Source organism: Nelusetta ayraudi, unplaced genomic scaffold, assembly GCF_046127955.1.
Source record: "Nelusetta ayraudi isolate G7.1 ecotype Tasmania unplaced genomic scaffold, CSIRO-AGI_Nayr_v1 ptg000057l, whole genome shotgun sequence".
NCBI lineage: Eukaryota > Metazoa > Chordata > Actinopteri > Tetraodontiformes > Monacanthidae > Nelusetta > Nelusetta ayraudi.
The window spans coordinates 3,295,475-3,435,736 of record NW_027466107.1 but is presented as its reverse complement, the minus strand read 5'-3'; the positions used below and the strand labels follow the sequence as shown (position 1 = coordinate 3,435,736).

Here is a 140,262-nt window from a genome sequence, read left to right as displayed (position 1 = left end):
TAATCAGATTTTGCCCTCATTGTAATCTCACTTAATGATCCACAAGACTCCTTTGTTTTGTTTCCTCGACTCCGCCGTCGACGCTGTTATGCAAGCGTGCTTTTGTAAATAAATATTCCCCGTTGACCGCTGGAGTATTATTTAATTTGTTTCGTTGGTCGCCGCCGGTACAAGGGTCGCTAACTGGCTGGACGTTTGCAAACCCCAGAGCCGGTGCTAAGCCAGGGGCAGCGAGCAGTGCTGTGGTCGGGCCTGAATTGAGATGCATTGTGGGTCAGCTGGTTGGTCGCCATGGTGATCTGGCAGGCTCTGAGCTGGTTGTTCATGCCTCGCTCCGCTCTCCCCTCTCATTAGGGAGACTTGTGATTTAGCTTAGCAAGTTCTCCTGGGTCCACGGCAGGAGATCCATTCCTGGTTTTATGTCGCACTTTTTTTTTTTTTTTTTTTTTTAACATAATTTACCCACTTACGCTCTAAAAATACATGTAAAATAATTACTTTGCAACATCCGTCATCTGTTTCTTCTCTATCCAAATCCCATTTTCTCTCAACCATTTGCCTCCTTTATTCAGGCAACACCTCTAATTCAAATCTGTTGAATGTGCATTCGCATTTTGTGGATCTGTTTTGGATCAAGAGCGAAAAACACGTTCCATGTATGAACGAAGAGAAGCTAAATGAAACAAAATCCTTTGCAATAACGCAAAAAGTTATTATGGTCTGCAGAATTGTGCCATTGCAATGAATAGTGAACATAATTTTTGCCCACATCAGCCTTGCTCATGTTACTTCATTTGAGTCTAGTCCCTCGAAGCCTGACCTTTTGCCTTATCTGACTATTCTTTCTACTCAAATGTAACTTTTTCACCAAAGTGTCACGTCACACGATTAGCAGCGCCACTCTCAGTGAGTGTATTTGGAAAAGTGGCACACATCTCCCAGCAGCTAGGCAGCCCAGAGAGCTCGGACTGATACTGGTTGACAAGCCAGCGCTGGCATAGCGTTGGCCTGCCTGCCTGCTCCAGTGGCGGGTCTGGCCAGGTCAGCACTTTAAATCAGGGTCGAGTACGCAGACTGGCAGACACGGCTCATGCATATTCATGCTGCCCAGACTGCCACCAAAGCCACATCTGGGACAGCGCGAGAGGTTAGAGTAGGAATGTGTGGCCTCTCAAGTGGAATTTCTAAGTAGTGAAGGGAAACGGGCACTTATTTGCACAGATTAGGCTCAAACCTGAAGATTACCGTAGATTGGAGATTGAATGAGAGGCCCCGTGACAGGAGGAATGTGTTGTTTGTGAGCCGTCTGTGCTTTCGCTTGGCAAGAATCGTCATAATAAGTCTGTTTTTTTTTTTTTTTTTTAAATCTCTCTCTACTTGCAGAGAGACATAGGATTCAGGCACACACGTTGACAGCAACAAAAAAAAAAGTGAGGTAGACGAACGAAACAAAGTTTGGGGAATCACGTTGCATAGAAACGTACACGTCTTTTGCTTTTAAAGAAACTCTTGCCACAGAAAGAAAGTTGACGATGAGTACTGACCCACCACCCCCTGAAACAGAAGGCCTGCAACTTGTAACAAGCTAACGGGTTTATAGAATTAACATGCTCTCTGCGACTGAGCTGATAACATCGGCGGCGCCTTTTAATGAACTCTGGTGATTAGGGGGGGATCTGTAATTACCCCTCAAGTTTAAGCAAATACATGCAAGGCTTTTGCATACGAATGCTGTGGAGCTACCAGTGTGTTGACATTTACTGTTCTTAGATTTATGCATCAGAGGGAAAACTTGTGAGGAAAAGACGCTAAATCTCCCCGAGTACAAGTGCACAAGGAAAGAGCGGACGGAGAAAGACTGCCGTTTGGTGATTTCAATTGTGTTAACCTCTCACAGACTCACACACCTGCCATACAAACACGCACACGAGTCATGCTGCAATATTCCACTGCGCCAAAGGGAACACGGAAGAGGAGGCAAATAAAGGTGGAGCAGCTTTGGCATGAGAGCTGTGGGAAACACGTGTTGTCGTGTTACTGGTCCATTGCCTCTTTTAATGATTGTACAAACACAAAGCGCAAAGTTCACGGCGTTGTTTTTGCTCAAGGTTTCTGCTGACTCACAGCGTGCTTCTGGTGACCTCTACAGGACGTTTCCGGGAGAGTCCGGTAGCGCGGGTTTAGCTCTCCTAGCGATTAGAGGCGAGGAGCTATTCTTTCAAAAGAGTTCAAAAGACTCGCTCGCTCGAAGTTTTTATTTTATTTTTATTTTTTTATTTTTTTATTTTTATTTTATTTTTATTAATTATTATTATTATTTTTTTTTATAAAAGTCAGCTACTGGTAACTCATTTGTATCAAGGAACAATAATTGCTATAGCACTTATAAGATTCAATATAGGTCAGAATAATTCAAAATTACTCATTCCAGACGCACTCTAATGGCGGGAATTATTCTGAAATATTGATTATAATAATTTCATTTTTTTTTTTGCTTGTTTTTTTTCGTTGTAAACATTCCGTAAAGTGGTACTATATTCACATGCTGTAACAGCAAGATCGCTATTTTGAATTTTCCTTGTAGAATGGCAGAATATGAGAGAGGCTCAAAATCGAACAGCTCGCAAATGTGAACTGGCTCTCATGGTTCACTTAAAGGAGCCGTTTAGACAGCTGTCTCGTTTGCAAACGTTGCATCCCTACTAGCAGTCTGTTAGTACAGTAGGCAAAAACACAACAACAACAACAAAAAAAACTCCTAGCGTGGCAGAAGTGTCCCTGCAGTCTAATGTTAGCGTTAGTGGCGGCTGATTGATGCCGTCTGGGATGTCTGGCCTCCAGCGTTAATGGGTCCCGCTGTTTCCTTCACCTCTTGTGATGAATGCAGAGTGCCCACCTGGCCCTGATTGATGGCCTGATGGCGGTGGGAGCCATGGAGACGGTGGCTGCTGTGAAGAAGCAGGGCTCCGCTGAGCTACTGGGCGGAGCATGCAGCTGGGAGGATGCTCTGCTTCACTGGGTCAATCAGGTAAGAGGCCCACACACAGTGTTTGTTACACCCTTATGTCTTATGTTCGAATATAGTTTGTCAATGTTTTTTTTTTTTTTTTTTTTTTCCGTTCACAGTTAAACCAGAAGTTGCGAGAAAGAACCCAGGAAGCCCAGACTGACACAACTCAGGCCAGTACGGAACTCCAACCTGTTCAGCCTTCTGTAAGTACAACCTTAGACATATGATGTCATCAAAATATTTGACACAATATATTATATTTTGTTTGGCGAAATGCTAGCAGTTAATTAAATGTTCGGAGTCATACCATTGCTGGTAGGAAGCAGCCTTCACTAGCGTAAACTGCGTGTACTTGGCTCCATCTAGTGGACAGAAATGTGAATTGATTTAATTTCTGTTGATTTTCGCGTACTTGGAGAAGTGACAGTCCATAGTACGTGTATACACACACACACACACACACACACACACACACACACACACACACACACACACACACACACACACACACACACACACCAGGTTTATTGATATACCATAGCGAACACACTGTTGGTTCATGCAACCGGGAGCTGAGCACGAACACACACAACACTCGAACATGTGCACCATCGGAACTACGGTGTCTGACAAGGCCCATAAGGAACGGCAGGCTCGGCTCAGCTACAATTTCTCTTAAAAAAAATAACTTTTTTTTTTGTATTTGCGACATGTTCAGTGATTTGCTGCAGTTAAACATCAGTAGCTACACCTGCCTGGGAGTAGTCCAGTCAGTTTGTAGTGTGCTCAACATGACCGTGCGTGCACAGAGGGTCAGAAGCGCACACTGCTGTCACTTCTGCTGCTGCACTTGCCGGCATTGTTATTGAGACTCCACAGGTGAAATGATAACAGCTTCCCCCTCTCCTTTTGTCATTAAAAAAAAAAAAAAAGAAAACCTAAGAAAAGGTGTCATCGTCTCAACCCTCCTGTTTGTCCAGTTCTTCCACTGTAGTGGTGCTGTGTGTGCTCCTATTCTTCACTTCCCTGTCTCTCTCTTTCCTCTTCTCGCTCCTCCTTTCTGACAGTGTCCTACTCGCTGGTACTGGAAACTTGTTCCTGTAAGTTCCCTCCTCCTCTTCTCCTCTGCTCCCTCTGCCCCGTTCCTCCATCCCTCAAGTGTCACCATCACATTTATCAGCAGTTGTCTTATAGTAAGGTGTGTGTGCTCGTGTGTTCCTTTTTGTTTGTTTGTTTGTTTGTTTGTTTCTTTTCAAATGCTGTGGTGGGAATGCTGGTGTGGATGGAATTGTGGTTTTGCATTAACTGCACGTCACAGCATCATTGACGTCATGCGTTTGGGCAGGTCAGCGCTGCAAAGGGCAGTGCTTGTTAACTGGCAAGGTGTGGTGCATGAATCAGAATCGGTGCCAGAGCAGCAGGTCTTGGAACTGCTGTGTGCAACCAGCTCTTCTGGTTATACAGAAGTGTGTTTGTTTGTTTGTGTGTGCGCGTGTGTGTGTGTGTGTGTCTTTGGCTAAGCACTTCTCTGAGGGTCAGATTTATTTTAATCCGGTTCCTGTTGACATTGATCTGTTTGTTTTCATCACATAGTTGTACCTGGAAAATTCCCTTCCCGTGTTTTAACTGTGTGACCCTTTACTTCTTCTTACTCCCGCTCAGCAGTCGGTTTGTCCATCTGCTCTGACAAAGTCTTTTGCGTCTGCTCGTTGTCGTCCATCGCTCATTTTTTTCCACACATAGTGGCACGAACTTAACAAAGCTATACGTGAATTTGCACGAAGATCCAAACGTGTGTCACAGTTCAGGTGGACTCTAGATTGACCATGTTTGGAGAGTTTAAAGATGATTTGGACCTTGGCTAATATGTTACATTTTACGTATAAACTTTGACCACCTCTCTCAGAAGTCTGCGCCGCAGTGTTTGATTGCATTGTTTGCTCTTTTTGTGCTCCGTTTTTCTTTTCTTGTTAGCTCCGCTACAGGAAAGATAAATCCCAGTCTAAACAGAATCCCAGCTTCCCAGTGGTGAACAAAGTCAAGGACCTGTCCACTGGTTGCGCCATTGCCGCGGTCATACATTACTACTGCCCTGGTCTGCTGAGACTTGAAGGTACAGACAAAAATTGTGAAAAGTTGTGCCAGAAGGCCAAAACATTTCAAATTTTTCTTCCAGCTGAGTGTGTTTCATCTACACTGCCAGTCTAAAGTTTGGACGCACCCTATGAATCTAATGTCTTTTCGTCCATTCTCATGACTATTGACATTGCAGTTTCTCACTGAAGGCATTGAAACTACGTATGAGCACACATGGAATTATGCAGGAAACAATAAAAGTGTCAAATAACTCAAACACGTTTTCTATTTAAATTCTTCAAAACAGCCACCTCTCATAAAAAGCATATTTAGAGTTATTGAACGTGTGTTTTTCTTTGCTGCATAATTACATATATCTTGCTCCTGTATTGGATGTCTTCATGCAAAAAAACATTGCATGAGAAGGTGTGTCCAAACTTCTGACTGGTAGTGTATAACAACACGTTGTAGACAGAAAATACATTTAAATTCTTATTTTATCTGTTGAAGTTGAACTTTTTCCCCTCTGCCTTCCCTAAAGATGTTTGCATGAAGGATTCCATGTCTGTAGCAGACAGCCTGTTCAACCTGCAGTTCATCCGTGAGTTTTGCGACAGCTGTCTTAAGAGTTGCTGTCATGTGACTCTGGAGGACATGCTATACACACAGCAAGAGCTGCAGGTACGCATTACACACTAAATGTCAATATTTGTTAGCGCTCCTGTGTTCTTAACGTCCTTACAGTGATGTTGAAAGATCCGGCGTGTCCTAGTGGGTTTTTTTTTTTTTTGACCTCATTTCAGCTCAACTTGCTGGGCTTTCTCTCGGAACTGCTCTGCTGGTTTGAAGTACGAAGGCCCGAGTTTGTTCAGCCTTTAGACACTTTAGGTAACTATCGCAACATTGTGCATTCATGCCATTCAATATAACAAAATCTGACTGGGTAATTTTTATTTTATTATTATTTTTTTTTTAGATGGATCCACGCCACTCACTCCAAGTAGCTTGACTGTAAACAGGTACTGTAGCTTTCTGTATTTCCATATATTTATCTTTTTTTTACTGTACTATGATGGTTAAGTCACTGGTTTAACAAAAAGGCTCATATTGGATTTATTTTATAGTAACTCCCCTTCAATCTTTAAGAAGCCTTTCCTTCCCATCTCTTCTCCTGCATCAGGTAAGACTGTTTCCTCTGATAACCGGATACACTGACTCTTGTTATTGCCTTCCATTTTACATTTACATGTTTTTGGTCAAGTCCCTCATTCCTTGTTTTTCTCTTCTTTCATTTCTTAATGGTATGATAATGATATGCCAAACTGCTCACACTTCATTCATTTTGCGGTGCGTTGCCTTGTTGATTGCTGCATCCCTGTGTGGTGTGCATGCCTTTACATGTCTGTGTGTGTTCCACTGTGCTCAGGATCTTTGACTCAGTCTACCTCAATGTCTCATATAGAGGGAGTTGAAAAGACATGGAGCAAAAAATCTGTCGGGTAAGATCCACATGTTCACAACTTTCAGCGATCATTCTTTTTAGCCTTTACGATTACTGTAACAATCAACTTTTCTCACTGTTTTTTCCTCAGCCGACCTTTGTCAGCAGTGTCCTTCAGCATTCCCTTCGGCTTGGACAGCGACGTGGATGTGGTCATGGGCAACCCTGTCATAACTCGCTCTGTGAGCTCAGACCAACTCAACCCGGCCGGCCACCAGGCGCCCTACACCCCCCCTGAAGATCTCAGCCATTTATTGAGCAAACCCTCAGGTGCTAACGGTCCACACCGAGCCTCCTGGGCCTCCCAGGCTCCCAGCATACCTAGGATGGCCGAGGAGAACGGCCATGCCGTCGGCGAAACAGGGGAGCTGCCCACCATCGAGGAGGCTCTCCAGATTATCCACAACGAGAGCAAGATGGAGCCTCGCTTGCACCCAGACGGCGCTCCGGACGGCTTCTACCTCCACTCCCCCGACGAGCCCAGTGGCTCCAGGAACAGCTTGCCCGTCAGCTGCTCTGCCCCGTCGCGCTCAGGAATAACCTATCGGCCTACGGCAGAGTCCCGGGAGTCCAGCCGCACCAGGAACGCCTCTGAATGTTCGCGGGACGACGACTCGGTCTTGCGAGACGGCAGCGTGGACTCGGACGCCTCGGAGGACCTGCCCAAGGCCCAGTCCACCCCCAACACGCCAGGTGGCGGCGCACTCTCCGCCAGGGGCCGCGCCAAAGAGGCGTCCGACAGCGGCGTGAGGATGACCAGCTTCGCCGAGCGCAAGAAGAAGCAGAGTTTGGATTCCCCCAAAGCCGACGTCTCGGCCGCGCCTCAGATGACCTCGGAGGAGAGCCCCGGCAAGAGTCAGCAGATCGGCAGTGAGGCGTCCGAGCTGGAGGTGCGCCTCCACGAGAAGCGGCGGGCCATCGAGGCGCAGAAGAAACGCATCGAGGCCATTTTCGCCAAGCACCGGCAGCGGCTGGGGAAGAGCGCCTTCATACAGCTGAAGAAGGAGGAGCGGGAGGACGAGGACGGGGCGGACGGCCGGGTCAGCGCCTCATCCACCGAGGAGGAGCTCTCCCGCCTGGTGCTGGAGGACCGTCTGGCGCGGATGGAGGAGGACGAGCAGCAGGAGCAGCAGCGGCTCTCGGCCAAAGCGGCGCCTCCGCCGCTTGACAAAGCACTCGGCCAGTCCGGCCCGGCGACCGGCGAGAAAGCTGCGGCTCCCCTCGGCGACTACAACAACGCCGTGTCCAAGTTGACCGCCGCCCTCAGCTCCCTGCAGAGCGACATGCAGCGGCTGACGGAGCAGCAGAACCAGATGCTCAAGAAGAAGAGCCCGGCCGTGGCCAGCAAGTCCTGGGTCATCCCCGCCAGCCCCAAGACCTCCGCGGCCATCTCCACGCCCACCCGCACCTCGCGGCAGCCCACCCGTGACCCCAACTCGGCCTCCCCGTCTCCATCCCACCGCTTCGCCAACCACGTGGCCCCCAAGTCTCCTCAGGTCCACCGACGAGCCCAGTCCGTTCCCCCGAAGAGCCCCAAGCACCAACAGCAAGCTCGTCCGCTGGAGCCCAAGCCCATGTCCTTCTCCAGGGCCATCGCCCCGCCTCAGAACGTGGACCGCATCCCACACCTCCGCCGGGTCAACCCCTGGCAGTCGCAAGTCCAGACGTTGTCCACCTTCTCCATTGGGGACTCTGACGGCGGCGAGCCGCACTCGTCGGGTCCGACCCCGGTCCCCACGCCGACGCACACGCCCCTGCCGCCCTCCACCCCGACGCCTCGGCCCGCAGACGACGCCATGTCGGTGGGCTCGCAGGACGATCACAGCATCTTCAGCATGGACCTGGAGGCCGGCCCGTCTCACGGGCCCTCGGCGAACAGGGACGGACTGGTCAGCGGCGCCTGCAGCTCCGGCGCCCCGTCGGAGTGCTCCTTCGAGAGCGACGCCACTGCCAGCATGCTGAACGGCAAGCGCAGCAGCCTGATTGAGATCTCGCTCTCCGCCCTGCGGGTCGAAGGCGACGAGGACGACCAGGTGGCCGAGCCCTTCCCCGACCCAATGAGTGAGCAGGCCGAGTCCGAGACCAAGGCAGGGGTCGGTTTCTTCTTCAAGGTAGGCGTCTCATTGTAGCAGTCTTCACTCAGCTATGTGCGACCTTGAGTTTTTTTTGTAAGCTTTGCGCATTTATGTGGTTCCACCTGTTCTGCCCAGGATGACAAAGAGCTGCCGGAGGATGAAATGGCCCAGCGGAGAGCAGCTTTGTTGGAGAAACAGCAGAAGAGAGCGGAGGAGATGAAGAGGCGCAAGCTTGAGCAGGAAAAAGAGAAAGAATCAAAGTGAGACCCAGTTGAAACGCCGGCACTGGCGAATAAAAACTGTAGCTTTTTCATTTCTCGCATTTATTTAAAAAAAAAGTTTTTTTTTTATACAAGTGCATTACTAAAAAATAAAAAATAGGTGTAATGAGGGTTAGGTAAGGATAGGTGGAGGATTTGTAACAGGTGCTGTACAGTTTATTGAGCCACTACCAAAGCAGATTGGATGCATTGCCACATGCAGCACGTCAGACTGGCTGGGCTTTCTGCCTGAAAAATCTGAACCATTTGAGATGCCTGCACAGTGTTGACACATTAATATCAATACCATCCTCAGTTTGAAGAAATGCAAGTTTTTCCCACTGTCTCAAACTGCAAAGGTAGTAATAGCCGATGAACTGCGATAGCGCCATCATTGCCCACTGATTAGAAAGGATTTACAGATGTTTGCTTTTTCTTTATTTTATCTCCTGATTACAGTTTTTTTATCCAGTGAATGCAATGTTCTTCCGTACAGTACAGATCTAATGAGATTACGCCCTTTGCTTGTCAACTTGCTGATGTCCATTCAGCTGTTATCCAGCATTTATTTATTTATTTATTTATTTATTTATTTCCCTTCCTTCAGCAAACCTCAGTGGATGACCATCGAGGGCTGGGGGAACAAGGCCGACGACAGACCCCAGACTCCGGGCACTCCTCCCGCATCTCACACCCCGCCAGTGGAGGGCACCCCGCAGCGCCGAGGCGACTTCACCCGGCAGGAGTACGAGCGGCGGCACCAGCTGAAGATCATGGAAGACCTGGACAAGGTGCTGCGGCACAAACCCACCACGGTCCGCGGAGTCAAGAAGCAGAGGCCCAAGACTGTGTTCCGAGACGACTCGGTGCTGTCGCGCAGCCCCGTCAAAGGTTTCATGGGTATTTCTTTCACATTTTTTCAACTCAATTTGGTGTTTATACTTTTTTCTTTAAGTCCATCATTGCTGTTTATTTTTAATTGTTTTAGGCAACAGGCTGAGTAAGGTCTACTCCCACTCAACAATGAATCTGTCCTCCATGGCACACGACTCCGGAGGGCTCTCAGTCAGAAAGTCTCCCAGGTAACACCAACTGCCGTTACTATGGTTCATCCTCCTGATGGAAATGTTCTTTTTTTTCCAACAAAGTAGCTGCACTGATCGACTGCTCTCGATGCACTGCAGAACTGAGAGGTTCAGGAGGTCTTTCATTCCGGCAGCAATAAGACTGCACAATGGATCTTGCTAATGTGCATTTTATTGAATTGATAGCAGTTTGTTTTTAATTTTTTTTTTTTTTAACTTATTTATTTAATCATTCACTATTGATCTACCAAACTTTCTTCACTTAGTGAATTTTATATGCATATTCACGTCATGAATAAAGTACTTATCTATCTATCTATCTATCTAAAAAGTAAAAGTCAAATCTAATTTTCTGATGAACTCTTGCAGCCGCTCGCACTCTCCTTCGCGGCTGATGTCACCGAGGCGACTCAGCGGTCAAAACGGTGAGCGGGACTGGGAGAACGGCTCCACTATTTCCTCCCCCGCCTCTATCCCAGAATACACAGGTCAGTTGGACGCTTCCATTTGTGCAATTCCAATGAACACAGTGCATCAAACTCTGTCTTGGCACGCAATTGAAGTGGCATGTCCTGCAGGTCCAAAGCTGTACAAGGAGCCAAGTTTTAAGTCCAACAAGTTTATCATCCATAACGCTATCACCCGCTGCTGCCTGGCTGGAAAGGTCAACGAACCCCAGAAAAACAAGATTGTAGAGGTAAGCTGGGCGACCGTGCCACAGACCAGCAGAGTTGGCCCCGTGCTCAGCCGCTCGCCGCCGCTGCCAACGCGCTTTTCCTTCTTCCTCCTCATGCAGGAAATGGAGAAGAGCGCGGCCAACCACTTCCTCATCCTCTTCAGAGACGCCAGCTGCCAGTTCAGAGCCGTTTACACCATGAACCCGGAGACGGAGGAGATGGTGCGGCTCACCGGCATCGGCCCCCGGGTCATTGTCCCCGAGATGGTCGAGTCCATTTACAAGTACAGCTCTGATCGGAAACAGTTCACCGCCATCCCGTCCAAAACTATGTCCATGAGCGTGGACGCTTTCACCATCCCCAGTCACTTTTGGCAGAAGCGCCCAGGGACTCCCAAGAAGCTCGGCACCCCCAAATGAAGGCAAACACGGGATGTGTGTTACAATCCAGGGATCCTGCTCTTAACTCCTCTCCCAAAACCCCTCGATATTTGTTTCTTTTTCTCCATGAGGCACTTAAGATTGTTTATTATCCAGCTCGACCACTTTGACTATGAGGCTTTCTTGGCTGCAACGCCGCTGACCACTCGTCGTTCCCTCTGCTGTCGTCATCGCCATAGATCTTTTGATTGGCTCTGCCTGGTCTCCTTAGATTGTTGAACGTAACGCAACTGATTCTGCCAGGATGAAGAATTCTCTCTAACTTGCACCCAGCCTCCTCATGCCTTGCCTTACTCTGCCCCCCAAGAGTCGTTGTGACTCTTTGCTCAGAAAAGTGGGGATGACCACACTACTGCCCCCCGTGACCGCATGACCCCGGATTTCTCGGGCAGGGTGCCAACGCAGGTCCCGTTCCTCTCGTTTGTGAATTATTTTTTCCTTTTGCTGCCTTTCTTTGTTCTTCCAGGGCTCTCTCTTCCCCCCCCCCCCATCTCTCTCTCTCTCTCGCTGTGTCTCTCTAGTTTACTGAGTGGAGAAAAAAAAAAGGCGTCTCAGCCCTCAGTTCTCAATCAAACTTAACTGCAGGTAACGCTGCTCTCATATGAATGTAGGACACATACTAACCACTCATTCCATTCAGGACGTTCAGTTCAGATCGTAGTGTGATTTCCTCTGTGTGCTGCAGCGCCGGCGGCTGAAGAGAAAAGACATCTAGAAACCTGCCTGCGCCCTCTTAGTTTGTGAGCTCCATTCTATTCCAACTCTGCTACAGCTGTAGACAACTGGATGTGTTTTGGTTTTTTTTTTTTTTTTTTTTTTAAATATAAATATATATATATACTATTTTGACATGTTTTTGCTGGACAAATCGCTTCGGCCTTTCGAGAGCTTTGAGAAGAATGAAATTTATGTGACTTTTTTTTTTTCCTCTTCGCTGGCTTTCAAACATGTGATGAATTAAAGCCGAGCTTATTTTGAAAAGAAAACAAAAAACAATTGTGGAAACATGAAGGAGGGCTTAATCACGATCAGCATTTCCTGGAATCAGCTCCTTGGGAAGTTGATCATCGATGCTGATTCAATGTGTACTGAATGCTGATTACTTTGATTTTTTTTTTTCTGACAATGATTCGTAAAAATGTTGACCTTTGTAAGCTACAAATGAGCTAGCCTGCTGCTTATGCATTAAGTAAGACGTGTGTGTTTGAGATGAGAACGAGTGAATGGGAATGAACATGAAGTGACTTGTCTGCTGAAACTGTTGAAAATTTCTGGGACCTTTTTGTTTTCGGGGGTTCATTAAATCCTGGAGGTCAATCAAAGTCTGTTTCTTGTTCTAGATTCCTCGTTTGAGCGCTCTGGCAAATGGAAGGTTGGTTTCTTAATGAAGGATCATTCCTGACTGTAACAGCCTTTAAATCTCCACGCAGTTCTGACCAAAATCGCTCGTGGCTAACTGGTGGAATGTAAATTGCCAAGCTGTTTAATTCCTCCCCTTGTTTGCCTGCGTGTCCGATGCTCGTGTTTCAGCTCGGCGTCGCCACAAAACAGAACTCTCTGCCTTTTCCTCCTTCCCTGGCAGTCGTTAGCACTAGAGCAGCTGCCGGCTCACAGCTGACTCGTTTAAAATCACTGGCTGCTTCCGATCAATATGTTGTTGTTTTTTTTCATGAGATTCCAGTGCGGATGTACAAACAGAAATGACGAAATGTCAAACAGCATTTTGGATAAAGTGGAAAGATAATCAAATGTGAGTGAAGGAGTGCGTGTGGATTCAGAGAATGTTTGTATTTATGTGTAAAGAGTAGTGTGTGGTAGTTAAACACTTTATTTTGATTTTGTGCAATCCCCCCCCCCTTCTACAAACTCCCACTCCGTCAACCCCAGAGTTGTATTTATTTTGGTTTGGATTAGCTGGTGAACTTGATGTTTAGTTTTAGGTGTCTTCCTGTGTCTTTTGGTTAAGGTGGTTGATTTGCTCATTCATTTCATAGAAAGTTTGTCATTCATGTCCTTTTCCTTTGTTTTTTTTGTTGAATCTGTGCCAGCACAATGTATTTTCTCATTTCATTGGCAACTGACAGGACAAATTAAAAAGAATCTTTTTAAAATCATCTTAATTTGTTTTGTTTTTTTACATGCTCATTTTTCTCATTTTGCATGTTTTTGTTCTCCATTCTACACGGATTGGGATGGTGTGTGTGGGTTCCAGATGTGAGAAGAGGTTTCAGTGCATGCAGGCAAGTCAATAAAAACCAGTTTCTTTATTCAGTGATGTATTTCTTCGTACATAGTTAAGTTTGTTATGCCTTTAAAAAAAAATACATAGTGCCAGTCCTCAGATTACAATGTAGTTTAAAGACACTGTTACAAACAACCAAAACAACCATTTTCTCTTTGGGGGTTAGTAATACTGTTGTTATTATTGGGCACTTCAGGGGAAAGGACAACCTCGTTTTGGACACAACTCCTTCTCAGTTGCACACATTTTGCACTCCTCCTGGCAGCCATCGACAAAAGTCACCAGACAACAAGTGCACTCCGGGGCTGAAGGGATGGGGGGGGGAAAAAAAAAAAAGAAAAAGAAAATCGATGTGCAAATGCATCTCAGAACAAACTCCTCAGCCGTGCTTCGTGTGTAGCATCTCGGTGAGAAGGGAATTGCACGGCAGATCTCCCAGTAGGTGGCGCTGGTACAAGTACTCCTCGACCTGCAGGCTGATGCTGCGCACTTCGGGCAGCCGCAGCAGCAGCTGACCGAACTTATCCGAGTGTCCCGGGTGAGTTTGCTGCGTGTGCTCCATCAGGGCCCTGTTCACCCTCTCTTGGGTCTGCTCCACCTGCCGGCGGTTCTGCACTGACTTTACATCTGCGGATGATGAATGAAGGCAAGTGAGTGAGAACTGCTGCACACGACACACGCAGTCAAATACACCTATGATCAGAAACAGACGCTGCAGGATCACCGCATATTATCGGAAGCTCACCGGGGTTGAACAACACCAAATATTTGAGACAAACAAACTCGTGTCTGTCAAAGTGGAGTGCCTTCAGTTTGGAGACGAGATCCTGGGTCCGCGACACCAGGCCGCTCAGTGTCGCCCCCGCCTGGGACACGATGGTCGACACCTCAATCTGTCGCAAGAGACATTTCAGTGTAAAAGCACAAACAAACATACAGTGCAGATCATCGCGGTCAAAGACCTTACCTGCTGCCCCGTAACCAGATATACGCAACCCTCTTTTCCATAGGTGACCTGTCTGCAGAGGTGATCGAGGACAAGCAGCTCGCTCCAGCAGCTCTGCAGCAGCACCATCTGGTCCTCCACCTGTGGGGGTTGGATGAAAGAAATGTCTGGTTGTGTAGCTGCAAAATTAGAATTAGACAACAACAACAATGATTCATATTTATAAGAAGCATTGCTTACGTAAATTTTACATAAAAGTTTTGTATTATCTTGAATGACACATTTTTATTATTTTGGCGGTGTGTGTATTGTTTCCTCTGCATGTTCCTGAATGACACTTGATTTTCCCTTTGGGAGGATTAAAAAAAAAAAAAAAAGATCTTCAATTCAATTCAAGTATAAAATGCAATAAAACTTGTCGTGTGCGCATTGAGACAGGGAGGGATCAATGAAGTGGCTTCTTATCTCTTATCTTAAACAATTGTGGATGAGGCCCTGGCTCACCTTGAGCTCCTTGAAGAGCGTGCTGTTCCTGGCCCACTCCACCAGGCCGAACAGCGTCTGGTCGGCCATCTTGCACATGATGCTGAAGGTGTTGAGCCGGTCGTGTTTGCCCCTGTTGGCCTGCTCCCTCTGCAGACACGCCACCACCTTGGCGCACAGCTGGCTCTCGTCCTGCTCGCCCTCCAGCAGCTGGCCCAGGAAGCCGCCCGGCAGCGCGCTGGGCGGCGAGGCGGCCGGGTCTCGCAGGAGGGGCGAGAGGTCATGCGAGACAATTTGGTTGGCGGAGGAGCTCGGGGACGCTGCACACGAACTCCGCAGTGTGAACGAGTGGCTGGGAGTCGCGTGCAGTGGGTAGTTTGTGGCGGTGGCGCTGCCGTAGCCGTAGGGCGCTTCTCTCTCCTGCAGGTATCCCGTGAAGGCGCGGGGGTACAGTCCGTGGCACTGCAGGGGCGGAGGGCTGAGCACCCGCTCTGTGCTCCCGCTGCAGTCCAGAGGCGACGGCGTGTCCGGCTGCATGACGCCGGCTGGTGAATACATGTGCGCCTGGTGCAAGGCCTCGGGGGAGGCTGAGGCGCCGGCGTGGGCGCCCGTCAGGTGGAAGCCGCTGGCGGCCGTGGGTGGTTGGTAGTGCATCGGGTGGGTTTCAGTCTTTATCCTGTAGGGAGCGCTGTTCGAGTGATGGAAGCCTCTCTGCTGCTTCAGCTGCCTGTCCCGCCGGTACAGAGGGCCAAACTTGTTCCTGCCGCCCCGCATGCGGTCCGCTCTCACCGCTGTCGCCATGACGGGAGACCAAAAAAATAGAAAAATTTGGTTTTGCAACAGCAGCTTTAAGATCTGCTTTTTTTTTTACAAAGTACCTGATGTTCAATTGGGCCATTAGCTTTTACGACTTTGCAGATAAGCCAGATCAAAGACACAGGAGGTGCACATCAGTGTTCAAGAAGAACTTTAGTTGAGAACAAGAAGTGATTCCGCGGTACAGACGAGGCTTTTGTATTCGTAGTGCCTGGTTGCGAAGTGTACCTTCTTTCTTCATCCCCACCAACAAACACTTTTGGAAGCGGCAAAAAGGGCAACGCTTCCTCTGCGAGAGGTTCATGGGGCACCTCTGCTGCTCTGAGCAGGTGTACTTCTTGTTGTTTTGGACTGAGCGCTTGAAGAAGCCCTGCAAAGCACAGACAGACACAGAAAGACTGCAAATCTGTTGTGTCTCCCTATTTTATTTTTTCATGTGTAGGCACTTGTGATCGCAGCAGTAGTACTACAAAACAACTTTTGAAAAATAAAATGCTCTTGTAATAATTGCACAGGTGAGGCTTTTCAATGCTGATGTTTTTTTTTTGTTTGTTTTACCTTGCAGCTTTCACAAGTGAGCAGCCCATAGTGATACCCGGACACTTTGTCTCCGCAGACAGGGCAGCGTTCTTCGCTCTCTGACGCCTCATCTCGGTCTGTCTTTAATTCCTGAGCTGAAAAGACGACACGACAATTCACATTTAAAAAGTGCACAGCATATTAGATTTGCCAGGGTGGCAAAACGTTACATAACTGCAGCTTATGATATGTGTCGATGTTGTGGCATAAACAAACAAACAGTCATCAAGAAGAGCTAAACAAAGTTTCTCCATGTGCGCATTTTATTTTCATTATTTTACACTTTATCATTTGAAAATGAAATGTTTGGAATGACTGTTTTGTTAGGGATCGGTACGTTGGCTATATTATTTCGGCAAGAATAAGAAGTTAGGAGTAAAGGAGGTCCTCCACACGGAGAAATATTCAGCTTGAACGTCTTGCTGCCAAACTGTAAGTGTGTCAACTAATGAGGTTTACTGCCCAGCTGTAGAGAGACTATTGAGACGCTTGGGACCATCCCACTGTTGCAGACACCACCTTATCATTCATGGGGATGTAGCTGACTCTTATGGCCCTTACATGATTTCCACAGATCACTGACTGGTTGCGAAGCAAAAGAAAGTTCTGAACTGAATGCCTGCGGCTGTGCATCACCAGCTCTTGAGTCAATGAGCGTATCCATCCGGTGTGATCGAATTTATGAACGACTCAAGTGAATTTCTGAGTTGCAGACCCTGCCAAAAGCTGACTTTCAGAACTTAGAAAAACAAATAAAAGTCAGTAATTCCACCAGAAAACAACAACAGAAAACTCTCGTACACACTCACATGTTGATGATCGTTCCAAAGTGAGTAGTTCCACTGTTTGGCTGCCAGTATGTGGGTGATAACCGGGCTGGTCCATTCCGGCACGGCGCGGGGCATGAGCGTCAAAGTTAGTTTCATCCGCTCTTCATGGCTGCAGAGCCCAGGAGAGTGGAACTGGGCAGGAGCGACAGAGTGGCCGGCAGGAAGGCCTGACAGCCCCGGTGGACTGATGGTTGTTTGAGGCCCTTCAGTGGACTTCGATCTGTAGCTCGTCATAAAACCCCTCCTGACTGGCACTCCTACCAGCACTGCCGGCCGGCGAGCCAACCAGCCTCTTGGTGGGAGACACTCAGATATCCACCTGCAGGAGTATCACTGCAGTGAAATCACTGCGCTATCACGAGCCATCTTAAAGCTGGGCCGATAAGATAAAAAAGGCCCCACAGTGGAGTGGGGGTGAATCAGCTTTATGTACAGAACTAACTGGGACATTAGTGACGGGGGGGGGGGATAGTGTGCTCCACATAACATTAGGACTGTTTATGTCTGATTTATCAACAACAGCAGGTCATTGATCTGGGCAATGAAGCAACTAAAGGAAACATGATATAATATTATGTCCTCCCCAACTACTTTTCTTTTTGTTTGAATGTTAAAACCATTTGACTTTATCCATTTAAAGTCTCTGGTAACTAAAAAAAATGAATACATATGAATGCATAAAGTTGAGAGTTAACAATGCATGTTTGAGCTGTTGACCAAATTCATACCAAGAAAACAACTAAAACTGTAATGACAATATTCTAAGTTTGGACTGAGTAAAGCTTTGATGCTTCACACAAGGAAATAAATAATAATAACAATAATAGTAATAACTTTTTAATTGGCCATTTGTCAACGATAGCTACTATCAGAAAAACAAAAAACTAAATGAATGACAAAGTAATTGGGGGAAAAAAGTCAAATCTAAAAGCTAATTTGAATCAGAATTGCGTTGTTCGACATTCTCAGGTGACACTTGAAACGATAAGGTGCAATATGACAGATGTAGATAGTGTTGAAGAAGCTCCATATGACGTCAAGAGACGAGTTCAAGGGTGGATGGTTATGACACCACTGCATTATCTCAGGGCCGGAGCGGGAACGCTGCCAGTGCGTTGAGCTCCAGACTCTGTGTCTAAGAAGGTGGCAACGAAACCGCGTTTGAGCGACTCACTCAACCCTTGTAAGAAAAAAAAAGAAAAGAATCAACATGACTCATGACCGGAATATCATGACTATAGCACCATCTGGTGGTTGAATGGAGAAGCATTATTCTGAATTGATACCGCTCATCCATGGATGTATTATAAGAACTAGACACTGAACTGGCAATATGGCGGCAGGCCGATTTTTTCCCAGTGGCCACTCGAGGTACTGTAGCCAAAAAGCATTTCCCCCATAGACCGCAATACAAAAATTATTCAAAGGCTTTAAAACGGCTCACAGGACGACTGTGACATGAAACTTTCTATCGTAGAATTTTCAGTAATGGTCTTTTAGTCGTTTAAAAAAAAAAAAAAAAAAGATTTAAAGCCCAGAAAATCCCCAGAAAAGAGTTTATTCCCAGTGTGACGTCGCAGCATTGTACGTGTTGTTTCAGCTTGTTGTGATTGGCTGCGTCCTGATGGGTCTTTAAGTGACGTTCTCCAGAATTGTTCTGATTGACCTAATAGATCATGTATGCACGATGGGAAGTGACACTACTGCACATGCTCTACGGGCCCATTAATGCGGAAGTCAACTTTTTCGGCGTATGCGCTGGGTGAGCAACTCCATTGAAATGAGTGGGTCACCATATTGGACTCTGGGGGCCTGCTCTCAACCCACCACGCCCCGACACGCCTTTTGACAAACCACCCACCCTCACTCACACACAAGAATAATTCCTATAGGTATTTTACAATTTCATTTATTATAAATTGCAATACATAAATGCCAATTTTATTGAAAAAGTCAATACAAATCAGTATTGAAGACACTACTAGCATTCATTGCTGAGCTTTCAGCATCTACTTTGCACAAGGCGCTGCTACAAGTCGTCGGCTCACATTGTAAGAGACGGCTGGAGATGGGAGATTAGTCCATTTCCTCGCTGCTGGGACACACAGGCTGGTCCTGCACCACAAACCAAACCTCATTGTGCCTGTTGAACATCGTCATCGGGCTGCGAGAGACACGTAGACGTGCGATTTTAGTCAAAGAGCGTAAAATATGACAATAGGTGGCTTTTGACAAACTCAGGTGGATTGAGTTACCTGTTGTATCCTGCGGCGTAGAAGTAGTCAGACTCGTACTTGGCGCCGACCGAGTCCAGGGAGGCCGACAGAGACTTGGCTTGCTGTTTAGCGGACGCGGCCATCATCCATCCTCCGAAACGCTTGACGTACACCTTTGTTTCTGGCATCTCAACTATTTTCACCTGCAAAAGACGGAGAGATTTCAGAGTGGCCGACGTGCAACTGAAGGCTTTTGTAGGTGTTCTTTTTTCAAGGTGTCAAAGAGGCTCAACCTTGGCATCAGCAGGGGTGGGAGGGTCCGTCACCGCAGACGGCAGCAAGAAACTCATCGAGAAGGATTTCCTCTCCCAGAAGTATTTACTCTTTGTTTCCATTTTCATGAGAACGGGAGCCGTCATCTCCACATTGTTATCTAAAGAACAAACACCCACAAATGACTTGCCTATATGTAAAGTGTATATTTATGTCCAAGCAAAGTCAAAAAAATGCTCAGAAAAAACGTCAGAGTCAAGGCTGCGGCTCATAGTACCCTTGATGTACTTGAACAGTCTTCTGAACGCCGTCATTGTGGCAAAATCCATGAAGAAGGCCGACTCTTCTGTTGTAATCCATTTTGCAGAGTCATAGTGACGGACCTAGGGTGCATAAAAAAAATGACAGAAGATCGCTTGTTTTCAAGTTTCACATATTCAATATGTAAGAGTGTAAAGGGTTTTCTCTCACCTCATATTCCTCACTTTCACAAATGGGCTCAAACAGCAGGCACTCCTCCGTCTCGGTGCAGAAAGGTACATTCGCCGAGTCCCTGTGCAGAGCAGAGAAAAAATTTCAAGTGCATGGCTGCATGGTTATGCTGGGTAACAGAAGGAAATGCCTTTGAATGGTAGCACATTTATTTCCAACTGTCCTTTCCTAAAAAGCTCAAGTTCAAGTTTCTTACCCAACTTTGGCCTCAGCCGTGAGCAGCAGCAGAAAGGCAACAAGCCCTGACAGGAGCATCCTGAGACAGAGTTCAGAATTTAGAAATGTTCAACCTTTTCCAAGAGAATCATAAAAAAAAAAAAAAAACAATCTCAAGTAGTTGTACTTACTTTTTCTTGGACTGCAGCGATGTTGTTCACAGAAGAAAAAAAAAAATAGCTGATTTTCTTCTGGTGTGCAACAAATCTGGTGAAAATCTTCCTATTTATTCCGAACCCAGTTACGGAAGAGGCTCAGGCCACTCCCCGAAACCTCCAACACAAAACAGACAGTGCGGCGATGCTGCCAATGGGGAGGCAGGAAGGGGAGAAGAAAACAAACAGCGGTGGGAACATTTATGAGAAGACACGTTCGAGGCACGTTTGACGGCTTGTGCCTCCGACGAGTTTCACAACCTGTTCAGCTGTCATGCCATTGAAATGCTGATAACCGAGAGGAGATTAACCAGGCAGCTCGGCAGCATGGCATTGAACCATTGTTCGAAGAGTAATATTAGCGCTCACAATTTGTGACTGGGTGCGTGAACCATATGATGTAAAAGCACACGTGCATCAATGTCTGGATGGTGCAAATACTGTAATGGTTGTTCGGGGAGGCATAGTGGCAGGAAACAGGACATTCTAATCTGGCACGCTTTATCAGTACCTTCAAAACATTTTGAAAGGTTAAAAATGAGAGAATTTTTTATCTTTAGTAACTCCCTTTTCAAAAAAAAAAAAAAAAAAAAATCATAAAAATACATAAAGGACAACAGACTAGTTACAGGTCAGCTTTTGCCTTACAATTTTAAACTTTTAAACCTTTAAAAAATGATAATAAATAAACTAAAGCGTTAACTTGAGTGAATATTACATCATCACGTGCGCACGTTTTTGGTCTCGGGTGACGCTGTGCCCAGTTCCCAGGTACTACTCTATACCATCGTGGCTTGTATGAAGAAGACAAGAGGGTTGTTTTTTTCTTTACCGTGACCTGCAGGACACTTTGATTGTTTGAGTTTATTCTCCTTTCAAGAGAATGAGTTCGCTGGACAAAGAATCCAGTCACACCCAGGTGAACAATATTCATGAGATTTAGATGTAATCTAATCTTCAGCATATTAGATTTCATACTACGAAAAACAACAACTGTATTTACATTTTTTATGACATAGGTTACTAAAAGAAAAAACCCCTAGAAACTTTAGAATAGAATACTTTGTCATTGTGCCTATGCAACATGACAGAACAAAACGCAGTACTCAGGTCTCGGTACAATAATGTATATGTGTATATAGGTCTTGGTCTTTGGTTTTGTAGCCACCTTCAACAAAAGCTGCAAAGCAACCAAGCAGCTGCCTTTGCGAGCACATTGCCCCTGACAGCCTCAACAGCAGGCGTGTGTGTACAGATGGGGTACAGGCAGCTTGCTTGCTTAGACATAAAGGACATTCCAGTATGCCAGGCTTTCTTCCCGATGTGGAGAAAAAAACACTGTGTGAGAAAACGCAAACAAGCTCACCTGGGTGACTGCATGGTCCCAGACAAAGAAACTAGCAGAGCCCTCCCACATCTTTTGTAACCTTCCTCCCACTGGGCTTTCCAACCCAGGTGGCTGATTGGCTAAACCACGCCACCTGTTGTCCCTGCTCTTTCTTAACAGCTCCTTTTTGTCAGCGTTTCAGCTTTATTTGATGCTGCTTTTTCCACCTGCACTGCTATTAATGGGTCCCATTTCCTCCCCTTGGTTGTATTTGGAAGTCCCTCCATAACTAAAACGTCCTTGTTCCGGAGCTCCTCTGTTCTGTTGTGTTCTGCTCAACCTTGAACTTAATTGTTAAGACTTAAATCAATTTAAGTCTTAAATGAAATGAATCACTTTCATTTATATGATTATATTTGAACTTCAACTTTAACATCTCACATTTGTTTTTGAAAAAACAACAACAACACACACACACACACACACAAAACAAAAACTTTAATTGGGTGTTTGAGTCTTTAAGCTTCTTTTGTTGTGGGTTCTTTTGTCAGTGAAGACCATACGTTTTATATAACAGCAGCTTAAGGTCTTAAATATTTTATGTTGAGTGTTAAATAGGAGGCTATGGGAAACCCTTCCTCAAGCTTAAGTCTTATTTGGGAACACGTCAGATTCTTTCATTCTCCAAACTTTAGCCTTTCCAACACTTTGGTTGAGGTTAATCTTTGTCTCACCAGTCCATAAAACTTTGTCCCAGAATGTTTGTGGATTGTCTCTGTACTTTATTGCAAATGACACCCGGGCCTTTCTATCCACGTCATGACTTGGCTTGCTTAGCTTCCTCTGGGACACATTCATTAATCTTGACAAGGTTGACAAGGTTGCGCAAATGTGCCTGAAAATTGAAAAAAACTTTATATGTGGCTAAAAATAAAAAAAATGGCAGAATGCCCCAAACTAACTGGGCTGGCTGTAAGATGATAGCTTCGCATGAGATGGCGTTACAGAATGCAAAATGTCAATATATCCGAAAGTTGAAAAAAGAAGACCTGACATGTCGTTTTTTGTTGTGGTCCAAAAAAAAAAAAAAAAAAAATGAATAAGGCCGAAACTCACTGAAATGACCGTCCTGTCAGAGTTTAGCATGAAATGGAGTGATAGAATGCAAAATCTCAATGTGTCCGAAAAATGAAAAAACAAGATACTATATAGTATGTCGTATTTTTGTATATGATATGTTGTATGATAGTTTGCACCTCCAACAATATAAAGCACACAGACACACACACACACACACACACACACACACACACACACACACACACACACACACACACACACACACACACACACACACATACACACACACACACACACAGTTACCTACAGTTTTTTTTATTTTATTTTAAAGTAACTTATTTTACAACGTTTGACTGTAGAATGAAACAAGCACGTGAAAGGTTTATGTACAATGCGTTTGAACTACTTTTAAACAAGTATAGAAATTAATAATAATAATAATAATAAAAAAATATCTATAGCCGTTCTAATAACACAAGGCCAATAAAATATCAGTCACAGCCTCAGCCTCAGTAATACTAAATGAAGTACATTTTATTTTTGTTCTTTTTAGTACATAACAATCGTTTTAAGTAAAGATCGATCTACCGAAAACCAAACATATTTACAAACAATAGTTGGGAAAATTTGAAATGTACAAAACACTTAGTGCGACCTGGCGGTGAAACTGAAAGACCAATAAAAAAAAACAAAACCAAGCAAACAAACAAACAAACAAGAAAACAGGAAATAATAATACAAGAGGTTGCAGTGGAACTTTTATAACAACGAATGCCATATTAAATCAAGTCAACAACACAACTATTGTAGGAGTGTTTGGTCAACACAAAAGTAGTCGCCGGGAGTCGGGTCCAACTTATCACTGTTGTCATCACGGTGTCAGGAATGCAGCCGTTGCCTTTCAGAACTCTACTGCCGCCAACGACCACTTTGTGCGGAAGAGTCTCACCATCGAGAAGGACCGACGGAGCGACATCTCGCACATTCAGGTCCCATCAGGAGGCGGCACAGGCGGAAGCTTCTGCTTCTCATCCCGGAGTTGTGTAACAAAGTCAGAGGGGTGTTGCACTACACGGTAGTGTTCCCTCCTTCCATATCCTTTAACAAGCATCGTCAAACTCAACGCCCGCCGCGCCCTGGACAGTCGCAGCCCACGCAGACACACGCGGTCGCTGCCACCGCAGCTCCGCCGCAGACACCGACACACCGGAAGAAATTCGGCTACAATATCTCAACACCTTTTGAAACATCCACCCATCAGTCGTCTAACCGTCAGACAAAAAAAGGTTTTCGGCGCTAAACAACGAGGCAACAACAGAGGAATGTTTCCAGGGAAAAGTGATACAAAATAGCAGCTGATAAGCATAACTTAGTACATCTGAAGTGATGTTATAAAAAAAAAAAAAGATATCTGTTGTTTTAACATATACCAAGAATAGAACAAAATGAAACAAACAAACAGAAAAATCTATAAGAACGAATGACGGCAGTGAGAGGCTTTACAGGCGAAATAAAACGGAATGAAAACAGGATTTAAACCTTAAATGGCATGAGGGGGGGAAAAAAGGTCGAAAGAGGAGTTTTTTTGTTTTTTTTTTACCAGGATGATTAAAATTGGTTTTGCCGTGAGAAAGCTCATGGCACTAATATATCATAAATATCAATCGTAGCTAAATGTTGAAATTGACCTGCCCTACCTTTGAGGCTGGTCACTTGAAGTGCTTCAGGGACACTCATCTACATTCTCATTTTCATACTCACACAGGAAGTCATCGCTTTGACCCCCATTAGAGTATCTCACTACTGCAGATCAACTCTTAATATATTTGTGTAGGACCAGTACCGTTTACTGTTTTTAACCCCAATGAAAAGTCAAAAGTCAGTTAAAAGAGATAAATAATCCCCTCTGTCTGCAAACTGGCCTGAACGACAAATTACATTCCTTTTCTATGACTTGCCATACTAATTAGAAATGTGGGCCATATGAAATAGGAGGGACTGGCACAATAGAACAACAAAAACCAAACAAAACAATTCAAAGATAAAATCAATAAATAAAAAATAAACGAATTCCCTTCAACATTTTTCTTTTTCTCTTGTCTACTTGTCGTCTAAATGTTTGTTAGTTTCCAGGAGAGCCTCCCCAAGCCTTTGAAATTAAAGACTTGGATTTCTTCATATACTTTTTTTTTTTTTTTAATAATAAAAAACAAGTCCATCTGTGACAGAATTACTTCATTAAATTGTCTGACGTTTCATCAGACAACACACATTTCCGTTGACTTTTTTTCTCTGCAAAATCAGAAGCAGACAGTTCTTTGCGATAAACACAGTCAATCCAAATCCAATGAAAATCTTGGAAACAGGCTGACACTTATAAAATCAGACAGGCCCCTGAGCCGGTCCACACAATTCTTTCACCCCAGGTCCCTTTTCTCAGGAAGGGTCTCGCCGTCTTCACGCAAACATCTGCATCTTGCCGTTGGCCTCCGGGAGCTGCGTGATTTGGGTCTGGGCCGAGCCGGCCACGGCCGGGCTGGGCGTGGAATCTGACCAATCGGAGACGCAGTGGGGCGAGGGGCTGGACCAGGGCTCCGGAGACTCGGGGGAAGGTGTTAAGTAGGGGTGCTCGCTGGGCAGGTGGAGGTAATGCTTGGGCGTGGCGTCGAGCGCAGACGAGTAGCTGTGCTGCGAGGGGGGCGTGGGGTAATCCTCGGTGCCTGCAGTACCCACGCTGGGCTGCGGCGGCGCCAGAGGCTGAGCCGGCGGGGCGGCTGCAGCCGCCGACGCAGCGGCAGCAGCCTGCTGAGGCTGAGCGGGAGGCTGAGGCTGGAGGGGCTGGAGGGGCTGCTGGGGCAACTGCTGCTGCTGCTGCTGCTGCTGCTGCTGGAAGAAGGCGGGAGGCGGCTGGGAGGTCTGCGGCGTGGGCGGAGTCGAGGTGCCCATGCGAGCCATGTTCTGCTGGCTGGCCATTGTGTGGTTGAGCAGCTGCTGCTGCTGCTGCTGCTGCACCTGCTGCTGCTCAGCAATGGAGGGCAACTTGACGGGGCTGATGGTGGGCGTGGAGGTGATGGGCGTGGGCTGCAGCATGCTGCTGCGGTACATCTGCTGCTGGTGCATCAGCATGCTCTGCTGCTGCTGCATGGCCGGACTCTGGGGGTGCATGGCCGCCTGGCTGCTCTGCACCAGGCTCACAGCCTGCTGGCCGCACTGGGAGGACGGCTGCATCCGGCTGTGCCAGTCGAAGGGCACGCTGACGGGGCTGACCATGCCCATGTTGAGGCCCACCTGGCCGGAGCTCAGCACGTAGCCGTGGTTGACGTCCGAGGCCATGGAGATGCGGCCCTGCAGAGACATCCCGCCCGCCCCCAGGTCGTTGAGCTGCGCCAGGGAGACGGCGAAGGGCCTGCCCGCCTCCAGCATGCCGGCGTGCACCATGGGCGTGTTGGGCACCGACATGGACGCGTGGAAGAGCCCCGGCGACTGCATGGCCACGGGGGACGTGGGGTTGGTGATGTAGCCAGCGTTGCTGGCGCCCCCGTGTGGCGAGTCCAGGGAGTCGACCGGGGACAGGGTGACGGAGCTCTCCAGCAGGGCGCTCTGCATGTCCAGGGTCAGCTTCTTGTTGCGGGCCTTGACCGACTCCTTCAGGCTGCCGGCGTGCGGGCCGCCCAGGCCAGAGCCCTTGGCGCCGGGCCGGCGGTTCTTCTTGCCCTGCGGGGTGGTCTTCAGGCTGGGCAGGAAGGAGCTGGGCGGGCACATGAGCGGGGACAGAGTGTGCCCCCCGGCCAGGTGGTGGCCCGCCCCGCCGTGGCCCTGCGGGCTCCTCACCGTGTTGTACTCGTCGAGGAGCTGCACGATGTCGTGGTGCATGCGCTCCTGCGCGATGTCCCTGGGCAGCCGGTCCATGTGGTCCGTGATCTCCCGGTTGGCAAAGTGAGCCAGCAGCACGCGCACGGCCTCGCAGCTGCCCTCGCGGGCGGCGAGGAAGAGGGGCGTCTCCTCCTGCAGGGAGGGGAACTGCTGTTAAACATCCACTGCTTGGACTGAGAGCGTTTTGTCTTCATTGATAGATTCACTCTTATTTTCTTTACTCCAGTCTGGATTCACAGTCAAGACTATCAAGCAGGTAGCATCTTTACATGCTCGTTTGTCTGAACAAAAGAAAATCTGCTGCTTGGCTCACAGGCGATTCGCTCAAAGCTTGTCTGGATTTTTCCGTTTCCGTACCTTCAGGTCCTGCATGTCTTTGTTTGCGCCGTTCTTTAACAGCGCAATGGTGGCGTCCACGTTGTTCACGGCGGCGGCCCAGTGCAGGGCGGACTTGCCTGAAAGAGGCGGCAACACGAGAGATTTAAAAGCGGTCCGACGTCGACGAGCACAAAGCGCCGACACTCCGGCCGAGACTTTGTGAGATTCCCTCCCGCGGACTCACCCAGCTCGTCGACGGCGTTGACGTCAGCGTGGCAGGTGATGAGCTCCTCCACCATTCCCTCCACCGCCAGCCGAGCAGCCAGGATGAGAGCCGTGGAGCCGTCGTACATGCGAGAGTCCAAGTCGGTGGCGCGATTCCGGATGAGAATCTGGGAAGGATGAGGAAAACTACGACTCAGACTCAAGATCTTTATCGTCACGATGGAATCACAGCAAAACTTTGTCTCTTAGTTTAAAAAATAGAATCATACATTAAAGTTTTTTTTTTTTTAAATAGAAATAAAGCACACAAAAATATATGTTTGAAAAAATATGATATTCCTATTATTATAATGGGATCCCGTGCACTCTTAACTGTCCTCTTGAAAAATAAATACATTGAAATTAAAATAGAATAGATCTGCAAGCCCTGGTTGTGTTCCTGGTCTAAGACGTGACCTTGGCTCCAGCGTACCTGGAAGACGCCTTGTGCGTCGGCGGCCACGGCAGCGTGCAGCGGCGTCCTGCCCGTGTTGTCCTGGGCGTTGGCGTCCGCCCCGGCGTCCAGCAGCCTCTTGGCGGCGTCCGCCCGGGCGTACCTGGCCGCCAGGTGGAGGGCCGTCTCCCCGGTCCGGTCCGTCTGGGCCGCCAGGGACGCTCCCTGGTAGATGAGGTCCGAGATGATGTTGGCCGAGCACTCCTCGTTCTCCTCCTCCTCGGCCACCTCGGGCTCCAGGCCGCCGCCGCAGAACGAGGCCAGCATCAGCGGCGTGAAGCCGTCTGGAAAGGAAACGGAATGAGTTCAACCCGGACTGAGCGAGGCGGGAGAGAGATCCCAAACTGGGGGAAAAGCTCGATACCGACCTGGACCTCGCACGTTGACGTCCATGCAGTCGCTTTCGAACTCTCCCTGAGGCGGCGTGAGGGCCATGGTGGGAGGCACGCGGATGTCGGCGGCCGCCAGGTGGTGCTGAGTCCACTGCCTGCTGTCCACAGCGTCTTCGCTGTCCGAGAGCAAACTGGGCTCCTCCACCTGAGGAGGAAGGAGAAACTGGGGTTCATTCATTGAAGAACAACTATACTGTGATTGATGGAAGATTAAAAAAAAACAAAAAAACACAAGCATCACCAACAAAATCTAACTGACCTTTAGCCTTTTGGGCTCGGGGCAGTCGGGGTCCATCCACTGGTCACTGTGGTCACCAAGGAGGGATTCCTCCACAGTCTTGGGCATGTGCCTGAATCAGGGGGAAAAAAAACACGAAAGGTCAGCGGAGGAGAACCAATCAATCATTCCATGGTGACGACACAGAAGAAGCAGCGTTCGCGGCGGCTCACAGACGACTCACTTCATGCCCAGTGCGTCCTGGCCGACCGGCTCCCTGCGGTTCTTGTTGCTGCTCGGCTCCTTCTTGAGGAAGAAGCCCTCGGGGAACCAAAGGGTGCTGTGCTCTCTCTTGCGGCGGGCGATCAACATGCCCAGCGCCAGGATGATCAGCAGGAAACCGATGGCGAGGAAATACAGCAACGGCTTGATCCAATCCAAGTCGGGGAAGTCGGGGAATTCAACCGTCTCACCTGGCGAGACAAGAGTCGGAAGCGGTCACACGTCTGTACTTTCAGCAGCCTCCATTGTGTATCTTTTTTGGAGGGGGAGGGGTGGGGGTGGGGGGGTTCCGTTCTTCTTTCCACTCACCGCGGACTTCCTTGATCGGGTAAGGGAAGCGGAGCTTTTCCACTGATGACAAGGCTCCCAGGTATTTGGCGGCGCTGTCGGCTGTCGGGAAACAGTTCTCATTGCAAAGTCGGTTGTCGATTTCCAGGTAGACTGTGGAGCTGCAGGGAAAAACAAGACAAGTTCGCTCGTGATCCCACTCGCTACGGAGAGAAACTTCAGTGCGCGGCCGGTGCCCGACTTACCCGATGACCTCCTCCTGAGGCTGCAGCTCTCGCTTGAGGCGCGCCTGCTGCCGCGTGTAGGGCCGAATCATGGCTTTGCCGTTGTGGTCCAGCCGGAAGCGCAGCGTGGTGTGCAGGATGACGCTTAGCTTTTGCAGAAAAGCCGTGCTGGTGCGGAGCAGCTCCTCCGGCGGCAGCAAGACCACCACCACCAAGATTCCCTCGGCGAGGATCTCCGGCACCTCCACCGCGCAGTCCAGGCCGTCCCAGCCGCACTCCTCCGAGTTGCAGCCCTGGTCGCAGCGTCCGTTGGCGTAGTGGTCGATGCAGTAGACTTCGTACACCGGGCTGGAAAAAGGCAAAACGTGAGGACGTTTAGTTGTTTTCTTCCAAATGTAGCGATGAGAGCAGTTTCCAGCGAGTTCCCTCGCACTCACTTGCAGACTTTCTCGTTGCTCTTGCAGTCAAAGTTGTCGTACAGGCACTCGGCGGTGTTGCACGAGTCGTCGCACTGGCTGTTGTTGAAGGCCTGCCAGCAGTGCGAGCACTCGTCCCACGGCTGCGCCGCCAGGGAGCAGTCGCCGCCGTCCAGGTGACAAGACAGCGTGTTGCACTCCTTGTCGCAGACGCCGTCGCCGGCCTTGCGGATGCAGTCTGCGATGGGACAGGACGGCGGCGGGGGCGGCGCCAGGAGCTCCGGCACTCGGGGGCTCTTCTCGCAGCGTTTGCCCAGGAAGCCGCTGGGACACAGGCACTGGAAGTAGGGGAAGTTGATCTCCTCCGTGCACAGGCCCCCGTTGCGGCAGGGCTCGGAGGAGCAGCCCTCGCTGCTGCGGTGCTGGCACTGCGGCCCGCCGTGGCCTTTGGGGCAGGTGCAGCGCGCCCCCTGCTTGGTGAGCGCGCAGCTGCCGCCGTTGTAGCACAGCAGCTCCCGACAGGACATGCTCCGCTCGCAGTTGGGCCCGGTGTAGCCCTGGAGGCACAAAAGCATTTTGTCCACTTAGAGGTCAAATCCACTTTAACCTCCAAGAGAGTATTTAAAAAACAACAAACTGCACTTACGAGCTGACAGGTGCAGGTGTAACCCTGGGGTGCCGCCGTGGATGCCAGGCACGCTCCTCCGTTCCGGCACGGCTGAGCCTCACACACACTGAACCTGCTCTGGCACCTCCGACCTGCAATCAATGGAAAGAAATATGAAAAAAAATGTTAATAATTTAGTTAATAAAAATAGTTAATAATATAATAATAATAATGAATGAATGGGTGAGTCAAAGACACACCCTGTCCCCTCAGTATTGCTTTTACTTCCACTCTTTGTTGTTGCTATCATTGTTATTTATATGATTATTGTTATGAAGATTATTGAAACTATTATTCTTGCCATTACCTTGAAAATTTACATTTTTTCCTGTTCTGTAAACAAACCACCCTTTTGTACTGGCCCGCTTCTTTCTTCTTATTTATTTCTATTGAATAGTTTACTAGTTTTCTCCGTCTGATAATTGTAGTATTTATGATTATATATTAACGCTATATTTACAATTCACACACACAACAAACATTGATGTTGTTGTTTCTTATTCACTCTGTTTGTCTGTCTATGTCCTTGAATTATCCTATTGAACAACGTAATCTTAAAAATGAAAAAAAAAAAGAAAGAAACATCTAAACCACAGCCGACACCGAGCGCCAGTGAGCTACTGAGTGAGTGCTAGTGAGCGAGCGCTACTGAGTGAGCGCTAGTGAGTGAGTGCTAGTGAGCGAGCGCTACTGAGCGAGCGCTACTGAGCGAGCGCTACTGAGTGAGTGCTAGTGAGCGAGCGGCCTGACCTGTGAAGCCGGGCTTGCAGATGCACTGGTAGTCGTTGGGCAGCTGGATGCAGTCGAAGCTGTTGGCCGAGCTGCAGGGGTTGGAGAGGCACTCGTTGATGTCGCCCTCGCACCGCTCTCCCGTGAACCCGGGCGGGCAGTTGCAGCGGTACCCGCCCACTTTGTCCACGCAGGTGCCGTTGTTGAGGCACTTGGGGTGGGCGCCGCGCGACCTCAGGGGCGGCGCGCAGTCGTCTTCGTTGATCTCGCAGAGGACACCTGCAGGCGGAGATGGTTGTTGAATACCCTTCACTACTGTTATCTATCAGTCAGGTCTATTAGACGGTGAATGTGTGTTTGCATACCCAGAGTGCCGGGAGGGCACGAGCAGATGTAATGTCCCACCAAGTCGATGCAAGTGCCTCCGTTCTGGCACGGATGCGACTGGCACTCGTTGATTTCGATCTCGCAGTTCTGTCCGGTGTAGCCGGGCATGCACTGCAACCGCATGCAAAACCGTGATTAGAAAATAATAAAGTGATAAAAAAAATAATAATAATCAAGCGCACTTTCACTTTGTTGTGAAAAACACAAAAAATGCATTTGAAAAAAAAACAAAACAAATGCACGCACGTCACACTGGTAGCCTCCCACGTATCCCCTGCAGGTGGCGCCATTGCGGCAGGGCTTGTCCTCGCAGTAGTCCACTTGCTTGTCGCAGTAGCTCCCGGTGTAGTCGGAAGGGCACTTGCAATAGTGGCTGTTCCCCACGTTGACGCAGTGGCCGCCGTGGAGGCAGAGATCATCTGTTGGAATCCCTGGTGAGGAGCAACAGCAGGCGCTGCGTGTTACCTTTCACTGCCCAGTTAGAGTGCCGCACGTTTTAAGACCTTTCAAGAGGCGTCATAAAAATACCTCTCTTCTGAGCTGCCGTTTCACAAGAGACCCTGTGGATGTCGCAGAGGCGTCCGGACCAGCCGTTGGTGCACTCGCACGCGAAGGACGCGTCCTTCTGGCGGCATCGACCTCCGTTTTGGCAGGGGGAGGATCTGCACCAGTTCACTGGAATCTGGGTGGGCGAGTGGTTCAAAAAAAGAAATCATCGACCACCCTGAAAATCCTTCAGTTCTCATCTTAAAAGGCACCTTTCTAGAAGTGCTTTTAATGTGTGATTAATATCCTGTGTCATGTTATGTGCCGGTTCTTGTAATTGTCCTGTGTTCATATCTCAATGTAATGTTTTTATGATTTTTATATTTACGTAAAGTGTCTTTGGGTTTGGGTGTCTACAGATAAAAATGAAAAGAGTACCTGGCAGCGGTTGCCTGTGTAGCCTCTGGGGCAGGAGCAGCGGAAGGACTCGATGGCGTCCTGGCAGACGCCGCCGTTGAGGCAGGGCTGCGAGTCGCACTCGTTGACTTCGTACTGGCAGTGGGAGCCGGTGAAGCCGGGGCGGCAGCTGCAGGAGTAGCCGTTGATTTTGTCCGTGCACGTCCCTCCGTTGAAGCAGGAGCTGTCGACCGGAGGAGAGGAAAATCGTTTTTTTTATTTTTTAGATCCCAACGAGGTCGTCGAGGGCGACGCGAGACGCCAGAGCAGAAGAGCATCTTCGAAGGCTCACCTCTCAGTGCAGTCGGGGATGTTGGTTTCGCAGTGGATGCCGGTGAAGCCGGGCCTGCACGTGCACGTGTAGGAGTTGACATAGTCGGTGCACGTGGCCCCGTTCTTGCAGGGGGAGCTCAGGCACTCGTTGACTTCCAAGGCGCAGCGGTCCCCCATGAAACCCGGCAGGCAGCTGCAGTAGAAGGAGTTGACCTCGTCCGAGCAGGATCCCCCGTTGAAGCAGGGATCTGGTGGAGCCAGAGAAAAGTTTTTTTTGGGGGGGGTTAGATACACTTGAGTTTAAAAGACGATGTTTAATTCGTGGTGCGGTCGCTCACTCGGAAAGCAGTCGTTGATGTCGGTCTCGCAGGTGTTGCCGGTGTAGCCGGACCTGCAGGAGCACATGAAGCCTCCGGGTTTGTTGGTGCACGTGCCGCGGTTCTTGCAGGGGCCCGACAAGCACTCGTTCACGTCCACGTTGCACAGCTGACCTGAAGGAATATAGAAAACGCGTCAGAGCGGTTGGAAGCGGGAGGAGCCCGGCCAGTGGGGGTTTACTCGGGTGCAGAACGCCGCTCACCCTGCCAGCCCGGCTGGCACTTGCACTGGTAGCCCAGGTAGTCGGCCGTGTGCGTGCAGTCGGCGTGATTGGCGCAGGGGTTGGGGGAGCAAGGGGTGAGGACCTCGGCGCACGTGGGGCCGCTGTAGGGCAGCTCGCACAGGCAGGTGAAGCTGGCCACGCCGTCCACGCACGTGCCCTTGTTCTGACAGGGGCTGGACGCACACTCGTTGACATTCATCTGGCAGAGGTTACCTGCGCCAAGGGGGAGGGTGAATAAAAATGTTGAGAAAAAATAGTAATAACATGATAATAACGAATGAATGGGTGAGTCGATGGATGGATAGATGGATGACAGTATTGCTCAGTATTGCTATTACCCCCTCTCATTGTTACCTTTGATGTTGCTATCATGTTATTGTTAATTGTCGTTGTGAAGAGCATTGACGCTATTTTTATTGCTCTTACTTTGAAAATTAAATCAAAAAATCAAACACCCAGTGGGGATTATTCCTGACATTCCCCACTAGGGGGGGCAGCTCGACGTGCGTCGCCATCCCTCACCTCTGAAGCCTTGGCGACACTTGCAGGTGAAGCCGTTGAGCAGGTCTATGCAGGTGCCGGCGTTCTGGCAGGGGCTCGGCGAGCAGTCGTTCCGGTCCTGGTCACAGTTCTTGCCGACCCATCCGGGCTCGCAGTCGCAGCGGTAGCTACAAACACCAGGACAGTACAGTTTGGGTGGCGGGAAAATAAACCCATACATTCAAAGCGAGGCTGTCTGTGTCAGCAACTTCAAAGCATGGGCGAGGGTCGTACCCGTTGAGGTCGTCCCTGCAGGCGCCGTGCACGCACGGGCTGCTGCCGCACTCGTCCACCTGAGAGTAGCAGTAGGGCGGCTTGAAGCCCTGGGGACACTGGCAGTGGAAGCCGTTCTCTTCATCCACACACGTGCCTCCGTTCCTGCAGGGGCTGGACGCACACTCATCGATCTCCACGTTACACTTGGAGCCTGGCAGAGGAAGGAGATCAATGTCAGCTATGGCAAAGGAATTTTCTTTTTTTTTGGATGGATTTTTTTTTTTTTTGTCTTTATTGGCCGGTGGTCTTACCAGTGAAGCCGGGTTTGCAGACACAGTCGTAGCGGTTGATGCCGTCTTTGCAGATGCCGTAGTCACATGGGTTGCTGGAGCAGTCGTCAAAGTTTATCTCACAGTTGATGCCTGCGTCGAGACAGCTGTGTTACTCTTCAAAAAGGGACTTTTTGCAATTTTTCCATAACCAAAAAAAAAAAAAAATGCTCAACATTACACTACCAGTCAAAAGTTTGAAGATACCTTCTCATGCATTTTTTTTTTTTTATCTTTACAACTTTCAACTCACTACAGACAGACACGGAAGACATCAAATATATGAGCAAGATATATGTAATTATGCAGCAAAGCACATTAAATAAATTAAATAACTCAAAAGATGCTTTTTTATGAAAGGTGGATTCTCATGAATTTTTTTCTCCGTGGTACCTGACGTTCCGTGCTGGCACTGGCAGATGTACTTGTTGACCAGGTCCACGCACTTGCCCCCGTTCTGACAGGGGTTGCTGTGGCACTCGTTGAGCTGGTTCTCGCAGCGGTAGCCAGTGTAGCCGGGGTCGCAGTTGCAGGAGTAGCTGGCGATGCCGTCGACGCAGGTGCCGTGGTGGCAGGGGTCGGGCTGGCAGTTGTTGATGTTGCTCTCGCACAGGGTGCCTTCGTAGCCTGGAGGTTTTGGAGGGAGAAAGAGGAGAACGTGAGAACGTGAGAGCGTCAAAACCTTTTAGGCATACTTGAGAGCTTTTTCCAGGGTTAGGTGTTTCCATTACCAGTATTTTATTGCCATATTTAGGTTTTGCGCAATTCTAGGGGTAATGGAAACGCAGCCTGACTGACTTTTCACGCTTGTTTTCTATACAGAAGTCTCCTTTTATTTTTCTCCCTCCACAGTCATGGTAAAGTCGACAGTGTCTGCATGCTAAGCGAGTAAGAGCCGGCCTGCGTATATGTGTGCCTTGTAAAGCAAAACGCGCGCGCGGGCGCACACACACACACACACACACACACACACACACACACACACACACACACACACACACACACACACACACACACACACACACACACACACACACACACACACACAGGGCCGGCGAAAGCAGTAAAGAAGGACCCTAACATAGGCCTCCCAGTCCCGCCTTTGTTCTCGGCGGCGGAGGGAACAATGGGCTGCACCACGTCAAACAGAGCCACTTCACTCAACAGAAGGGGCCCACAAACACAGGGAATACCAAGCAGCTGGCCACTTAAACAATGAAGCAGCCTCCTCCGAAGACACAGGTCAAAAAAAGAAGAAAAAAAAAAAGAAAGAAAAAAAAATGTTAACATGGACGCCGTGCCCAAAGTTAGCGCCAGCGTGCAGTCTCTCTCTCTGGGGTTGGTCTCACCGCAGCCGACTGTATTTTGACTTGCTTTTCTGACACGGTCATGGCTGAATGTGGAGGCATTCAAGTTAAAATGCCACGTATAAAGGGGGCGTGTTGGGGTTTAACAGATGAACAGATGTCTGGGAGATGACCAGGCTGCCATTCTTGACAACTGTTGGTCTTCGGTGACCCCGTGATCCTGAACGCTGATGAGTGAAAGAGCGGGATTAGGGGCCTCAAGTCAGTCTGCTCGGCCAGCAGACATCCAGCGAAACAGCTGACCCCCCGGAACACTCATCACTTAACAAAGGCCCGTCCAACAAGTGGTTAAGTCTCATCTGCTCCTCATCTGCGCCTGCCTCTACACCTTGAGCTGTGTGCACCTGCAGACGTCAAAGACCTTCTGGAAGACCTTCAGGAAGACCTTCAGGAAGACCTTCAGGAAGACTCACCTTCAGCGCAGCGGCACTCGAAGCCATTGGGCCGGTCGTAGCACTTGGCTCCGTTCTGGCAGGGCGTGCTGGCGCACTCGTCGATGTCGATCTGACACATGGTGCCGGTAAACCCTGGGACATGCAAACACAGAGGTGAAAGGTCAGAGACAGGGTCCAGTAGCAGGGTCCGTGCTAAGGTCACAGGGCAATTTTGGTGTTTTTTTTTTGTCAGCAGGGCAGAGGTCTGTGCGTAAGTCAGGGATGTCCAGCTCGGAGTGTTTTCATTGGTTGAGGACATTTCGTCTGTGCACTTGGACCAATGCTGGGAACCGATGGGACAAGTCCTCTTGCTCTGGGGGGGGGGGGGTTTCCAAGTATTTTAATAGCAAAACAAAACAAAAAAAAAAGCTCTTGTGACACATCGTCTGCAATAACCCCTTTTCAAACTCCCTCTACTTCCCGCTTTGCAAAGTAAATCCAGCCACTCTTCATTCGGTGTGGTCATTATAACGTAAATAATAATAAGGTGACAAATGCAGCAGCCGCTATTTACAAGCTTGAGAAACTGAGCAGGCCTGAACTCTGCGGGCACGTTGCCCAGACGTGGGGGGGGGGGGGGGGTAGTGGGGGGTCGAGGGGGGTTGTGAATTAGTGCGTCGCTAGCACACTGCTCAGTTGATTAACAGTGTCAAAATGGTCTGTGTGTGTCGGTGCTTAGACTGCAAAAGGTGGGTGGGTCGGGGTGGGGGGGGGGGAGGCTCTGGAGACAGTGGGACTGTTTTCTCTTGTATGGACAACCCCCCCCCCCCCCCCACTGCCCACCATCCCTCCACCTCCCCCCTCCTTCCCTGCGTCAGCTCTACCGAGCTCAATAGCGAGATGGGGGGTGAGAAGGGGACGTCTGTCCCAGATGTAAATTGGGGACCTGGAAAAGAATCTCATTAGCAGGACTGCTGTTCCCCCCACCAGCACTAGGACAGGATGAGGGAGGCTGCTGTCCCTTCCACATTCCACAGAGGAGGGAGGCGGGGGTCACAATAGTGCCTTTGTTCAGGCAACAGAGGAGGGTAGGCAGCCTCTCGGGCCGGCCTGCCTGCCTGCCTGCCTGCCTGCCTTTTTTTTTTAAAAAGACGAGAGGTGGCTCTAAACACAGGGCAGGCAGAAGCAGCGCGGCCGGCCGACCCTCCCTCCTCTGCTCGAGGGTGGACATTTAAACTTTGCCTTTCTGGTTCTGGCAGCTTCCTGCCAATGACAGGAAGAGGAGGGGAAAGCTCACAGGAAGTAGTCACTTCATTCTTACCTGGCTGGCAGGTGCATGTGAAGCCGTTGACCATGTCCCTGCATTTGCCGTCGTTGACACACGGGTTGCTCTCACAGTCGTCCACGTCAATCTCGCAGTAGGTTCCCATGTAGCCTGGAACACAGGACAATTCAGATGGTTTCCCCCACTTTCTGTGAAGCCTGTTCACTCTGCTCGCTTCTACGTCGGGGTCAAGTGTTTTTTTTTATCACATGTTGGATTGCAGTACTGGTTTTCTTTTGAGTTACATTGATAATGCATGAAAAGTGCTATATAAATAAAGTGTTGATTGATTGATCTAGTCTACCCAAAGCAGTGTGTTGCCAGTGGGACTGTGTGCTCTTGCTGCCAGGGTCTGTGGGAAACTCCTCTCTCGTGATTTTTCTGACCCTGCTTCTGAGCTGAAAACCGCAGCCTTGGTGGATAAAAGCTCCCCCGAGCATCCTCAGCTTTTCCCACCACGCTGACCTGGAACCAGCAGCAGCACCACCACACCCTACTGTCCGCCGAGCGCCACCCCTCCCTGGGGTCAGTGTCCCATTCACCAGACGCATGTTACACATTTTGTGTTCGCAAAACGGCGGAGGGCTCCGTCATTGAGGTGAAACAGAGTGTGGATCAGAGTGTCGCCCCTGGGGAGAGGCTAGCGTGGAATCAGAAATAATCAGCGGCGCCGCGTGAGCTTTGCCAGGGCTGGCTGACGATGAGGAGGGTGATGAGGAAGGGCCTGTCTCTGGAAATGAAGGGGGAGGGGGCAAGAGCTCTGGGAAAAGGCCTCTTTCCCTCTCTGTGTGTATGAGGGGTGCAAAGTGGAGCACAGAGGGGCCCTATTGTTCCACTCCATTCCCACCACTCCAGCCCTCATTAGTATTCACAGCACACTCCTCCCCCTAACTGCTCGCCCTCTCTCACATCCAGTCCTATAGACCCGACTCCCGGCTCTAATTTGTATAGTTCCCAAAACCCCAGGATGCATGTAGGACTGTGCGTGAGAATTTCACTGTGTTTTTGTCAGCCAGTGTCCGAGCCATTACTTAGTGCAAAGTAATACCCTGCCTGTCTGGACTGTACAGTGCGCCGAGGGCCCGCCGAGCGTCTCCCTGACCCCCTGCATTCGAGTCAATTGAAATATATTACGTAACAGTCTGGGTCCAGCAGTCTGCAATGGACGGGGATGCATGAATTGTCTCTTGATGAGGTCAAGTTTAAATCTTAAGATATTGGTTTTTCCATGGTAGGTTTTTAACGGTTCTGTCTGAACAGAAAAGTTTTGATTTCTTTCACTTACTAACGGCTCAAAAACAAAAACAATTGCCCCCATAGATTAAACTTGCATCATTTTGACTGAGACACGAGTTGGCCTCGGCTCCCCAAGTGATTTCAACCAGGTGTTAATGGTAGAAGGAGAACAAAAAAAAAACAACAACTATGTGTCAAGCTGTTGCACATTAGTCAAAAGCTAAAGCCAGTTTTCTTCTTTTTGCGCTCTTGACGAGCCAGGACTGTGTGCAATACCTGGCATGCAGATGCAGGTGAACTCTCCGATGCGGTCCAGGCAGGTGGCGTCATTCTGGCACGGCATGGACAGGCACTCGTTTATGTCGATCTCGCACCGCGGGCCAGCGTAACCCCGGCCGCACTGGCACTGGAAGGAGCCCTCGGTGTTCATGCACTTTCCAAAATGCTCGCATGGGTTGGCGCCTGCGTGGGTCAGGGGAGACAAGAAAGAAAAAGAAAAAGAAAGCCAGGGGATCAAATTAGAGAAGCAGTACACGACATTTACAAGTGTTATTACATTGTTGATTTATTGTTGTGACTTTATTTTGAAATTTATTGGAAAATTTTTACTTTTGAAATTAAAATCAGAAGGTTCACATGAAAAGGTTCACGGTTATATCTTCTAGAAGAGTTTTTTCAGTAAATATCAATGTTGGCCCGCTACAATGTCCAAGTGTGAAATTTTGGCCCACTGTGTGTTTGAGTTTGGCACCCCTGACATAGACAGGCAAACAACCATTCGCTCTCACACACAAACCCACGGTCAATTTAGAGTTTCCAATTCACCTCACATGCATGTTTTAGGATTGTAGGAGGAAGCCGGAGAACCCGGACAGAACCCACGCAGATGCAGGGAGAACATGCAAACTCCACGCAGAAAGGTCCGAGGCCGGGAATCGAACCCACAACCTTCTTGCTGTGAGGAGGCAGCGCTAACCACTACACCACCGTGTTGCCCACATTGAAAAACAGGCAAACCCACCGATGGAGCACTCGTCCATGTCCTGGTTGCAGGCTCCTCCCACGAAGCCGGCCGGGCAGGTGCAGATGGCGCGGCCGTTCAGGGGGTTGGTGTCGCACACGGCGCCCTCGTTGCAGGGGTTGCTGACGCAGGCGTCGTCCAGGTGGCAGAGCAAACCTGCAGGAGGAACCGCACACACACGGTGACGGCCGTTAGCGCTGCAGTAACCGATTTACTAAGACTGAGTGGCTTTCGGAGGGCAAACTCACCGGTCTTCCCGACCGGACACTCGCAGAAGAAGGAGGCCACGCGGTCGTGGCAGGTGGCGCCGTTGAAGCAGACGGCGATGGCGCAGTCGTCGATGTTCTCGCTGCAGTCGTCGCCGGTCCAGCCGTTGACGCACACGCAGGTGTGGCCGCCGATGGTGTTGAAGCAGGTGCCGCCGTTGTGGCAGGCGTTGGGCTGCATGAGGCACTCGTTGACGTCCTCGGCGCAGTATTGCCCTGAAAGAGGGTTTTTGTTATTTTTTTCCTGTGTTTCCGACGCTACCAGTCAGAGGTTTGGACACAACTGTTTCTTCATTATCTTTACCACTTTCTACACTGTAGATACACACTGAAGACATCAAATATATGACCAAGATATGTGGATTAATGTTCAATACCTAAATATGTTATGTTATATGTATTTTATTGAAGGATGGCTATTCTAGATCATCCAAAATATAATAATCTACAATGTAAATAGTCATGAAAATGAAAGAAATGAAAGAAAAACCATTAAACCAGAAGTATGTGTCCACATTTCGACTGGCAGTGTATGTAAAAAAAAAAAAAAGTATTATACCTGTCCACTCTGGCGGACACTGGCAGTTGTAAGTATTGACTCCATCCACGCATATTCCTCCGTTCATGCACTTGTGGCCGGGACAGTCATCCACGTTGTTCTCACAGTTGTGGCCCTCGAAGCCTGAGAGGAAAATGAGGGTGAAAATAGAGTGACGACACAAAAACCTGAGGAGTTTAGGAAAAAAGAAATTCCCTCGAGCCACACTTTCCAGGCGGGAGGAGGTGTGAGGAGGCGTGGGCTCGGCAGGCGCCTGATTGTTTACGTCTCCCTGTGACGGTTCCCATACTATGCCAGCAACAGCTTTGACCCCCGCGCCTCCCTCCAGAGATCTCGCCCCCTCGGCCCCCCCTGCACTGTTTGCTTGTTTTATAATCTCTCACAGTTTCAATGACTTCCTCTCTGGCAAGAGACATTTCCTGTCGGCTCCCTAGTGGGAAACCAGGAGGTTCATAAAGTAAATTCCTTCTGCCGTGAGTGGTGTGGAGGGCGGCGGGGCGCCTCTCTCCCCCAACTCTCCCACCGTCCCGTCTCCCATCATCGCCGGCTATTAATAGCCGACGCAGGAAGTTTGACGCAGAGCGTCGCTCGCGGCGACGTCATTCGGTTGGGAAGGTCTCAGTTTTCTGCCTGGGAAAACAGCAGGATTCCCATCCTGACTCGCTGGTATTTTCGTTTAGTGCGTCTACAGTGCACCACAACCCAGAGTCCAAGATGGCGGCCAGTTCATTTCAATAAAGCTCACATGATCTATTTGGCCAATCAGAACGATTCTGGAGAACGTCACTTACAGACCCGTCATGTTTGTGGCACATGGATTGATTTGAGAGTTTTTGTAACTACAGTACAGTGGAAGTTTTTTTAAGTGCTGCAACAGTGTAGTTTCCGAATTGGGGATCAATAAAGTACATCTATCTATCTATCTATCTATCAGAACAAGTCTAGACATAGCAGCACGTACAGTACGATGTTGTGACGTCACGCTGGGAATAAACTCTTATCTTGTGATTTTCTGGCCTTTGGTTTTTAAATCTACCAAAAGACTATAATTAAAAAATCTACAATAGAAAGAATTGATATGAATCGCGTTTCAGGCCACAGTCGTCCTGTCAGCCGCTTTAAAGGCGTTTACTTTTGTATTGCGGTCTATGGGAAAAATGCTTTTTGGGCCCAAGGGATTTTTTTTTACTGCAGTACCTCAAGTGGCCACTGAGAAAAATTGGCATTCTGGCATATCTTGCAGCGCGGTATCCAGTTCTTATAATACATCCATGCAATGCATCTATACTATACCGGGCCTGAGAGGAAGAGCCGCCCTACCTGGCAGGCACGCGCACTCGTAGGAATGGTCGCTGGTCTGTCGGCACGTGCCGCCGTTGAGGCACTGCGACGGCGCGCAGGGCAGCGTGGACACCTCGCACGTGCGCCCGCTGTAGCCCGGCTGGCACTGGCAGCGGTAGGAGCCGTGGCCGTTGAGGCAGAGGCCGCCGTTGAGGCACGCGCCGGGCTTGCGGCACTCGTCGATGTCGTTGCGGCAGTTCTTTCCCTGGAAGCCAGGTGGGCAGGAGCAGTTGTAGTGGTTATTCCAGTTGGCACAGCGGGCCCCGTTGGCACAGGGACTGGTGGCACAGGCGTCAATGAGGGAGCAGTCTTGGCCTGCGAAGGCGGAAAAAAAAGAAAAAAAAGAGTGAGTCAGAGTTAAAAGGGAAACTCTGACCGTCCGTGGACGAGATTCCAGGTTTGGAGTGAAGACAGAGGGAGACGGATGGAGACAGATGTACCTCTGAAGCCTCTCTGGCAGACGCAGGTGTATTGTGGGATGCTGTTGAGCACCTGGCTCTTGCAGGCTGCCCCGTTCAGACATCGTGACTGTTGACAGGGATCCAAGTGCTGACAGAGAGGGCCGATAAATCCGGGACGACATCTGGGAAGAAGAAGAAGAGGGGAAAAAAAGAAAAAAGAAAAATCACATAAATTATTGTGTCTCTCCATCAAAAGAGGTCAAAACAAAGCCGTGTAAGTCCAGTTCCCAGTTTGTTGGGTTTGGTTGTTAGACCTTAATGACACTTTGGCAAGGCCGGCTGCCTGACAAGGACGAAAGTAATATGTTCTGGGACCTGGAATTAATTTGTTTTCTAATTGCTTACAGCATAAATGTAAAAACAGTCAAACAATAAGCTGTTCATGGAAAAAAGGCAGGACGGATGGACAGACGCCATCTCTTTATGCATCACAGGCTTCACAAGGTTCCTCTCACACCGTTATTTCCAGCTGGAAAGTTTTCTGATGTCAACGCGCATTCCAGCACCAATATTTTTTTCTCTCCTGCACTTCAGCTCTTGTTTCTCTTCTCATTTAGGGAAGGACACACCCAGAAACAGGAGAGTGGAAATTTGACAATTGCCAAGAAACACTGGTGAGGGAGGACAGCGCTCAGCAGACGTTGGGAAAAATATAAAAGGGAGTGAAAGAAGCGGCTGCAGACTCTGAACTCACTGTTTGCATGCAAATGAAACACTTTGTCTGTGTGAGAAATCTGACGGCCGGGTCAACAATGCTGGCACACAGGGCCGAATGTTTCAATGACGCGCAAGCATCGCTAAAGCAATTTTATTATCTTTCATTTCACATGATTCGTAACTACTTAACTAGCGACTGTCTGTGGGTCATTAAACCCCTTCCAAACATTTGGGCTATACTTGTTTCCTCTCGTCATAGTTTTATTTTAGGGTTAGGGTTATCATTTAGTCTAAGAAATTCACTAAAAGATGATGAAAAGAGAATGTTTGTTGTGAAATCCTATGTTTCACTGAAAGCGCTCAGCGAAATAGCCAATCGCTCCCAGCATCGCTAAAGCGAACACTGCCTTGTTCCAACGTCACTGGAGGACTGAAGCTACTGTTGGTCTTCTGAAAGCTGTGCACACATTGTGTAAGACTGACCTCCAGTGTCTCCGCTAAGAGGTTCAGATTAACTGATAAACATTCTCTCTTTTTTTTTTTTATCGCTCTCTGAAGTGGCCTGATGGGGATGTGGAAAAAGGTTTTGGACCTCAGTGAGGAGTCCAGTGTGGGCCGGTAACTCTACACCCACAGTGGAGCCTCCGACTGGGTGCGAGCTCCTCCTTCAAACAGGCTGTTTGATGATGTTGAAAGGGCAGTGATGGCAGGGTTTTGGCCTGCCCTTGGGCCGAGGCTTCTGTTTCATCAGAGAGACCCCCCCCCCACGCCCCGGGGCAGCGACAACTACAATGGGGTTTAATCTTTTCCCCTTTGCAGAAGCGTCACCTCTGGTCCTGCCTGGGAGGCGAGAGCCACTCCAGGTGGGAATCTGCATTGTTTCTCCGACTGACTCTTTATTTCAGTGCTGTAGATTTTTAAAAAAAAAAGTTGGACTTGTCACACCATCCTGATAACAGCATGCAGGAGTTTGAACACACGAAAGCACATCAACTCACACATACATCCACTGCAGCAGAAGGGAAGGGGGTTGGGGGGGGGGTTTGGGGGCATCAACCTAAGAATAATAACGCGTTGTTTGATTTGAAATTAGTCAAGCTTTTAAACGCAGCAGCTCGTCGTGCTCCGAAAGCCCCGCCCCCCCCTGAACGCCAGCTTGGCTTTACCCCAACACTCCCCTCCCCTCACGCGCTGAGAGGTCAGATGTCAGAGGTCCGCCGTCTAATTGTGATGATAATGTCACTCAGGCTGCGCGGGGCAGGGTGGGGCTGCTGCTCTGCAGGAGAGAATGTCTCCCGAGAGGTGGAACTGATATTGTGGAGGGAGGGAGAGCGAGAGAGCAAGAGAGAGGGAGAGAGAGAGAGCGCTCCGGTTTAGAAAGAATGTCATGTCATATTTCCTGTAATCCCCCGTCGCTCGCTCTGAAAACACGGCACTACCACCAATATACACAACCCCTGTTGCCCCGGCAACCTTGCAGACGAACGGGCGAGTCTGACACTCTGCCATCACCGTCCACCCCCACCCTCAACCCCCCCGACCCAGGCAGCCACGCTCTCCCTGGCTGTTTGTCGTGGCTTGGCTGGGTTTATTTAGAGGCAAATTAACAACGTCTGGAATGTGGAGAAAGGCTAAAACATGTAACACAGATGTGACTGAAAAAAAAGAGGAGAGGACGGTTTTGCGAAGGGTCGAGGAAGAATGTGGCTCACGGAGGTGAAAGACGCCAGCTTGGGTTTTTTTTTCCCCCCTCAAGCGAGCAAAGTCTTCTGGAAGCGTTTTGCAGTGGATGCATTTGACCAAGTGGGTGCCACAGTCTCAACAGGATGTGGTTCCACTGAAAGGCGATTGACATGGATAACTTGCAGTGAACTGCAGACACTGGGATACCGCGTGGGGCTCCGCGTGTGTTTATCTGAGCGGCTATCATTCAAAGCTTCTCCTTAGCTGCGCAGACATAACTTGTTTCTTTTTTGTGCCAAAGTGGTAGCACCTCTTCAACATCAACCAATCATATGTGAACGTCACAACAGGATTCACATGGAGAACTGGCACCTCAGGTATAATCTGTGATTTGTGTGTAATAGCTGAGGCTGGTTTGCTGGGGTCAAATAAATGATTTGTCCCCTCTTGCAAATGCGCGCCAAACTGAACAGTCAAAACACACATTCTTGTGTCTAGCCCTGACTCACCGCCAACAAGCTACTCCCACAACACACAAATCAGAGCGCTATCAGCGCAGGGGACTCGTGAGAGACGTGCAACTCTGTCCTTGTGCACTCCAGAGTCGCCTTATCAGCCTCTTTACAACCTGGCAGATTCCGATGCCCCTGGAAAAGACGGTGGGCGTGGCTTCCACTGGGCTCGGCCCCGTTTGTGGAGGATGCGTGGACGGCAGGTGCAGGCTGACGTTGCGCAATGGGACCCTGCGTCATGTTTTGCCAGTGCCGACTTACGACCTTAGACAGGAAGAGGCTGCTGCGGACGTACGGGGGAAAAAAAGAAAAGAAAAGGACAGAGGTCTTCGGGTACAGCGGAGGGATGTCCAGAGTTGGTAATCTTTCCGTGTCGACACATGTGAGCACTCCTGCCAGCTGCGGCTGCGGCACCGAGCATCTGTCCGCATGTGTCACCGCACGTCTGGCCGTCTGGCATCCACTTCTCCCGACTCTGCCAGACTACGAGCGGGAACAATCGCACTATTTTTCTCATGGGGACGAGGCCCAGCCACTCATCTATCCGCCCACACACTCACACTGGCGGGTCCTTCAAGGCATGGAGTCACCCCCTGACAAGCGCATGCGGTTTTTGTTTCATGGTTTCTCCGTGCGCGTGTTCACAATTCACACAGTTCACAATGAGGAATCACTGCAACACAAAAAAAAAAAGGCAAACGCATGCAGCAATCACGACACACCCAAACACAGAGATAGGAGACTTACAACCGTCTTTATCCTCTGAGGAACAGAAGTGTCTTGAACGCACAGGGGAGAAGATTAATAGAAAGAGGAAAACATATCAGTCAGATTTAATGTAGCATAGTATGAAGTGCAGCAACAACCCTTTTGAGGCCTTTTTCGGAACTTCACGAACACGGCACCGACTGAAAGCGCCTTTCAAAATGCTGATTTATGCCACCGGGCTCTGTCACCTAAACTCTGGTAACGCAATCCCGGTTTTCCTGCTTTCTGGGTCAGCGCAGGGTAACCTGAGCTCGTCCTCTCCAACACAATAGCGGCTCCTCTGCCCGAGGTCAAAGGGCGGCTCACCTGTGAACAAAGAGGCTGTAATCTCTGACACGGTTCATACACACCGTCATGCTTCACAAAGCTACAAGTACAAAGGAGTCTTCCTCTCTGGGGTAGATGAAGGGGAAGAGCAGTGACAAGGAAATCTTGCGCAAGATTAATATTGATTTTTTTTTTTTTTTTTTTACTACACAACGAAAATCCAACAGACGTTTAATTTTCTTTTTAAACCCAAAAACGCTCAAAGCAAATGTGAATCTTTTGGGGGAAACAATCTCATTCTGTTAACACGGGCCCGTTTCCATTTACCCCCTTCCTCCGCAGAACCAGCTCCACTTCTTTATGTGAGTTCATACTGACACCACACTGCCAACAGGAGCCCATCACCCCCCCCCCCCCCCCCTTCAAACAGCCTCCTCCAGCCTGCTCCTCTCCGCTTGCCTCGCTCTTTCTCAGCAAAGAGCCAGATTGGGGGTTGGGGAGTGTTTTGTGGCCCAAATAAAAGGGCTAAAGTAGTCAGAACTCCTTTGTATGAAAGTGCTGGGAGGGGGGCAGTGACCCAAACAGCTAGTCTTTCAAGCCCGGGCTTACACGGACCAACAGGCCTGGGCTGTAGCCTGGCAACAGTAACCCATGGTGAGGGAGAGGGAGCCGGAGTGAGAAAATGTTTTTTTTTTGGGGAGCGGAGGCAGAGACAGGGTTTCATAAGGACAGTTGGAGCACTTCAGAGGAATGATCCCCGACATACGAAGGCAGGACTTAGCGCCATGCGAGACCAATTCAGTGTGGTAATTAAGTATGATCATGCCTAAAGGATGCGTGCCTCGCAGTTTAAAGTGCAAAGTTTGTCTCAACAATCGTGCTTAGAGGACACAATGGGCGTATTGAAGCCTCCAGAGGGAGGTTCTCAGAGCGCGCCCGGAGGATGAATATTAAACGTGCGAGTATAAGGATATTTTACTTCCTCCAGAGAAAAAACAGCCATTTGACAAAGAAAAACCTGAAAGCTTGTCAGCACATATTCCTTATCTCTGACAGTTTACTTCACCGAGAGCTATTCAAGTTGTAAAACAATGATTCCGATTGCAGTGGAACAGCACAGAAACTCTGCTATAAGGTGACTAAAAGTATGCTGCTGCTACTCGAGGATTGGAAAGGTCCCTACCTAAAAGGAGCAGTAGGTTACAACTTTGGAGAAGACGCCATCTGAGCACATTTTCATAAGTGCCAACAGGTTTGTCTTTTTCTTTCTTTAAGACAAGAAAGCCCCCTGAAATTTTTTAAATAGCAACACATTGGCCTACAACCACATTGCATGGCTCCGGAGTTGGGGTCTTCCAAATCACTCTCCACAGAACGCAACCACAGAAACCCCACCCAGCAACCTAAACTGAACCAGATTGTGTTGAACTTTGAAAGTGGAGATTAAAAGGCCCCCATCCCCAACATAAAACCCAAGGAGCAAAAACAATGCCTTGCTCCCTGTTGGCTCTCGAGCTGGCCAGTACAAAGTACAAAGATAATGAAAGCATATTGCAGATCCCGCTGCACAGTTGTTCCAGATTGACTACAACTGCGGGAGAACAATTAAAACTACTCAGTATAAAAAAAAAACACAGCAGAAAGTGTGTTTGCTTGTCATGCGGTAAAGTTTTAAAACTTCACTGGACACATTGAACAGCGGTAAAACAAAAAAAAGCAAATGAAGCAAAAATGTACCTCTAACTGATTGGATGTGGACTGATGTGGACTGATGATTCCAGAAATAATCATCTCCAGCACAAGAACAAACAGCCAGGGATGATATCTCAGAGGCGAGCATGGGGTCAAGGGATGTGTTTAACACCAGAAGATCAGCGTGTGCTATGTGTGATCGGGAAAACACATGATTTTTCATTTCCACATACTCAGATAGGCTCCAGTTGTAAAGCAGCCAGCACAATGCTGCCATGTGGCGGCAGAGGAGGACGAAATCAAATTAGTCAAAAGATGGGAAACTTGCGGTGCATGCACTGGTGCACCAAGTAAGCTGCTTAGAGTTTTTCCCAGATAAAACGGGATGTGTGTAGAAAAGGGGTCAGAAGGCACCACTTCCTGTGATGGAGCCTGGGAACCTCAACTCCCAGACTCCAGCCTTGACCCGAAGAGCCAACGGGACAGCAAACCCAAGTCTCCCTCCGAATGATCTTGTAAACTTTCAGCCAGACAGCGGGCATCTCATGGTGGAAACGGACCACGCCGACCCTCTTAAGTCATCTGAAGCGACAGGGCCTGCAGTACGTCGCCTTTCCCCAAGTAATGACTCAACAAAGGCCCCATCTGCCTGTCAGGCGAGCGTGAGTGATACGGGCCTCACAAAATTGCAAAGTAACAAAATGCAAGTCAAACAAGTCACTCCAAACATCCAGTTTTGAAAGAGGCCGAGCTGACAGTATTGTTAAGGCATTCCTGAGGGGGCTACCGGGGTGAATGGATGGGAGGTATGGACAATAACCTGAAAGCACCAGAGGGACAGGAGAAATCTTGCTAAGCATTCCTCTCTAATCCACCGTAAAGATGCCAGAGAAAACACTAGCCCCGAGGTGCTCCGAGCTAAGCTAACAATATAATCTGTCTCTTTGCAATGGTCTGTCAGTAAATATGTGCCTTGGCATTCCTCTGCATCTTTGTGAATGATCCCTTAAATTGCATTTCTTAAAGCAAAATATCTCGCAGTCGATCAGTTTCCCTTTTAGGGCTCAAACTAGAAAGATATTTAATTTTATTATTTTCCACTAGAACGTTCCTCACTTTGGGAACATTCTTTGAAAAAAGTTTAGCATAGCGGCGAGGAAATACAATTTTTTTATTAGCCAAACAACACTTGACACTCGGGCGGTCTGCTTCCTATCAAAGTCAAAGATCTTCCCCTCCATCAACTTGTGAGAGTCTGGGAGTTGCCACGGCCGTCACGAGAGAGCGCACTGACAATTTATACGCCAAGTCTGCTACCGAGGCCGAGGTCAACGCATTTGTAATATAAAGATGACGACTTTATCCGTCGCTGGGCCGCACACGGCGGAGAAGACCAGGCAGTTTTTTTTCTTTCCCCTCACACCTCCCCCCTCCCCGCTCATTCATTCAGTGCCGAGGATCCGGGAGGAAGGAGTCGGGGCTGTAATCTGCGACGTGCCACTGTGTTGAGAGACAGAGGATGAGCCGCCGGAGCTGAGACACAACACGCAGTGAAAGAAAAGAGTCGTCCTGTCTGCCGCTGCTGCTGCTACTGCTGCTGCTGCTGCCCTGTGAGAGAGGCAACATGTGCTGCGGGGGGACCGCGAGCTACCGGCTTCATTCCTCCACAAGCTTGTCTCTCACAGTATGGGGGCGGCTGACTGCTCAATGGCAGCACCTGGCCCTATGCTTCCCCTTTGTCAAGATCTGACTTCACTGGATTACCATCACAACATCCACCAGCTGTCCTCTACGCCACCGCTCCGGCCTCCCCCCTCCACGCTCCCCCTCACCCCACAGCGCCCCCCGCCTCCTCCCTCAACCCATTCTCTACCCCCCCCCACCCCCACCTCCAGCTGGATCCTCTCTGAATGACACCCTCTCAATCTGCCTAATTATCTCTCCTCGGGCTGTGTCGCCGTGGCCCTCTGCAGAAGCACCGCATTCTTCAGGCTGGGCGGAGCCTCAAGGGGCCGAAGGGAGCCTCTTCAGGCCGGACTTCCTGACTGCTCACCTAGAGGGCCGAACTCGCACCGTGACACAATCGGTCTGTCACTGTCAAGTTCGCAAGTTATGGGAACAGGCCTCACAAACTCCAACCACTATGACGGCTACAATGCCCAAGGTGTGCTGAGGAGAACCTTTGTAGAGGTTTTAGAAGGTTCCATGAGCAAGTCATGTATGTAGCAGAGCCGGTGGACTTGGCAACACGAGGGCAAAAATGATCTGCAAGTACAACAGCACACCAAGACATTGCGCTTATTTGTAGACGTCAAAAACAGAAAACTGGCAGAATTCTCACTGCCACCCTTAAAACCATCACTTCAGTTGAAATTGGCACAAAGGACTGAGCAGGTACACCGACATCGCTGCACCCACAACACCACAGCAGAGTTCAGTCACAACTACACCATGACTGACTGCATGGCTCTGCCCACTATTGTGAAGACAGATCGCAAACTGACAAAGTCATTTTAATCAGTTGGGTTCGTCATCTGAGGTGGGAGGACTTTTTTGATTCAGTTGGTTCAGCTGGTTCAGCTGGTATGGTTCCATTGTCTCCTTGCACAGTTGATTGCCAAACTGTGCAGTGCAAACTTTGTTCAGGCCTAGAGAGGTGAATGTGTAACCACTTGTGAAGAAATAGCAGGGAATTTTTTTGCTGAAAGTTAAGCGCCAAAGGTTAAGTGTGTGGTCAAAGAACTGGGTTGGGATCCTCGACCCGTTTTAACTGTTGGTTGTTTTTGTCTGGGTCACTCAAAGAGTGAAAAGGTGAGTGGTATCAAAGAATTTTTCTTTTTTTCTTCCTCAACCCGAATAGCCTACTCAGGATTACTACTGTAATCCCCCATTAACATGGTTGCCCTGTAACCTCTGCTAAGTCATCCAAACAGGAGGTCAGTATGCAGGGAGACAAGCTAAAGGAGGGCGGAGCTTAAGCTGAGATCTGAGATCCCAGAAGTGATGGTTTATGCCAATAAGACACAAGATACTATACTATGGTGGCGATGATAGTCTTGTACCAAAACACAATGCCAGTGTTACTTGGGAGCTAATTGAAAAACACAATACATATACAGTATGTATATGTATTGAGATGGTATTCTTGTGGTTCACCAAACTCCAAATGCCAAGAACATGTATTCTCAGCCCACTAGACACTCTTGATGGCCTCTCCTCCCTTTTCTTCTTTCCCTCTGTACAGCCCGGATTGCGGTGCCAGGTTACAGCCAGGTATCTGCTGGAAGAAAGGATCTTTTCTTCTGCTTTGCATCTCCTGTTTCTGTAGTCTCCTGAGGGGAGGGGAGGGGCGGAGTGACCTCTGTCCGGGGACTCGCTCTAAACCCTCCGAACGGACCTCTCTCTTGCCCTGCATGGTGGTAGCACACTGGATGTCCATTCGGTTCACAATCTGCCCCCCCTCGCCGTCATTCTTTTTTTTGGCACTGAACCAGCATTGTAATTGAGCTAATTTTACAGTCCAAACAAGCAGGCCTGTGACACACAGTGTGTAGAGCGCAAAGAAACACACGGGAAAAATAAATAACTGGTGCCCTTCAAAAGAAAATCCATCTTAAATTAATCTAACATGATGAAACCACATGAAACGCAACATGCACTCTTGACTTGGACGATGTTTAGTCCACAGCTCTTGGGTGAAACGTCTTGCTGGTGCCCAGCGGATTTGTTCACAATATTATTATGGCATGTGAAAGAGTCTGGCTCCAGACAATTATTCATTTACTTACTTAATGACTCTCAACCTACTTGGTTCCAGCTAATGATTAAAAAGCTGTGGGTGGCGGTTACTTGTTGCACATGCAGTCAAGTTGCACATTGGCTTGTGCGTGTGCGTGTGTGTTGGCAGAACAATCACTGTACTGAATCATAAAGTTATTTTTGTTTCTGTTATTTTTTTTCCCTTTTCATGAAAAAAGGCATTTGTGGTCTTGGCTCTCAGCTATGCGGTGGTGGACTAAAATCACTTCTATAAATTAACAGTCACAGTTTTGGAGGGAAGCAGCTGGTGACCCGGGCCTTTTATTTAACCAAGCAGAGCATCTCTACCAAGCGAGACACTCAGGCAAACCTCCTCAGCTGAAGGCCTTTTTGTCTTTATTCCGAGGGGCAAATAACCCCCGAACACACACAACACTGTAGGCTATTTTCCTTGACAATTGTAATGGGGTTCCCCCCCCCAACCCCCACCCCTCAACTCACTCCCACCACCACCACCACCACCACCACCAGCAGCAATTTGAAAAACAAAAGCCTTATCACTACAACATGTGAGAGCTCAAAGATGCCTGGAGGAGCCCGGAAACAAAGAAGAGTCGCCCAAAGTTTCTTTTCAAAGCTTTGAAATGGAGACAGAGAAGCAAAGCTTTCCTCATGCCTCACAGCGGCATCTCATGACGATCTGTGGTTAACTGCGCTTTTACACAGGTCAACGAGATGAGTTTGGGAACTTGGTAGGTTGAGGCTGAAAGATGCTCACTCGCTCACTCGCTCACTCACTCACTCCCCCACCCCCATACACTTCTTTCAGTTACTCTGTGGACGCTGTAGGAATTGCACCGCAAACAGGATACAAAGAGGGCATGTTCACTTCACGGTTTCAGACTCGGATCCAGACAGGAAATTAATATTTTTCCTCAAAAACTCAGAGGGGCCAAATAGTAGCCACATGTGTTAACCAATTTACACACAGGCAAGACAATGCCAGTGGTTCCGCAGCCTTTCATTTGTTGACACAAAGAATCTTGATAAGGAGAAACAGACTGAACAACAGCTCTTATCTTAATGTTTCACTTACATGCATCGAAAGGGTGAATCCAAGCACGTCCCTCCGTTTTCACACGGTCTGGATTTATCCTGGCAACGATACCCTGCGGGAAGAGGAGAAACAGATGAATTGTCATTCATTAGTTGCCTTCAGTTCCTCAGTTCCTGGGAACATTGAGTCGCAGGTGGGACACAGAACCACTGCCCCTTTAAATCAGGAGGATTCTGTATAAAACATTTGGAAAAATCTCATGAAAGAACCAAAAACTGATTTTGATTTCAGAGAAGAACAATGGCTTTTTATTGCTGCTCATGGAGACACACCTGTAGCTCCAAAATGACTGTAAAGCCACCAAACGATTATTTTTTCTCTAAAAATAGATTTTTTTTTGGCCATCCTGATACAGTTGTATGTTGTAAAGAAATTTAAAGACACACTTTGTCTTCATAACTGTCTTTTGTGCGACCACTGTGAGGGGGGTAGCAGACAGGCCTGCTCATTTGTTTAAATGCTCTTTGTTCAGCCGGGGAGAGGGAAACTCCGGCTCATCACCCCCCGAGAAATCACCGTTCAGCCTCTCTCAATGTACTACACAATAAAACACAATAAATTGGACTAAGGAGTTGGACATCAGCGCACTGTGTGAACTAAGGAGAGGCCGCTGATGTTACAGGATGTGGACCTTTATTCTCCAGGCTGTCTGAAGCCAGTGCATCAGCAGCGCTTGTTGTGCAATTAGGGCTCCATCAGAAAACAGTGTAAAGATTAGCTGGTGTTTGAGATCACATCTCTCCATCCTTTCACTGAGACTTCGGCTGAATTGAGAGAAAAACAAACAACAACACAATTAAAATAATAATAATAATAAAAAAAATCACGGACTTTGGCCAATATCTGTTGTTGGGAAAGTTCCGTGATTTCTTTAAAGGGGGAAAAAAAAACTTAACTGACAAACTACTTAATTAAAAATACGGAAACGGGTTTTCTGCATACGAATAAAACTGTGTTAGTGCAATTCAGGACAAGCCCAGCGGTGTTTATGGAGAATCGTCCGGTGGATGCGCTGCCCTGACATGTCCACTCTGTCCGATTTACGCGCAAGTGTTGCAAAAGTTGCAAAAAGTAAATGAAGTCCGACATTTTTTTTTGTTTGTTTTTGTTTTTTTCGGTCTTACCTTCACAGTTGTGCACAGAGAATAGAAATAACAAGATAATCCATCGGATATTCCCTTCCATTTCGGTGGAAAAGTTTCCAGCGTTTCAAAATTGTCCTTTTCAGTGGAAACACACGAAATACATCCTTTCTTCAGGTCGCGCAGAAACAAAAGGCTCCAAAAATCGCCGGGGGTTTCTCTCATAAAGTCAGCCGGGAAGCGAAGGTCCCAGTGTCCCGTGTTTAGCCTGCGCAGCTCGGCCACGGCTGCTGTTGATTCTTCGTTTACCCTCCTGGAACTTTAGAAAAACTTTTCCTTCCCGATCACTGGCGGCGTCTCATATCACTCCGCCCTCTCACTATCTCTCTCCCCTCTCGCTCTACCCCCAAACCAGATAGTCGGTGCGCGCAGATTTTTTTCTAACCCCCATCCCTCCCTCCCTCCCTCCTTCTCACACACACACACACACACACACACACACACACACACACACACACACACACACACACACACACACATTACAGAAATACAGAAGATAACAGACTTTCAAAAGCTACAAGTGGCCACTTTAAAGGACCAGTGCAACATTTTAGGATGGATCCAAAAGAGATTTATTTGCATTAAGGTACAAAAAAAAGAAAAGAAATGCAGGTATATTTTTGTAAGAAAACAACACTCTTGAAGAGTTTTCATGCATTATTATTATCAAAAATTTATATTTATACAATCACATGTGCAGCCACATATTTGCAGTATCCCAGATCTTGGATCTACATTGATGCAGACTGGATTGTTTGCAGAGTAGTCTAGCTGCACTCAAAAGGAACCTGAACAACTCACTAAAAAACTCACAAAAAGCCACATAATAATAACTACCTGTTGGAATGCCCTGAACATTGTGTTCAATGTTTGATGGATGTAAAGGGAAAATTATTCCTCATGGATCAATAGAAGCATTGATCATAAAGTGATGTGGGCATCATCACAAATGTTTGTGGATTCTCACCAATGCATGAAGCTCAGTTCTTGATATCCACATTCAAAAGGATGAAAGGAACGTGTTAATCTGGATTCTTACAAATTAAGGCTTCAGGTCCTTCTTCCACTGAACTGTTCAACAAACTGTACTTATTTGTTTACTGGATATCAGCCTCCAGTCAGCTCCTGTTTTGTGGCCCTCGACGAGAAGGTGGCCGGTCCAGCGCTTGGCTTGTTTATTTTGCATGTTTGCATGAATTGCAGATAACAGTGGCTGGTGTTTACACGATCGCAGAGAGCTGCAGACATTCCTGTGATCCCCACGGCCCTGCGGAGCTGCAGTCTGCCCATCTCAAAGCTCAGCCTCCCGTGGCAGTGGACTCATTTTCTGCAGCCGGCGTATAGGGTCCCGGTTGTTCTGCTGCACACAGCGGAGCCGCTCGCTTACAGAGACAATGGGCTTGATTTGAATCATAAAAGAAGTCCGGCATTATGACACAGTTTCTCTCTGCAGGGGAGGGCGGCTCGCTAATATTCAAGAACACTGGCTCAACACCACCGTCTCCCCCTCCCTCAACAGCACACTGTTCCTGGTCTGGGCCTGGAATAAATTACAGGCATGGGTAGGGCCATGAATGTAGCAGGCTGGTTCGGAGCGAACTTCGTTAGCGAGCTGTGACGTCATCTATAGGGGTCAGTGAAAAGACCTTGTTAGGCCCCTGCAGACACCTGCTTCATTTGGCAGCCGGCCCCTGCCACGAAAGTTTGCCTCTGCAAAAGTCTTCAATAGCTGGATTTTGCATTTTTCCTCACAATGGTGTGATTATGTATTCTGAATATGACGCTGGGTAAATATCCTCCCTGAAATCATATCCAGTCGTGACATCTCAACGCGCGGCTTGGGTCCAAGAACCCATGTGGCCATGCTTTCCCCCGACTGTTTGCAGCTGCAGGAGCAAAACTGTGAGACAGGAGTGGAAGTCTAATAAAGTTTAAACTATGGGGATGTAGCAGATACACTCCCTGCTCTTCCTGGCAGGTGTTGGCAGTATTTTGACTAGCTTCCAGTTGGAGACGGTCCCAAGGAGACATTTCCCAGAGCACTCTGGGACACACAGTTGTATTTAGAGTATGCTGCTATCTGAGCACTTGAAGACAACAAATGCATCATGAAGCTGGAAATCTTCAGAGCCTTGATCATTCCGTAAAAATAGCTGTTGGCCTCCTTGTACCTAACTGTGGTTTCACATGATTTTGTGATGAACACTTGCACTGTTCCCAGACTTTGAGGTTAAAAAAGTTCCACAAGCTTTTCAAAGTCTTTGCATGCAACCTTGAAATAAGCACCCCCCCCCCCCCCCCCGTTATGACATTATTAAAGGTTTTGGCCCCTCCCTTTAAAAATGCCCCCCCCCCCTCCACACACATACACACAGTCAAAATTTTGGACACACCTTCTCATGCAATTTTTTTAATCTTTCCAAGTTTCAAATATATGAGCAAGATATATGTAATAATGCATAATAATAATAATGATGATGATAATAATAATAATAATAATAATGCAGCAAAAAATAACTCCAAATATGCTTTTTATGAAATGTGGCTATTTTGAAGAATTTAAATATAAAACATGTTTGAGTTATTATTACTCTCTTATTGTTTCCTCCATAATTCCATGTGTGTTCATACGTAGTTTTGATGCCTTCAGTGAGAAACTGCAATGTCAAGAGTCATGAGAATGAAAGAAAAGACATTAAATTCATAGGGTGTGTCCAAACTTTTCACTGGTAGTGTATACACACACACACACACACACACACACACACACACACACACACACACACACACACAGAGGCTGACGCCGGAAGAAATAAGTCAGTGTTTTGTTTGTACTGCAGAGAGAGTGTGAGAGTGGAAGCCCCGGCGATGAAGTTCTCGCGCAAGAATCGCGGGGGATCCCCAATCACACAAACAAAGATGAGGCAGGTCAGGATTTATGGCACTTTGCCTCTCTGCTGGAAGCAGAGCGGCTGCAACACTCTTTGAACAGTTGTTAGCATTACTGCGAGGGATGTTAATGTGGAAAAATAGTGGCCATGCCTTTAATAAGTCAGTTTGTGCTCACATGCAGTGTAAAAGCTCCTTTTCAGCACCGCCTCAGTGATTCTCCCAATCAAGCATTTTGATTCCCTGTAATAACTTGTGCTTTTTGTGACCCACTTGGCTAACAGAAGGGCTTTTATCTGGAAACTTCTTGTGATACAGTACATTTGTAGAACAGAGCCCTTGGAGAGAAGACCGCAATGCCTATGAGGGATAAAAACTATGGCTAAGATGTCGTGGGAATGTTATCAAGTTAATTTAAGACGCTTGCTTTCCTATTACTGCGCTGGCTGACCCTTGACCTTTTATCTCAAAGTCAAAGCAGAGAGGTGTCTATGCTCACACTGTGGGGTTCACTAAGACCAGTGTAGCACAATATTTCTCAAGAAATTTGAGTTGGACGACTGTTCTCGCTACCTGCTGAGATGGAGCCTTTGCATTTTTCCATCACAGCATTGCTCCTTCGTGACTTTCTGTAGGCACTCTGCGTATGGTGCGGTCAGCCGGTGCCCTGTCTCTCATGGCCTTTCACTCCACGGACGCTCCGTGCGATACGGGTGCTAACAGGCGAGTGTTTGTGGACAGAGGCGATGATATGACTTTACCACCCAGGCCAGACTGATTTATGTGGGAAAAGCCCTGAGAGTCACCCACAGAGAGTGAAGAGCGTGGAGAGGATTAGAAGCCCCTCGACAACACTGGTCATGGCCAATCAGCAGCCTCGGACCCCCTACGGACAGATGTTGGGGCCAATTGCAGAGCGGCGTTTGGCTCGGTGGCATGGATTGTCTTCTTTATTGCTGCACCATAATTGTATGATTTGTTCATCACTCAGAGTTTGTGGGCAAGTACTTGAGTGCTGCAAGCTTCAAGGAGCCGTCGACTTGAATAAAGGCTGAGTTGCACTCGAGGCGCCATGACAGGACACCTCATTGATTGTTTCAGACAACACAGCATATCCTACAATGACAACATAATTGGATGGTTGAAAGCTACCATTTCTACAGTTTTCCAGGAAGATCATATTTGCCATTCAGCAGCATTACAAAAACATTTTTACATTCATGCTCTTGGCCTCAGAAGTAATAATCATCTCCATCATCACTCTGTACTTTTCTGCTCATCAATTCATATTATTAAATACTATTAAACTATTAAATGTCTTTAACACATTATAATAGTTTTTGCTGGGCTTGTGTATGCATTCTCTCACTCTGGTTTTCCAAACTTCCACCCACTCTCATGCACTCATTGTCACTATAACTCAGGGACTGAGGCTTTTTTTCTAAAGTAAACAGATGTGAATGATGGATCTCTCTTTGGATTGTGGGAAAAAGTGTTTGACTTTCACACAAGCTCTCTTAACGGCTGTTAAATCCTGCATGTGTACACAAGTCCTGTTCGTTTCATAAGAGGTGAGTGAGAAGTGAGGATGTGTGATTTTTCTTTTTTTTCAAGGGTGAAAATCTTTTCTGCAGTTTTGGATCCTAGTCTCATCACAGCGAGATGATAAACATGGAGACCGACACATTTTGTTGGAATGTAAAATTCTCGACCAGACCAGGATCCTCCATTATTTCTTAAGATGTTTTTTTTTTAATCCCTGTTGGGGTATAAATCTGCTGATGGGCGGACTGACACTTGGTGGAGGGTCTGGCCGGATTTGCATCCGCAGAGTGACAACAGAGGGCACAGAGTGCAATGGACATCGCTGTGCAGGAATGTATCGCAGACAGAGCTGGAGACTGGCCAGCTGGAAGAATTCAGTAAGCTATGACAGCGTTTCCGCATGAAATGACTACTTAAGACCACTGTGAACAGCTGCCGGACAGTGCCCCCTCTTCCTCTCCTCTTCCACCTCCTCTTTGCCTACAAGGGGCTGTAAATCTCGGAGGAGAAGGTGCTGGCGACTTGCTGAAAGGACCCTACGTAGGATCAACGGGGGGTTTTGTGCAAAAGGTCAGGTCTGTGTTAACAGACCGCGGTGACTGGACTCTGTGCCGACGCTCACTGATGACCCAACGCACACGCTCAAGACAGACGCGTCCTCCATTATGGATCTCTACTTTGTTGTCAGCGGTGAACCGATGCAAGGAAGAGGACAACAAAGGGCCCGCTGCGACAAGAGAGCTTATCGAGACGAACGGCAGTGGGTCATTTAAGCCATTTCACAAAACCAAGTGCAAATCCATGTAATCTGACAAATAAAGCAGAACATCACTTGGGCTTTTCTGCAGGAATCGCTCCAGTGACAGCCTTGAAAAGTCCTTCATGCGGCATATGCTCGGCTAAAAATGTCCAATAAAAGACATATTGAGAAAAATGACTGAATTATCACTGCGACTGATCCCCACATTTGCCTGTGAAAACCGGAGGAGAAAGACGTGGAGGGGTCCCGAGCTTTCTGTTCATACTCTGTCCCTCCTGAGTCAATTGTTGGGGAAGCATGGTGTCAACCCTGCGCCATCAATCACCTCCTTTCAGAGGGAGGCAGACAAGGCGGGGACCCGCCCCCCAGGACAGGGGGGTGGAAGTTCTCATGCCCTCCCCGCCTCCTGAAGCCCTGCGCTGCTACAGACAGGACTACGACAGCTGGTCTGGCCATTAGGGCTCGGCCGAGACCTGAGGGCCCCCGCACAGCAGCAACAGCTGCCAGCCCACTGCCCCCCAGCCACCCCACCAACCAGCCACCGCTCGAGAAAACCAGCGTTACCGCACCGATTTATCTGCCGCATCTTAGCATTACTCTCCAGATGAGGCCACACTGCGGATCAGAATCAATTCTGTTCACTTGAGCAAAGTATGCAGTAAAGTGCGAATGGATCGAATTTCACCCCGGAAAGACATTTTGAAAGATGTCTTTTGTCTTTGCTCTGGACTGGCAGCGATTGTACATTTGCTCAATTGGTGGTTTCAGTTTTATTGATTCTTAAGCTAAAGATGATAGTGTAATCTAAAAGGATATGCATAATAATCTGCGATTTAGATGGATTAGGAGTTTCCTCAGAGGTGCGTTTCCTCCCTTCTGGTGTCTCAGTAATCCTTTGCTATATCCAGAAGAAACAAAGAGAGGAAATGAGAATTATTAGATTATTGCTCGCGTCTACTTACACATTCGCTGGTTTTTGTTAACTGCACAAAGTGCCTAAAACTTTTCCATCATCACATCCCGCCATCCTCACCATCATATAGATGTTCAAACTTGTCTGAGTTTACGCTACGCCAGAGGGGGCTCTAGCAGCAACAGTGAGTTTGCATTATTCATTTTCTATCTTGCGTCTCAAAAATGATAAATGAGGCAAAAGACATTTACCTTGAATTATCAGCTAATCTGGAGTGGCTTTAAATCCATTGTTGATAACGAGGAACCCATTAAAACAACATTAGGCAAGGCAATGAAGTCGTGACGCATAAAAACACGTTTGTGTGATTGGCCATTAAGGGTCTTACAGCAAAAAGTTCAGCAGTTTCAGGTCAACAATGGAACCAATGTAAGGTATTATTTACCCGGCTCTGACTGTATTGACAATACAAATATGTGTGTGTGTGTCCATGAGATTTGAGAGTGACTGTTCATTTCAAGATTGCTGTTTGCAAATTCTTTGCTGATTGAGATAAACGCATGAGTGTAATGTTTGCGTAAGTGTGTATGTGTGCTTCACCAGAAACTAAAGAGACTGGAGCGTTAGAGGAGATTACGCCACACTCCCCCAGGCTCCTTGTTACTCATGCACTACTAGCGGCGGATCGGTTCCCACACTTTACACGCCGAGGTGAGGGAGGCTGCACCCGCGGCCCCACCTGTGCCTGTGCGTGTCCCGGCAGAGACCCGCTGAGCCAGGATCTTCCCTCAGAAAGGAACAGGGAGAAAACAGTAAACCCAGCGTGCAATCAAAACAGTTAGCAGCAACAATGCCGGCGCACCACTTAGGTGTAATTACCACTTCAGTAAGCAAGAGTGGGATTACGCCGTACAATGCCTGCCACCCAAACTCACCCACAGCTCTGAGCTGTCCCAATGTGCCCAAACACAAGACACGTCAAAGGCAGAAGTGTTATTTTTTTTTTTTGTGGGAGTACATCTGGAAAGTGGACAACAACGGACAGAGTGTTTATCAGTGCGTTTCGGGGCCGACTGCAATGATTTCAGCCGGTGACTATTTCTCGCTTCTTGCCAACGAAGGACTCTCTGCCAAAATCAACAGGCCGTCTTGTTTTGTCAGCCAAGCAGCGTCTGATCTAAATCCGTCATGGAAGTCTCTTTTGTCCGGGGGACCCACTGAAGCAGTGTAAGATTACATGTGTGGTTAATACCCCGGCCGTCCTCCTCCTCATCACCGCTGAAGGCTCGCAGAATGCGGTAGCAGCGGAGCCACATCCAGCCGGAGATGTTATCGCAAGCAGACGTGCCGCTGCAGCTGTTGCACTTCATTAAAACGTGGCCGATAATGCCCCGCGGTCAGCTCTGGGACTGTGCAGGGCCGGCCTGCAGGCACACTTGAGTGATAAGGAAGGCAATAATGGAGTAAGGGTGGGACTGCGGGAGGAGGCCGACATGTCCAACGCTCCCTGTACCTGAGGGTTGACTCTGAAAAGACTCTTGACCAACTTGATTTTTTTTCTCTTTATTTTCCAAACGTGCTGCATTCTGTTAGCATTAGTCAGGTTGTACTGACATGCATCGCAACACCAGGCTTGTAGCTTGGTTGTTTGTCCAGAATTGCTGGGGCTCGTCCGCTCCCACTGGCTGCCTTTCAGCCGACGGCGCATGTAGGTAAGAAAAATCACTCTAATCGGTTGTTCAAGCAAAGTGAATCAGTGCAAGGAAAGAGAAGCTAATGAAAACAAACAGACGACCAAAGGTCGAGAGGGCGCGCACAGAAGGCTCACGTCGTTTTTCATCTCTTCCGCTTGATATTTTCACAAGGACATGGGAATCTCAAAACTGGAAACTCCACACAAATCGTGTTTCCATCTTTCGAGCAACATTTTTATTAAATCACTGATGCCCTTATTGCAGCCTTATCTTCATAACATTTTAATGATCTAAAGTCCAAGGTCTTCCGTTCCGTCCTTCCCCATAAATTCTCTTTTTTATTGGGCCTTCAAATTGAAGTCTGGGTCCCCTGCTTCCGCGATAGGTGTTTGTTTTTATTGTGCTATGCTATGACCAAATAAAATCTGGGCTACGCTGGTCGAGTGAGTCACAGTCTCGTTTAAAAGAGCTTAATGCAAACGGGCGGTTGACAGCAGCAAACATTCCACAGCACACCACCCGGGGGCACGGTGGGGTTGGGGGTGGTGCGTGGCCAGGGATTGGGGTAATTCTACTTTTATTAAACTATATTGAAGACAAACAACATATTGTTTTGCGGCAGGAGGAGAAGACAATCGGCACGGCAGCTGAATCAAACGCCCCTATCGCTTAATTGGAGGCTCAGGCCTTCTGCCTTGAACTTCTCCAATCTCAGCCTCTCGTTTCTCCATTTCCATTCCTCCCTATCTGTAGCTCATCCCCCTCATGTTAGCTGCCTCAACAACTGCCAAATCAACAGTTTGCTTGTTTGGAAACTCGGCCAGTGCTCCTCCCACACTGGCTATCTTGTTCCTGCGGCTTTAGGTAAAGATTGTGTTCCTGGGGTGGGTCCCAGGCTGTGCCGTGCTAATCTCCGCTGAATGGATGCCACGCCATTATTTAGGCTGACTTTGTTTGTCTGGGCAATTTTACAACCATGCCTCTGGCTACACTGACCCTGCTGACCTGGTCAGTGTCTCCCCAGCAACCAATAAAGGAGGTGCGATAATGCATGAAAGGAGGCTTCAACTCAGCATGGCCCAGCTATCCGGCCCGGGGCAGACACCATCAGTCTGTCACAAACAACTGACGTGTTTCATTTCTCCGTGCCTGCTGTTAAGTTATATTAAAGCTGCGATATTAATCACGTGCGTTTTGCGCCACCCCGCAACGCTCCGATACCAACGTGTATTTCCAAAGGAATGTTGACAATATACAAGCCAGCCTGGCCAGGAATGCATGATGCGTAATGTACGGGATTATCCTACATCCGTTTCAAACTCCTAGCGTAGCCGGCAGCTTCCCAGGGCCGTGCAGAGGAGAAAGGCAGTGTGGGCAAGCCAGACATTCCACGGCCCTGTTGTATTCTCTTGTACTCTCTAATTTAAGAGCAGCTGTGAGTCTCTGCGAACACTCAGGCATCAAAAACAGATAAGGGGGCAGGGAGGGCGCGGCGTGTGAGGAGCACTGATGTCCCCTAAGACACACTTTCCAAAGTTGTGACACCGGCTCTCAGCGGAACAGCTGCGTTGGGTAGAGTAGAGGCCAGATTACAGGGGATGGTCGCTGCATGTCCCAGCGGTAAAAAAAAACAGAAGTCGTTTTAAGTGGTGGTCACTGCGATGGGACTGCGCACACAAACCATCTGGACACCAACAGCGACTAAGTCTCGGGTCTACACGACCTCGTACGGGCTATAATTTGAAAGTATTTCACCTGTTGTGTCCACAAGAACAGACTTAGTACTGGATTATTGCATCAAACTGGTAATTTTGATAGTGAAAACGCATCCTCTCGCTTAGCTACTTATGATGGTGTGCAGCCGATATCAGTGCGTCACTTTCTGTGTCTTTTTCTTTTTTTGTGAATTTGTAATTTCACTTGTTTTGACATTAAGAAAAAAATAAGATCTCGTGACTTGTTTGCACACCTGCTCTTCTGCGATGACAGACCAGGCCGTCACCTGTTGCCTGATTCATTCACAGTCAATTAGTCAAAGCAAAGTGTGATGGTTGCATCATGAGATCCCGTGTCTTGGAGGCTTCTCACAGCGCAATGGGACGGCTTCCTGAAATCAAAGCCTACAAAAAGAAAGAAATAAAAGCGAAAAGATGCTGTGAATAACTTCTTGAAGATTTAATTGAACCCTTTCGTAATTTAAGCACATCGCCCTATGTAAAATTGGGAAAGAGCGAACACGGAGTGCACCAAGTGCTGTTTAGGTGAGCTTGTTCGCCGAGGTTCTCACACTCTGATGAACATGTTGAGGCAGGAAGTCCCCCGGGGGATGTTGGATGTGGCCCACACTATGCTCTGAACTAACCCCTAATTACACTATTGGCTCCGTTATGGAACATAATTACTAGGAATCGCTCTGTGATTTAAGCAAGTGGAGCCCAATTGATTTATTTTCCTTCTCCTGTCTGCTACGCACACAGACCCAGACAAGCTACTGCAATAACATGCGGAGTGTACAGTAAACAGCACAAATTGGGTCGACCGCACAACACAAGATTTCCCAAAGTTTTGTTAGAGTTGCTAACATAGTGTTTGTTTAGATTTTTACTTCTTTTTTTTTTTTTTTTTTGCTGGTGGAGCAAAAAAAAACAACAATGTCCTTATACATGTTGGACAGACTGCCGCCTCAGTTCACCATCGAGCCATCTTTGACTTGTGCGTTTCATTTTTTTCCTTTACATTACAGAGAATATGCGGTAACCAGAGCTCTTCCTGTCATCCTCACTCTTGGGCTTTGGAGGTGGATTTCCCACATAAATGAGAAAGGCCATCGTGGGGGTCTGCCTGACTTTGGCTCTCATGGAAGTGCTGTTTCGACAGCTTGTTCTAATTCCCCCGTCTCTCCAAACTGCTGGAGGACAAACAGGGAGGCGGAAGCGGCGAAGGCCGCATATCACTACAATAAGAGCAGCCTCGGGGGGGAACCAGGAAGGCGAGGGTCAGCAGCGCAATCACAGTTGGGCTCGAGGCGCAGGAGTGAGGGGGTCGCAAAAAAGGGAAGTGGGCAGCCCACGCCCTCGTACGCAAGAGAATTTCCCTCCTTCACATGGGGTCCACTCCTGCTTCCGTGGGTTTATGCAAACCGGCCTCCAGCCTCGGACTGTTTGAAGTTCTCCTGAAACCGGAGTAACGCGGCTAACATCACTCCTCAGAGCGTGCTGCTCTTAGAATCCACTTCACGTGTAACAGTGATCCCAGCTACAATGTCGGCAGTTGAGACGGAGGCAATCAAAGCCTCATTTTCAATCAGGGCAGCTGATGAAACGGTTTGGACGCAAACATTTAATCACATTTCTGGGGATCTGTTTAAATTTTGCGTCTGCGAGCGACCACATTTCACCCGGCACAATAAGCTGCGACCACTTCTGCGGTTGCAAAAAATCAAGACTGATTGAGTGTGGTGGTGTGCAGTGTAAACGGTGATCAGATCTGACATTTAGGTGCATGGCCAAAGAGAATTAAATGTGCCCTTTTCCTGCCAAGTCAGATCTTTTCTGTTGCGGATGTGATGCAGATGTCTGAGAAAAACGTATTTTTACTTATTTCACTAATTTAATGAGCAATTGATTGATTTTCACTTTATTTACCAAGAACACTAGACACTTAACCTTCAAGCAAAGATAACAGTTGCAAGACCTCGAGCGGTTTTAACATTTTCTTTCCTGCATAGTTTTGGGAAGCCAGGGGTTTGACCTTGGTGCAGCTGAATGAAACCTTGCGACAGGTGGGGAGCTTTCATTGTTTCACACTCTGGATTTTGAGTCATTTGGATGTTTGGTCTTCCTCGCGCACATGTGGCTCACTGAAGACCGATGCTTCTTTAACGAGGCCAAAGGCTGTTTCATCTTGCTGCTACGGTGGGGGCTTCAGCCTAAACTCTGGTACGTTCAAAGTAACGAGTAACCCTAATGTGACAGGCACTCAGGGCACAGGATCCCGGTGATGACAGAAACACATGCTCTGTGAGGGCCGGTGCTGACTTTATGGATATGCTGGCGAGCCTCCACAACTTTTCCATAATTTTCGCAAAGCATCCACCCATCTCCATCACCCCTATATGACTCTTCCAACTAAACCCTCCTAATGCTTTCAACCCGCCTTCCCCTCACCCCTCCACACACATACGTGCATGTGGTGCTTTCAGGAGCTCCGATGTTTTCAGCGAATGAGCTTGAGAACGTGCTCCACCGTCGTGCCGTTGCAGATGGCGAGCTGTGTGTATTTGTTTATGCAGTTGGGTGAGGGGGACCGTGTGGGAAAAGCTGCTCTCCACGGTTAGAATCGATGAGGGAGAGATAAGAGTTCTCAGTGGCCTTGGCAAAGCATGCATGGAAACCTTTCTGCGGTGTGAGAACTTCCTCCCCAGTTTAGTAATTTCCCCATAATGAGCGACACTAAGGTCACCCTAAGAGCAGCGCCTATGCTGACCCCCGCCCCCCTCACCCCTCTCCTCCACCCCCAAACAGAAAAAACAGCATCAAGGTAACGTGCATCAAGGTTCTGTCAAAGTGATCGGCTAGTAAGTTCCAATTTCCTATCACTCCTAAACTTGGGAGCATATTAGTGTGGTTGTGTGAATGTAACAAACAGTATACACACACAATGCATTTGGGCATCAAATGCATCAGATTTCTATCAGAATGTCAAAAGAAACCAAACACTCTGACTGCATAACTCTTGCAGTTACACTTGCTGCAGTTTCTCAGCTGTATTTTGTTCATTAACAAAACTGGAAGTCTTGAAAATGGTCCAAAAGTGAATTATACTTACTTACAACGCCGAAAACATGCTCTTTGGTGTTTTATTACCTTGTTTTGAGTTATGTCTGACAAACAGGGACAGGGACCGCAGGCATCCTGCAATTTTAGAATGCCCCTGTGTTTTTAGAATCTTTCCCATCGGTGATGGTGCGTGGGAATCAAGGGCAGCGATACGGAGGCCATGGGAGAATGAGAACTGTCTGTCACTCAAGTGGTAGCAGAAGGGGCTGGGATAGGGGATCCCGCTCGGTGCTCCTCTTCAGCTCTTCCCCCCGGAGTCAAAAATAAGTCTGGTCACACAACCCTTGTGCTGCACGCGTCGAACTCCCTCGCTGGTTAGAGAAACCAAACAATAGATGCGAGATTAGATGGGAGCATGTATGATCCTGCACCAATGTTCTGCTCAGAGATATGATGGCCATTTATTACTGCAGCGTCTGACACTCACTGTCTCTTGCTACTACCTGCCACCTGCCGCTGTCAAGATGTTATACTGCTTAGAGTCCAACTGCACCAATCTCAGATATCATCCCTACAACCCTGAAGGAAGACTGGCCAATAATCCCTCTGGGAACTGGTGTTCAACCTCGCCCCCCCCCCCCCCCCCCCCAACCTATCTGTCTCACACAGTAATGAAGGTCTTCACACTGCCTGATAGCAAATATATATCACTTTTAGCAGGAGTGCATTCCAGCGCGAGCGCCATGGAAAGAAAACATAGAAGAAGGATGTTGTTCTAAGACTCGGGTTGGGAACTGAGAAAAGAGAGACTGAGGCTGCTGGGTGGAAGCTGAGAAAGGGAGAGAACAAACATGTGACCGCAAGATGGGGCAAAATAAAAAGAGGTCAAAGACAGAGCGACAGAAATTTTGATTTGCAGATACAAACTGAGTGACTTGAAGAATTCATCGAAAGCACAGTTGAATGCGAGAGCCTTTCCCTCTCCCAGCCGTCCTTTGTGGCGGCTGAAGCGGTGCCCCTGTGTGTGTGGTCTCAGCCGTTCCCGCTCGCAGGGAGCGCGCGGATCTGCCGAGACACTTGAGTCTGCGGACTCACACAGCCTGCGATGAGCGCCGAGCAAAGAGGGAGAGGTCCAATAAACAAGGGGCCCGTTTGATCCAGCCGCAAAAACCCAGCAGCCTGCCAAGCTCCCTTTGTCTTTGAGAGGACACCACAGCTGTCACACAGACAGGCGTCTACCCAGCGCTCTTAGCCGCCGTGAGAGGCATGATTCACATGCGGCCTTGCCAGTACGGAGAGAATGAGACAAAGATTTGGCTTGGAAATGGGAAGAAATAAAGAGGTAAATAAAACAATCAGCATGTGTAGTCACTCACTGGACTTATTTTTCAGGCAGCTTGTATTTTCTCAAAGAGCTGTAAGAGGTCTTTTGTGTCGCATGCATCGCCATTGATACTTCATGGATGTTTTCAACATAGTGTTTATCACGCTGTGACTAACTCGGCTCACAGCTGCTGGAGATATACTGGAGGAGCAGTCATTCAGATGCCTGCAATATGCACCAGCACACAGCCAAATGCAATAAATCTGCAATTGCAAAATGCTTAAATCCTAAATATTTTGTCCATTGTCCCAGCAGATTAATATTCTCTGTGCAAACATTGCATCCTACCACATGAGTATGAAAACTTGCCAATCAAACAGAGTTCACCCTACTTGACCCCACATTGATGGTTTTGCAAATGAAAACTGATTTCACTTTTTTGTTTTTAACATTCCGACGCTTTTCCCTGCAGACTCTCACTGGGTTCCAGTTGTGTGGCAGTGCTTATTTTTGACGAAACGCCATTGTGTGTTGAGCTTTTTCTGGACACAACAGATCTCCGTGTTCCTCCCCATCCAAATCGGAGGGAACTCCAAACTGAGAGCATCAGGTGCAAACTGCCAAGCCATTTCCCACAGTTGAGGCTCGGGGCAGCAATAGCCAGACATCTGACACTAATCACCCATTAAAAATATGATGCTGTCCTGCAGCAGGAAGGAGAGAGCGACAGAAGCAGCTGCTGCGACTGCGTCCAACAGCGAGATTCCAGGAAGGGAAACGGACCTTCGCTGGAAGGCCGGAGAACTTTTTTTTTCTCCTTTTGTTGTTTTGTCCATTCCAGCTTGGTGCTGCTGCAGCGGTTCTAGATTGGCATGGAGTGTGACGCCCAGTCCAAGGTGGACCCAGTCCAGGGCAGCGCCGGTCCGCAGGCGTCTACAAGAGAGGATCAATGTTAAGCCGAAGGGAGCAGCTTCATGGTGGCTTTTAATTCAGCACCTGTCAGGGCTCAGTGCAGACCCGCGATTCTGCTGGATCCTGTCCGTGCAGCTGTGGGTCCAATCTGAACCCACTCCATTTCCTCCTGCTGGTGTCTGATCTGTCACCACACACACACACACACACACTCACACCAACAACTGAGGCCCTGTGTGGGTGCTCTGACCCCAGCAGGCCTCTAATCTAGTGATATGGAATGTATCTATGGTGATCAGCCGGCAGCGGGAATGACTCACTGCACAAGAAATCTCGATTTTCAAACATTCCAGTTGAGTCACAGTTTGAGGGCTTGCCACAGGCAGAACGAGAGTCAAAATGTTCAGAATTTGTATGTCGCTCCTTCTGAAGTAGTGTTCTGCGCTATCAGAACTCATCTACAAGACAAGTGCATAAAAAAACAGTAAAATCACAAATCTGACGTCATCCTGTGGGACAATTCTGGGAGAGTTGCTCTCTGAACATTACCACTATAAACATCTCAGTGTAATTGTGCTCACACAGCCAAGAACTCTTTTTTTCCCCCTGCTCTGCTAAATGGAAAAAATGCATGGCCCCTGCACCTCTCTCTCAGAACCCTGGTCTCTTGAGATAGGGAATATTAAAGAGGCTAATGTGACTCCGGGGCTCTGGGCTGTCCTCGCCGGACTGCCTGCAAGTGAATGTCCATTTATAACCAGATCGGTCAAAATAAGCAGAGGAAGCGAGAGCTGCACTTTCCCACAGTGCTGCATGAGGCCAGAAGGACTCCCCGCCTTTATAGTCCGTGACTGCATGGAAAACTGCACTCACACTAAAAGCCCACAGAATGGGTGGACTGGTGGACCGTGGCAGCGCAGATAACACAAGCTGACCAACGCTGAATCTGATTAAGCCAAACTTGAAACCAACCATGCACACTGATAGTGGCAGCGCTGGATAGAGTCATGGAAAGACTCAGTAGACAGACCTGGAAAACTGAGACCTTTCACGAGTGACATTCTAAAGGAGGGCATCTGCATTCTCATTTTCAGATTTAATGCAAATGATTTGTTGGCGTATACCAGTGATTTATTTTTTCCTGATCAACAAAACAGAAAAAATTCCTTAAGTGAAAAATACCCTTTCTTTCTATGCAATACCCCCCCTCCCTGACACCTCACTACTTCCCTGGGGTTGGTGTCAACACCCCTAGCCAGGTGTTGCAGTTGTCCTCTGAGGTAACCTTGTTTTTGTCTTTTTCAAACATGTGGAACGTTCAACATAGAGTCACTTCCAACAGATTTTTCTGGAGACTATAAACAGAAGAGGAAATAAGCTGTTGTTGATGTTTTGCTCAAATCTATAGACTTCAGACGGGGTTGTAATTCAGGAACTGTTTCCTGTTGCTTGTATCACTATAGCCATGCCCTCCACTATCTGATCAAGCAAAGAGTATTTCAACTGCACTTTCATGTCTTGCTTGCACCGCTTGCGCTGCAGGTAACAAAATCTGCAGGCCACCTGCCACCAACCCAGCTGCACTCAGGTTTGTGCTCCCCACCAAAAGCCTGTGTGACCTCCGCATCAGCCCAGCTTGCGTTCCCCCGCTAAACATGAGCCATTTTGGACTCTCCATCTGCATTCCTGCTTCTTTTGAAACTGCCCTCGTGCTTTGTTTTTTTCTGCAACAGGTCCATTTTGCGGGTATCTTGTTTCTGGCCTCGCCGCCTTTTGGCCAGTGGCTGGACTGTGACGCTTTCGTTCTGGTTTTTAAAACTGCTGCAGCCGCGCGCCCCGGAGGTTGTGACCCCCTTACGTGTGTGAGTGACAGGAAGGAACGAAGTCTTTTGAGGGGATTTACTGTGAATTAGCACGCCGATTTGATGCTCTTTTTTCATTTTGATGTGTTCCGGCAAGTGCAGACTTCCACTGGCCCCGGTACAGATGGGCATTGCGTTCCAGTCACGTTTTCCAGAGAGCCATGTGCACAATGGATATATTTCAGCGGTCAACTGTCACATCTGTCAGTTATTTCCTTTTGAAGGTGAATTGGAGGAGCATGCGTGTTCTGAGACTTAATCCCTCAGCGTCATTTTTCAAGATAATCCCCTCCGTGTTTACTAACTCACGGCCCTCCTACTTCACAGACAGGGATCGCTCATAAGAATGTTGCCGATTTACATTTGCTGTTCTCAAAGTGTATTAAAAAATGGTGAAAAGGCAGCGCAGAGGGAAGCTTTTCTTTGAATTCACATGCTTTTTTTCCCCGTTCCAACCTCAGTCAAGAAGGGCACAATGGCTGCCGGTGCAGAGAGCCAGCTCTCTCTAATCAGTTCGGAGGGCAGCTGTGTAGCTTGGACTTGACAGCTACCATCCAGCTGGCTCCGACTCTGGGAACCAGCGCACAAGGCTAAGATGTACTTTACAAGAATATGCACGGTCCCTCTTTCCTCCACTCTCTCTCCCTCTCTCTCTCTTCTTTTGTTGCTGACTCCCCTCTTTCGCTCTCTTCATCTCTACAACACACAAAGCGAGATCACACCAAATTGCACAAAGTCTCTGACTTTTACCCCCTGGTTAAACTATAATCTGCGGTTCTGTTCCAGGCCTCCCTCCAGCATTTAGAGCGTCATGTGGTCCAGGATTCCCACATTACAGGGAACTGTATGTGGTGTTGGGCTGCATGTTCCGCTTCCTGCAGATTAGCTCTGTACGCCTCGCTCTTTACTGTGACAGAGGGAATCAGTCTAATATAAATAAGCGTTGGTAACGTTCAACAAACCTATGGCCGCAAGCCTCCCCCTCAGTTGAAAGTGAGAGAATTCCACCAGGAGATCTAACCCCCCTCCCTTTCCACAAGATCCAAGCTTGCCTTCCCACAGGCGCCCGCGCTCAGCCACTTTGACTTCCCACATTTAAGGGTAACTAAAAAAAGAATCTTCAAATTGCAGCCATAAGTTGTCTCTCCTTCCCTCGTCCTCCCACACATGCTCTGCTCCAGTCCTAATGAGGGTCCCAAACGCCAGGGGGGACAAAAAGCAAACGCTTTGGTGAGAACGTTAGTCGAGCACCCCGTTTTACCTGCACTTAGCCCCAACAAAACCACACTCAGAGTCAGTGTTGTTCTTTGCAACGCATGCTGAGCTTGAGAACTCGGAGAGAAAACAAAAGGATGGCTGAGGGATGAAGAGGAAGAAGAAGAAGAAGAGCAACAACATGGATAAGGAGCCTCTTAGCCGGCTGCGCTGAGATGTCAGAGGTCAGCTCCCTCAGGATGTGTGAGTTTGACTCCTCCACAGATTGAAAGCAATCCAGTTAGCGGAATCCCACTTCCTGTCAGTGTTTACAGCCTGGTATGAGTTTGGGCAACAAAGTGGCACAGCAAGAGAGAAGAGAGCTGACTTTAAATGAGCGAGAGGCTGACATAATACAGCTTATTTATTTGCCTTTTCCTGTGAAAACTTCTCTGGGCTCCTAAAGTTATTTTCTTGCATGGCGTAAAGCTGTCGGAGGCTACAAGCTTTATCTTGCCAGCCGAGTTGCGTTATTTAGGTTTACCGGTGGGGTGTGGAACTCGATCTCTGTGAGATCCTCTGACAGTTTGTCTTTCACACTCATCCCAGCAGAAAGAAAGAGACAGCAAACGAGAGTGTGATAGGTTTGTTATTGTTGCATTTTCAGCAAAACCATGCCGGCTCATTCACAGGGCCCCTGTGATAAAGCGCACATCAAAAAGCGCGCACGACGCAGCCGCGGCCTTATCTCGGGTGCCAGGTAGTGGACCCGCATCAGGGTTCTCAGAAGTGTGTATGGCTTAACGCTTGACAGGGCCAGGGTCAGGCCACGAAGCTGGAGACGCATCCCTTTCGGCCTTCAAAGAGAGGAGGAAGAGGAAGGAACGGAGAAAGAGGGGGAGGAATCTAGAGAATCTACATGACTTTAGCAGAAATTATGCCACAAGTGGGTCACAAAAGAGTGAAATACTACTCATTTTAAAACATCAAGCAAATAAACACCAACATACTTCACACAGTAAAACACAAGTCGACATATACACAACCTGAGGTGAAAAAAAAACATGCCACAGAATAGCTACAACCATCAATATTCCTTCTGAGGCTCATAAATGTCACCATCAATTGTAGCGTGAGGCGGTGGGAACGCTGGACGACATTTATATCCACACCAGCGCCCGGCGGCAACACTCAACGCTGTCAGAGCGTGTCGCTGCAGCAGCACTGTCACAGAGCCAGGAGTGACCCGTCACACATGGCCGCTGCTCAAAGCATCCTCGTCACATCCGACTGCGCGTCTGAAGAGCGCACGGCGCTATGGGGGTCTCGGTCAAAACAGAAATATTTCATAAAAATCTGTCACGCTCCGTAGCTCGCAATCCAAACGGCCTTCAGCGGCGGCTTTGACGTTCACGCCTTCCACACGGACGCAGCATATACAAAAGAGAGGAAGCCCTGATGAAGGGAAAAACATTTTTAAAGCGCTCTGCAGCCCGGCGAGGCAGATGGCTTATGTAAGGGTGTATAACTGAAACTGCTAAATCAACGCAAAGAGTAAAATGGCTGCAACGACGAACCCAAACAGAGCGTTATATAGCTGCGTTTAAAAGAAAACTAGATCACTGCCCGGGCAGCCGTCACTACGACGGCGTCCGTGGACGTTCTCCTTTCATCACCTCTGAGATATGAAGCCACAAGGCACTTTTTCTCCTATTCCAAGCGCCTGTTGATGTTGGCAGATAAGTGGAAAGATACTGGCTTCGAAAAAAAAAAAAGGAGAAGAGAGAAGAAAAAAAAATCTTATTTGAGTGATTTGGTGACCAGTGTGATGCTTTAATGTCATTCCAACCTCACGGAAAAAGAAAAAGAAACAGCCTGAACAGAAAGCAAAAACTTCACTCTTGGCCCTTTGCAGCGGGGTTGTGAGAATTGCACTTTATTTCCCCAGGGCCTCTCCCACGCCATACTCCACACTCCTCCCCTTCACATCCTCAGTATATAAATGTAAATCACAGCAGCGCAGCTCTGCTTCTGCCGGTAAAGAACCTACACATCACTCTGTCACATTCACGGGAGAGGCGCTTCAATCTCTTTGCAATTGGTTTCAGGTTGGAAAGTTGAGTCACGGCGGCGGCAGTGGCGGCGGCTCTCTGCGATGAGGCTAAACCGTGCCAAAATGTGGTGAACACTGAGATGAGAGCAGCACACAGAGGCACGCAGACGCACTCGCGCGCACCCTCCTCCTTTTTTCCCCCCCCTTGACTTTAGAGGCCAAAAACAACTGCACATGTGCGTCTCTGGGGCTTCATTAGATGAAAAATATAAAAGATAAACAAATGAACTAACCCAAAAATTGTTGTACTCGCGTGGGAGAGTTCAGAAATGCCCCAAAATAGCCCCAACTCAGTCCAGAGGAATGAGGGTCTGCATCGTTTCACCATACAAGGGTCTTTTCTCAATAACCAAAAAAAACCCCTGACCACACTCACCACCGAGACCAGTCTGCTGCCACAGGGACTGGACCGCTTTGGCTTCGGTGCAGTTCCTAATAGTTTTCTCCCTCGTCCAAGAGTCATCGGTCTTACAGGCGAACGCGCCAAAAAATATGTTTTTCGTGAATCTGCATCTGATGAAATTTTGGGGAGCTACACCAACCAAAATGGAGGAGTCTTAGTAGGTTTTCTTTCTTTTTTTTTGTTTGGAAAGACAAATTTTGTAAAGTCATCCGACGACTCTGTGCGCAACCTTTGGCGCCAGTGAGTCAAACGAACTGAAACTTATGTAGACAACTGAGTGACTCATGGACGCACAAACAAGCAAACAGAGATCAAGTCTAGACACAGCTGGGTTTTTTTCCTCGGTGGTGCTGCGCTGTCGCCAAGCCACCACCTACATCATCTTTTCTTGCACACCTCCGTGGGCTGTGACGCTTTGTTTACAAGCGCTGCGTGTTTGCTTTGTTTGCCCTTTTTTCCGAGCGCCTCTGCCACATTGTGAGGGTCGGAAATGTATCTCTATCTTGTCAACGCTGACATAAACATAAACACCGCGGACCAATGGTGGTGTTTATGGGCTTTATGATGGACGCGAGTGGCACAAAAAGCCTTTTTTTTTTTTTTTTTTTTTTGCGACCGGAGCCAAAGCCAAATACTTGTCCGGCCCCAAAGAGTCAGTGGGGATAATCCCGTGTTCCTCGACCCTCTGACCCGCAGACATTTAGTAGCGTTGGCACGTAGCTGGAGCTGTCAGCGCGGCAACTATGGGAGATCTGTGTTTAATTTGCAAAAGTGGGCCTTGCCAGAAAGCAGGGGTGGAACAAAGCGGAGAGTGAGTGGTGGAAATGAAGCCAGGACTTTTTGTCTGGATGCAGAGTGGATCTCGCACTTTGCAGGACACCGCGAAGAATGATAAAACTCAGCCTGGACATTTTTTTGAAGAAGTGTGAAGAATGGACGCAGCTTTTTCCCCGACGGTTCCAAGTCTCTTCCCAGGAATAATTGTGCAAGAGGCTGTACTACTTCAGAGCGTAGGCGCTGAGGGAAGCAGGGCAGTTGTTACTGTGAAACTGGCTAGTTAATAGTCTGTGTTTGTCTGCAGATTACTCTGGCAGGGTCCCGGGCTCACAGGCCTGGGAGAATCTACCACTGTCCAAGGTTAACCAACTGTGAGTTGGTGAGATGCAGTTCCTCTCGGGGTGCCCAGCCATGGAGTGGTTTCCTCTCTTCCAGCCACCCAGAATACCCAAGAAAAGAAAACCGAATCCTCACTGCGGCTTTCTTTTGGCGAATCTGTTGTTTCACTCTCGGTGTGTGTGTCCAGACTTGCAGACGGGTGTGTGTGTACGTGCATGCATGCGTCAAGGCCTCTGGTTGGGGAAAAAAGTGACAGGTAACGGTAATTCCTGTCAGGTTTTTCCAGTTCTACCCAGTGACTGGGGACAGTCAAGCTGAGGCCTGCCGTCTTCCCCCTGCAGCCTGGGAACCAGAGCGGCGATGCGTCCGCGCTTGAGTACCTGCCGGCTCTCGCTGGGAGCCGTTCCCACTCCACTCATCTGTTTATTATTTCCCTGGGAGGGCTTGTGTTGTAAAAGAAGGAGGAGAAGGACGAGGAGGGGGGGTGGAGCTGTTCGTCCATGTTTCATTGACAATATCCCAAGAGACTTTGGATGATGTTTTAATACGAACAAGGCATAAATATATTTAAAGGAGGACTGGAAAACATGTGTTCTCCGCAGCAGAGTTTGGTTAAAATCGTGCAGTGATGGTGCAATCCGAGGTCTTTCATGCTACACAGCCAAGACTCAGAGGAAGAGGAAAAACAAGCTTCATTGTTTTGTGAGGAGACTGGTTGGGTCACATTATGCCAGGAAGAAAACTGAAGAGGACAGTGACCTCGGGCGACAACACCCTCAACAAAAGCAATAGAAAAGAGGAGTTTTGAATAGAGAAAAGCACAAACACATCGCGCACAACAGACACATGAAAATAATCCCAGTACGTCACCTCCAGTCGACACAGGATTCATGTGCAGGTTTTTTTTTTGCGGCTGCACATTTCACAACAGCCCATGTGAAGAGATATGACTCGTGTTTTGAAATATGACGTGATAATAATGTCAATTCTTAACGTTTTCCTTATGGTTTGAATGAATTGCGCAGCCGGAACACTGTCAACTCACATTCTGATCGTGAACACCAATCGTGGGTGTGTAGAGTGGGCACCGAACCCATGTGACGACCTCTGACCTCACCAGGGCCCCAGAAGACTGTGCCATTTTGCTGAGAGCGAGGAGACCCTCGCCGTGTTCCACACGACTCTCTCAAAGTCCGATTCTGAGGGAGGCTTTTCCCACCGTGAACAAAACACATAACTCTGTTGTCCTGTGGCCAAAAGCCAAGGATGTGGGTGACCGCATGAGTGGGGTCTTGCCCGCTACTCATAGCTGACCCGACCCTCAGGAAACCGTACAGTCCAGCCATTCTCCACAGGTCAAGGGAAAACATGGAGAGGGCCTGGATCCGGGAGAAGACAATGTTCTCTCTAATCTGCTACAGAAACTTTGGATTCACGTTCAGATATTTCAGGGGTTGTATTTCCATGAGAAAATGGCCATTGCTCAATGCCTGTGTTAAAACGTAACTATTTTTCCCAGCCTGAGCTACACTATAGTAGGGGTTTGATCAACAATCTCAAATGTCTTTTCTACTCTGAGGATTCCTACAGCACCAATTACGCTGGTTTCGTTGTAATATTTAAATACGCATATTTGCTGCATCATGAACTTTGGACACCGCTGGTGGTAACACATGCCGCAGGATGTGACCACCTCACCCAATACTCACTCGCAAAATCCAACAAAGGTCTTCCTCCCCGAGGGCTTCTTCTCCTGACGTTGCACAACTTCCCCTACCGGCAATCGAAACCAGGCCGTGCACAGACACGCACGCCGGCTTAGTGCATGCAGGCCTCGGTGTTGGTGCCTCGGGTAGAGCCTCGCACCACCTAGATGAGCAGATTAGATAGAGGGGAGATGAAAGAAAAACAAATCACTGGAGAAGGTGAGAGGTTGTAGCGAGGCAGAGATTTTCTCTACATCCGTTAGATAAGCAACCGTAAGGAAACGAGGGACCATAAAAAGAAAAAAAGCAGAGGTGGAAATCAGCTGTGATGAGGTGCAACGGAATCTTTTCTGTACATGCCCACTCGGGGTGGTGGGGGGATGGGCGAGGGGACAGCAGCCAAATGACAGAGGCGTGTTTGTCTTCTGATTAGGCCGAGCCAAACGGAGGCGGCTCACCAATCGAGATAACCAACAAAGACTTTGCTTCACTGGGGACAAATCTATGAACATCTTTTCACAGTCAATAGGCAGAGGCATTCTTTTGTTCTGAAGGGTGGGGGGTGGAAGGAGGAGTAAAAAAACAACAACAACAACAAGAAAAACAGTGTTGATTGATCCAAAGACACAGATTCAAGCTGTTCAATGCTGCTTAATCTGTCTGTAAATGACAAACATGCGTTCCCAAGGAACAATTTTTTGCCGTTTCCCAAGCCAGCAACCACTTGAAGTGAAGTCATAATTATAATACAATTAAATAAATATATTTTCCAAAGTTTTTGAAAGTATCTACATGGCTCCACAGTTAGCAAGACATGATGGACTCAAGCTGAATAAACAGTGATGCAGGCCCTCTGGGAGCAGGCCGGCGTCCTTGGCATGGGTGTGCCCGACAGCCCTGGATGGCTTTTCAACTTTATGGATGGGACGATGAATAGATCAGATTTATTGCAGTTAGTTGTTTTCCACTGGGGTCAAGCCAGGGTATCTACGTATCGAACTCACCTGCTGCTTGTATCAGGGGAAATTATTGTCACCTATCATACGGCCCTTTAATCTAAGTGATTCCCACGGTGTTGGTCAAAGCCCTGAACAAAGTGTGTGACTATTTTCCTGTAAATTAAAATTTTAAATGGCTCTTTGGTTCCCGCTGGTCTAATTACAGCGCTGAAAGTGAGAAAGCCGCCGTCCACGGTTGAGGAAATTGGAAGCCATAAGAAATCTGATCCAGTGCAGGATGAACCTGAAAGAGCTCACGGCGGTGAGAAACCTCTCAGGGTTCCTGCAACTGCCTGTATTGTCTAGCTGCTCGTTTTTGTTTTGTTTTATTCACCTCGTCCCGTTTGCAAACAGGTATTTCAGGTTTCTGTGCAAAATCCCAGCGCTTACGTCAGCGGCGCCGCCATCAGGCCACACAGTGCGGCACCAGATTTTTGCCTCTTTGTCAACAAAACAAAAAACAAGGGGATTGTGTTACTCCGGCTCGGCTTACATCACGCCTTAGCCCGGCGCAATTAGCCAGCACCCCTCTCCGCTTGAGAAACGCAATGCACGTACGCGGATTGAACCCTGCAATCACGGAGCTTCGCCGTCATTGGAACCGGTGGTTTTGAGAGGGTGAACAGAGTGGAACAAAATGATACGCTTAGCGGCCAAACGAGGTTCCAGTCCTGCAAATTCCTGCCGGGATTGTTTATGTTCTGGGAGAGCGGTAAGGGAGAGGGGACAAGGGCTAATGTTGTAACGATGACAATGGCGGTTCTGTTTGTAAATCACCGCGTATGACTGGCCAGCTGGAGCCAAAATTCTTTGATTTATGTGCTGACCTCCAAACAATTCTAAACGGTGCCCCGCAAACTAGCAGCCAGACAGAACAAGAGGTGATGAGCGCAACCTCCCCACCACCACCACCTCTGTCCATTTGTGAATAAACAAGTGACCCATGTTCAGTCCGCGGAGAGGTCAAGGCGAAGGACAGGCGACATGGCAGGCAGACAGACAGACAGACAGACAGAGGGCCTCAGGAGCGATGGAGGAGAATGGACAGAGAAGGAGAGATGGATGTGTGTTTGTTTCTCCCCGTGGCCTCTGCGGCCCTAATGAGCGCCACAGGCCAGCCGTGGGGCAGCCGGGGCTTCTCCCCGTTTTGACTTCATCAAGATTAATACTTCCCTCCACGTCGCAGGTCAGCCCCACAGAAAGAATTACGTCCCAAATTGTCACGTCTCCCGTCACACACGGCCCCCTTTCAGCCTGCGTTGCCGCCCGATCCTGAAATCGAGCCATATGTCGAAGACTCGGCGACGTCGTCTAAACGCAGCCTCGCTGTAAAAAGAGAGAAGTGGCGGCTGGTTTTCATGCGTCCTGACCTGGGATCAGGCTGAAGCACCCTGTCTAGACATCAGCTCCGCTTTGTGCCAGCATCTCGCAGCAGCCGCACATCTTCGCACCTCTCCCTTTTTTTCCTTCCCGCAATTTCACCACCACCCTTTTGTTCCTGATCCTTGACGGCCCGATCCGTCTCCTCGCTCTGGGCCGGGGCTTAGGAGTGCTTTTTCTGGCAGCCACGCCGGTGAGGGGAGGACGGCGAGGAGAGGTTGAACCGCTGATGACCCGACGACAAAGAATGCAGACAGACTGCAAAGAATGCAACCTACAAATATGGCTGTGATAACTATTGAGGTTGCCCTTATTTGAGTCTCTCCTCTCAGATCCCCGCATTTTGTGTGTGTGTGTGTGACGCTCCAACACGCCCTCATTATGCTGCAGTGTTGTAAAACAAAGGTGCTCAACAATGGTTCGATAAGACCTCGCGTGTAATGAGAGTTTTCAGTAACTTTTGTTTTTTCTCAATTAGTAAACAGGTCCCCCATTCAGGTCCAAACAAGCCCGATTCTTATTTTTGCTCCAGTGTGACAGACCCCACCCACCCCTTGTCCGTCGCCTCCAGCGGCCCACTTTGGATCTTGGCATCCCCCAGAACATTCAGGGCACACAGACTCCTCCCTCCCTCCCCTCAATCCCCAGCCCCTCAGCACACACACACTTACACACACACACCCATTTGTGATTGACAGTGTCTTTGTTCCATTGTGCATAGCTGTCGCCTCTGATGAAGACACATACACAGAGCAGAGGCGTTCATTGTACACTGCGCAGAAACTACAGGTCTCCCACCAGTTGCAGGCTGCTCCTGGTGAGGAGGCCGACTGGCTCGGAGCGACCAGGCACCGGCTGCCAGACAGCCTTAGGAGCGCTGGGTGGTATAAGGGACAGGATGTGCTCAGAGAAGGGTGAAGTCAAAGATGCCGGCAGTAGACTGAAAGACCTCTCCCAGTTCTTCCAGCGTGCACCAAGGGGTCTCGGCCCAGTAAGGAAAGAGGGGCCAGCTGGAGAGGGAGGCTGCTGAGTGCTGCGCAATGTGTCTGAGGAGGCCGTCATTAGGGTTCACCCCTCCTCGGGGATGGGAACCAGGTCACATTCTCTCACACGGCACAAAGCAGGGTGTGTGTGCGCGAGGAGGGTGGGGGTCCGAGGGAGGGGGTTTTGATGGGGAGCAGGCCATGACCTCTTTATATCCATCAACAGATCACTAACTTGGCCCATAGACATGCTCAGACAACACATTCAAAAACACACACACACATAAATGCACGCGCGCACGCACGCTTGCACACACACACGCACACGCACATGCAAACACATGCAAATATCCGTGTGCACAATGAGCAGCCGTGCACACAAGATGAGCATATGCAAGAAATAAAGACGTGTGCGCCACAAGAGGCGGAGCGTGCGTCCTCATCTGAATATGCTGCACATCTCTTAGTTTTTGTGCCAGCCAACTATTTTTCCCACTCCTCAAGTTTCCTCCCCGCTAGTTGTGCTTCAAACCAAAATAACCCATTGCGTTGCTGTGTTGTGTTTCTCAAAGCGCTGCGTCTTATTTTGTTTGGCCTCATTAATAGCGTTTACGGAAAATGCCAACTCAAAGTGAAATTGCTGGCTTTTGTAGCATTCCTCCATCTCACTGGAGACGAATTCCATCACACTGAAGCTCCAGCGAGCTGGGTTCCAAGCCACAAGTTGGCTGCCAAGCCGGGGGATAAAATGTGAAATACTGCCCCCTAGTGAACTACAGGGAGCATTGGAGACAACCAAAGAAGTTTTGGTTATGTCGGCAGGCAACATAACTGCGTTTTCTCGTTTTCATCCTTCGAGGGGGAAAAAAAAAGAATAAACATACAGAAATTGCTTTTATTTCTAATTTGAGATGCTATATTAGAAATATCTCAACCCAGTCTTTCAAAACCTTTTAAAAGCACACTCATTCAGTTCAAAGAAAGATTAAAAATACGATTAAACAGCAGTTATGACCATGAGGACATTATAGTAAGGCAAACATGTAATCACAGGTAAAACAAAATCACAATGGACATATTCTTTTTTTTTTTTTTCCTTTTACACGTCACATCCCAGTCAGAGTTTATAGTCATCTAGGCTACAAGTAATAAACATATTATTTTTTCCTCTTTGCTTAGTTTAAATTTGTGCTTTGTTATCGATCTAGGATGTTCCTTTGCCTCACTTGTTGTTTTTGTGTTCTCATTAAGCAGCGGGGAGACGTCGACCTGCGGTTTAGCCCCTCCCATAAGGCATCTAGCATGCCCCTCTTTAAAATTTGTACAATTACACAATGTGTGTGTTGCTCATGTCTCTGTATGTCTGTATGTATGCGTGTGTGTGTGTGTGTGTGTGTGTGTGTGTGTGTGTGTGTGTGTGTGTGTGTGTGTGTGACTGGATGAGGTCATTCTAGTCACACATCCCGCAGCAAACTTGTGCAACTGCGCAAACTGTCCGACAAAGTTTATCCTGGTGGCGTGCTCTCTTTCTTCTTCTTACGCAGCTCTGGTTCTACCCTAGATGCTTTGCACCGTATCATCACGGGAAGGAAGAAAGAGGAACTGGTTTGGAGGGAGGGTGGGGGGTCAAACAAACTGGTGAGGGGCCAAGTTTCAGTTGGGAGAGATGGTGCGTCTGCGCAGGCAGCTGCACGTCAGGCACTTGAGGATGCTCATGGTGATGTGCATGAGGGGGCCAAAGTTGAAGAGCAGATTGTAGAAGGTGTTGACGGACAGGCCGCCGGTCTCGTCCGCGTACTTTAACGCCACAATGGGTGTGTAGAGGCTGTTGGTCAGGTTCCTGAAGCGAGGGCTGTTGGATTCAATCACTTTTTTAATGCACTGAAAAGAAAAAGGAGAACAGGAATGTATTGGAACACATTTCAGGCTTGAGTAATAGGACATTTTATTTAGTTGTTTTTTTTAAACACGTGAACGGCGTGCAAAGAACCTTGGCAATGTCCTCAGGCGTCTGGCCCATGGCTTCAAAAACATCTATGGACGACGGCAGGTAAACGTCTTTGAAATAACGAACTGTGTCGGCGTCCACTCCCGGGAATTCCATCTTGGCCACGTCCTCCATCATCTTCTTCTCAAACTCGGTGTGCACCGGGCCAGGCTCAATCATGGACAGGCTACAAGGAGCCACGGACAGCAAAGCCCATGAGAGAGCGTATCCAGAACAAACTGGAGACAGATGCGCGGGGACGGCGTAAAGAAAAGAAGGTAATCTACCGGATATTGAACTTCATCAGTTGCACGGCCATGCTCTCGCAGAAACCCTCCATGGCAAACTTGGAAGCAGTGTAAACATCATTAAACACCACTCCTAAACCAACAAAACACGGGAGAGAAAGGGCGTTATCGGTTCAGTGCATTGTCAAATTCCACAACTCTCAATTAAAAGCAGACACACTGCGAGTCCAGCAGCTTTTCCACACAGACACACGAGGCCGGTCAATAGAGATCACACGGAACAATGACAGAGCCAGACAGGATATTGAATCAAGTAATCTGTCCTCGATTGGCATCTTATCAGATGCTCTTTGAATTGTTCTGGGAAGCCCCGCCTCTCTCTCGCACTTCAAACATGTTCAAACAAACACTGAAATTCTTTTTCACGGCTCACTGTTTGACTTTCACCAAGTCAATGGACCTTGACTGTCAACACAATCGAGTTATAGATAAACAAAGCTAAGGCCAAGAAAGTATTTTCATTTCTTCGCATCGATGACCTTGATTTTTTTTCTTTGCTTTGTTCACGGATCAATCACTCGCAGCACCATTTGAAACACATGAGGCGAGTCGTACCCTGGAGACCCATGACGCTGCTCATGACCACAATGTGCCCTGAACGCCTCTTCTTCATGTCGGGCATCACTTCCTTGATCATGCGAACAACGCCGAAGAAGTTGGTCTCGAAAACGCGTTTCATCTCGTCGATGCTGATGCTCTCCACAGGTCCCAGCAGGCCCACACCTGCATTGTTGACTGACACACAGACACACAAATGAGATGGAATTAAATTGCTCTTATCTCCAACAGTTTCTTATCTTATTGTCTATTCAAAGGAAACAAAGAGGCGGTGATTAGAGGATTGCATAACGTCAAAAAACGAGTTGACAATAAGGGGAGCTTCAGTGACAGACAACAGATGGCACTACTGGTTACTGTCAACAGATGGCAGTGTGTGACAGCAACGCTGGGCTGTGACATAACGCTGGAGTTTCAGGGACCTCTGGGTCTTGAGTAATGAGGTGAGAGGGGATGGCAGTGTTGGATTTAGACAGAAATAGAGGCAGATTTACAGGCAAAAACCCTGATCCGGACAAGAATTCTGAACAGAAGACGTCGCTAATTCTGTGGTTACTAATCCAGAAACGCACAATTCCAAAAATATGCTGCGCTCTTTCCCCTTCTGCCCGAGACAAAATGAAATGACACGAAATGAATCACTGGAATTCTCGAGATTGAATTGCTCTCGTTAGCTCGGTTTCAGTCGTTTTGTTTTGGAAGACTCAAAGAGCAACATGCGTCACCCACTTCTGTCCAAAGTCAGTGCGAACAGCCAGGTGTCTGTTCTGCTCTGTGAGACCAGCCGCCTTCATTTGTCTCCTTCAAAATGTTCAGAAGGTGCAAGAGTCCAATTTAGCAGGAAACAAAACATATTTTTGTGAGAGGCTGCAAACAGATGGCTAAATATGATGATTCTGCGGATCAACAGTTTTTTGGCCTAACAAATTATTTGGTAATTTGTTTGGCAAAAAATGGGTATGGATATAAAATATATTTTAAGAAGAAACTTTTTGTAGGAATAAATTGAACAGACGTAACCAGCTGGGCCTGTCTGAAGCAACGTGGGAGTTATTTTGGGGGACTACCGTCTCACTTACTCAGGATATCAATGTGACGGTCCTTCACATTGTTGACACACTGCTTAACAGACTCATCGCTGCACACATCCAGCGGCAGCAGCACCATGGTCTTGCCAAACGTGTCTCCTGCCGCCTCCACCAGATTGTCCTTTTTCCTCAGGTCGCGCATGGTGGCAATGACTGTGAAAACAGAGGGGTTCAGGGGGAAAAAGGACTTTGACGTTTAATCTGGTTTCTTGCTTTGTGGAAAAGTTGCCTGCAGCAAGTCGAAAATGAGAGCAGAGCAACACATATCCTGACTTTTTCACATTTTTCAAAAGCTTCACACGTATCACTGGCACGTATCAGTTGCCTTGACTCACAGTCACACTGGCGAGCAGACTCAACAGGCCAAGACACCACTTGCTTGAAAGGTCACGCTCACTCTCTCACTCACACACACGCACACAGGCCCCTGCAACAAACAGAGTCGGATGTGCGGGTCAGAGTTCCCCGCGGTGGCCACGCCTGACTGTTGACACGACACAGAATTGATCCACTCTGAACTTTACACGCGGCGCAGCGCTAACCTATATACAGCGCAGGAATCTATCAGCGCCGTGTTGTCTTCTGCCATGTTGTGTGTTTTTGTAGATTGGCGCTGACTGACGTTATCTAAGAAGGCAGAGATAGAAAGAGCTGTTGGATGAAAAAAAAAAAAAAAAAGCCAATCACAAGGAGTAAACAACCTCAGCCATTCACCAGAACCTACATGCTGGCCTTGGTCAACAAAAAGCAAAGTCCAGTTAGTCTGAGAACAATTTGATCAGCAGGATTTTGATTAAGCGTCATTGTTATTTTGTAGGCTATTTCTTCTTCTCTCTCTCTCTCTCTCTCTCTCTCTCTCTCTCTCTCTCTCTCTCTCTCTCTCTCTCTCTCTCTCTCTCTCTCTCTCTCTCTCTGTGCGTGTGTGTGACTGGTTTCCATTATGCAAGAAACCTAACAACTTAATTCAGGGCTGATTTGAGAGACACCATAGATAATAGCCCATGAATAAGCAGAATAGTGTGACACTGGGGGCAAAAGCTTATCCAGTTGATCTCATCTGATCAAAGAAGTCACTTTAAGGGTCAGTGTTACTGATCTTCTATCTCCTATTGTGTAAACTCAGGGTCTTGAAAGGTAACTTAAGGCCAGCGTCGACCACAGAACCTTTGAGAGTGAAACAAAAGCCCTGCATCAACGACGGCTCTTATAGAGTCTAATCAAGTGCAATCTTGTGATTTAAGATTTGTGTCTGTGAGGCAATGAAGAGATTTATGCACTGGGAGAGAAATGAACAAGAGAGCCATTGTTCCAGTGGCTCCTGCAGGAATTACTCTGGAGCTGCTTAAACATTCTTGAATGAAGCTCACATGGTATTGCACACATTCAGATTGGGTTTTATTTTTTATTTTTTTGGCAGGGGGAGGGGTTGTCGGAGAGTCTGCTACTGGTTATTCCTTCATGCATAGTGCAATATTATTTCATCTCAACTTGATTTACCCAAGATTCTGGAGGGGTGGGGGGCACCAAATCAGCTTTGTCGAATTAAAAAGCAGGTCTCAGAGAAGATTTGCTCGCACCGGTGTCAAGGGCACTGCTAATCACTTATGTTTTGCTTATCTATTTAATGGCTATAGAAAATACTATTGATATGGATGGCCCCCAAATACAAAGAAAACAACTTGACCAGAGGTTCTTCAAGTGGCCTAACCAGTAGGAGGAATGACTGCACTGAGCTGAGAGATGACTACACATCTCAGGGGTAAATATGCTGAGAATACAGGTTTCCAAAAGTGTTCGGACACTGACTGGGGTCAAATTGTCAAGCATTAAAGCTGCCTTGAAAGCAAAGTTTCATCCAAGAAGGGTGTTTGGACAGAAGGTAGGTCTGACGCAGTCCTGCCTGCTGCTCCACGACACAGTTCTGGGGGGTGTCCCGGGTTCTTCCAGTGGCATTAATGTTTTCTGTGCAAACTGCGGAGCGGCAGTGACAGTGCGGGGCAGCACAAACTCCACTGAACACCGATGAAGACTTCAAACGAGGCCCTTGGCTCAGGAGTGAACCCTCGCTTGTACAGGTCTCAAACTTTGTCGCCCCCCCTCTTTCAACACTCGCCCCAGTGAGGCGACTATAGGGCACATTAGACACGGCACTAAACCGGAGCAGGCGGTTTACAATTCACTGCGATAAAAAAAAAAAAAAAAGGGGGACGGGGGGGACTTTGTGCGCGAGAAGTCACTTGAAAGAGAACTGACAAGACTGCTTTTATAATACTTTGCCTGGCAAAGCGGCATCCTCGCAAGCGCCCTGTCCTGCAAAAACTGCGCTTTCAGATAATAATAATAGTGGAGCCCCCCCCCCCAAAAAAAAAAGGGAGAGAGAGAGAGAGAGAGAGAGAGAGAGAGAGAGAGAGAGAGAGAGAGAGAGAGAGAGACCGAATCGCGGCGCTTTACAAAGGGGACATGGATCCGATCTAACCGGGGCTGCATATCAGAGTGGACGCCACACACACACACACACACACATACACACACACACACACACCGACTTACCGATTCGCCCCCCCTCTAAAGACGGAGAGCCGCGCACGAAACTCAAGCGAACTTTGTGCGTAAAAGAGCTCCGGCGCAATGGAAGCGTCCTCGCACGAGAAAGTAAACACGGACACGGGCTCCCGGTGGCGAACCGTGCTATCTATCGCCGACAGGCTCCGATTAAAGAAACAATGTAGAAGAAAGCGCATTTTTTTTTTTTTTTTTTTTTTTTTTTTTTACCATGGTAACGCTTCTTCTCATCTTTGGCCAGCGTGACGGCGATCCGTAACCCGATGCCGGAGGAGCAGCCGGTGATCAGCACAACTTTCTGCCCGCTGTTCGCCATGATTAGTCGGGTTAGGTCCGCCGTGTTTCTCAGCGGTCCTCCACTCCGGATGGTCGCTGCCGAAGGAGCTACCGATCACCGGACTTTAAAATCGCTAAAGCGGATCATGCAGCCGCTGCAGCCATGTGAGCGTCTAAATCAGTCACATGTTCGATAAAATCAGTAACTGAAAAAAAAAGAAAGAAAGAAAAAAAAAAAAAAAAAAAAAAAAGGAGGTGGCATCGCAAACACCCATCAGGGTCGGGACGTGTTTTCAACGTGATAGGTGCCGCCTGCCCCCAAAAGCAAGTTAATTCCTCTTTACAAAAATGTTTGGTGGGCCAGTGCATGCGCGTACGTGCGCGTCGGTGACTGGGGGGGGGGGGGGGGGGGGGGGGGGGGGCAGAGCTTATTTGATTTTCTGTAGCAGTGACCTCAACAGCGTCTTCCCACAGCACTGGCGCATGTCGTAAACACTGACAGATATCTACTATGCAGTATATTGTAATCCCTGTCATTTAGATAAATTGTGGTTTAATTGAATTAATCGAAGGGCAAATTATTCTTGAACAGTTGCCAAAAAATGTTGTATGGTCTTTAAACTTTAAACTTTTATTTATTTATTTTTTTTAATTCAACGTCATCAGAAACCATCAATATGGCTTTGGTTGTTCTTACCATAATTATTAACTGTTACTTTGATCAATGAGTCAGAACTCTTTTTTTAATGTTGCCAACATGAATGTCCGTATTTCGCATAATGCTAGTTTATCTATGTACTTTTTCATTTTAAACATTTTCATCTCACACTCAAATTAAATTCTGACGGGTGTGCAGTAATTTAATACATTGCATTGCACTGCCATCTTGTGGCAAGGAAATGAGCAGCACTCCGGTTTTATTGCGTTCTTAACAGCCCATTAACTAATTATTGCTAATTACGTAGCTGCGAAAAAGACTGATAATTATACAGACGCATTTTTTCAGATTCATTAAAGAGGTTATCAGTTTTGTTGAATTATAATCTCATGACAAGTGCTTGTGTTAGTGACAAGGTGGCCCTAATCTTGACAAATGTTGTCAGAGGTCAAAGTGCCTCAGATAAGATCACAAACCAGACTTCTTCTTCTTCTCCTTCAAGGTCAAAGAACAAAAGTCAAAGTCTGTCTCGTTGAAGTCTGTTGGCTGAATGTGATGCAACCACATGCTAACGGTTAAACTAGAAGAGCAAATGTATGTTTTTAATTTAATGTAATACAGATCCTTATACTCTTGGTTTTTATGTAATATCCCCTGAGTGGGGATGAGCCAAAGTGCACTGCTGAGGGACTTCGTCAATGATTGGTGGAAACAGCCAGTGTCTTTTGCACTACACAATGTGTTCTCTGCCTGTTTTTTTTTTACCACCACCCCTCGCCACACTCACACACTCCTTCACTTGCCAAGCTTTAAGTTTCACAAAGGATATTTGGTAAATATTAATATATGTGACCCTGAGGGGACTCTTAGATTTTTTTTTTCTTTTAACTTTATCGAGTTTTGAGTGTGTTCTCTGCTGCCGATGTATCTCCCCTGGCTCATGAAGCCTAATTATGGGACCTGTTCTGCTGATTCTGTCAAATTTTTAGATCATTAACAATTTTCCGCCCTTTTAAACATATTGTTAACACACATTTGTGTGACTGGCTGGCCATGATTTGATCCTTCCCCCCGATTACCCCTTGCTAAGCCCACCCTAACAGAACCTGCCAATACCGTCGGACGAATCAATGTCATCATGAGGACAAGGCAAGAGAGTAAAGGCAGAGGACAGGACACAAATTCAAACAGTCTGAGTAGCCTGTGTGTCTCCTCTTAGGTTAAACTGAGGCCACAGGTCTCTATTGTCAAGAGCAGCTATTAATCCCCCTTATAACTTTAAAAGGAAAGAGTCTCCCGGAGGGAAGACATATTTTAACCATAAGAGAGGTCTTAGCCTGACCCATCGACAGCCAGCCTGTAATCTGTGGGTTAAAGGTGTGAAGACATGTTTAGATATGTTGTGGAGGGGAGAACATGTTCATAATTCTCATAAACAACCTACAAAATCACCTCTGATGGCTTCTTTGGAATCATTTCCTCATCTGAACATCAGCAACTGTGGAGAAAATGTGTGCATGCACGACAGGCAGGCAGGCAGACTGAGCAGCCTGTGCCGAGTTCAGGCCTCATTTCCTCTTCCTGTCTCATAAAGCTGATGTCTGCGCATTTCCAACATCCCAAAGCCATGACCCATTTCCCAATCTGCAAAGCAGACAATTACAATGAGACAATAAATATGAAAATTGCATTGCCAGATGAAGCCATTTTAAAACAGTGCTGACAGGAGGCCAAACAACACACACAGCTGTAATATTTTGGCGCATTTGGAATTAATGTCAAATCCTGCAGACATGTACAAATCACTGAAGGCACATCCAAAAACCATCACAGAAAATACACAAAAAACACAAAATATTGTGAGAACCTATTTATATAATATACGATTATCTTTATAGTTCCTCATAGACTTTTCCTGTCTTCACTGAAAAAAGAACAAGCATGCAATGAAATGTCTCCTTGCACAAAACTCAAAGTGGGCATTGTTCTAATGGTCATTCCGAGGCTCAAACTGACAAACCACGTTCTACACATGAGAATTTCTACACATTCATTGAGTCAGTAGAAAAAGTGAGAACTTGTTACACACAGACGGCCTCATAAACAGTCATAAAATATTTAAATAGCCATGATTTATCCAAAAATAATCCCAAGTATTGCATTTCACAAATCCACTCTGATGCACGTAAACTGCAAGTTATAAGTCACTTTAGTGATGACCATAGTTACTTTATGCATTGCTGCACAATAATAAAGTCTGCAATAATATTATATTTCCACCTCAGTTATTAGCCACAATGAAGCAGCTGCAGCTTGGAGGCCTATGGTGGTTATCAAAGTGAGGTCCATGGGCCCAAAGTGGCCTGAGGTTGGTCTGAATGGTCTCCAGCAAAACAGGCCTTAATATTTCAACTTTATCTCTCTAGTAATTAAATAATGACAAAATGTCATAATGAGTTCAATGATTCAGACAACTTTTGGCAAGGGGAGGATTCCTAGGGACGGGATCGTGCAGGAGCTCCTCTTGGAGGTCGTTCATACGTAAAAAAGTCTGGGAATGACGGCACTGGAGCTCGGGTTAATGGACAGCAGTGAGGTCAGGGCTAATCATGGCATGCTGTCCTTTGTGCCTGCAGAGAAAGTGGACAGGTGTGAAGGGGGAGATGAGGAGGTGTGCTAGACAGCCACTGATGTCGGCCCTTCAAGCTATTGCTGCCAAGGAATTTTAGAAGATTATACTAAGAGGTGGGGACAACACAAGTCTGCACAAGCCTCCCCATGCCATGTGCTCTCGTTGCTTTTAATGCCTTGTTGTAAACAGGGTTCCAGCTCAGTCATGCTGTGATGCCCAGCCAGGTGTTGGTGGTCACCCATCTACCTTGTCTCTGCTTTCTTCCAGACATGTTGAAGGGCTAAATATGCTATTTTCTGGAGAAGATGGAGCATTTTAAAAAATCAATCTTTCTGGCTAAATCATTTTGTAGTCCATTTTTTGTAGTCCAAAAAAAAAATGAGAATTGGTAAATGCCACGGAAACTTCATGCAGAAAACAAAAACACATGTAAGCAAATAATATTCTTCCTCAGTGAGTCCCTAAATTCAAGTACAAGATGACAAGAAAGTGACTCATGCTGCCGGAGGGACCGCCGACTCTTGGCTGCGTGAAAGGGCCCAGAGGACTGGAATGTTTGCCACAGGTCAGGAGTGGCGCGTTCTGTTCTTTTGTGTCCAGTCTGCAGAGGAGGTGTGGAATGCAAACTTGAAAATAAAAGGGGATGAAGGCGAAGAGTAGCTGGGGCTCGGCTCGGTGGGGTGGGAAGCACGGCCCACCGGGAATGTGTTTGAAACTCGCTCTTGGAGTACAAGAGAAGAGAAAAGGTGTCGGTATTTTTGTTCCAGAGAAGGGAAATTTGAAAGTGGAGTTGCAGTTGTAGGTAAATACTTTGAATGCAATACAGACGCTTTCAGACCAGGGCAATTAAAATGAAGATCATAATGCGGCATTGTGTCAGTACCATTCTATAATATTCTCTGAGACAGAGAGAGAGAGAGAGAGAGAGAGAGAGGGGGGGGGGCAGTCATCGAGCCTCATCACCAGCTGTCTTTCATAGATTCTCTGATGACAGGAACAATTTTCTTCATGAGATAAAAGTATATTGAAGCGTCACTAAGAATTGATATGAATATATTTTTTGACAAAATGTCTCAGCAGAGGCGATTCAGAGTTTCTCAAGTTATGCCACTGTCCCAATATGCAACAAATCAGCCTCCTCCAGATCGAGTTGCAAAATTCAAATTCCTACTTCAAAGCATAAAAGCACGCCACAATGCTTGTGTGACCCCTTTGTGGTATCACTGTTTAGATTCGCCTTCAGTGCTCTCTGCAAATGGCGGCTCTCAGACCCAGCCGTCATCAATCAGGGTGTGTTGTGCAGTAAACAGCTGAGTAGCGCGCACACAGCAAGGTAAGCTCGATTGTGGATGCTGCTTGAGTTTATTTAGTCTATTTGTTTGAGCGGCCTATTTAACAGACATGGCTCTCAGATGTTAATTAGCTCCGTCTCTCATCATCTCTAAATATTATGATTCACCAGACTGACAGTCCTTCCTGGCCCGGGGCAAAATGGAAAAATCAACCTACTGTCTTGCAGCCTCATTCTTGGTTTAGCAACTTAATTACAGAGTTTTGCCAATATTCCTTGAGTAATTTGTCTGCTCATCTTTGTCCCCGATAAGGATCTTGCCGGTTTGAAAAGGGTTGAATTATAGAGCTTATTTCATAAATTTAATTCCATGAAAAAAAATGAAGAAAAAAATGTGGAATTACAGCTACAGATGCAATGAAATAACATGCAATTCATCTAATCCTTTCTAATGCAACCTGAGCAAGTAATTCCAGATTACCTGTCGTTTTAAAGGATTATGTAAGAACTCATTGCTGTCAAACACATGGAGATAAAACCACCAGCAGTCAGTGGGTGGCACAGTCCCATTTCTCACAAGGCCTTTTCTTCAGACTCTGACTAATAAACTTGCGTTTTGACCCCCTAAAAGCAAAATTTGTTCAGCGCAGGAAAAGGAGAAACAATGGATCACAGGTGCAAAACTTCAAAGAACTTTGTCATCATTTCTATGTTTCAAATTATTACGGCTGTTCCGCTGATGAGCCACCGTGTAATTGTCCTAACAGTGTGTGACGCTACCTCATAACTCCTGCCAGCTTGCAGGGCTTCTCTGCTCAGCTCGACTTTCTCACAATGTGCTCTTGCAAGGTAAAAGCAGTGGGTTTAACACCTGGTTGATGCAGACTGAAAATCAGACGTTCCATTGTGCAAATTAGAGACATGACTTCATGGTTGTCGTGATTTTTTTTTTGTTGTCCAGACTGTTTTGTTAAGAGATCCTGCTGTATTCTCTAATTTGTTTGTGTCACCCTTTCATCTTCCTCCTCCCTGAAAGTGTGGTCTGGATTTGCTTTGGTGCAGCAGCCATGATACTCGGACGTGGTTTTTTCTTGTCTGAAAGTCTCAGAGAAATCCCACATTTTACACCAATCGGCCTTAAGATTGTGATTAGCGCCGAGGCCGCAGCCATTCGTTTGCTAGACAGATGTTGGCTGTCTCAGTGTCTCCGTGTGCAGCGAACGGCTGTTGTTATCAAAGGCTCAGATATAAATCTGCTGTAATGCTGAAAACAAGGGACAACACATCACATCAGCGCTCAGGCTCCACCACACACATGCAAAATTAAATATTGTTCCACGGTCATTGTTTGCACTTGTATTCTAAATTCTAATTTAATCTGTAAAACATGATGTACAATGTTTATCACATCCTATTATTATACTGTTTAGTACTATTACATATAACACATTACATGTTATATATAGTGGCACTTTTAAGACTTGGTCTGTATGGATGACTCTTTCTTCTAACGACTGAATGCATATTTGTCCTTGCCCTGTTTGGACATGTTCTTCTAGGAACAGGCTGAATTGAAAGCCCATTTGAGGGGTCTCTAATCCTAAACGCTCATCTGCCTCTTCTGAGGATCTATGGAGTTTTTCCTACGTCCCAGGAGGCTTAAAAACCCAGCGATGACAGATTGCGTCATTTCACTTCACCTTTTCCACCCGCCAAGCGATTAAACGATGAGAGACGTCCACCCCGATTTGTCAAGCTGCACTGGAACGCGGGGGTAGAGCGGGCGTCTCTCTAGTAACACCTCACCTCATGTTGCGATGGATCTGAAAGACTGTTAGAACAGTATCAATCTCGGGCATTGGAGATTAAATCAATAAAAATGACAAGTGTCCATTCTCGTTGTACCTTCAAAGTCGAGCTGAATTAACTACCTGTCAAAGTGACTCTGTTAATTTCTGTGGACTGATTATCAGGATAAAAAGACCTCCAGCATGAAGCAGCTTTGTTTGTTCTGAGTGCCTTTAGTGGCATTGATGTGTTTACACCAATGAAGAAAACGGGTCATTTATGCATCAATCTTTTGCAGTCTGATTTATAAGACTTTCTGCTCGATGAAAGTTGAACACCAACTGGCTTCAGACAAATGGTTCGACTCAGATTTTAATTGGAATTTTCCCCTGTGCATTACAATTGTGTCATGTGTAATTTTTTAAAATGTATGTACTGGGTCCATTGCGGTTTAATTAATGCATGTTTGCTGCTAGTCATGTGGAAAGAATAAAGAGCGCAGTTGATATAAGGTGCGCTCTTTTTAAAATAGACATCCGTCTTCTCATCCTTCCTTTATGATTTTTTTGTTTGTTTGTTTTCAAGCACTATTAATTTGTTGGCTGACCTGGTTCCAGTGTTCGGCCCAAGTTGCATGGCACATGCTGGGGAACTATTTCTCACACAGAGCTCAAACTATCCCCTGGACTCTTAGTAACTATCTGCTAAAAGCTGTTAGGAATGCGGCCCAGACTCAGACTGGCTGAGCTGGTACTGAGAAGGGAGACGGTGGGAGGTCAGGGCCTTCGTGTTTACCTACCAGACCAACTTCAGTCTCTTCAGATATCTGCACGTTTGCGTTGAACCAACCCTGAGAGACTTTCTTGGATTCTGTTCAACCATTTTCCAATTCTTCGCCCACCATTCATCGCCTTTGACATCAAGGAAATTTGACCTCTTGAGAGGGCACCTCGTCTTAAAGAACTGTGCCCAAAATATCAGGTTTTCTGTAAGAAAAAAAAAAAAAGTGCCTCACAACATGAAAAATGTGCTAAAGCCAACAAAATATTTCATGTTCCCTGCTCACTGAATCATTTATCATATTTTCTGGTAGATCAAGTGTAACACGGTTTTGTTCAGACGTAAGAAAAGGGAATGTTTACCTTGATGAGTTTTTGCACCGTCGCCTTCAAGAACAGTCACTAAAACCTAAAAAGATACAGAAGTGGATACATAATAAACATCACTGGGGTGAGAGAAACCTGGTCCAACTGAACAGAACAATCCAATAGGGAGAACGTCAACTGGAAAATTAACAACACTTGCAGCACAAAGTATCTTGTATAATTACACAGTTTGAGTAGAAACAATCCCATTTAATCATTTTAAAGTCATGAATTGTTTTGCATTTATAACAGAGCTTGATTGGTTTCAATCGCATTTCCGATCAAACATGGTTTTAGCCTGATTAGGGACAAGCATTTTGTTATTAGGAGTAATTTAAACATAAGGTCAGAGGCTTTTTATATATATATATATATATATATATATATATATATATATATATATATATATATATATATATATATGTATATATTTTTTTAAAAGAAATGAAGTTAGATCACATAAATACACCTGTTTTGTATTAGATATGAATTTATGTGTGCAGCTCAGGCCTCACACTGGTCTGGCTGCAGCTTGGATACCCAGAGTGGACCAACTGCAGCCATCTGATGGTATTGGTTATTATTGTCTGGCAAATGATGATGGTATTGGTTAGGTGTCTAACTAATACCATCTATATGTATGTATGTATGTATGTGTATATATATATATACACATACACACACACACACACACACACACATATGAATGAATGACAAACGTTTTCAAGAGGCTCTTTATCATGTTTACGTTTTCAAAGGCTATAAAGTAGGAAACTGACAGGTTAAGAGGTAGTCCTGTTGCGTCATTAAGGTGGAGGCAACGACCACTTGTGAGACTCGCACGACGCACGTTATTGCGAGCAATCAATGTGATTTATACGAAAGAGAGAGAGAGAGAGAGAGAGAGAGAGAGAGAGAGAGAGAGAGGGGGGGAAAAAAATCGTCCTCAGGCGACGTCTTGGCCCGGATGGGAGGTGGAGGGAGGGAGAGAGAGCGGGAAGGAGGAGGAGGAGAGGCGAGGGTGGGTGTGGGACGGGGGGAGGGAGACGCTGAATGAGAGAGGCAGAGAGAAGCGGAGAGGAGAGCACACCACAACAAAAGTTGTACAACTTTAGAGCAAGTTGGAGCCCGGACAAGACTGGCTTCCCTCCTCTGCTCTCCTCCTCTCCGCATGGCTGCTGCTGTCTTTCAGCAAAGATAAGAAGGGGGGGAAAAAACAACAACACATTTCTGCTGCCCATATATATTTTTTGGTGGCGGAAGCGGGGACGAGAGGTGAGGGTGGGGGTCTCTGCTCGGAAGGATGGAGCAGTTAACGAGGAGCGGGTCATGCTGGAGGACGCCGCTTTTTCTTTTAGCGCTGCTTCACGTGACGGCATCACGGCACGGTAAAGTATGAACGCCCACGTGATGTTGTTAACGCTTCACATTGGCTAAACGTTGCTCGCGCTCTTCGTGTGTAAAGTTCTCACGAGTCGTTTCCAATCAGCAAGTTTGCCCGGCGTAAATGTTTCCGAGCGAGAGACGACAACAACAGTAGTAAGAGCCACTTTACACTTGGAACGTTAAGGTGGCCGCACTTCGGGTGAGTTTCCATTGAAGTGATGCGTCAACGCAATCATCAGTGTGCGGGCCAGGCTCTGTGAAGAAAGTAGCAAGGAAAGGGAAGGTAGCGAGCCGGTGCAGGAGTGTCACATACAGAGAGCCCGACAATGTGCACCGAGATGTGCACTTTCCTCGCATTGAAGCGATTTCTCTTGCAGAAACTAACTGATGCACGCACGCCCACCCCTCCCCACCCCCCCCCTCCCCCCTCACTTGTGTCAGGTGTAGCCCACTGGCCGGGAAGAAACCCTGCGGGGACCCTCTGGGCGTCTGCGCGTGATGTCATGTTCGAGTTTACTTGTGAGCGGCGTCGGTTTGCTGTGAAAAGGTTTAACGTTGGCTCGAGGAACGAGGTGAATGGCTCAACAGTGACCGAGCTGAGCAGATTAAAATTCCTGTCATGGATCTGTTTAATGTGCCCTCTGCTCCTCGCATAGGCTTCTAGGTGAAGGAGCTTAGCGCTAACACTCTTAGTGCCTCGGCTATGATTATTCTGGCATGCATCATGCTTTTCGCCCCCCTTCACCCTTTCTATTTTCTATTTTTTTTTTTTAACGTGCTTTATTGCAGATTACCTGCAGAGATCACATTTTGCACAGTTGTGTTGTAAACCAGACAGCGGTGCATGGTGGCGCCGCTCCTTTTTAAACATTGCATTTATGATCCTTGTGCAGGAAAAAAAAGACCCCTGACTCTTTGTCTCAGCGCGACACCTACATGCTTCTGCAGCCAATTTTTAAGCCTTCACCCCCCCACCCCCTCCTCCAACAGATAGTCTTTTACAGCCGGCTTATGCATACAAACTGGATGTCATTCCGGCTACCGCTGTCACCCACGCAGGCCTCGGAGCCCTGTGGCCATGTCCTAAGTGTCTTCAATTGGCAGTCGACCATTTCCTTGCAGGTGCTGGTGCTTAAGAGGCTCCCTGATGGAGTGACGGGCCGAAACAGTGCAGTTAACCCTGTGGACGTCGAAAAAGCTCTCCGAACACTCACACCCATGTCTCATTCCCGCTTATGGATTTCATATTGTATTTTTCAAAGAAGAAGAAGAAGAAGAAGGAGAAGTAGCAGAAATCCATAGCTGTAATGGTTGGCCCCGTGTTCGCCAGCCAAGCCACATACATTGAAGGGAGGCACCGTCCGTATTGCTTTTTTTTTTTTTTTTAATGAGAGTCTGTGAAGTGAGAGGCAGAGATGAGTCAACGTGCACTGGGCATATGGCGGCACTGATACGGCAGCCTGGGCATGAGACTGATAACGTGTCTGTGTCTCAGAGTGGCTGGCTGTGTGTCTGTGTGTGTCTTCCAGTTCGAGACTGTTTTCCCATATGCTTTCTCTGTGTGTGTGTGTGTGTTCGACAAGGATGGCAGAGCACTTTGTAGTCATGCCTGCTAACAGAGTGAGACATTTCTTTTCCTCTTGCACGCTTAGTTTCCTCTAGAACCCCTGTGTTCTTCCTTTGCCTCAACACGTTTTCTTGTTTGCTTCTCTTTTCATCCCGTCCTCTCCGAGCGAGGGGAGTAGGAAGTTTGTTTTTATTTTAAACGCCTTATCTCTTCATTTACATCACCCTCCCAACTCCCCCCGCTCGCGCTCGCCCTGTCTCATCCTTGACTGGTTCCGTGCAAACTGGGAAATCGTGCATGCAGCCCCCTCACTGTGTCCCTTTTTTGATCGAGACTTCTTTGCAGATCCTGCGGCAGACTCCCAGAGGAGGCGACGCGCCTTGTTTTCCTCGTCTAGAAACAAATTAGTGACAAATGAAAACAAATGAAAGAGGCAGCCGGATAGAGAATGGGAAGAAAGGGATTTATACGCCTCTTCCAGCACTTGTGTTTTCCTTCCTTGTTATGTGAGTTTGTGTTTCTCTAATGAGTATTTTACACATTCAAAGCGCTCGAGATGTTAAGGTCTGTCCCTAGCTGCCGAGGGTAGAAGTGCATCCCCCGACTCGCTCTCCGTCTACGTGACGGGGCAAACTGCTTGTAAATCCCCTGAGTCAAATGATGCTTAAACGCTTCATGGTGCTGAACAGCAATCTATAGCCGCTCAGCCCACATCTGGCTTCCAGAAACTCAGTCACTCCCTTCCCCTCGGGCTTCCACGCTGCTGTGTTTCTGATCACTGGATGCTTTAAGAGGCTTTCTGCGGGACTCGTTTGGGGATGCTTCCTGCGGAATTGCAATGAGCAGACATCAGAGGAGCCGAGTCCGCTAGCAGTGTCCCCTCTCATGTCATTTTTGCTCTTTATGTCAGATTATGAGCTTGGGAAATTTAGATTTCACCCACTTCATGCATATCTTAACCAGGGTCACTGCAGTACACCTAAAATTGTGTTGTGACCTGTCATGATGTTCATCTGATGCGAGGCGTCCTTCACACTGTCATTATAGTATTAGTGTCAAGAGCCATGATCCTGTGCAGCGGCCCGCAGTTTGCATTTTGTGTCCCCGTCTCTCGAATTTGTACGGTGTGACACGGTGTTATTGATAATTGCCTCTTGCTGGCACAGCTCCTGACAGGCGTTGAAATTAAAATAAACTTGGTCACGTGGGCGCTAATCCTGTGCGCCTGACAAGTGTGTATGGTCCGTGCACATATGTCCTGTCTCAGAGCAACAATGGGGAGTTCATGTCTTGGAAAGGATGCAGACATGAGAAAAGATCTTCCAACTTTGCTGGATTTGGCATCTTCTGTCAGCTCCTAAAGGAGTTGAGGTGCTGAGAAACTGGGTCAGACCGGGTTAATGGTCTGTTTTGTGCATGCAGAGAAGAGAATGTACTATAGTCAAGGAATTTACCCTCGTCAAACAACTTCCTCACATGTGTAGATGTGCAGAACTGGCTGCACTGACACATCTAGTGAGACGCTATTAGAGACAGGTGTTTTCTCAGTGGGCCCTGCAGCCTTTTTGGCCTGTGGACCCATCGTGCTGTGAAAAAACAAGAGCAACAATAACTGTGGAGATTGAAGAATGTGTAGAAGGATTCCGCTTTGGAAATGCACTCGCAGAAGAATAAATCTTGGAGAGCAGCACACTCAATGACCCACATTTGGCTGGGGAACCCAAACATGCTACTTTGTCTGACAACCTTTGGATATACAAGAAAACTCCCTCGATGTATCAACCACTCTTGTTTTCAAGAGTCCTATAATAAGAAGCAGATTCAATCAGCCAGTGTTTATTACTAAAGGCACTTTGTTAATATTTGTATTAACCTGATATGGCAAATGTAATGTTTCATTGGGGATGTATTCAGAGAATGAATGACCCTTTAAAAATGACACTGGATAAACGTTTGGTACTTTGCATTGAAAATGAGCCAATCAGATCTCTTTAAGTGGGTTTACGAGGTGCTGAGTGCCCATAGCGTCTGTGAAATTTACACAGTGTTAAAAAAGCGGCATGCTCATCAAATACCTGTTTTAAAGCCGTTTTTGTCACAGCTCTTTAATTATCTCGTGATAATAAGCTATTGTAAAATTGATGCTATCATTATGATAATACACCAGTAGAATCAAGCCTGTGGTGGGCATCCACAGCTCCACCTTGTTGGCTGTCCAAGTCTCTGTGATAACCGAAAATGGCGCCAAGTGTGAAGCATGTTCACGATGATAAACATCTCTGCCGCTCATATGTACTTCCAGCTCATAGTACTTCACAGTTACCTTGATCACGAGTTTATCTGCGTTTTTTTCAAATTATGTCTATTTAAAAGGTAGGGCAAAAACAACAACCCACAAATTGCTTAATGGACAAAATGATGCAGGATGACAGAGGCAGTAATTAACAAAGGCACTGATCCAAAATGTGTTGGGGTTTTTTTCTGGGTGTGGGTGTTTCAGTGGGTGTTTCAGTGAGGCAACGTGCATCAAAATGAGATCATGCAGGTCTTTTTTGTTTACAAAGGTTTGAGGCGTAGGCTCCATGACATACATTGTATTTGTTTGCGCAGAGAGCTTGCTGTGTCTTATAGTGTTGCCCCACAAAGCATCCGTGACTCAGCATCGAGGTCACACCCAACGCATTTAATTTGATTATCAAGTCCCCGCGGAGTCTATGAGAAACTGCTGTGGCCCAGTTCATTCAATCACTCTTCCTGGATCCGCTCAGTGTTTTTTTTTTTTTTTTTATGTCATTCATCATGCATCTATATCGCCGTGTTAAGATCTTTGGAATGAGTGGAATTTCAATGGATGAAATCCCTTTGAAAATTTAGGATGTAGTCTGGATATATATGCAGACATTGTGCAACTTCATCTTATTTATCATCAGATGCACGCACACAAACACAGAGAGAGATCAAATGTCAGTGATTTTCCTACACTCAGCTGAGGGGTGTGGGGCCAAGACACTGTGGGAAATACTCATTGCCCAGATTCATCTTGGCTTTACTTCTTGTTAAAAATTTCCCCTGTTCCCAGGCGCAATAGTCTTTCACAGTGCAGTACTGTGTGCGTGCAGAGTGGTATTTTCTGGCCGGGCCGGGTGTGTAGGTGGTGTGAGTCATAAAGAATGTCTTCAGAGACGCTCGCTATAGAAGCACAGAGAACACATTATGTCCCCGGAAGATGACAGAAGGGGCCGCGAGGCACGGAAAGAACGTGCAAAGTGTCACAAGCTGCCAGCGGAGATGCACACAGATGGACAGTGTCGGGTGGCATTTTCAGCGGACCCAGCGAGATCTGCGAGGTGCTCGGCCTTCTCCTCCGTCAGGGAGCTTGTCAGCCGTGCACAATAACGAGTCGAACATGGCAAAGGACGGTGCCTCGTATTGAAAGCCTGTGCGGTATTGCGCACTCGCGCGACGTCACGCCGCGCCGCCGCCGCCTGTCACAACTGCGGCTGGTTTCCAAACTTGTCAGCCCCTCTCTGACTCACCGGCGCTATTTAAAAAGCGTCTGAGTCACATCATTAAGTGATGGTGGAAACAATGCGGTGCAAACTCCTGGAAGCTCCATTCATCGGCATCCTCGCCGGGGGAGGTTCTTCACGCTGTTGGTCTGTTGCCCTCGTCCGCACGCCGCCGCCTGCTGCTTTCTCACGGGGGTTAAGATAATTTGACAGGTGAGATAAGAAAATCATTACCTCAAAGCACGAGTGAGATGAAAGCAGAGCCAGCCTCACAGCCATCTCTGCAGGATGAGGGAGGGAGAGAGCCTGCAAATTTTTTGCCCAACTTGAGGAGACATAAATGGCTCTTCAGCAGCGGAGCGATCATTTTTATTGATTGCCGGCTCGATTTGGTCTTCGTCTGGCTCCATGCATCAGCAATCAAGGTTGCTCATCCTTAAATGTAATGTAGGTTTTTATTTTTTTGTTGTTGTTTTTTGTCTTTTTCCCACACAGCTCCTAAATCATCGTGCCAGTGTGGGTTTGGGTTGCCTTTTACTCCCTATGGGTGTAACTGGATTGATTGGACCAATGCAGTCTGACTTTAAAATGTATTTTTTTATGTGTGGATTTTGTCTCAACAACCTCAAAATGTTGCCTTTATCTGGGGTTAGGGTGACCCAGTAGTTGTGTGTATTTGTGCCATTTTTGTCAGGTGCAGTTTGCAGCACTGCTGGAAAATTAGAACCATGATGCTCAGAACGGAAATGAAGAATTGAGCTGAACTTTACTATTGTGAGTTTACTCACTTCTGACATTTGACTTGGAAACAAAAGTTCAACCTTTCACATTTCAAGAGAAGTTGACTTCCAGTCAGGCTACAGCAGAGCTGTCTAGAGCTCAACCCACTCAATAACAGGTGGACATCAAGGATTGGAGAACAGACACAGAAGCTAAATCAGTTTCCTCACTCTTTGCAGGCTTTTGGGATGTGACCTTTGAAAGTCAATAACTAGCATGTTCCTTGACATTTATTCCAGTGTCAACATGACTAACTCACTCAGAATGGGTGAACAACCGTCCAATTTTTTTTTACAAACACCAATATAACCATTTTCTGCTGTGAGAATACCTAAAATTATTTCATTTATGCTGCTTTTTTTATGACTCAGCGTACTCTCAGAATTTTAAGCGCTGCGGTCTTTTAAGCCCCTAGATTTGTAGTTAGCGTTTCCATTGACGGAGCCCAGTTGTGATTTAAAGTTGAAGCAGTTTATGGCCCTGTTGCCGTGCTGCGGGACTGGGAGGTCCTGCTTCCTGAAGCGACCGGGAAGAAACGGCCTCCACTAGGCAAATAAATAATGTCATAAAACACAGCGCCCGGTTTCTCGGCAAGCGACGTCTGGGCAACGGTAAACTCTCCCCAATGCGTTTAATTAACGAACGGTAGACTAAAGAGAAGCGCCTCTGTATGAGCACTGAGAGATGCGGGAGGCAATTTGGGGTTTAGGAGCCTCGTTTCGGATGCCTGGAATGCTGCTACTGTAAGTGGCCAGTTGCCCCCTGGACAGGCTGTCTCCAGCAGCTGGCGGGGGGTTGTGTGGTGGTGGTGGTGCTGGGGAGGGGGCGCGGTGCGTGATTGGCTGCACACCAAAGCTCTCATCCTGGTTAATGCGCACAGCAGCGATTTATCAAGGCAAACATCTAATAACGTGACCAGTAGACTGCGAATTACGCATGGGCGCATTGTAATGGCAGAGCTAGCGGTTGCCATGCTCATTACAAATAGACCCAATATGACAGTGTGGGCTTTTGCACAAAACGGAAAGCAAAAATAGCTGAAATAAGACTTTTATAAAAAAAATATATATAATTTTTTAATTTTTTGAATAAATGCTTTTAGCCTTACTTGACCCCTTTTGAGGTCAGAGCATGTTTGTGTCGGCCGAAAGCACCGCTACTGTTCAACATAGCGTTGAACAGTAGTGAACAGTAGCCACCTGTGTGGCGCTCAACCTTCGGTGCAGGTTGAGCGCCACACAGGTGTCAGCTGTCAGGTGCACCGCAGGCGGGATTACGGGGGCTAGACTGTGCACAACTGCCCCTATCCTATAATAACATCTACAGAAGTGCTGGCCACCTGCTGCCACCTCTCAGAGGAGTCGGCCTCCTCCTGGTCCGCTGCAAGCAGGAAGCCTGCGCACTTTAAAACCAGCTTCCAGCGGCACTAAACCCTGCTCTTCAGCTCGGCAACAACCGCCACTTAACCGAGCCAGACAACAAAGTGCTGTCACGCCGGCAAAGTTTTAAGTGTCGGCCCTGGCACCATTAAAGGCGAACCCATGCCATATGCCACAATTTCCGCCACTCGGTCTTTATGTACCTTTCGCTACGCCGCAGCAAAGACATTGTGCCGGGGGTAATTGTGACGCTTTGCGAACTTTGTGTTGTTCGAGGGTGTCGGCATAGACAAAATGAAAGGCGGCGTTTTTTCCGTTGTGCGTTGTTGCCCTGACTTTTACCGTCTCTTCTCCATTTGCAGCTCCCGTGGACGTCCTGCGGACGCTGGGGTTGTCCGAGGACATGGAGGGGGTCTCCCAAGGGGACGGCCTCTGCAAGAAGAGGGGAGGCCAGCAGCCAGACTTGGCCTACAGGATAGACAAGAAGATCCAGCTCAGCGCTCCCACCAAACAGCTTTTCCCTGGTAGAGGATTTCAGTTTTCATGTGGAATTGTGGAAATTCTTGACAGTTTCCAAAAATAGAAAATAATAATAAGCGACTTAAAAAAGGCTTCTCCCAGTGACGCTTTGAGAAATCTGACTTTGAACTCACTGTGCCGCTTCCTGTGGGCGCTATCTGCTTTCCTGGGAAACATTTTTTCCATCATTATTATCTTTTTCTCAGGTCTCTCACAGCCGCCGGTTGGCACTCGGAAGCTATAAAAAGTGACTGCCCCCCCGCTGTGTCCTTTCGAGTGTGATTCAACAACCTGCTCACCTCTCTTCTCCTCTCTCCTCCCAGAGTCCAAATTTCCAGAGGACTTCTCCCTCATGGCAACCGTTCGGGCTAAGAAGGGCACACGATCCTTCCTGCTCTCCGTCTATGACGCCCAGGGGGTCCAGCAGGTGGGGCTGGAGGTCGGCCAATCGCCCGTCTTCCTGTATGAGGACCGTCAGGGGCAGCCCGCACCTGGACTGCACCCGGTCTTCAAGGAGGTCAACCTGGCTGATGGAAAGTGGGTAGTTCAAGGACATTTGGCTTGGTCATGAGAAACTGTGTGTGTGCGTGTGCGTGTGCGTGTGTGTGTGTGCGCGGTTTACCATCACTTGAGTTGCTACCATCGACTAACATGCCCAACCCTTCAAATCCAATGAATGCTTCAGACTTAAAGCTTACTGCCTGTTTGCTCTCAAGTAACCTGAACAAGATGAAGAGCCCGGTGAAGCGTTGAAAAAGATTTGACTTTATTAAAAAGGTGTGAAGAAAATGAGTTCCTCAACTCTTCAAATCATCCGCCCAGAGTTGTTAAATAGCAGCAGAGATCTAAGCAGGGCAATTTTAGATACGTACAAACACCCCTCCTCTAAGACTGAGATAACCCGTTTGGTCTCGCCGCCTGTCACCTTTCAGATGGCACAGGATCGCCTACAGCGTGCACGGCAAGTCTGTGACCCTCTTCCTGGACTGTCAGAGGGTGGCGACCGTGGATCTACTGCGAGGGGACAACGCTGAAGTCAGCACAGAGGGTGTCACTGTGTTTGGGAGCCGGCTGCTGGACGAGGCTGTGTTTGAGGTAGGACTTTGTCCTTGAGGTCAAGTCCTCGTTCCCTGCTGCTCTTTCTATGTCGCCGCCGCCGCCTCGAACATTGTCATACTCCACAGCAGCGGACGAGAAGACCCCGGGAAGGTCACAAATTAGATTCAGCAACCTTCATGTTGCACTAAAGGCAAAGCTTTGCTCATATCAAGAGCCAAAGCATTGCACACTCGATGTAAATCCCCATTCGAACCATAACACAGGGTTTCTTTTTTTTCTTTTATTATCATGAATATACATGGTGTGAAGCCTTCTGTCGCCTAAGCTACTTAGGAAGGCTTTAAAAAGAAGGAATATCTCTGCTGAGGAGACTGAAGGGTGACAGGGGTCTCCTGTCAATCAAGTGGAACAAAGAGGCGCAGGGGGGGAAAAAAGTGTTTGAAAAGTGAGAGTGTGCTGGTGAAAAAAAAGCCAAAAAAGAAAATGTGGTGCTGCTGAGACATGCCCAGCCCTTATTTCCACTGGAGGACCCAGGAATGACACATTCTCTTCTGCTTTGTGGGGATTTTGTCAGTGTCGATGTGTTGGCTAGCTTTGCTGATGTGAATCTGGGAGCTTATGAAAAAGTCAGCACACACCCTTCCATCCCCGGAATATTTAGGGGGACATTATAAAGCGTGCAAGGTTTTTCTTTGACCCTTTTCTTTGTTTGTTTCATAGCTCCTCGTGCTTGTGTAAAATATGGGGCCGGTGTTCCGATCCAAAAGTCTGCACTGAAGGGGCTTATTCTCTCTTTCACAGAAAGTACCTTTGTGCAGAAATACCTTCCAGAGTGTATGTCCAACTTACTGGTTACAATTATTGTTTCTTTCTTTCTCTGGGGTGTCTGTAGTCATTATCTGTGCTTCACATGGCCACATGCAGCCGCTGTCCAATTGTCCTTCATAAAATTCCTGTGAAAATAATCAACCTGGGCTGGGCTCTGCAGTAGTGTTGGGTGTAAAGGAACATTTCCCCTCGCAGTGAGAGCAGCCCTCTCTGGAATGGGAGTGCATTGTTTAGCAGTGGGGATGGCCGTTAGCGCTCCCCGGTGACCTAATAGTCCGAATCCACAGACGCCTTCACTTTCACCCGGAGGGCAACACCAGATGTGCTCGTACCTGACAACACCTTCTGCCCTTGGCTTTTCTGAGCGTTATCACCTACAACCTCCCTCACCTTGTCCACACATTAACCTTGGTCCCACTGCCCCTCCCACCAGGCTGTAAGTTCTCAATCAGCTGTCTTTCCTCTCCTCCTCCTCCTCCTTCCCCTCCTCCACCTCCCCCTCTGCTCTCTCATACACTACGTGAGGTAGTCCACTCCTTGAATTTCACCATTTCCTTCTTCACTTCACAAGATTGTTTTTTTCTCCTTCCCCCCCCCTGAGTAATTCAGACTGTTTAATCTCTGGACTTCATCCAAAACACTTGTTTGCCCTTATTTGTCATTCTTGGTGATGAGTTATGATAGCGGTGTGAATAAATGCTGATGACTAATATAACCTTTCAGACTGTCCCTCCTTTTCAGATTCAATTTCTAGCTCAGCTCGTGTACTTTTTGCGGCCATCCTCACGTCCATTTGGCAAATACCTTCATCCACCGTTAAGTTACGTTTGACCCGAAAAAAACAAAAAACAAAAGCAAACTCTTGTTCTTAATTGTTGATGTGATGATATGTACTTGTGTAGCTGTACTGTGGTACATTTCTGCCTGGTAGTGGACATGCGAGAGTCTGCATCATACACCCAGGGGTGATGCTGGTACCAGGGGAACGCAGATTAAACCAGGCTGCCCCCTGGGCGCCGGTTCCCAGGACCCGGTTGTGAGGGAGGAGGTCAGTTTTTTTGGCCCAGTCCTCCCAGTGTGGGAGCTTGGCGTGGGAGCAGGGAGCCTGTGGTCAGGAACTAATGTTTCTATTGCTTCCAGATTGTCTGTAAATGACTACAAAAGGTCTGGTGCTCAGACTCAACGCCCTTGTTTGTGTTTGCAGAAAAAGCAGAATGCTCTTTCTTGGCCGCAGTGTGGCCCTGCATTTATGCCTCAAACGTGCTGACTGCTCAGATAAGAGGCCCAGCCTGTGTTGGTCGGGGAGTTCAGATTCTGTGTTGATAAGTGCTCGAAATGCATCTTTGGCTCTGTGTTGAAACTATGACTTGTCAAGCATGTCATTCATGAACTGCTTTTCTTTGAACCTTTAACAACCCGCCTATTAATTTAGCAGGCAAATTGGGAAATTACATCTAATCAGCAAAGCTTTGTTTATATTTGACCTTTTTTTGTTGAAAAAATGACTTTTATCTGATGGCAGTGCGATGCCAGACATGGGCCACTTAATGTGTTTTGGTGGGGGTGGTTGATTTTTTTAACCTCCTCTTTACCATTAACGCACAGTAACTTTGTGACTCACCGAAAGGATGCAAGTACACGGAATGTCATTTTGCACATTAGTGTAGTTAGTTGTGATCTGTTGAGGCATATTAGCCACAGTTATCTGGCATCCTGCTCCTCATTATGCCAGTGGAAACTGCGCCGAGCCGCACAAGCCACAGAAATGCTAACAAACCCTTTTCTTGATCTGTCGCCTGTTTGCAAGCCTTTTTTTGGATTCAGCCGAGGTGTTTTCCTTCTCAGCACATCCTCAAGTGCGCAGATCTGATGTCCTCACCAGCCATAAACAGGCACGATGACACAACAAAATTCTGGAGCGCTACGCATGCTTTGTGTTTCTCTGTTTCTGCTAGTGTGGGGAGTCCCTGCCAGGCAAGCCAGGAAAAACAGGAAAACGTCTGGATTTTTTGTGTTTGTTTTACTTTGATCTACGATTAAACTGAAACTTTTTTTTTTAAACACCAACTTCCAAGAAGAAAGAAAAGGAGAATGATTGTAATTTAATGTTGAGTGCATGTTTTTATTTGATACAATCTGTGGCTTTGCACAACATTAGCCCATTTCCTTTGCCTAATATTACATATGGAAAACATGAATGTCTAAAAGCTGTTAATGGGGAACAGAGAGTCACTTTTTTCCAGATCTATTTAACCTCTTGCTAAAAAACGCCCCCCACAACATTATGCAGCCAGTCTGATTTGGTTTATCTGCCTCACTGGGTGACATTTTAGCTGACAGTGTGCCGGTGCTGCTCTGCCAGTTGTACAGATTCCTATCACTAATTTGTCAAGCAGATGCTGTCAGATGGGGATTTATTTTAAATTACTTTGCGATCACCTGAGAGAATGAGCTAACTACCTCACTTTTTTTGAGATAAGACAGATTTGTTTCTCTTTATCTAACCTTTAAAGCGCAAGAAAAAACAACAACAACAGCAGCATAGATTTAAGGTGAGGGTGGCCTTTCAGGAACGTGTTGGGGAAAAATAAAAGCTAAATGTGGCTCTTACTCTGCAATTTACAGGGTGTGCTGCAGATACATTTGTCTGGTGGTTTGCCGCCTTCCTTGTCATTATGCAATAACTGATGGCAGGAGAGGACAAGGGTTATGTTGAGGGTGAGGCCAGCTCGGTGCTGCGGTGCTGCGGGGTGTAGAAGTGCTGTCTCCCTGCGTGTTTGTGTACACAGACCCTGTCTGCGCCTGCAGGGCGGTGACGAGAGTGAGCGGCTCTGACGGGGGACGGCGACGGGGGTCTTGCTGTTTAACCGTCGCGGTGTGGACGACTGCAATCAGACCTCTTCTGGAGCAAAGCAACGGTTAACGGCGTGTGTGCCAGGAGTGACAGTTTGATGGCGGCAGTGTTTTACGCTCTTATTTCTCCCCTCACGCGCCCCCACTGCTGCACCGCCTCGGCACCGGTGCAACTCATTGTTGTCTCTGCAGCTCTGCAGCCATTTGCCTGACTTAGCAAGTCTGATTTTTTTCCCCTCTCTCTCTCTCTCTCTCTCTCTTTTTTGTTTGTTCCAGGGAAAAATTCAACAATTGCTAATTGTGGATGACCCCCAGGCTGCTGCCAGCTACTGTGTAAATTACATACCAGACTGCGACTCTGCTTTGCCTTACGACAGCCGTGCCCTGCAGCTGCCGGAGGTTAGTGCTGCCACCAACAGGAGCCAGTGACTCCCGGGGGGACAAAAGATGTTCTTCTTTGTTCGGTGCATGTACAACTGATGTGATGTGTCATGTTTTTTGCCCCCCCCCACCAGTTCCCCCCAAAAAAACAAAAACAGCTCCAGAGATGCAGTATGACTTCTTTTTTGGTTTCACACAGAGACCCCGTCGTCTTCTCCCTTCTTATCCCCCCATCAGACTCCCTGTCTTTCATTAACACGCACGGCCATCAGCACACCCGTGTTTTTCCTGCGAATTCTATCACAATGAACCAGCACGCGTCTCTCCCTCTGCGAAAAAGTATTTGAAAGGGCAGCACAGCAGAGGCCATCAGTCACAGGATAAGTGACTTGTTTTAAAACGCCGCGAGCTAGTGGGTTAGTTTGAGGTCACTTTTTCTTTGGTGCGAGTCCCTCTCGACACACATACACATAAAAGAACAAACATAACCAACAGAAGCAGATAAAACGCAACATAATAGCCCTTTCATCCCTTCAGAGACATTTACTAAAGCATATTTTAATCATCAATACTCTGAGTGACTGTAAGGCTTAATTCAATTGTATGTAAAAGACAGATAAGCTACGAGGAGGTGACCGGAAGACCAGATGTGAAGACATCTCAGCCTGCATTTGTGTGCATGCCCGTGTGTGTGGAAATGAGTCATTTCTTTCTGATTTATGAGCCACATGCACTCTCGCCTTAGAAAAAAAAGAGGAATAATTGGCACGCACACACTGCAGTAAGTGCATGTGTGTGTCTATAACAAATGTGATTACTGATGATCTCTGCAGTTGGCTCAGGCAGCAATGGGAGAATGAGGCAATTCTGATAGTCGTCCAGATGGGTTTTTCCGAGGCACAGCTGAGCAATGGGATCTGAATCCTAAATTCTGTCAGCATCTGTCACCCCACTGACCTACTTCCCATCACTCTCCTTCATGTGCTGACCCTGTTTTTCGAATGGATCTGGACGAAAACGGTGGGGTTTTTTTTAGGCAGAGCCCGCTGCTCATGACTGACGACTGGCTGCACTTTGAATGGACAACACAGAACCGTGTTTGCTCACCTGCCAGTGCACGTTTGGAATTAGCACCTCTCTACCATCGCAGGCTGGGTGACCCCTGACCTCACAGGCAAATATGTGCTTTGCTGTGACTTAGAAGCACCAAGTCTGCAGTTGTTTGCCCATTCTCATTTGAAGTTTAGTTTTGGGATTTTTCCAGCTTAGTGTGAATCGCCACTCACCGACCCACGCCGCCTGCCTTTACTTTGCCGTTGCAGGGTCGCTTCCTCATTGTACTTCATTTGTGTTCAATTGTTTTCTTTCGCCCTCATCCTACGCTCCTTTTTCCCCCCAAAAAGAACCCCAAACTCCTTCCTGATGGCACGATGGAAAGCGACCAGCCCGACGAACAGAAGCAGCACTCTACAAAGGACAGAAAAGGCAAAAAGAACAAAAACAAGAGGGACAAGGGATCCAAAGGCAAAGGGAAACGTAAAGGCAAGGGCAAAGGCAAGAAAGGGTCCAGGAGGAAGAAGCACGAGGAGAACGACCTTGAGGACGGCTTCCTCAGAGTGTCAACACCGCTGCCCAGCTATCTGTCCCAGGAACCCTTTCAGCCCACAGAGTTGCCAGACATTCAGAAAGGCCTTGAAACCATGATTCCAGCTGAAGACTTGGGGAAATCCTTCACGGAGATGTCCACACAAGAACTCGAGTCTGCGATGGAAGCTCCCACAGAGGTGCTTGAGTCAAAAGTCACCGAGGAGGTAGACAAGTTAACCTGTGATCTCCACCCTCATCCGCACCTGCAGTTTGCAGCCCTAACAGATTGTTCCTCCTAACCATAGAGAGCACCTCTCCGTTTGCTTCCCACCACCATCACTAACCAGAGCCATCATAACATCACCTCCTCTACAGCACAACCTAGCCAGAAAACCCAGAAAATCCAGATTTAAACCAACAAACCATCTCACTTTGTGCTTTTTAATGTATGTGTATGTGTAATGTTTTGTACAATAAGCATGCAAATCGACTGACGACGCAATGGCGTGCACGCTGCATATGGTTTGTCTCCGACCACTTGAACCTAATAGAGACTGAATAGTTTGTTGAGTTGACAGTTGAGGTGAATAAATCATCTGAATCATTCCCCATGAGCTGCGCGGAACATTTCACAGCTGTTTACAACGCAAGAGCCGTCTAATCAGTTACAGCAACAAAGATGGAATGCTGTTTGCAGGTTCCCATTTATTTTTTTTTTTTGTTTGCTAATTTGCCAGGAATACAAATATGTCATAACGACGCCGTTCCTGCAGCTTTTTCATTCTGTCCATGAATCTGACGTTATTTCATCAACTAATTACAGCATGGCACCGTAATTAACCGGCGCTCCTGTAAATCCTGTATCCTGGATGATTAACATTTTTGCCACAAGCCCATCTGTTTCGCCACTTTCTCTGTGTACTCAAAATAAAAGTCCCTTTGCTCGTGTGCACTGGGAGCTAATGAGGGGTACCCAGTGTCCCCTGGTGCATCTCTCTTATGACTCATTATAAATGTATTTTGCCCTGCAGGAGGGTGCTCCACTGATAAAGCCGGTGGTCGAGGAGTATGGAGATGACCTTTACAAGGACCTCTATGATGATCTCTCCGTTTCCACGGTAACAGTGGGCCCGAATGCTACTGATTATGAGGTGAGATAAATGCAAATGCAAACACAATTGCTCTGGCTGCGATGCGTTGGGAGTTTGCTTCGATATTCATTAAGTTCCTGTCACAAATGGAGCCTTCCCGCCCCGTGCAGACTCTGGAGTTTGAGGATTACAAGAACGACACGCAGTACGAGGAGTACGAGGAGTACGAGGACCACTTTGAGTTTGCAGAGCGGGACAGGGCCCAGACTTGGGACGGGGAGGTAACCCCTGCCTTGCGTTCTGAATGTTACTGACAAACTACAGAGAGGTTTATAACAGTCTGTGTCTGTTCATCTGCCTCCAGAGGTCCAGAGGGGAGAAAGGCCAGAAGGGAGAGCAGGCCATTGTTGAACCGGTGAGCTGCTTGTGGCAGTCAGCAAGTTGTCCTGTAGGATTTGTTCATGAGAAAAGAAAGGAAGTAACAGCTTAGCTAATGGCTTCATTCTGTCTGAACTGACAGGGTGCGCTGATACAGGGACCCCCAGGTCCGCCGGGGCCAGAGGTAAGCCCGCTCAACAATGATAACAAACAAACTGTGTTGAAAGTGTCTTTGTCCGCCTCGTCCAGGATGTGGATATGTGTAAGTCAGGAAGTGTCCAGATGTTTCGCAAAATATTTGGATTCTAGCCATCAGGGGGCAACTGTGTGTGGTTTTCAGAGGAGGAAACAGGTTTTGGAAGCTGTAAACATCTACGAATCCACCACTGGAACCCACTGACATGGCCTCTGACGAAATCAATAAAGCAGATGTTAACAAGTTGGGTGTTGCTAGATTTTATTTATTTATTTATCTACTTTCATGGAGCTTTTGTTGGGGAGGTGGGGCTGGACTTGCTATTGGGATGCTCTTTTTCTTTTTTTTTTTAGCGCTGTGAATGTTTCCTTCACAGGGGCTCGCTGGCCCAGCTGGACCAACAGGTCCTCCAGGAACCAGGGGAGATCCCGGTGAAAGTGTGAGTGCAGATGAAGCCCAGACTTGGACCCATGAGGGTTCCTCTGACCCCACTTTGACTCCTCACATTGATACATGTCCAAGGGATCATAAAGTCCCGGTTCAGTTCCGAGAGAATCGGATGTTGACTCACACGTGTTTGACCTGATTTTCCATTGTGTGTGTGTGTGTGTGTGTGTGTGTGTGTGTGTGTGTGTGTGTGTGTGTGTGTGTGTGTGTGTGTGTGTGTGTGTGTGTGTGTTGATTCAGAAAGTGCAGTTGTCTATGATTCATCATAGGGAAACTTATACCAGTTCACTTGGTTACTGACAGATGCTGCGTCATATTTCAATCATTAATTGTTTTTATTGCTCGGCTTTTCCAAAGATGATGAATGGCAATTTATGAAACCACAGATTCACGTTACTTACAGGCACCATCACCCTTTTCCCTTATGACACACTTTTTTTTTTTTTTTTTTTTAAAAGAAGCTAAATTGTCTGTTGTCATCGTGAACTCATCCATATTTTATTTTCCATAAAAGAAATCTTAAGATTTATAGGTGGAAGCCAGAGAGAAAAAAAATTATATCTATGAAATCTCATCAATAAATCACAGCTACACATGTTCTAAAGAATTGCCTGCTGTGTTTCATTGTCATTGCCATCACTTAATTTGAGGGATAATCCTACAGGTCTAATTTAATTTATCAATAGATTAAACACAAGGCAACATGTACTGTATTCTCTCTCTCTCTCACACACACACACACACACACACACACACACACACACACACACACACACACACACACACACACACACACTCTGACGATGGCCAGAACCTCTGACTTCACCTCTTCTTCCTTCTTCAGGGTCCTCCAGGACGTGCAGGTCTTCCTGGGGCTGATGGGATTCTGGGACCACCAGGGACTGTGTTGATGCTCCCAGTAAGAATGCAAGGCGCACACACACTCGCTCCGACATGCTGTGAACACACAAGAGGGGGGAGTACTGGCATGACCACAAGGGGGGGCTGTGTGATAGAACTTCATTTCCACTGGGGGGACTGACTCCTCTGTGTCAAACCCACCAGTTCCAGTATCGCAGTGATTCCCAGAAGGGTCCTGTGGTGACGCCCCAGCAGGCCCAGGCGCAGGCTATCCTGCAGCAGACTCAGGTACAGGCTCAAATATTCATTAGTATGGGTGACGATGTACAGTATGTGCATGTTGTGTTGTGTTGATTAAAAAAAACAAAAACTATCTTGTGCCGAATAGCGCATCAAAGGGTTTTTGTCTTCCAGCTGTCGCTGAAGGGACCTCCAGGCCCGCTGGGTCTGACAGGACGATCCGGCCCGCAGGTGAGGCAGTCGTCTGACCTTCGGCTAATTTGTTTCCATTCGCCAGGCTGACTGCAACCATTAATCTCATAGTCACGTCATGATTGTCACATGCAGCCTGCTTCTCTTCCCTGCTTGTGCTCTCACGGCGGGTTCAGGCTGATTGTGAATCACCGCAGGGGGTCAAAAATGAAGAGAGCTGAAGGATGATTTATGCACAGCTCCTTTGTTTTGTGTTGGTGTTCCACCAGGCTTTTGTGAATATTTCATCCACTGCATGCCACGTTTTTAACAGACTTATTTATTTATTTGTTTCTTCATTTCTAAATAAATCAGGGTCTTCCTGGTCCCACTGGGCTCAAAGGAGACAGAGGAGAGGGAGGCCATCCAGTAAGACTATTATTTCTCACAAATTATTACTTCTATTACTTCTATTATTGCACATCTCGTCTCTTACATCTATTTATTTTCCTCCTTTTCTCCAAACAGGGGCCACGTGGGCTGCCAGGTTCTCTGGGGATTAATGGAAAGCCAGGAAAAACAGTGAGAACATCCGAAGCATTGCATTGACTTTGAAACTGAAAATACTCACTGTGTGTAAAGCGCGCTGCACATGTACGCAGAAGCATCATTTAACTGAATTATGCGGCTGCTAGGGCCGTGCAGGAGTGGACGGGGGTCGCGGAATTCCAGGCGATACCGGCACAAAGGTAATATCTCGCTGAAAAGCGTTGTTGTAGCTGCAGCTAAAAATCAGAACAGCTTTGCCATGTTTTAGTTTTAAACGTTAAGCTTCTGTCTGTATTGTCAAGTAGTTCACTGGTGTGGATGTTCTGCCGCCCGCGTCTCACTACAAGTATTGACACAGAGGCGACTCAATACCGAACAGCTGCAGGAAGGGCTTAGTAAATATATCAGGCTCCCTTGACAGTGGCGCTGACAGAACAGCGCAGTCTTTATCAGTCAAAACACCATTTTAGCAGAGCCGCAGCTAATCGGAGAGCTCCCTGTCCCCCAAAACATGCACAGAGCAGATGTGAGGCTTTGCCAGGGGACCACAGTTCTGCAAATTTTCAAACACTGCAACATGCACGAATGTGTGCAAGTGTGTGCGTGTGTGTGTGTGTGTGTGTTCTGCAAGGTTTGATGCACTCTCTTATCTATTACTATTCAGGGCGACAGGGGTTTTGACGGTTTGCCAGGTCTCCTGGGAAACAAGGGACACAGAGTGAGTTGGATTTGGTAACATGAACACTCTCAGGTCACACATCGCGTGGCAGATGTTTATTTGCATATTCTGGTCTTGATCATTGTCGTTTACTCTGAAAAGCATCTGCCCGTTGCTTGCACTGGGCTAAACAAAGCTGTCCTGCACAACTTGAGCCGTGTGGCTAAAGTGTTTATCTTGCAGGGTGACAGAGGAAAGCCAGGCCCTCATGGTCCTGCTGGAGAGCCAGGAGAAAAGGTCAGTCGGCATTCTTTTGCGAACTTGTCCTATTTTACATGGAAGAGAAACAATGCCGGCATTGCGTTCTCTTTATCAGAATGACCTAATTTCATGTTGCATCACTGCTTGCAAAACTTATCAGATCAGTCCAAGCAAGTTCCACAGGTTAACTTTAAATTGCGTTTTATTCATGTGTTAAATATCTTTGGATTTCTCCAGGGATCCAGTGGACCTGTGGGCCCAAGAGGTCAACCAGGTGAACCAGTGAGTAGCTCCATCTGCCTCCTGCGTATCGACAGCACAAATGCTTCGACTTTGAAATATTTAATCTAAAGATTTTTTGGAGAAACGCTTGCCTTTGTAGGATTGCTGCATTTAAACAAACTTTGAAGAAGGGATTTACACCAGTACACAATGAAATTACATCTATGCATCCTCAACCCTGCACGCTACCAAACAAACATCCTAAATGAGAACAGTTAGGATATATTCATAAAATATCATCAGTGTGTAGCTTCACATGAAGAGAAATGGCCAGAACGCAAGCTGCTTCATTAAAACAATAACATAACAAAACATACATAATATATAAATATATATAGATAAACCAGATGTAATATTGTAGGCAGTTAATCAAGGTCTAATACACACAAACCCGTATCCTTTCTTTGGATAATGGATCATGTAATCCACAGAGACCTTTCAAGCACCGTTCAAGACACTGTGTTTTTCTCTCTCTCCTTCTCTCCTCCGAACTCGCGGTTGATTGGTTATGACTCACACTTCATCTTCCTCCCAGTAGGTAAGGTTGAGGCTCAGCAGGGTTCAGCACCTCCTAATGGATCACCACATTGTAGGAAGAAATAGAGTGGCATCAAAAAATGCTGGGAAAGCTGCGTTAAACAACAAAAGGAGAGGAGAAGAGAGGAGTCGGACGTGTTTGATGTGAGCGAGGGAGCGATTCGGAACGGCGAGACAGCCAGTGTGGAAACGCGAGACAGAAAATTTGTCGGCGGTGAAAGAGATAAGAGCGATGGAGAGAGTGGGGAGAGAGCGAGAGAGGGAAGAGATAAAATCCTGGCCTGAATGATTATATTTCCATATCAATCACTCCCCTGGAGATCACAGATGTAACCGTGGAACAGGTGGCTTGGCCGGCCTACAAAGGGGGGAAGGCTGACAGAAACGTAGCACGCACGCAAACATGGGCTGCTACAGTCTCCGTGGCGACCACATGCAAAACCAGTTGTGCCCACACACACAAATTGCACATGCACACAGCATTTATTCTCTGCCTCTACCTGTTTTTTTTTTTTTTTCAAACCTCCTCCCTCTGTCAGCTTGGTTTTGATTTATAATTAGTATTCCACACTTGTTCCAACTCATTATCAATGCAGGTTTAACTGTTGGCTATTTGCTGTGCTTTGTCCCCAGGGTCAGCGGGGTCTTGTTGGGCCAAGGGGACCAGCGGGCCCACCAGGCCAGCTGGTCAGTCAGCGTCGAAAACAAAGACATCTATTAAATGTTGCTTTGAAAAGTTCCTCTCTGTCATTTTTTAAGACTTGCAAGTCTTTCATGTTTGCATTTCTGTTCAGGGCATTCAAGGAAGTGACGGTGTACAGGGGTCAAAGGGCAATCAGGTCAGTCCTGTCAACTTCATTCACATGGAATGAATTGTTTTATAGGAAAATAGGAAATTACTGTTTCCTATTTTGCTGCATAATGATGTATTTGCCACATTTACATTTTAAAGTGCAGTGTCTGACAAGCACTGTTTTTTTTCTTGCCTTTTTTTTCAGGGTCCTGCTGGAGAAATTGGGCCACCAGGTCAACAAGGAAATCCAGGAATGCAGGTACTTCACTTCATCCTGTCACGACAACGTTCAACTGTCAACACACCAGACATTAAGCACACACAATCATCCCACCCACTCGACCCCGCGTGCTCGCACAAGGCATCATTTTCCAGAATGCACCCACTTGCGTGCATGCGCACACAGTGTTCCAACACAACCGCTCTCCCAGTCTTCACCTCATCACGCGACACTTAACCTAATTGATGCTTTGCTCTTGGTCCAGGGGTTGCCAGGTCCTCAGGGTCCAATCGGAGTGCCTGGAGAGAAGGTAGGCAGAATGTCTTTTCACTTAATTTAGGAATTAAAGCTGCGACCCCTTGACCCCTGTCATCATGCACACAGGGGAGTCCCGCCAAGCTGCAGCGCACCTTCCAACCACTTAGAGCTCCCATTCAGACAAGACGGCTTTAGACAGGAAATCAATGCACAGGAAGCACACACAGACACAGACACACACAGACACACACAGGCACACATGCAAGCGTAATGGGCGCCAGGGGTGGACTTTGCCTGTGAGCACAAACTGAGGCGAGACTCATAATAGAACAAAAAAGTGAGCGTTGTCATTAGCACAATATGTTCAGTTTGAGAGCAGCACAGTTTAAAATGTGACGTCAAGGCACAAATTAAAGTTTCCTTTGCATTTAACTAAAACTTCAGATTTAGAGTGTAATCTCCTCTCTGTCCTTAATAGGGTCCACAGGGCAAGCAAGGCATGATGGGACTACCAGGCATTGATGGCCCTCCTGTGAGTAGAACAAGCAACGATTGTCTCAAACACTCTGAAACTGCTGAACTGCTGAAACACTGCTGTATTTACACCCACCAAGGATTGCAAATATGCATCACTGCCATGTACTGCAAGTAAATGTGAAAGGTCATTTGATATGAGAAATTAAACTTCACACTTGCTTTGCTGCTCTGACGTGCACTGTAAGTATTGTTTATATAGAGGGAAGCCTATAAAAATGGTATGTAATAAAAAATGGTCCATAATATGTGATGCCAATCCTGCAAACTGTGTGAATTCAGTAGCCAGGAGATGAAATTTGCAAATCTTTGTAGTTGGTGCACGTCCTATAGGGGGCCAGGGAGACATTTCTGGAATTGATGCAAAGCTCTGTGACATTTAGAATGAAACGTCTTTGTACACTGAACTTTATCTCATCTGCAAAAAGTCATTTTGGATTGCTGGCAGACACATTTGGATGCGTTTTGCTTAAATGGTGCATCATCTGCAATCATGTCTTAAAGTGCTAACCCTCAATCTGTTTTTTCCTTTCCCGAATGCAATTACACATTTTGCGATTGTGCATTTGCCTCAGTGCGATGTCTTCATGCATTTTTTTTTTCTGCACCAGGGTCACCCAGGAAGAGAAGGACCCCCAGGAGAGAAAGGCTCGCAAGTGGGTACCCGGCATGTCGGAGGCGTGCCGATTGCGGCCTCATAACAAGATGTTAAAAGTGCATTTTCATGCTGCACGCTGTTCCTTGCAATCTGCTTTAGCGGTGCATTCACTCACATTAGGCCTCGATAATGGCCGCGCTCATAATTACAGTCACTGTGACTCCAACAATGTGCAAAGAGCATCCGCTCATTAGAGTCGGCAGAATGCTCTCATCAGCGCCGTCCACGTTAACGGTTGGAAAATGCTCTTTGACAACTAAGGTTAGGACGCGGTGACTAAGTGCGCTGCTTATTAGCGCAGAGCCAGACGACTGCCTTCTACCATCTTACAGTTTGCTGCACGTTGTAACTGTTAATGAGCACTTGTGTTTTCTGTGTTTAATACAGGGCGTGCTGGGTGTACATGGGCCCATCGGGTACCCGGGAATCCGCGGGGTCAAGGTGAGACCATGATCTCAGGCTCGTGCCTCATGCCGCCACGTTCGTTTCCTCACTCTTTAAAGTCAGCGTGCGCTGTATTCCTACGGGTTACTGACAAGCTGTTTAAGTGTGTGACTGACAGGTGACAGGTGGAGGCGTAGTGCCTCCTTCCTCAAGGGTGCTTCCATCAACAGAGCAGAACGTTTGACAGAGGGAAGAAATGTCAGATAGAGCCGTCTCGTGCGGAGCTGTTGTCATTGTTGTTTTTTTCAAAGTAGAGGAGTAAAAGGTAATCAGTCTGCTTGGTGTTTGTTGAATTTGCACGCCGGGTATTATATCCGGTCATCAGGCTTATTACTCCCTGAGGGAGGGCTTTGGCGCGCTGAACGCCATTACAATGAAATAAATTTAAGTTCAATAAAAACTCAACACTCGAGCAGTTTTAGGTCAAGTGGAAATCAATAGGCTCACATAAATCCTTGCATCGCTTTGCAATTGATGGTTTGTTCCCAGAAATGCAAAGAGGTACAGCGGAGGTCTCGTTGCAGTCTCGTCAGTTTTTGCTGTTAAACTGTTTCTGAGTTGTTCCCTGGGTTATTTTTCTCACTCAGGGTGCAGATGGAGTCAGGGGTCTGAAGGGGAACAAAGGGGAGAAGGTGAGGTGAAAACTTTGTCCTGCTCCTGAAAACTGGAAGTTTTTTTTTTCCTGAGCATATTACATCACACTGATCTTTCTTTTTTAAATCCATCACAGGGTGAAGATGGCTTCCCTGGGTTCAAAGGCGACATGGGTATCAAGGGGGACAGGGTGAGAACCGCAAATCTGAGGCCTCCGTAGAGCACACAGAATGTGAAAAGGTGCAGACTAGGTTAAAGCACTTGCATTTTCCCCTCCAATCTTGTCTGTAGGGTGACAACGGAGTGACTGGTCCACGGGGAGAGGACGGACCTGAGGGGTTCAAGGGTCAAGCAGGACCTTTGGGAGAAACGGGAGGTCCGGGCATCGCCGGAGAGAAGGTGGGATATTAAAAAAAAACACAAACAGCAGCAAAACAGGTATATTTCTCCTGCACTTTTCAAACTTTTCTTTTTTAGGAATACATGTCTAGTACTCAATGAACCAGTGAACATATGGCTTTCCGTGCTCTTACATTTATAACATCTGGTTACTGCCAGATCTTAGGGCGAAACTGCTACAGAACCACTTTGCATGTCGAGCGTTTAATCATCCTGCCGTCACTTGTGCAGTAATTTAGGGGTATCCCACTGTCTGGATTCTAGACATACAGTCAGCAGTATATAGTCCAAAAATCTGAGTCGTGCAGCAAATTTTCTTCTTTTTTGTGGCTGCTCTGCAGTTCTGAACGCCCCTGACTTTCTCTCGGCTTCTCTGCAGGGTAAACTCGGCGTTCCTGGCGTGCCAGGATATCCAGGAAGACAAGGTCCTAAGGTGATTCTGCTTTGATGAGCCGTTATGTTGGGCCAGCGCGTCCTCACGGTTCCTTTATCGCGGATGTGCTCAGCCACGGCCTGACTGTTTCCTGTCTGATTAAAAATAAAGGATGATAAATGGCTTATTTTAAAAAAGGCTGTTTTATTAATAGTTCATTAGCGACTTCGATTCATTACACGTTGATGAATGGCATATTTAAGGCTGTGTTAGGCTCTTGGATTAGATTTGCTTTAATTTGATACAGTAGTTAATTATACATTTAATGAGACGTCGGGGCCTGATGTGTGATGAATGGAAAGGCTGAGGCTGATTAACCTCTATGTGTGTGTCTCCAGGGGTCACTCGGCTTCCCCGGTGCGGCCGGGGCCCTGGGAGAAAAAGGACGAAGGGTGAGAGCGGCTGTTGACATTCTGACTGCATCAGACAGTGCAAACATTTCTACGCTGCGGCTAATTTAAAATAATTTATATCCTGCGATATTATCTCCCCCAATCCAGGGTCCCGCAGGTCAGCCAGGGTCTGGGGGCCAAAGAGGTCCTAATGTGAGTACACGACGGATAACATTATGTCGGAAATAATAAAAGTGTTAAATAACTCAAACACGTTTTATATTTCATAAAAAGCATATTTAGAGTTATTTAACATGCTGCATAATTACATATATCTTGCTCAGATACATTTGATGTCTTCAGTATCTATCTGCAGTGCAGAAAGTTGTAAAGATAAAAACTGTAAAAGTATATATATATATATATATATTTAAATTAATTTTAAAGCCTTCTCTGCTCTAATTAGATTCCATCATTTTAACCACCAGATGTCGAGGACATAGTTTTGTCACACCAGCAGACATTTATCTTTCACCTACAGATGAGTTATGAGTGCGCTAATGAGGCTGTTGGGATTTTTTTTTCTGGTTTGTTTTTTCCAACAGGGAGCCCGCGGGGAGAGAGGAGCGAGGGGACTAACTGGGAAGCCTGGAGAAAAGGTGAGGAGGCACGTCACGGCCCGAGACACCTGGCCGCATCACAACCGACGGATGAACGCATCGATCGGCTCGCAAAGTGCTTGTTGCCATTCAATTGCAGATGATGGGCCATCTGTGGCGCCGCTGAGCCACTTCACTGTTGAGCAGGGGGGCGTTTGAGTTTAGGGGCACCCGAGGTGGAAAAAAGCGGCTGTGGGGAGAGATTAACACGTCTCACCAGCTTTGTGTTACTGTTTAGAAACGGTTTTCCTTCTCCACCTGGTAGGGTTCAGCAGGACAAGATGGTCCCCCGGGATCCCCTGGAGATCAGGTAGTGCACTAACCTTTGTATAGCACCATATGCAAATGTCTTACATTAATGGTAGTTGTGTGTGTGTGTGTGTGGGGGGGGGTGGGGGTGCCATGCACATACAGTTTCATAACACAGAATGAGAACATGGAAGATTAGCGCTCTGATGGGACATATTGTCTTTTTTCCAGGGGCCACAAGGGCCACAGGGAAGACACGGTGAACCCGGACCCAAAGGACCAAATGTGAGTGCTTTAAGATAAGCTCAGTAGTGTCTTCTTTTTCATTTAGGCTGCCTCTGTTCACCCCAGTTCCCACATTTCCAGTACCTTTGGCAGTTTATTACCCTGATGAAAATTCCTTGATTTCAGGGCCTTCCTGGAAAAGATGGACTACCGGGCCACCCAGGCCAGAGAGGGGAACCAGTGAGTCACCACTTATGTCATTAGTTCAAAACGTGATAGAAACGTTATCTTCCCCCTGCATTTCAGTTATCTAGTCTTTCAGGTATATATATATATATATATATATATATATGTATATATATATATATATATATATATATATATATATATATATATATATATATATATATATATATATATGTATACATATATATATATTTTTTTAAACATGTGCTTTTATTTCATTTTCATTCTTTTTGTTTTCCTTTTTTTCAAGGCGCAGGACTATTGCCAATGCAAATCAGTTTGGCCAGCAGTCACACATAAAAACAAAACAAAAGGAAATAGGTTGCAATTATTCCATTGGAACCTTTAATTGGAAATGCTTCACCAGACTAGAAAATATCCAACTGCTATTAAAATCTCTGCAGAGATACAAAGTTTAGACGGTCATTTATTTCAGTTTTATTTAAATTGCCCTTCAGGTTGGTTAGAAAATATGTGTTTTTCTAACCTCATAAACCATGAGGGTCTAATTGATTGCTGCCATGAATTGATGTCATTCAGGCAAAGGTTAATCGCCACCTGCTAGTAGTAGTGTTGTTTCACACGTTTCACCAAAAATGAACCTGATGCTGAATCTGTATCATTGCTGATTTTCACTGCTTATTAGAGAACACTGTGAAGTTACATGTCTTGCACATTTTAGTAATTTAGCCGCAAATTAAAACCACAACTAAAGACTTCTGGTGGCCAAACAGTTTTCAATATATATGTGGTGTCCGTGTCTCTGTCTATATTAATGTGCAGCAGCTTTAGTGTGAGCCTCCAGGCTTCAGGATGCATAACTCATTCCACATCTTATTTATATTTCAAGGGCTTTCAAGGCAAGACTGGACCCCAGGGCCCCCATGGTGTCGTCGGACCACAAGTAAGATGATGCGATAATAATCTTGACTTGACCTGATGCAGCAAGACAAAATTCACAATGCAAAGCTGCAAATTAAATCCTGTGAGCGTTCCAAGTGAAAAACTGCCTCTGCATGCAATTGGATGGCGGCGCGATCAATCAGGGGGAAGGAAGCACGTGAGGTGGTCCCTCCTATAAACACGATGCAAATGGATTTCGCACCACACCCATATGTGAAGCACAACACATTAGCAGAGTGAATTATGGGTCTGAGAGGGTTGGGCCAATCTTGGTTGATTCTGGTGCTGATTGTATGTTTACAGCGTGCGCCAAAAAAACACAAAAAATACACCTGCGGTGTGAATGTTTTTAAAGGGCAAATTTGGTGATACTGGACCACCCGGTGACAGAGGTCATCCAGGCGCACCGGGGCCACCCGGTGAGACCGGTCTACCAGGATCTGCTGGCAAAGAGGGTGCCAAGGTGAGTGGTTTTAATCAAAATGTCACAATCATAATAAGCTATCAGCGCCGCCTTATTACTGTTATATTTGATTGAGCACGACATTCCCCCGGCGCTGCCAGTACATCGTTTCTCTCAGGTCTCATCCTATCCTCTAATTTGCTAATAAATAGCCAAGGAGGCCGAGCAGCGTTGAGTGTATTATAGCTCGTAAAAGATGAATGTGCTTTCTCGGCTTGACTCGCTGTTTGACATGATTTATGACTGTATAAGGGCCTGCTGTCTGCTGCCCACTCTCGCGCCTTATATATGATCCCGTATGTGTGGTTTCCAGGGAGACCCAGGTCCACCGGGGTCCCCGGGAAAAAGTGGCCCTGCTGGGCTCCCGGGGTTCCGAGGAAGCAGAGGGAACCCTGGTGCTACGGTAACTCACGGCAACTCGCATCACACAATCTCTCGACCTGACTGATGTTGAGCTGTTTTTGCCTGCTAGCCAACACTGGACTCGATTAATGGGAAGTTTTTAGTTTTTTCGCCGATGAGCTGAAAGTAAAATAATTTAAGTACAATTTGGTGCATTCAGAGTTAATTCATCCTGGCGGCAGTAAGACTGCACAACGGATCTTTTTAATGTGCACTTTATTAACTAATTTATTAATCATTCACTAATTATCTACTTTTTTTTGGGCTACTTTATGGTGTTTTTTATTATGTGGTTGTGATGCCCACTGTATGCTGCTGGACACCTAAATTTTCCCAGAAGGGGATGAATAAAGTACTCTAGCTATCCATCTATCCATCTATCTATCTATTTTATCTGGTCATTTCTTTCCCCCTTTCATTAATTTGATGCTCCTTCTTCCTCCAGGGTCCTGCAGGTCTGAAGGGAGGAGAGGGTCTCGCCGGCGTCGCAGGACTCATAGTAAGTGTGCATTCATTTAAAAAAAATCGCATCGGCCGCCTCCATGTTAGGCTGAACGCCGGGGCACGAGGAGCAGGAGACTGTTTCCATGGTGATCGCCCATCATGGCCATCACGTTAAATCAAAGAGTCAATCATCCGACGTACTCACTCCTCCTCCCCATCTCCTCTCGTTTCCAGGGTGCCACTGGAGAGCGGGGCCCCGCTGGCCCGGCTGGCGCTATCGGCGAGCCGGGGCGGCCCGGCGCCGTCGGTCCCGCTGGGCCGATGGGGGAGAAAGGCGAGCCGGTAAGACGTGGAACGCGGCTAATTTTGAATACAAATGCCTGTTATCACCGTGCCATTACGGCGGATAATAAAGGACGCGTGCTCCCACTCTGGAATGTGTCATTACGAGACAAGGATCGGTGGAGGAGAGGTAGCGGGAGACGCAGAGCGTGAGGGCAAATGTAAATGTTATCAAGCTGATTTCTTTGGCCTCGAGTTTCCTTCCTGCTATGATACATTAATCAATGTGTCACGCCGCTATATGGGGACAATGCTCACCGTCAGGATCTGCTTGATATGCTTGCGTGGTCCAATCTGTTCTCCAGGGAGAGAAGGGGCCCGTTGGTCCAGCTGGGAGTGACGGTGAACTGGGGCCCGTCGGGCTGCCGGGAGTTGCCGGATCTCCTGGGTCCCCGGGAGAGGACGGAGACAAGGTGATTGTATGACCTGACAGTAAATAGCACACTGCTGTGAAGTGCTTGTTTCTCCGCGTGCGCTCACATCTGTGCATTTGTCTGTGCAGGGAGAAACCGGAGGACCAGGCCAGAAGGGCAGCAAAGGAGACAAAGGAGAAGCAGTGAGTATCACCTTTAACCAGCAGGGGTGAGAGGAGACTGTGACTCAACTGGCGGTGCGTCTCGGCAGTGGATCCTCACTGGACTGCTTCTCTGTTGTTGCCTTTCAGGGACCACCTGGACCGATTGGAATTCAAGGTCCCGTTGGCCAGTCTGGACCACCTGTACGTGGTGGAGCTACAACACAGTACAATTCATCACATGAAAATATTCCCTGTGTCTATAAGCCCAACTCTGTGGTTACCTCAGGGTGCGGACGGCGAGCCAGGTCCTCGTGGACAGCAGGGCATGATGGGAGCCAAAGGAGACGAAGGACTCCGAGGGTTCAAGGGTGTTTCCGGACCTCCGGGACTTCAGGTCAGAAACCAGTTCCCCATCGGCTCCTCCCACGTTTTCCGCCCAGCGTTCATGTGGTGACCGTGTCTGTGTTACCAGGGAATGCCGGGCGCTGCAGGAGAAAAGGGAGACAGTGGACACGTGGGCTCAATTGTAAGTACCGTTCAGCCGCCTTGCCACTCAGCTCGAGTTCACTTGGCTCCTGGTGTCCAGCGTCGGTCTCAAGTGTGTCCTTCACACCACTTCCCAGCTTTGTTGCTTTGTCTCCAACTGGTTTTGTGCTCTTTGACAAAGAGCACCACATGACTTTACACAATTTCCAAATCTTTCTGGGCAGGTACTAAAGCCATTTAGTCCATCTTATTTTAACAGTGAATGTCAGTTCCTCTAGAATGAGGCATCAAAATAAGTTTCTCATGTAAGGTTTGCATTTTTGTTGATGGTACCTCACCTTATCGTCAGCAGTGACTCTGGTGTCACTGTGAATCTTGTTTCTTTCCCTTTTTCAACAAACTCCCATTTGAGACAAAATGAGCATCCGTAAATCAAAGTTCTTGCAGAATTTCTGGTTATTTACTAGATACTGAGATGCCTGACTGGTGCCAGCAGTCCGTAGCGGTTCTTCTATCGCTCTGGGTGCTTGTGGTGTGCAGGTGCAATCTTAATTTGGCACTTCTGCGCGCCGCGATAGCCGTGTTGAAGAACCAGACAGACGCTCTCTTCTGTGGTGTGAAAATTGGATGCACCACAGAAGTTGAGGGGTTCAGGAGAGTACAGTAAACAGCACCTACACCGATGTTATAATTAGGCCCCATTATCACATTAAGTACAAGTGTGTTACTATGAGCTGTAATCATGTGGCTTTGATCCTGGAGATAATGCACCCCCATCGCAGTTAGACAAAACTGTGACAGTCACTGGTTTTTGTGAAAAAGCAGTTTTTAACAGGACTCCTCTGTCATACAGAACATTTTTTCCCCGCTAATATCTTAAATTGGCCTCATTAAAACACAGTTGAGGGAAGGTAGTGTTCTTTTCGGGGTTTAGCAGAAACAGGTCAGGTTTTGTAAAGAAAATCTCTGCCAAAAGTTTGTTTTTTTCTTTTTTAATCCAAAGAAAATCGTTGAGTTTTTTTTTTTTTTTTTTTTTTTCCTTTTACTCCTCTTGCTTTTAAAACCAAAAGACATCCAGGTCACCACTTCAATGCAATAATTACAGAACATTTATGTGTAATCAGGAAAAAAGCCTGTTCTACCAGCAAAAGAAAGAAGAAAATAAAAGCTTGAAATCTTTATAAAGACCTGGACAACCTCTTGGTCCTACATTTCCTAATGGATGGAATCAATTGTTGGAAGTGGCTCTTCAGAGAGGAATGAGTTGCGGCTGAGTGGGAGGTCCAGGTGAAGGTTTTGCTGCTATTCTTGCTTCATGTGAATAACTACAATTTGCCAGATGCAATTTAACAAAATAAAAAAAAAAGATTGAAGATATTCAACAAACACGAATAAAAGAATACTTCTGTCTTTACTGTCCAAGTATAGACCATGATGTATTGATGATTCACGGAATGCTAGTCCACTCATTTATAATGAGTCACTTTGTTCACAGTATTAAATTAAAGTCCCTGACTCCTCTAAAAGCCTGCGGCCGCACAGGTCCTGTTGCTTGTTTAAACCAGGGCACTTTTCTCTCTGTATGTGTGACTCTTAAGTTGCCCCCCCCCCCCCCCCCCCCCAAACCTCCATTCACACTCCCACTCCCAGCACCTTGTGGACAATCCCCCCACTATACCTACCCAGGAGTGCATTCAAACACTAAACTCAAACGCAGGGTGAGCAGAGAGCTGCTTGTAGATCACGTTATAAAAATATCACTCTTATTAATAGCAAAGTGGTCTCGGATGAGTGGAGGCATACATCATTAATGAGAAAAATATTAATTACAAACATTGGGCGATTGCACAGAAGTGAAAACGAAGCACGTGCCCCCCCCCCATCGGGAGGCCGGCATCTATTTAGACACAGCGGCGCACATTAGGAGAATCAAACAGATGGTGCGCATGCTTGATAGAGGGGGCGAAAGGTTTGCATAAGTAAAATAATATTTTTTTGTATGCATCCAATAATCTATGATTTTTGATGAAATGGAGTTATGCACAAACCACTCCCAAACCCCAAGGGAGCAGCTCCTCTCCACTGGAAGTGCACACACACACACACACACACACACACACACACACACACACACACACACACACACACACACACACACACAGACACACACAAAAAAAAATAGAAAAGAATTAAGCTTACAAAGCGAGGCCAAGAAAGCTAGCCAATTAAAGAGGCAATCATTTCCTCCAGGCATTTTTGAATGCAGCAACGCATTAGCCAAGTTTAACAGAGTGGCTTTTGAAACATTTCAATCACTTCATCCATTTTATTTTGGAGGCAGGCTTTAGAGATGATTCAAGTCTTCAAATGTGGCTAAAACAAACAAATATAGTTGAAACAAACAAATTGAAGTGAAAGCAGATTATCCGAGCTTTGACTACTATTATTACCACACTCGGGGGAGCACGGACTTGAAATACAAAACTCTCTCTTTAGCATTTTCAGTCGACAGATAATTGTCTTTTCTCACAAGAATTTTTTATTTTTTTTTGGCTGCGTTTAATTTCATCATCATCAAACTTCATCTGCATTGTTCTAAATACCTGCCATTATGAACTTGCTGCTTTTAACGGGGGGGATTAATGTGAATGGTGGCCTGGGAAAGGGAAAGTGCCCTGAACATCATATTGACATTGTCATGTTGGTGTAATGTACGACATCTCAAACATTACGAATCTCAAGTTTCTTTGTACTGCAGTAAAGCTGCATATTCTTTCCATCCTTTGTTATGTGACTCTATGGCCAGTGGCATCGCGTGCATCTTTTATCGTACGGTAACGATGACCACAATGATAATAACAGAAAAATAATCATGGTGAGAAGAAAGAAAGCAGAGGAAGGGAGGGGGTGCTAAATGTGAAAGGGGAAACAGGAAACAGGATGCGGAGTGACAGAGAGGCGGCGGTGGAGCAGTGGAGTGGAGGGAGGAAGGCGGAGCGCCGATTGTGAGCAGGAAGACGGTGTGACAGCTGCTAATCAGATTAGCCTCAGCCTTGGCTGTCTAATGAGCATCCTCCTTTGTGACAGTCATCTCACAACGCCGTCAACCATGAACACGCGCTCAACAAGATTCTCTGCAGCCTCTCGTCTCCTCAGCCAGCTTAAGATGGGGGGGGCGGCGGTGGGGGTGAGGGAGGTGGGGGTGCATCGGAATGGAACCAAAAACAAAAGAGGGAGAGGAGGAGAGGAGAAAGAGGAGAAGGAGAAGGAGAAGAAGCGGCGCTTAAGACTCAGTGGGGAACTTTCACTCATGTGTGAGCGTCGCGGATCACAGATTTCCCCCCTCTAACGCTCGAGTGTCTCCCTGCCAGAAGGACGTGCGTCTCCTCCTCCAAGTCCCACGCAGTCCGTCTGTCCGTGGGCAGAGCGTCTGTCTGTCGCTCTGTCTGTCTGCCTGTCTGTGGGTCTGTCTCATCGTCTTCACCACTCGAGGCTGGCTGCGAGAGTTCAGAGCCAGTCGCGGCGCAGCGCAGCTCAAACATCCACTCAGCCGAAACTGGAGCCAAGCACAGTGAGGATTAATTGGTTGGCAACTCTTGGGCTGTCGAGCTGCGCAGCAAAGTCAAATCCCCACGCTGCCGTTGTGGCTGCAGAACGCGGGTCCCACGGGCTGCTGGAGGTTTCTTATTAATAAAAGGGAATAAGAGATTTGGGGGGAGGGGTGGGACCTGTGTCACATCGGGGGGTAATGACCTGTCTGAACGTCTTCATGGTGTCACCATCATCATCACCATAGATACCGGGGGCCATTACGTAAGCAGTCCACCGTGGGCCGATGTCTCTCTGGTTTAACTTAGGGAGGCACCAGCCAACGCCGAGCTCCCACTGGGCTCTCTGTGTGTCTGACGGTCGTCTGGGCGCCTTGAACACGACCAGAGCCTCATCAAAATATTTGATGTCATGTTTTCACAGGGACCCCCTGGACAGCATGGACCACGCGGACCCCATGGGCCTAGTGGGGGAGAGGTAGAGTGCAGTTTTTTCTTTCTTTCTTTTTTTGAATTAGCATCTGCAATTTTGTGTTGTTTTGAATCTGCAGAAGCAATAAGTGCTCCAGGGCGATTAATTTTCTGTTGGCTGCGCTTGTTAACTCAATCAGCATTATGAGTAGTGGCGTAGTGGTTTGGAGAGTGAATTTGTTTTTCCTTTTTTGCCTTCACTTTTCCCAGTTTTTTTTTTTTATTATTTATAGAATAATAAAATCAATCAATGTTTAAGTAGCACAAGAGGTTACAACACTTTCAAATAACAGCAAGAGCCTCAAGTCCTGGACTTGAGAAGAATTGTATCGTAATTTTACATTGTAAAAAATGACAAAGAAGTCTAGCAGCCGCGCTGCAGCTTTTTTGGTAACTTGTATACGTCCCCTTCAATTGACCGCCTCCTGCACCAGACCCACCGCTGCTTTTCAAACCCTGAATTATTAAACAGTATTAGGATGTAATCCCAGCGAGAGAGTTATATTTACTGCTCCATGAATCATTAAGAAGTATTAGACTATCATCTCTAAGAGGCAGTTATATTTACCCCTGGTAATGGCCGCCCTCTCCGCAGCCTCCTCACGCCGGTCAATTATTCAGCAGCGAGCTGCAGGAGCCACGCGTGCGGGCGCTGCGTTGCAGGCGAGCGTCGGCAATGCAGCAGTGCGGCGATGGCGGGGACCCGTAAATGGATCGACACAAGAATACTGGGAGGCAGCAAAATGGGGCAGGAAGGCATGAGAGGTGGATGGTTGACAGGAGACGCTCAGTGGCAGCGCTCGCCTCCACTTAGCCCCCGTGTTTGTGCACTCTAGCGAAGACGCGCTTTCTCCGGGGTTTGTCTCCAGACACAAAGCGCCGTGCCGCACGCGGACGTGCACGTCCAGCAAGGAGCAGATGTCCAACAGGAGGGAAATAGAACAAAACTCGATTTTCTGAATGCATCAAAAAATAAATCTCTTTTTGTGTTGTGCCTGGTTCTGCTCTTAGTTGACCGAACTGCCGACAGGAAAGAAAAAGAAAAAAACAGAATGCGATTTTTTTCCGTCCCCTCTAAACACTGAATATTTCAAATGTGCCCTGGTAGTATTTGACATTTTGATTCGTCTGTCCTGCCACAGGGCCCACCTGGGCTGCAGGGCGGAGTCGGTCAGCCCGGATCTGTTGGAGAGAAGGTCGGGAATTTTAATAGTTACTCACAAGCATTACGTGTGTGTATGTGTGTGTGTGTTTTAATCGTACTGAATGTATCTTCTCTGTCAGGGTGAGGACGGAGAAGCTGGAAACCCCGGGCAGCCTGGAGACACCGGTGTGGCTGTGAGTCACGTGATCACGAGTTTCCTCCCCCCCTCTTTCTTGTGCTTGACCTCACCCTCAGCATGTTTGCTTAATGTCATTCCATGTGGTTCCAGGGCATTAAAGGCGATGTCGGGGAGAAGGGAGACTCCGGCCTTCCTGGAGCAGCCGGACCCCCAGGACCAAGAGGGACACCAGGCGACGACGGAGCCAAGGGCAACATCGTGAGTCTCGCTGAACCACTGACTTTTTCCACTTAATGTCAGTCAGTGCTGATGTTATCTACTGCTGTTGTCTGTTGTTATAAAAATGTTATGATCACTATTTTTAATAACATCAGGGCCCCAATGGTTTTCCTGGAGACCCAGGGCCTCCTGGAGAATCTGGCACAAATGTAAGTATATTCTTATCACCGTGTTTGTCTGATTAACAAATTCTGGGCTAATTTATTCCACATTTTCTTACCTGTAGGGAGCAGATGGTGTACAAGGACCCAAGGGAGACACTGGAGAAACTGGAAAAGCAGTAAGAAGTTTTTAATCCTCTGTTAATGTAAATAACATAATATTCAGCATAATGTCTGAATTCTTTACTTATAAAATGTTGTTTTTGTTCGAATTTTTGCCTGAGCATTCTTCCCTGTTTCTTGTCCGACTGTGCAGGGCCCTCCAGGAGCCTCCGGAGAGCCAGGTCCCACGGGACCTCCTGGTAGAAGGGTGAGCTCAGTTCTCTGCACACTGTGTGTATGTTGGCTTCAGTGTTAGTCAAACTCATATGTGTAACCACCATCTCTTCGACCTCTCGTCCATCTGCCGCAGGGTCACGTGGGCACCGCAGGAAAAGAAGGGAAGCAAGGCATGAAGGGAGCAAAGGTAACTGAGTCGCATGGTGAGTTCTATCAAAGTCTTTTCTTTTCTTTTTTAAATCTACTTTTGTCTTGTCGGCTGCTTTGTAGGGGACAACCGGGACCCAGGGTCCGCCGGGGAGGACCGGCCCAGTCGGACCCCAGGGGCTACCAGGCAGGGACGGACCAGAAGGTCTCCGAGGCATCCCAGGCCCCTCGGTCCGTGTGGTCTGATTGTGGTTTGTGCAGTCTTGCTTTTAGCTAGTTAGTTAATCTTTTTATTCTCTTCCTCCAGGGTGAGCACGGTTTAAACGGGCCCCCAGGAGAAAGTGGACCACCGGGGCCCATCGTAAGTTTCATTAAATGATGATGCAGGATGGATGATGATGTGTTATAATCATATTTCATGATGATTCCCAGCATCATCTAAGTTTCATTAACATCAGTCAACATCTGACAATGTTTACAGGGACCTCCGGGACTTCTTGGATTGAGGGGAGACCCTGGCAGCAAGGGAGAGAAAGTGAGTCTTTAGTCCAAGAGGAAAAAAAAACAAAACACCTCCACCAGTGATCTAATGCTTAAGAACTGCGTCCCCGTCTGCAGGGTCATGGTGGCTTGATTGGTCTGGTTGGCCCCCCAGGGGATCATGGTGAGAAGGGAGACAGAGGCTTGCCTGGCAACCAGGGTACACCAGGACCCAGGGGAGATGAGGTATTGGTGTTTTTCCTGCAACACGTCGCAGCAACATGGTGCTGTTTGCTTCAGTCACTGTAAAAACTTGCCTTTCTGTCCAGGGTGTGACAGGTCCACATGGTCCCACTGGCCCTCCGGGATCACCTGGACTCTCTGTAAGTGACGCACCTGTTGAATGCTTATACAAACAGCTTTTAGGGTTCTAAAACCCAAGAATCTTTCATCCAGTTAGAAGGCTTTGCAGACACTGCTTGAATCTTAAGTTGTTGACTAAGCATCCAAATGAAAAGAAATTGGAAAAATCTGGATTATAAAAAAAACAGGTAGTGCTGAATGTCTTGAAGTTATGAGAGATGAATAATAATCACTAGCTGCGTCTATCTGAAATCCAGTTTGCAAATTAAACCTCCCAGGGAAAGAAAATAACACTTTCAAATAGTACAACTGTTTTTCTATGTTCTAAAGTAAATGGGAAATACATAAAGGAATAAAGTCACAATTTGCAATTCTGCCAAAGATATCATTGGATTAAACGTTTAAAACCATTCTAACCACTGAGGGAAAGATTAAGCACTTGGCAGCAGTGTAGAAAGCAGCTTAGAAGAGCCTTCCGGTTCGCAGTGTTGCCGCTCCTCCTCACCGCTAAAACAACATCGATACAGCAGCTGATTCCAGGTAATGGGGTTTGCTCTCTCATTCTGCTCAACCCCAAAACGCTTCCACTCAGCAGAGTGAGCAGGGGAATGCTGCTGGAACTTCTGGGTCTTTTTTTTTTTTTTTTTTTCTTAAACTGATCTCTGAAAACTTTAAAGCTTTCACGCAGCCTCTTATTGGATGAAAAAAAAAAAGTGTCGATGTGGGATCACCAGGATCAGGTCAAGCGGTCGCTTACTGCATTTTTTTTTTTTTTCAGTATAGGCAGACCTGAATGCAATTTGCATCGCTGCATGTTTTAATCCCAGACCAACTATTAAAAAGACTTTGGTCCTGTAAAACACACACAGTCCAAATATTGGGAGAAAGGAGAGGCAATACAACTGTAAGGATTTGGCCTCCAACTTTAAAAGGGAACATTAGGTCCAGAAACTCTTATATTAGGGTGCAAATGCGTTGAGAGAAAAGGTTAGGACTGAAGGAGATTGACTCACAGCGGCGGTTATGAAATGACTTGCCATGCTGAGCACTAAGAGCAGCTTCAACCTGTTGTGTTAGTGAGCAGGCACCCTGTTTTTCCCAGCCAGCTAATGACTCGGAATTAGGGTTCGGCAGCTCTTGAATAACTTGAATAACAAGATAACAATCAAATAGCTTCTTTCAGCTGAAATCGCTCCCATCTTTTTACTGCCCACTCACTCACTCACTCCTCCCCTCCCCTCCCGTCCCCTCTTCTCCATCTCATTATCGTCATATTTTTTTCAGGGTGCAGCTGGAGAGAAAGGATCGAAGGGAGAAATGGTGAGTCCAGCAAATCACTCTCTTCAAATCCCGCACCCACACTTGTTTGGTCACCAGCGGCTTTATCCACAAGCTCGGACGGGGGGGTACAAAAAAAAAAAAAATCATGTCCCTGGCTTAGACGCACCACGCTTTGTAATCACAGTGTTGTACTGCGTTTATCGCATGTACTTTGGAGCTAAAGGCCTGCTGTGCTGCCGTGCTCTGTCTTGTGTGCGACTTCTCCACTGGGCCTTTTGCTTTAATAGGATTTTTTCCTCCAGTTTGTATGATGTGATGAAAACCCGCTACAGTGCGGTTCAGCCGAGAGCTGCGGCTTTGACCACAGAGTGCTGATGCACACAGTCGGATAATCCTGTAAAGCGGCCGCCATATCTGGTTGATAAGCAGACGAGGAGGTGGGGGGGGGGCAGGGTTAACACAAGTGCTGCATGCGGCTGTGCAGGTGATGCATAATGGAAGACAAATCTTGACCCCGTTTCCTGTTTTTTTCCCCCCCCATCATCATCGTCGTCGTCCAGGGTCTTGTTGGCCCCAGAGGAGATCCAGGCCACGCTGGTCCCCCAGGACTCGCAGTAAGTGCCGTTCCTGTTTAAGTCCGTCTCTCTAGCTGCGTTCCCGTTACCTGTAGAATTGCGCAAAATCTAAATATCGCAATAAAAAAACTGTCATGGAAATGCAGCTACCAACGGCTTTGTCCTCCCGCGAATTTCTCTTCCTTACGGTTTCCCTCTGCGCCACGTTCCAGGGACCCCCCGCCACAATGATCGAACCCCTGCCAATCAGGGAGGGCAGGCGGAAGAGACGAAGGCACGCCGACAGGGGGGAGGAGCGGGAGGAGCGGGAGGAGGAGGACTTCCTCCAAGGAGATCAGCCCGTGGAGGACAGGGAGGGAATGGAAGAGGTTTTTGCCACCCTGTCCTCCATGAAAACAGAGGTGGAGCTCATGAGGAGGCCACTGGGCACGTACGAGAGCCCCGCCCGCACCTGCAAGGAGCTGATGATGGTTCAGCCCGACTACACAGACGGTTCGTCGAGACACTGATTTAAAACTGCTTCTGAACGCTCATCCAATGAGAAAGTCACCCAAGAAAAAAACTGAGCGCATTTATCTGATCTAATCTCGTGTGTACAAGAGAGGATTACGGCCAAAAGAAGAAAAAAAATTACAGGAAGGAGATTTTTTTTTTCCATTTGTTTCCATTTTGAGTTTTAATTCTAATTCTCTTCCATACATCTGCAACTAGTTCCACTAACCCGTGCAATAAAACAATAAGTCGTCATTATTTTCTACCTCGTTGTTTGTGTTCATGGCGAAATCCAACATCAAGCGCTTGACTGATGTTCCTTCTCGGCGCAGGAGACTACTGGATTGATCCCAACCAGGGCTGCCACAAAGACGGCATCAAGGTCTTCTGCAACTTCACGGCGGATGGAGAGACGTGTCTCTTCCCCGACAAGAGGATCGAGATGGTGAGTCTCCCATCGCTGGGCGCCAGGCCCTCGCAAAGCTGACCTCGCCGTTTCAAATCAGAGGACAAATCGCTCACTGGCTCGCTCGCCCTGTCCCTTGAGCCAAGGATTTCTCCCAGCATTCTGCACCCCCCGCCCCCCTCTCTCTCTCTCTCTCTCTCACACTCTCTCTCAATCTGGTCTGTGTGCACAGGTGAAGTTAGCGGCGTGGAACAGAGAGACGCCGGGAAGCTGGTTCAGCCAGTACAGAAAAGGCAAGCAGGTAATCAAAAACAAAACACAAAAAAACATTGTCTCCAAACTCATTCCTCTTAAAGGTTAATTATAAATGTTTTAATTAAAAGGACAAACAATCAAACAAACGTGTGCGCATTCATCAGTGTGCAGCTGCAGCTGAGTAGCAGGATGGCTCACAATGAAGCTCTGATGGTGCCTCTCAGGTGCTGGTGTTCAGGGCAGCATCACACACATGTGCATAAAAACTTTGGACTCTCAGATCAGAAATCGAACATCTCAGATTATGACTGAGCTTCGAGCACAACTGCAGCTCACAGACGCTCTCGCACAGAGTCCCAGGATTGACACTTCCTGCGGTTAATTACTTCTTTACCCGGCTGCTCTTATCCTCAAGAGAGGTCGCTGAAGCTCCGGCTCGCACAACCTGTGAGGGTTTTCATTTCAGCATTGTCTGACAGCTGGAAAGACTGGAGTGTGTATTTCTTTAGTAAAAAAAAACAGAGTAGTAGCAAACTAGCTTTCGTCCTGGTGGCCCCTCCAAACTCTGCATGTCTTTGTGGCACAGTTCTCCTACAGCGACAGAGACGGGAACCCCGTGCACGTCGTCCAGATGACCTTTCTCAAACTACTGAGCGCCACCGCCAAGCAGGACTTCACCTACACTTGCCAGAACTCGGCGAGCTGGTTTGACAGCGCCTCCGGCTCCTACCAGCACGCCCTCCGCTTCCGGGGAAGCAACGAGGAAGAGCTGACGCAGGCCAACAGCCCCTTCATCAAGGCCGTGTATGACGGATGCCAGGTCAGTGCAGCAGCAGCAGCAGGGCAACCAGCTGGACAGACAGGAAGTAGCCTTAATGAAACATAAAAAAAAAACAAACACACACACACACACAAAAGTGTTTCTGCATCGATTGCATTAGTGTGATCGGCGGTCGCTCGATTTGATAAGTGAGTTAATTACGGCGGATGGATGGGAAGAGAGGGCTGGTTGTTCCTGTCAAGAGACGTGATTGTTTCTCTCCTTTTTTTTCTAGCTCCGCAAAGGTCAGGAAAGGACTGTTTTAGAGATCGACTCGCCCTCCGCCGAGCTCCTGCCCCTTTTGGACGTGGCGGCGGCAGACTTTGGCAACAGCAACCAGAAATTTGGCTTCCAAGTCGGACGAGTTTGCTTCAACGGCTAGAGCGAAAGAGAAGGATGAAGGAGGAGGAGGAGAAGAGAAGAAAAACCACACACACAGCAAGTTTCCTGCAAAAGAAACTGGACTTTTTTTCTGCTGCCACAAGCAATATTTATTATATTATGTTCCTGTATGTGGCCGTTTTTCTTTTATAGTACATTATTTAAGACTCTACAGCAGCCATGTGCAAGGGGCTTGACAACAGCGAGAAGAATGGTAAAAAGCGAGAGGGGGAGGAGGGGGGTTCCTGGGGGAACTCAGCACGATTAACCAAAGGGAAATATGCCAGTTAGATATATTTAATTATGTGTGTTTTTAAAATGCTATCTTCCTGTGCGACACATCCAGGCAGAATTATGAGGAGTGCACCACTTGACAACGACCACTTATAAACAAGACGGATCTGTCCGCGAGCCCAGAGAAGACAGAAGCCATTACCTCGAACTTTTTTCAGACCGCGGAGGAAGTAAATTGCTACCTAATGTTTTTAACGCCATAAAATCGGAGACTCGTCGTCTCATTTGCATGCTCGGATTTCACAGTCAGGCTCACCTGCGAGCTCAGCCTGGCTCGGCTCGGCCCGGCCCGGCCCGGCCCGCCATATTAATGCGACAAAAGTCAAAGCAATTAATATCCTGTGTACAGGGATGATGAATTGTCCCTTTTGCCCTTCAACCGCAGTTTGCTCACCGAATCCCCTCCATTAGTATTCACAAACCGTGGCTAGTTATTGAACCAGAAGCTTACTCGAAGAGAGAGGCTAGCTCCCCCTATTGGACGGTACCCCCGTACGCCGGCTTGATAACTGGGGCCGGATTAGTGCGCCGTGTTTCCAGGCGGTGCTGTATGTGTCAGACGAACATCGTCTCCACCGCCGTGTAACTTGCCGTGACACTCTCGAGCAACTCTGGCTGGTTATTCAGGGCAAGAGAGGAAAAAAAAGAAGTTCTCGCTGATTAAAATGTTCCCCCTGCCTGAAGCGCGGGTCCCGAACACCGGGGGGACATTTCACGCATCTCTTGGCAGCATTTTATTCTTGCTGACATGAACTGTTTTTATGATTCTGCCCGACTCAGAGGTTTTTTTTTTTTTAAGATTTTGGATTTTTTTTTTTTGTTATGTGAAAATTTCCATAGTATAGTACTTTGCTGTTAACATGACATGATTTGTTCTTCCATGGTGCTCAAAATGTTTCTGTTGTTGTTGTTTTGTCTTTGCGTATGCGTGTGCGCGTGCATGCATGTGTGTGTGTCTGTGTGTGTGTGTGTGTGTGTGTGTGTGTGTGTGTGTGTGTGTGTGTGTGTGTGTGTGTGTGTGTGTGTGTGTGAGAGAGAGAGACTGACAATGTTTGTGTGTCACTGTGGCCAGGATTAGAAATTAGAGAGGGGGAGGGTTGTTGCCCTTTCAGCAGCATGATACACCCTCAAAGGGTAGGGACTTGTATTTTTATTTTTTTGCACATCTTCTAGCCATTGGTGCTAACTTCACTGCAGTTTCGCTTTAGTAGAAATTACAGCTTGAAAATGTGCTACTTTGAAAGTGGGGGACCTGTGATCCAAATGTCCTCTTATTCTCACCCCCACCGCCTCACCCTCCCTAAAAAAGCCCTCTGCACGCCATCACGGTGCCTTTTCTAGGATTATTCTCCAGCTCCAAGATTTGTCTTTTGAACAATGTTCCGCCTGTCAGCTTAAAGAGAGACTTCTCACAATTACCAAACAGAGCTGTGAAAAGTTACTACACATATTGTTGATTTTTTTTTTTTTGTTGTTGGAAAACTCTGTCTCCTGTCCTACTGTTTCCAGCCTCAACTGTGTTGTTCAGCCTCCGTCTCTCTTTATTGCCACCGTTCTGTCTGTTTCTTGGCATTCAAGCGTTCCATTAGTTAGCGCCTCTCTTCCAGTCCCATCCTGCACTGCCCCTCCTGTGTATAGCAGTGTTTTGTTGTAATTTTATATACTGTACAGTTATCCTGCGGCCTTAATGAGTGGCAAAGCCCAGAATGAAACACAACATGCTTGTCAGAACCTGATGTGTGAATAAAACCCGACAGAAATCCTTCTCTTCTCGTGTTGCGTCTCCACGACCACTCTGACGCGGTCAAACCACGTGGAGCAAACCAAGTGCTCCGTGACTGAGTAGTTTTGCAACATTTTGTCAACAAGCACGAAATTAGCATCCCCACAAGGCCGGCGTAATCACCTTGGATTGGCTCTAACGGTCCATTTGTTTCAATTAGCCCCGTTTCAAGTAGACAGAAGCTTTCAGGAGAGCAGGATTTAAAAAAAAGAGGGAAAGGACAGGAATGGATGGAGCTCCAATGATCAAAAGTAGTGGAACGCCAGGTAGGCAATGGTGCTCAGTCAGCTCAGCGCTCTGCTGCTACATCATATATTCTGATCTAGCTTATTTTATTTAAACCAACTGTTTCTTCGAGCTCAGTGGGCATAAATTCACAGGGACCTTTTGGCCAAAGAAAGCCACAAAAATATGTATAAATAATGTGCTTTCACTCACTAATGATAATCATTTCCATTCACGCAAAGAAAGGGTACAAAGGTGAGAATAATAAAATCCTCAACAAGATGTGAGATAAATAATTTCCTCGACGGAATTTATGTATGTGAGAAATGTGGAGGGAGCACATCGAGACAACCTGTCATCCCTCTCGTCTGCTAGCTGAAGAGAACACGGCAGCGCGCCAGAAGCACTATAACTACCGCTGTATACCAGGTATTAATGGTTGCCAGTATGTGATTGCATGCTGTTGAAACACCTTTATTTCCGCCAAATACCTTCCAGATGTAAAAAAAAAAAAAACTCACTGCCGGAGCAGGCAAGATTTGGGAACACACACACACACACACACACACACACACACACACACACACACACACACACACACACACACACACACACACACACACACACACACACACACACGACAGTCTATTCTCTTGCACAGATTGAAGTACATGACGCTCGACCCCCTCGATGCTTTGGAGACCGTCGTCAAGGTGAACGTCAATGGCAGAATAAAGGGTTTGCATGTGGGCTTTTTTTCCACCTTTCCCTGCTCTCTTCCACTCAATTGAATTTTAACCACACTAAGCTCTTGACCAGCAAAGGTCATCTCTTGCCTGTTCCACAGAATAATGAAGAAGCAAAGGAGAAGTCGAGACTATCAGCGCGGTGTGTTTGACAGTCCTCTGCCCCGTTTATCTCCCTCATAGTCGACTGGAGTGGCCGCCGTTCTTTTGACATTGAGCCACTACAGTTAGTTTTGTGGCCCTTCCTCGCCGAGAGCGCCGAGCCTTTTGTTA

At 47.4% G+C, this 140,262-nt stretch overlaps 6 protein-coding genes across 17 annotated transcripts in view; 2 read left to right on the top strand and 4 right to left on the bottom strand.

The window, feature by feature from the left end:
- Positions 1-11,937, top strand: part of camsap3 (calmodulin regulated spectrin-associated protein family, member 3) — a 22,484-nt gene extending 10,547 nt beyond the window's left edge. Inside the window, exons 3-17 of one of the 3 annotated variants that reach the window (XM_076038743.1) lie at positions 2,888-3,028; positions 3,127-3,213; positions 4,985-5,123; positions 5,628-5,767; positions 5,890-5,974; positions 6,063-6,105; positions 6,211-6,266; positions 6,549-6,585; positions 6,679-8,698; positions 8,798-8,922; positions 9,530-9,822; positions 9,911-10,004; positions 10,377-10,495; positions 10,586-10,704; positions 10,804-11,937. In XM_076038743.1, the coding sequence (XP_075894858.1) occupies positions 2,888-3,028; positions 3,127-3,213; positions 4,985-5,123; positions 5,628-5,767; positions 5,890-5,974; positions 6,063-6,105; positions 6,211-6,266; positions 6,549-6,585; positions 6,679-8,698; positions 8,798-8,922; positions 9,530-9,822; positions 9,911-10,004; positions 10,377-10,495; positions 10,586-10,704; positions 10,804-11,103 (3,798 nt within the window). In that variant the 3' untranslated portion in view covers positions 11,104-11,937. Of the gene's footprint in view, positions 1-2,887; positions 3,029-3,126; positions 3,214-4,984; positions 5,124-5,627; positions 5,768-5,889; positions 5,975-6,062; positions 6,106-6,210; positions 6,267-6,512; positions 6,586-6,678; positions 8,699-8,797; positions 8,923-9,529; positions 9,823-9,910; positions 10,005-10,376; positions 10,496-10,585; positions 10,705-10,803 lie in introns of all 3 variants that reach the window. The other 2 variants (XM_076038742.1, XM_076038741.1) reach the window with 2 other exon arrangements.
- A 1,432-nt stretch (positions 11,938-13,369) lies between these two features.
- Positions 13,370-17,702, bottom strand: nr5a5 (nuclear receptor subfamily 5, group A, member 5). The gene is made up of 7 exons (XM_076038745.1): positions 17,000-17,702; positions 16,170-16,285; positions 15,840-15,981; positions 14,817-15,586; positions 14,334-14,453; positions 14,112-14,259; positions 13,370-13,993 (listed from the first exon to the last, which is right to left on the bottom strand). The coding sequence occupies exons 1-7, from the start codon at positions 17,073-17,075 to the stop codon at positions 13,746-13,748; spliced, it is 1,620 nt and encodes a 539-aa protein (XP_075894860.1). The 5' UTR covers positions 17,076-17,702; the 3' UTR covers positions 13,370-13,745.
- A 1,233-nt stretch (positions 17,703-18,935) lies between these two features.
- soul5 (heme-binding protein soul5) lies at positions 18,936-20,520 on the bottom strand. Its single transcript, XM_076038739.1, has 7 exons — positions 20,349-20,520; positions 20,198-20,257; positions 19,981-20,062; positions 19,787-19,892; positions 19,530-19,669; positions 19,276-19,439; positions 18,936-19,184 (listed from the first exon to the last, which is right to left on the bottom strand). The coding sequence occupies exons 2-7, from the start codon at positions 20,254-20,256 to the stop codon at positions 19,097-19,099; spliced, it is 639 nt and encodes a 212-aa protein (XP_075894854.1). The 5' UTR covers position 20,257; positions 20,349-20,520; the 3' UTR covers positions 18,936-19,096.
- A 2,558-nt stretch (positions 20,521-23,078) lies between these two features.
- On the bottom strand, positions 23,079-54,031 carry notch3 (notch receptor 3). The gene is made up of 33 exons (XM_076038839.1): positions 53,720-54,031; positions 52,575-52,647; positions 42,120-42,262; positions 41,659-41,994; positions 40,339-40,461; positions 39,762-39,995; positions 39,514-39,669; positions 38,769-38,954; positions 37,254-37,367; positions 35,972-36,085; positions 34,585-34,818; positions 34,174-34,284; positions 33,881-34,073; positions 33,629-33,774; positions 33,086-33,319; positions 32,844-32,996; positions 32,525-32,753; positions 32,215-32,416; positions 31,819-31,972; positions 31,537-31,721; positions 31,269-31,401; positions 30,925-31,182; positions 30,154-30,266; positions 29,529-30,064; positions 29,113-29,439; positions 28,889-29,028; positions 28,542-28,770; positions 28,340-28,430; positions 28,057-28,225; positions 27,668-27,972; positions 27,215-27,362; positions 27,010-27,107; positions 23,079-26,784 (listed from the first exon to the last, which is right to left on the bottom strand). The coding sequence occupies exons 1-33, from the start codon at positions 53,778-53,780 to the stop codon at positions 25,237-25,239; spliced, it is 7,476 nt and encodes a 2,491-aa protein (XP_075894954.1). The 5' UTR covers positions 53,781-54,031; the 3' UTR covers positions 23,079-25,236.
- Positions 54,032-81,188: 27,157 nt separating this feature from the next.
- Positions 81,189-87,426, bottom strand: rdh8a (retinol dehydrogenase 8a). Of its 2 annotated transcripts, XM_076038650.1 has the most exons (6): positions 87,021-87,423; positions 84,240-84,401; positions 83,158-83,337; positions 82,582-82,675; positions 82,298-82,481; positions 81,189-82,188 (listed from the first exon to the last, which is right to left on the bottom strand). In XM_076038650.1, the coding sequence occupies exons 1-6, from the start codon at positions 87,124-87,126 to the stop codon at positions 81,961-81,963; spliced, it is 954 nt and encodes a 317-aa protein (XP_075894765.1). In that variant the 5' UTR covers positions 87,127-87,423; the 3' UTR covers positions 81,189-81,960. The 2 variants fall into 2 exon arrangements, with proteins under 2 accessions (XP_075894765.1, XP_075894766.1); XM_076038651.1 differs by lacking the exon at positions 82,582-82,675 and having other exon boundaries at positions 82,298-82,533; positions 87,021-87,426.
- An 8,239-nt stretch (positions 87,427-95,665) lies between these two features.
- col5a3a (collagen, type V, alpha 3a) lies at positions 95,666-139,000 on the top strand. 9 transcript variants are annotated; one of them, XM_076038524.1, is made up of 67 exons: positions 95,666-95,988; positions 103,584-103,745; positions 104,064-104,277; positions 104,673-104,835; positions 108,757-108,879; positions 110,265-110,645; positions 111,480-111,599; positions 111,710-111,820; positions 111,904-111,954; positions 112,060-112,101; positions 112,490-112,552; positions 113,405-113,479; positions 113,626-113,709; positions 113,836-113,892; positions 114,208-114,261; positions 114,361-114,414; positions 114,528-114,581; positions 115,046-115,099; positions 115,283-115,336; positions 115,538-115,582; positions 116,753-116,806; positions 116,914-116,958; positions 117,118-117,171; positions 117,398-117,442; positions 117,869-117,922; positions 118,536-118,580; positions 118,970-119,023; positions 119,614-119,658; positions 119,757-119,810; positions 119,912-120,019; positions 120,399-120,452; positions 120,791-120,844; positions 120,953-120,997; positions 121,390-121,443; positions 121,709-121,753; positions 121,924-121,977; positions 122,104-122,157; positions 123,014-123,067; positions 123,422-123,529; positions 123,843-123,932; positions 124,377-124,430; positions 124,610-124,717; positions 125,023-125,130; positions 125,220-125,273; positions 125,382-125,435; positions 125,521-125,628; positions 125,707-125,760; positions 129,693-129,746; positions 130,882-130,935; positions 131,024-131,077; positions 131,173-131,280; positions 131,397-131,450; positions 131,528-131,581; positions 131,719-131,772; positions 131,875-131,928; positions 132,012-132,119; positions 132,196-132,249; positions 132,370-132,423; positions 132,507-132,614; positions 132,698-132,751; positions 134,016-134,051; positions 134,573-134,626; positions 134,800-135,079; positions 135,412-135,524; positions 135,718-135,786; positions 136,327-136,560; positions 136,796-139,000. In XM_076038524.1, the coding sequence occupies exons 1-67, from the start codon at positions 95,904-95,906 to the stop codon at positions 136,940-136,942; spliced, it is 5,553 nt and encodes a 1,850-aa protein (XP_075894639.1). In that variant the 5' UTR covers positions 95,666-95,903; the 3' UTR covers positions 136,943-139,000. The 9 variants fall into 9 exon arrangements, with proteins under 9 accessions (XP_075894639.1, XP_075894638.1, XP_075894637.1 ...); XM_076038523.1 differs by having other exon boundaries at positions 111,692-111,820; XM_076038522.1 differs by having other exon boundaries at positions 110,265-110,672.
- Positions 139,001-140,262: the final 1,262 nt, after the last annotated feature.

Bases quoted from the DNA above. Each gene is read 5' to 3' on its own strand.
- nr5a5 (XM_076038745.1), bottom strand. From the start codon at position 17,075: ATGGACCAGCCCGGTTATCACCCACATACTGGCAGCCAAACAGTGGAA. The intron at 15,587-15,839 runs GTACACTTCGCA...TCATGGCGACAG, and splicing joins GGTGGGGATGAAGAAAGAAG to CGGTGAGAGCGGACCGCATG. The intron at 13,994-14,111 runs GTGAGCTTCCGA...CATCATCCGCAG, and splicing joins TTTGGTGTTGTTCAACCCCG to ATGTAAAGTCAGTGCAGAAC.
- soul5 (XM_076038739.1), bottom strand. From the start codon at position 20,256: ATGCTCCTGTCAGGGCTTGTTGCCTTTCTGCTGCTGCTCACGGCTGAG. The intron at 19,440-19,529 runs GTTGAGCCTCTT...CGTCTTTTGCAG, and splicing joins CCACCCCTGCTGATGCCAAG to GTGAAAATAGTTGAGATGCC. The intron at 19,185-19,275 runs GTAACTCAATCC...TGTCTCTCGCAG, and splicing joins TACGCCGCAGGATACAACAG to CCCGATGACGATGTTCAACA.
- notch3 (XM_076038839.1), bottom strand. From the start codon at position 53,780: ATGGAAGGGAATATCCGATGGATTATCTTGTTATTTCTATTCTCTGTG. The intron at 32,417-32,524 runs GTGAGCCTTCGA...TCCGGTCGACAG, and splicing joins ATCCCCGACTGCACTGAGAG to CTCCTGCTTCAACGGAGGGA. The intron at 30,267-30,924 runs GTCAGGCCGCTC...CATTGATTGCAG, and splicing joins CTGCAAGCCCGGCTTCACAG to GTCGGAGGTGCCAGAGCAGG.
- rdh8a (XM_076038650.1), bottom strand. From the start codon at position 87,126: ATGGCGAACAGCGGGCAGAAAGTTGTGCTGATCACCGGCTGCTCCTCC. The intron at 84,402-87,020 runs GTAAAAAAAAAA...CTGTTTTCACAG, and splicing joins TGAGAAGAAGCGTTACCATG to TCATTGCCACCATGCGCGAC. The intron at 82,676-83,157 runs GTACGACTCGCC...TTGTTGGTTTAG, and splicing joins CAGCGTCATGGGTCTCCAGG to GAGTGGTGTTTAATGATGTT.
- col5a3a (XM_076038521.1), top strand. From the start codon at position 95,904: ATGGAGCAGTTAACGAGGAGCGGGTCATGCTGGAGGACGCCGCTTTTT. The intron at 115,337-115,537 runs GTCAGTCGGCAT...GGATTTCTCCAG, and splicing joins CTGGAGAGCCAGGAGAAAAG to GGATCCAGTGGACCTGTGGG. The intron at 117,172-117,397 runs GTACTTCACTTC...CTCTTGGTCCAG, and splicing joins AAGGAAATCCAGGAATGCAG to GGGTTGCCAGGTCCTCAGGG.